At 38.2% G+C, this 123,591-nt stretch overlaps 4 protein-coding genes across 12 annotated transcripts; 3 read left to right on the forward strand and 1 right to left on the reverse strand.

Moving 5' to 3' along the window:
- Nucleotides 1–16,539: 16,539 nt before the first annotated feature.
- Nucleotides 16,540–39,927, reverse strand: FERRY3 (FERRY endosomal RAB5 effector complex subunit 3). Of its 7 annotated transcripts, XR_011811518.1 has the most exons (15): nucleotides 39,718–39,806; nucleotides 39,306–39,503; nucleotides 38,877–39,022; nucleotides 37,479–37,660; nucleotides 34,442–34,541; nucleotides 34,227–34,348; nucleotides 32,733–32,839; nucleotides 31,921–32,118; nucleotides 28,231–28,359; nucleotides 26,021–26,089; nucleotides 24,277–24,479; nucleotides 23,357–23,448; nucleotides 19,103–19,160; nucleotides 17,809–17,876; nucleotides 16,540–16,790 (listed from the first exon to the last, which is right to left on the reverse strand). XR_011811518.1 is itself a non-coding variant. In XM_072042674.1 (14 exons), exons 2-14 carry the CDS (start codon nucleotides 39,481–39,483, stop codon nucleotides 16,698–16,700), a joined length of 1,632 nt encoding a protein of 543 aa, XP_071898775.1. In that variant the 5' UTR covers nucleotides 39,484–39,503; nucleotides 39,789–39,927; the 3' UTR covers nucleotides 16,540–16,697. The 7 variants fall into 7 exon arrangements, 6 of the variants coding, with proteins under 6 accessions (XP_071898775.1, XP_027305710.1, XP_038039768.1 ...); XM_072042674.1 differs by lacking the exon at nucleotides 23,357–23,448 and having other exon boundaries at nucleotides 28,252–28,359; nucleotides 39,789–39,927; XM_027449909.3 differs by lacking the exon at nucleotides 23,357–23,448 and having other exon boundaries at nucleotides 39,789–39,927.
- Nucleotides 39,852–48,181, forward strand: RAD51AP1 (RAD51 associated protein 1). The gene is made up of 9 exons (XM_072042680.1): nucleotides 39,852–39,940; nucleotides 40,346–40,389; nucleotides 41,836–41,977; nucleotides 42,762–42,871; nucleotides 43,205–43,273; nucleotides 43,914–44,066; nucleotides 45,348–45,497; nucleotides 46,434–46,574; nucleotides 47,461–48,181. The coding sequence occupies exons 1-9, from the start codon at nucleotides 39,909–39,911 to the stop codon at nucleotides 47,586–47,588; spliced, it is 969 nt and encodes a 322-aa protein (XP_071898781.1). The 5' UTR covers nucleotides 39,852–39,908; the 3' UTR covers nucleotides 47,589–48,181.
- A 139-nt stretch (nucleotides 48,182–48,320) lies between these two features.
- Nucleotides 48,321–96,177, forward strand: DYRK4 (dual specificity tyrosine phosphorylation regulated kinase 4). Of its 2 annotated transcripts, XM_072042655.1 has the most exons (16): nucleotides 48,321–49,079; nucleotides 49,171–50,933; nucleotides 54,417–54,522; nucleotides 71,409–71,492; nucleotides 72,858–73,007; nucleotides 77,254–77,389; nucleotides 79,090–79,253; nucleotides 79,607–79,743; nucleotides 82,874–83,014; nucleotides 84,844–84,982; nucleotides 87,289–87,370; nucleotides 88,931–89,103; nucleotides 90,253–90,313; nucleotides 90,854–90,983; nucleotides 95,069–95,223; nucleotides 95,679–96,177. In XM_072042655.1, the coding sequence occupies exons 2-16, from the start codon at nucleotides 50,818–50,820 to the stop codon at nucleotides 95,915–95,917; spliced, it is 2,013 nt and encodes a 670-aa protein (XP_071898756.1). In that variant the 5' UTR covers nucleotides 48,321–49,079; nucleotides 49,171–50,817; the 3' UTR covers nucleotides 95,918–96,177. The 2 variants fall into 2 exon arrangements, with proteins under 2 accessions (XP_071898756.1, XP_071898759.1); XM_072042658.1 differs by lacking the exons at nucleotides 48,321–49,079; nucleotides 49,171–50,933; nucleotides 54,417–54,522 and adding an exon at nucleotides 63,394–63,670.
- A 7,758-nt stretch (nucleotides 96,178–103,935) lies between these two features.
- On the forward strand, nucleotides 103,936–119,222 carry LOC101794052 (putative DBH-like monooxygenase protein 2). Of its 2 annotated transcripts, XM_013093085.5 has the most exons (13): nucleotides 103,936–104,250; nucleotides 106,661–106,807; nucleotides 107,754–107,915; nucleotides 108,418–108,501; nucleotides 109,697–109,864; nucleotides 110,839–110,941; nucleotides 111,274–111,440; nucleotides 113,182–113,273; nucleotides 115,613–115,709; nucleotides 115,903–115,962; nucleotides 116,818–116,948; nucleotides 117,198–117,312; nucleotides 118,027–119,222. In XM_013093085.5, exons 1-13 carry the CDS (start codon nucleotides 103,966–103,968, stop codon nucleotides 118,264–118,266), a joined length of 1,851 nt encoding a protein of 616 aa, XP_012948539.2. In that variant the 5' UTR covers nucleotides 103,936–103,965; the 3' UTR covers nucleotides 118,267–119,222. The 2 variants fall into 2 exon arrangements, with proteins under 2 accessions (XP_012948539.2, XP_012948541.3); XM_013093087.5 differs by lacking the exon at nucleotides 107,754–107,915.
- Nucleotides 119,223–123,591: the final 4,369 nt, after the last annotated feature.

The raw sequence follows: 123,591 nt of genomic DNA on the forward strand, positions 1-123,591 counted from the left end.
TAGAGCTACCTAGCTATAAGGAGGTCAGGGACACAAGTCTCACCAGCCAGCTCACAAATGCTGGCTCATGCTCTGAATATGTTGTGGAATAAGAGTAAGAAAAACAGATTCTCCAAATTCTTTATGCTTCTGAAATTAAATCACAGCAGCCATGGGATGCCAGTTCCCTTTCACTGCCCCTCTTATGCCCTTGGCAGACTTTTCAGACTAAGCCTTACCCCACCCATGGAAGAAACTCCTTGTTTCTTCCTTAGGTGTCTCTTTTATTTGGTCTCAATGTTGTTCCACAGTGTTCCTATCATGTTATTGCATGTACAAAAAGAACAATAATTTAATACCTCACATAAGGAGGAAATCTGGTGTGCCAGTGATATTACTAAGATCTTAACAAGTCTTCTCCTGCCCTTTCTCACTAAACTTTTCTCTGTTTCTCTGACCCCCTGAATGAGTCACAGAGTCATTGAAACATGTATATTAGAAGGGATCTAAGGAGTCCGAGTTCAGCTTCCTGCTCTAAGTAGTACAAACTCCAATGCAAGAGCAGCCTGACCAGTCAAATACTTAACATTATTAGGCAGCAGCAAGAAGGGAAGGGAAGGCAGCAGCTGAGGAAGGCTGCAGCATGGGCTTGGTCTGTACCTTCAGTGTTGTGCCAAGGATAAATAATTTTTCCTTATGACACACTGTCCTCAAAAATGTCCAAAAGATAGTAGATAGAATGCTCCGCCTTCAAGCTCTGGGAATATAAATCAGACAGCTGTCATCTTGAACTATTTGATTGCTTGAAAACGTCATTTGTGCTGAAAGATGGAGCTAGTATTTTCCTTTCATGTTGTTCTTTATGTGAAGCTCTAAGAAATAAGAAAATGAAGGTAAGAGATCAAGGGATTTGTCCTTCTTTTTATTTCTTTGTTATTTAATATAAATTAATCAGTTCCTAGGACTAATTGAAAGGGGCCTGCACTTGAACTAGATCTATAGGAGTAACTGAAGATTTTTCATTCACTCTTTAAAAATGTGCATCTAAAACTATATCTTGCTCTCCTCATCAGGGGTCTAGTAAAGCTCAAGGCTGCATTCTCAGACAGCTATCTAGACGGGTAGCCAAAATTCAGCCACCAGAAATTCATCCAAACAGAAAGTTCATCAGCTAAATTGGGACATTTTGGAAGTGATCTATGCTTTATCTGGTCAGATTTGCAGACTAAAACAAGCCAAATGAATTTTTCATGCACAATTGCAATAATTCAGTTTTTGTTCCTATAGCTCTTTTTCTGAACAGGAGATAGTGAACAGGATATCCTTTGGCTTCTCAACACAGGACAAATGGTACAGAAAAGAGGGTTCAAACTATATCAGAGTCTGCTGAGAAGCTCAAAATTTGTATAGAACTTGAAAGGGATCGGGAACGCACAATGGGAGAGTTGGTATGAGCCCTCACTGAGTTCAACTACGCAGATCAATATGATTGTAACACAGATGCTTTCATTGCCAAGGGTGAAGAAAGAAAAAGATCGATTTCATTGACGGGTGAAGAAAAAAAGACGAATCATGCTATGGTTTTGTAGAGAGAAGAGTGCTTTTGGTTGGCACTGCATGGGAAGTGCTCTGTGATAAGTAGGCCACTGTTTCTGTGAGATTTTCATTTTAGCTTCTTCCCAAGGCTCAAGCCAGTTGTTTGTTATAGAATTGCTAGCTATTCATTTAGGCCTATGACTAGATTCTAACTTGAACAATAAATTAGTCTGGTAAAGGTAAAGCTTTATTCTAGGCAGAAGCATGAGTGCTTGCACACAAAAAACAAGGAGCAGGAAAAGTAAGCAAGGTCTCACTACTCATCCATTTGGTTAGCATGTGGCAGAACATTTGTTTATCTCATCTGAATTATTGTCCAGCAGAGCTCTTTATCCAGAGAACAGCTAAATGAAATGATGTTACTGAACTTTAAACAGGACTTACAAAAGAAGGAGTGGAAGACACTGAATTAGAATACAAGAATAGATTAAAAAATGAGCTACTCTAACACAGATTTTTTGTACATTTTGCATCATTAATAAAGAGTCAGATATACAGAACTTGCTATTATAGTCTTTGTAGGAATGGGATAACCAGTTTTTACTCTGAATAAATCCTTACCCAATTATTACAGAGAATACCGAAGTTGGAAGGAACCCACAATCAGAAGATTGATCTCTGAGAAGAGGATCCATACAGCTCTCAGTGAAGGAAAAAAAGAGAAAGAGAGAGAGGGAGTACTAAAATTGTTGACTAGTAAGGAACAGGTAAAAGTTGTTATAATTTTGGAGATACCATGATGTAATCTCCAGGGACTCCCTTTCTACTGTTTAAGGCCCTATAATTGGTAAGATTTAGTTCTACAAGGACACTTTGGTAGGAAAGATGAGAAGGTGGAAATAATTCTCTCCAGGAAGTGGAGAAGAAAGGAAAAGAGCAAAATCACATCAGTTTGAGACAGAAAGGTGATGAAGTGGTATTTAAATATACCAACATATCTGGAATGAATTTTGCGTGTATATGTGGATATTTGTCTTAGAAATAGTGGGAAGCATATCAGATCTGCAGGGGCATACAGGAAAAAAATATAAAAGAATGGAAGGTGGAGCAAACACTAATAAAACATTAGGCTGAACAGGTAGCTAGTAGGTGTTGTGGCTTACATCATTAAGGACGAAAGATATGCAGCAGGTGGCTGGTATCAGCCAGTAGATAACTCTGAGCAAGTTTCAATTCTTAAGTCTGTGGTCTTTGTTTCCTGTAGACCCTTGGACTGTTCATGCACTCAAAATTAGGCATATGCTACTGCAGATGGCTGAACTGGCCTGATTTACAGTAGTAAATGTAGATACATGTAGAAGTAGTTTGAAGATCAGAGCATTAATGAGCAGAGGGTGCAAAATAAGCACAGTCAGTGAACATTTCTTCAGTATTAGATAAGAGGTGATAGATATGGAGTGGCCTGTACCTCCATGGTATAAGAGGTTATAAAAGAAACATGGAAAAAAAAATAATATGGAATTCAAAAAAGTAGAATTGGACCAGAATATGAGATCTGGTCATTCTCTGAGACCTATACCTCTCCTGTGGAGAGCTACTAGAATTGGATTCCATTGGTTTATTCTTTGCTTGAGACAAACATTTATTACACGCACGCAGCATTCAAATTTTGTGAATTCTCCATAGGATGACAGAATGATTTCATGGATAATATCCAGGACCCTATTCAAAAAGCATCTTTCCTAGAAAAATGGAAACATTTTTACTTTGCTAGAAGGCTAAGGCTCAAAAAAGCTACAGATAGCTGAGCAGTTACCTTGATCCTTGGTATGTTGCCAACAGCACCCTCAGCCTCTCCTTGAACATCAAGTGCTTCAGCCCCCTGCGAATCCTAGTGGTTTCCCGTTGTACTCTCTCTAATCTGTTTACCTCTCTTTTGTGCTCAGACACCCCAAACTGGATTTAGCACACCAGATGTGGCCTCACCAGTGCCAGTTACAGGGAAATAATTGTTTCCCTTGAACTCTAGGCTACATTCTTGCTAATGCAGTGGGATATAGCTGTCCTTCCTCACCACAACTGCTGCCTCAAATTCGTCTTGCTCTCTACCAGGATCCCCAGCCCCTTCTAAAAGTGAAGCTGCACCCCCATCAGTCAGCGCCCAGCCTATACTGTTGTGAGAAATTAGGTCTTGCCAGGGGCCAGGTCTTTTCATTTGTTAATGTTGAACTGCATGAGAGACCTGTCAATCCACTCCTCCATCTTTTCAGGGTCCTATCCTATTTGTATCAACACTTACCATGCTTTGTTGTCAACTGCAAACATCTGAGTCAGTGAAAAGAAACTAACATGGTGCTAGTGGTGGATTCTTCTATTGATGTGTCATGTTGTTTATTTTCTCCATATTAATGCATCGTGATTGAACACTATGTAGTACCCACAGGAAAGGAAAGGAAAGGAAAGGAAAGGAAAGGAAAGGAAAGGAAAGGAAAGGAAAGGAAAGGAAAGGAAAGGAAAGGAAAGGAAAGGAAAGGAAAGGAAAGGAAAGGAAAGGAAAGGAAAGGAAAGGAAAGGAAAGGAAAGGAAAGGAGTTTGTGTTTGTTTTTTTTTTTTTTTTTTTTTTTGTTTTGTTTTGTTTTGTTTTGTTTTGTTTTGTTTTTTTTTTTTTTTTGCATATAAGGCAGCCAGTAAGGCTGCTTTTTCTTTTATTTTTTTTTTCTCTTACTTTTAACATGTTATTTTTAATGTTCATTATTCTAGATGTATTGCTACTAAACCATGACTGTACTATACAGTTAGACTGACTGAAGCACAACCCAATGACAAGCTGAGATTAGTAAACCCAGAGTTTTAATCTGGTTGATTACCATAATCATCATGTAATATTCTTAAAGTCTACAAGTCCCATTTTTCAGAAAGGAAACCATTTATTTTTGTCAAAATATCCTCTGCTCCCAGTGCATTGAGGGTCCTAAATACAAGTACCATTTTTCACAGTGAAGCCTCAGAGTTTTTGAAGAGCTGGCTGTGAGTAATGGGAACATTGGTGCCCTCTCTCCAAACAACATGCATGTTTGCAAGGTTATCTGGCTCAAGACTGCCTCCTTGCTTACCTTGAAATGATCATTTCTGATACCTACTCTGAGATACCTACTCTGATAAGAGTAGCAAATCTGAACATAAAATAAACGCTTTGTATTTCAGGCTGCAGCCACCTTGTTATATCTTTCTCAGGAGCCACAATGCAAGGTATTTGTTGTGATGGTTTTTAACATATGGAAGATCAAGATCAGATTCCTAAAATATTCTGAAAACCAGTTATAGCTTTAACACTGACTGTGGTTAAATATAAAACCCAAGCAATTTGTTCTATTAAAAAGCCAGAGTCTTATTTTTATCAAGCGATGTTATGAGGGCATGTTCTAAATCAGCCAGAAGCTCTTGAAGTTATAAGGGCTTCACTTTTGAAATTTTTAACAGCCCAGTTAAGTTGGTGTAGGTTCTTAGTGCATTTTTTCAGCACAGGATTCTTCCTCTGACACTGACCAGATCAGAGTAGCTCCAAAAGATTAAACATTTAAAGACACAGACAAGGGAAATACAAGAACTGAATTTAATTTTCCTCTGCAAAGATGATTCTCATTTAGACAGGGTCAGGTTATGGTGGGAACACAGGACTAAGAAATAAAAACACACATTTAATGCATTCATACAACACCTCTCCTCATGACATCCCTCTTCCTGCTATCATGCACTTTTCCATATGCAAGAGCCCAGTTTAAGATTGCTCTACTAATGATGATATGCAACTATTCCAAGCATCTTTTAACAGAATGTGTATTCCATGCAGGATTAGAGAACAGTTTGTCTGATGCACACTAGACAGGCGGTATGGAGCAGGGTCAAGGCAAGCATGTAGCAGAGCTCTGAAATTTCCTTTTTGATCAAGCAAGTAGTCAGCATATGTTCACAGCTGGAATGTGTGCTCAACTTACTTTAGTGAAGTTTCAGCACTGACCTTTTGCTGCATTCCTCCAGCAGCAGTAAAATGGTTCTGCTTAAGTAAACTGACATATACCAAGTGCAAGTCCAGCTGTCTCCTCCAGCCCACCATTTCTCCTACTGTTACAAAAAGCTTGAAGGCATGGGAATGCTGTCATATAATGTGTAATAACTAATCATGAAAATAGTGTTGTGTAAAATAATTGTGTTGATGGCACAATGAAAGCCTCTTATACATCTCCTGCTGAATCATGTTGCTGTGTCCAGCTTGACTGATCCCTAACTCTCTTTGGTTGTGTTTGCCACCTTTGTTCTTGTTATGCTTGTTTTTCAGTGTCTAGAAGGTCTGGCTTGTGTATGACTCTAAAGTAAAAATTAAGATAGTTTATGCAGCAAGTAGGTAATCAAGCAGGCACATATTACTCTGCAAAACGCTTCTTACAGAGAACAATTTCGTTCACAGAGCTTCTCATGACAGCAAGCACTGCCACTGGTGTGAGCACTGCACAGGTGACAGCCAGATTTTGTTCTCTTGTTTCATTTGCACTGTGTGCAGGCCAAGACTTTCCCAGATGACTTGTTATTCCAATTACCCCTATTTTTGAGACATATTAAACTTTAGATGCATGGGCTTGGCTTTCAGAAGGTGCTGAATATCCCATTTGAAAGCCAGCCTGTTCAATCTGCTTCAGTTTGTGTACTCAAAAATGAAGACATTACCTGGCATTTGGATAGACAGGGAAGAGCTTTCCTTTATGTGCATTGGCTGAGGTTCCTGAAAGTCACATCTGAATGTGTCTTTCCCTATAAAAATGCAGCAAATTTAAAGGTGATAAGGAGCCAGCATGTACTGTATACAGCCTGCATTGTCACATTCTTGCTGACTTCTTCCTTTTCTTGCTGATTTATTTCTTTTGGAAGCTGGTGAAAAATACTGATGAACAGCACTAGCAGTCAGGAAATATTCAAAGATCTCTTTTTTCCCCCCTTCTCATAGGAATTAAGGTACTGTCTCCATTACCCTCCTTAAATAAATATCTCAGCCTTGATCGAGTTTTCTTCCCACTGCCATGACATCAGCTGAAAGATTATCACCTCCTGCTGCTCCTTGCTGCTGCCTTTCACTCAAACTGTGGTGGGTCAGTTAACACAGGGCAACCAAGGGCTCTTCTGACCCAATTCTTTCTGCCTACAGAGCTCAAATTGCATTTTGAGGAGCGTTTCACCCAGCGGAGGTAGAGATGGGGGTGGTGACCTTCAGCAGGGCAGGATGGCCAGCTGGTGGAAGTTACCCTTTCAGTGAGCAGGCAGAGAATGGAGAGAGTCCTGAGCTCCTCCAGTTTTCCAGCCTCCCTAGATCAAGCCTCCTTTCCTCCTGATGCATTCACTCAGGCCTGTGTCCACAAACCCTAAATTTGCTGCTGCAGCTCCTTGCCCCCAGGTCCAGCAGGGCTGAGTGTGTATTTCCAGCAGGCACACATGCACACAATTCAAACATACATCTCTACATGGCTGATCCTACAGACCAGCTCAGACAGAAAACACAGCAGGCAAGGAAACACAATCAGTGCCAATGGGTTCATCCTGTTACCTTCTCAGACTGATTGGAGAGTGGAAAATATGTCATTATCAGGGGGTGTAGTGATAGGACAAGAAGTAATGGTTCTAAACTAAAAGAGGATAAATTTAGATTAAACATTAGGAAGAAATTCTTCACTCAGAGGGTGGTGAGGCACTGGAACAGGTTGCCTAAAGAAGTTGTGGATGCCTCATCCCTGGAAGTGTTCAAAGCCAGGTTGAATCGGACTTTGAGCAACCTTGGTGTGGTCAGAGGTGTCCCTGCCTATGGCAGCGGGGTTGGAATTATGTGATCTTTGAGGTCCCTTCCAACCACAACTAATCTATGATTTTACATGTATGTATGTATATGTATGCATGTATATGTACATAATACAATATGTATCCTTCCAGTGGCTGATGTGCTCTTATACACACTATCTGTCCTGTAACTTCCCCACAATCTTCCATCTCTCCAGTGGCTGGCATTTGGACATATAAGCCCCACAGGCCTGCAAACCCACTTCAGCTACTTCCTTGCACACGTACACAAACACATGCCTTATGGACATTGTTTCCCTTCAAATTATTTCCCACTGCCAGCCAGAAGTAAAATACATGTATGCTGTTGTTGTCTAAAGCATGATGTACAAAGATAAAGAATCAACATGATGGAAACTTCCGTCCTTCAAGCTCTTTCTATAGGAATAGTTGAAATGAGCTCTGCACATCTCAAATATTAAAAAAATAAATAAGATAGTCCCTTTAATTGCAATATAGGCATGAGATCATACTATCATAGAAATGTTTGTTGGAAGGGAACTCTGGAAGTCATCTAGTTTAACCTCCCACTTCAAGTGGGAGTGTTGCCAGCTCTAGAAAAGATCAAGTCATGACTGACCTTCATGCCATATTTCTAGCTGTAGAAAGATACCCATCTAACTTAACGTTTGAAGATTACTATAGGGCTAAGAATAATTCTCTGACTAAGGTGCTCTTTTGAATAAACTGGATGGTATCTGACCTTTTGCAGTAGATTTTTTTCTTCTATTTTTTTTCCCTTTTTAATAACTGCACTTTCAGAGTTTAAATATTCATAGCTTTCCCTTTTTCTTCAAGGGACTAGATTTCATGAAAACTTGAATAGCATCTGAATAGCATTACTGATGTGAATGCAACGTGTAAAAGTTTGTTAATTTTTTTGCTTTTTCATGAGGTTTACACTACCTACACCAATACACCATAAAAGGGAACGTTGTGAAGTATATACTTGAATGGTGAGGAGCTGTATATATTGTTACCAGAAAACCATGTGTCTACGTGACCTTTAAGTATATTATGACATTCATACAGCAAGCTTTTGCTGTGTATCTCCGTTTTGCATTGCTGAGTTTCATAACTCATAGTTTTCAAATGAAGGAGTTGAAAGCGGATATGTTCGCAAAATATGCCATGAGGCACTGGTGACACTGAGGTCTCCAGTCCGGATTTTGAGCTGTTAGATTTGGCTTCTAGACATCTTTTGTTTAGAAGAGTCACAAATATTTGATGTATTACACATTTTGCACCCATTCCTCTTACTTAACCACTGTGTGTTTCTAGAGCTATATTGGGAAGTGATATCCTGGCCTTACTGAAGTCAATACCAAAACTTTGTCAAAGTTCATCAAGACAAGGATTTAACATTACTGTTGCATATGAAAGCCCTAAATTTGACTTGAGCATGCAACTGAATGGAGAAGACTAACTGCAAACTCAGCATGTACAATGCATCCAGCAAAGATCCATCATGTGAAGGCTTTGTGCTTTAGCTTTCCAAATTCTGTGGTTTCAGTGTAAACAGCTTTGATAGTGCTCTTTACAGAGGAATGAAATTTAAACAGATTTTCTAGGAATAGTCGGGTAAGATTGTTCTCTGACTTCATCACCCCACATTAAGTAAAGGCTACTTGAAAGTCTTCCCTTAGCATTTTGAGTCATCCTCTTGAACATAGTATTTTATTTTTTATATGCATTATTCAGCTGATCAGCAATCAGCAGAGAATTTTCATGTCTTCATAAGGTTTTTTTATTTTTTATTTGTGCGTGTGAGAGGGAAATTAATCTTAAATTAAACTCCCCTTTTAAATTCCCCTAGATTGTATTTCATGTATGTCAGAATTAAGACAGGCTCATGAACTGAACTGTAGTTAATCTGGTAGGTCAGAGATAATAGTCATGACAGAAAAAATAAGCAATTCAGGTTCAAATCTTGCTCTTTCTAGGGGGAGAGAGAATGGCTACTTAAGTACATGGTTTGGCTGGAAGTCTCTTGCAAAGGTCTTGCTTCTGGTATGGGACTGCAATTATATGTAATTAGCTTAATTTGTCCTGTAGGTGCTACTGTTCTTTTCTGAGGCCTTATCAGAGTTTGGATATGTTACTTACTCCACTGCAGGCCACAATGGTCTAAACACCAGTGATAGCTGTTGCTTTTTGCTACACAGGCATAAAGGCCAAGGTTGTGAGGAAAGTTTGGCTAGACTGAAATGTATTTATTAATAAAGGTATGCTATTTCTCTACTGAGAATTTTGATTTTGCTCTGGAGTCATTGGCTTTTCATTTCCACTAATTCCAGTGCCCTTTGAGTGAGTACTTTGGTGTCCCAGAACATGTAATGGACTCTACTGTCACAGAATGTGGTGTCCAGCAGACAGTGAATTAAACATTAGAAACAATCAACTAACCAACCAACCAACCAATCCAGAAGCAACAAGCAAACTTCCTTCCTGCTCAGAGTACCTGCGGTGTGGTTGACATGAATATAAGGCTCATGAGAAGGCTGTGGAAATGAGGAATGTCCTCTAAGTTTCACAGAGAGGAAAATGCTCTTATCTCTGTATGACATCTAGTCCATTGGCTATGTGATTTTTAATGCCCAGGTGATTTTAAATAATTTTAACTTTTCTATAGCCTGATAATATTCCCAGGCAGTAAAGTTTTCCTGGTAGGCTCCATTTTGTCCTCAAATAATTTATTCTACCATTATCTGGCACACAGTATGTAGTTTCAGTGCCAAAAATGAACCTTTAAAGTCTGCTGCCTGTCTTCTGTGTGACTGTCAACTAAATATCATTCAATCACTTGAGTCCTCATTTAAAAAAAAAAATAAAATCAATTTAGTAGAATAATTTGCTTGACCCAAGTTTTACAAGGAGTAGATAATTTGACATGTAGGGAGTTTGACTTCCCTGGGTCTACATCCATCACTTAGCTTTGCTTACACACCATCATCTTGGTTGAGATTCATGATAACTTCCAGCTATCAAGTGATTCTCAGGCAGGAAGGACACAGGACTTTGCCTTTCCTGAGGACTCCAGGTAGTGCCCGTTATTAAAGGCAGAAATGAAGAATCAGTAGACTGATCTGCACAGCAATTCCATCTGCTGAAGCACAGCAGAAACTAACACTAGTAAAAGCATGTGCACCAAGGAAAGTTAAATATCCTGTATTTTTAGGTGGCACTTCCCTGAATTATTGTGAAGGTTTAGAAATCAAGTGAATCTTGGAGAGATGCAGCAATTGTCAACAATTTTTATCTGCATATTTTATCTCGTAACGGGAAGGTTCAGTAAACAGAGCTGAACAGGGCTACCTATCAACACAAGAGTGGTATGTACCATTTTCTATTTAGTAACATCAGCTTGCAAGACTTGCCCATGATTTATGGACTGCTTAAAAGAAAGAACAACTTCCACAGGCAGGGAGAATTGCCCAAAATTGCTAAAAACATATCCAAGATAACAACTGGTTGTCAGACAGCGGTTTCCAAACAACTACTCAACAGAAGCACTCACATCCTCTTGTATAGCTTGTCAAGCTTGAGGGAAAGCTCATGTCATTGACCCACTGCAATTTCCATCTTATATTGTTGAATGAGGAAAGATTCATTTCTCAAAAAGGGAGGCTTGGCTGGCTTGTGCTGGTAGGGTTTCCGCTTTGGAAATAGGCATGCAGAAGACTGATAATGTGGATGTTGCACACAAAGCATGGCGGAAGGAAGCAGGCCCCTGTTTGTGGAGTGATGCTATTTCTGCCTGGATTTAAAAGTGTTCATTGGAACAAAGTCGAAACAGTCACTATAAATTACTTGTATGAGTGAGTACAGAGCATTTTGGAGGATTATAATTTATGCCGGGCAGATGCTGTTATGGTTCAGTTTAAGGCACTTAAAATAAGACTTTTGGGAGCCAACCAAACCAGCTTCAAGTCTGGTAACTTCCCAGTTCAAGACACTAAATTTATATGTACAGGGTCCATTCCTGCACAAGGGCCATGAGCCCTGAACTCCTATTGAAACTACCAGGTTTCAAAGATGCTCTGACAATATTTGACGCAAATGAACCAATGCCCATTAGGAAAGAGCCAACAACGTCATGTAGCAAGTGACTTTTCTTGTCTGAACCTGAATTAATCCAACTAAGTGATTTGCTCTCAGCGTTTTGTCTTTCACAGGAAGCATGTCTTGAAAGAGTGGGGAATTTTTCTCCATGGCATGCTTCTTCACGCACATTTGAAATGGGCTGGCATATTCAGCCAACTGGGACCAGACCATATCTGCTGGATCCAGATGGTTATGCATGTGTTTCCCAAAGATGGAATGGCAGGAGGAAGAAATCGGTTTCATCTGAGCAGTAAGAAAGGCAGATATGAAGCCCCATTTTGGCCTCTCACAGGCAGCTTAAGAGCACATTTTAACATAACAGCATAGCTGCAGGCTCACGTCATTTTGTAAATTATAGTGGATGTCACTCCATTCACTGACAAATTTTTATAAATTATGAGACTGATCTCTAAGTTTTTTAGAAATATTACTTCCACAATTCTTATGTATTTTTCTTTGCTCAATTTTATCCCTGTAGGCTAAGTTAAAACCCTTCTTGGAATACGTAGTACAACCCCGCCTCCTCTTTAATCTTTGCACCCGTTAAATATTTACAGATGGTTTTCATATTCCCCTTCAGTTGTCATTTAGACAGTGTTACTCTGTATCTGCTCAAACTTAGCACCCTTGGAAGGGCACACAAGGCCAAATTCTGCTCTCAGTTGCATCTGTGTAATTTTGGAGTAAGTCAGTGAACTTTAGTACACTTAATTTACACCAGGAAAACACAGAGCAGAGGGTGACTCCTAAATAAAGGTGACTGCTAAATAAAAACTAGGAAGAATATTAAAGTTAACATCATATCCAGGCCCTCCCTGGACTGCAGCAGCTTTTGTATGACAATACCTTTTGCTGTATTTCCAGTGACTGGAATGAAGATTTAGGAGACATGAACTGCAACAGCCATCTGAAAGATGTCAGTACCAACTATAGCTCTTCAAAGTGCATAGTAGTCTGTTAGTGCACTGCATATAGTGCATTAGTAGTCTGTTTTGAGTTATTTCATGATTTAGTGCTGCTAGCTTTTTTTTTTTGTGTGTGTGTGTGTGTTGCAGATAATATTTAATACTAGTTATATTCATAGCTATATGTTACAAATATGACACAAGAACCTTGTTTTGTTCTGGGACTTATTTTCCCCAGGGGGTATTGATACTTATGCACACTGGAGAAAATTTATCAGACTTTTCTCAAAATTGTATAAGACTCGTTGAATGCACTGTTCCAGGTCTATTCTGAAAGTCAAGAAACTGATGACACAAAACCCATGTATCACATAGTCATTTTCTGATTTAAAATAAATAAATATTAAAATATTATATTAAAATAAATAAATGAACATATATATAAATCCACATGGGGAGAATGTACCCGGAGGAAGATTGGCTTGCTAATGTGTTTTTTGTTTGTTTTTCATCTGTAGCTTATATAGGTAATATCTGTAGGTTCACCTTTCTTTTCCCAGAATCTGGACTAATCTCCAGGAAGTAATCTTGGAAAGAGCTTTGGAGGCTTCTTATGGGTTCCTCTGTAACCTAAAGTCACCAGGGCAGCCTGGACCACGTGCAAAGTTAGTACATTCCAACTTGGAAATAAGTTGTAATTTATATGCCTGCTTCAGAAGATGAGACTCTACCATCCATGCTTAGCTGCTACCCATCTACAGAAATATTTTGGAATGTAAATTTTACCAGGAACTTAAAAGCACCGCTTATGAGTATTCATAAACCAATCTTAATTTCAAGAATAACAAGCTCGTAGTCTATTGGTTATCTCTGAGCTGATCCACATCATCAGCTGGGTTGTCTTCACGACACATGCTCTCTGGGGCCCAATCTGGTTCATGTGGTGAGACTTTGACAAAGATCCTGACAAACATGGTCACTGTTTAAAGATTCCCACAAAATATAAAAGCATTTGCTTGGCCTGTTCAAGACTCAATTCATTTTTTGTTTATTAATATTATTTATTTATTATCTGTAGGAATTCAAAGTCACATTTCCTATCAAGCTACAGACTTCACCAATCTAGGGGTATTACCCCATTCTTATTGTTGGAACTGTTTGTTGCTAAAAATGAGTGAGGTTCTTTTGCCAACAGAACGCAGCTGATGACAGATGAACTGAACCCACCTGCCTGATGCTGCTAACTGTAATTACAATGCTTCTTTGCCTTCAGGGTAGTTGAGCTTTCCAAAGTATTGAACTACTGTAGAAGGAAAGACCTCTGCTGTAATTCTTATCCCTCTGGGCAGTACCAACACTTACATCTCTAGCAGTGTAAAAAATATATATATTTTACAGCAGTGTAAATGAAGTCTGGTCTGAATTGCAACTCTAAATCTGTTCCTCAACTGCCTGCATTCTTTGCCTTGATTGGCATCAGTGATCTTGGAAGCAAACTGCCCCAGATTGTATAGCTGAAGACAATGGATATGAAAGTCAGCTAGGGATGTTCTTGACAAACTAAGACTTTAAACCTCGGTTCAGATTTTGCAAAGGGTATCTGCAGTTTATTTCAACCACCATAAGCACATTCAAATACCTGTACAATGTCATGTCTTGCACATTTCTCTTCAAAGCAATTTACTTAATACAAGCACAGCCACATACACAATTTTACACAACATCTTTAAGGTATTCAGCACTGTCATCCTTCCAAGGAATGCTGCTGTGCATATACAAATAGAAAACCTCATGCCGATTGAGTCATTTTCCTTTTAATCTCAAATAGCTTCTCACAGCCCCAGTAGGATTTCTTAGATGGCTTTATTTCATAAATTGCAGTCTGTATACTACTGGTCTGTACAGTTGCCAGGTACAGATAAAATAGAAAGGACAGCCGAGGTCATCTCAGCTCTGTATTCTGTTTTTCTACAAAGAATGACAGCTAAAACTTGCTGTTAACACTACTTCCTGGAAACAGATATGAAAAGCAGGAATAATAGATGATGTATCAAGAATTCTTTTGACAAAGTCTGGCAAGCCTATTCAGTGCTTATAAGGGCCAAGCTTCAGAACAAGTTAAGCATAAATAATAGTTTAGTACCATTTCTTCCCTTTATACTTTCCAAAACCTCACCCCTGGAGTTTATTTGCTCATTTTTGTATCAAAGAGGAACTGGTTATTAGGGTGAAAAGCTCATATATAATCCACTTTCTGAGGACTGAATAAACACAGCCTCAAAAAATGAAAGGCAGCAGGACTTACCACAAAAAGTAAATAATTTTTTTTTGACATTATTTGCAGTTTTACACAAGTGTTACTAAATTAGATATGTCCTGAAGTTTTGTCATAATAAAAGTATTTGTGTGGAATTTTTATTAAAAGTCTGAAAGTATCAGACAGATAACTTGCTCAAGGATTTTTGGTGTTCCACGGGTTACTTCGTGGTAGATGTACTGACTGAGGGGGCAGGGGGAGGAGGCAATTATGTAACACACATCTCTCTTATAAAACAGATGAAGTCTTACAACTTACAAAAAGGAGTACGTGTGCTACCACATCTTTCACAAACAGAATCTTGGTTAGAGCACTTGATTTTCTAGGACTAGAGTTTGACTTCATCTTATGAGTAGCAATGAGCTTTAACATGATTAATCCAGATCATTCTAGATTAATTTACATCCTTCTATTCTGGAACACCAAACAAGGTCACATTACTTTCATGATTCTTCTTTAGAAGCTGCTGGCACAGGAAAAGAAAGCATTTGACAGTTCAGCAATAGATAGTTGCTGTGTCACTTAGGTGGATTCTGTACAGCATGAAGGATTCAGTAAAAGTATCAACTTCAGAGTTTATGCCATTTATAAACATCACATGCTTATTAATATTGATTCTCCAAGAATTTTAAATTAGTTATAATTCATATTTAATTTTTATATAAATTATAGATATAATTTTTAAATTAGAGTTTCCCCAATACAGAGCTTTACACTCTTCACATTCATCAAACTAAATAAAACAATAATAAAGTCACAATGAAGCTAGTAAATCATCTAATTTTTAGCTGGTTTTCAAGTGCAGAACTTGGGCAATCTCTTGAAAGACAGAGTCAAACCCATCTCTGCCAGGATCCCAGTGTATCCTACAGACCAGAACTGTGGGCTTCAAAAAGCTCCCTGGGACCTTCACTACCTCAGCTACTTTCTCGTGAGCCTAACTCTTTTGGGAACACCGAGAATACCAGCTTCAGACACGACTTTCCCTGTGACTGGTCTCTACACTGATTGCTTACAGCCTCTTGTGCCCACAGACATGTTCAAAAAGCTTGACTGTCCAAGATGGGATAAAAGCAGTTTCTTTCCTAGTTTCTTATCAGTAGGAGGCAGAAGGTTATGAGATTTGAGTGGATTCAAGTTTGGCCTAAGAAATTTCACACAAGCATCTTGATTACTGATAAAGAACCTTCAGTGATAAAACAGTTTGACAATAAGCAGCAAAATATACCTGTGCAACAGATTTCAGAACATTATAATGTTCCTACTAAGTTGTACATGAGACTTGTCAATGTGAAATCTTCAAAGAAAGCAGAAAGATAACATAGTAAAAAGGTAGTAATTAAAAGAACACCTAATCATTTTCACAGATACATTAGCTTGATTCTTTTTTAATACTTCCAGTGGTTTACAAAATGCAATATGCTAAAGGATTCTCTCATGTTTTTCATTTTATAACAGTTAATTGGTAAAACGAGGCATTATTACATTTTATTTTGCAGTCATTGTGAGCTTGGAAAGACAACCGAGAATAATTTTGATATAATTTGTCAAAGGAGACACGTAACATCTTTTTCTTTTTTCCTTTAAATGTCACCAAGCCAATTCAGAAAATGTTTCTAAAACTAAGCAATCTGAAGCCCCTCACTCCCCCTGATCCTAATTCTACCGTAAGTCTTATTCCTACCAAACTATGTGAATCATTTCTGTGGATTACATAAGACTAGTTACATTTCATGTCTTTCAGAAAAAAGATGAGGAATTCAACATAAATGCTGTGCTGAAACAGAGAGAGACAAAAATAAAATGCTAACAACCAAATGCAGACAGCATATATCTTTTATTAAGATGACATTATTCTTGAAATTGCAACAAATGCCAACTCAGGGTCATCAGGCCTTGGAAAAGAGACATTTCCATAAAGAATCTCCATAGCTCCTTCCTTTGTCAACAGGATATGTCTTACTGCTGCACAGAATTCAGTGCTTAGAGGTTAGAGTCAATGTAGAGGACACTCGGAAGATTTGGGGAAGCATGTTACTCAGTTGGTAAAACATTTCCTCAGAAATTGTCTGGGGGGAGGAAAGAAAAAGAAAACAATAAAGAGATACACCAGTAAGCTTTAGCTTTTTGCTGTAGTTTGGAAGAACTAAATCTGTTTAAACTATGTTTTTTAACATTTAAAAGAGTGTTGCAGTTTTTCAGAAGGCCAAGAAGATTGTTTTCAAAATGGACATTATAATTCTATTTAATTCAATCAAAAGAAAAAGATTGACCTTAAAATCATGTTTGTATATTTATGGGATATATCTCTTTCCAGTACATTTCCTGTTCTAATAATTGATCAGTTCTGGTAAGCAGAATCAGGACAGTGCTGTTCATTATCTACAGGACTTCTGCTGTCTGAATTCCAACGTTAGAGTCATCTTCAGTTTATTTATTCTTTGCTTCCTCCTTGCTCAGCAGTTTAGTACTTTGTCAACAAGTATTTGCTATTTCTTTCATACCACAATTCTGATTTTTTACAGAACTTCTAGCACCGCTTTTAGAATAAAAACAAACCAAAAAAATAACAACACAAAAACCACCTCAGTGTTGGTCACATTTGCAAAATTTCCTGTTTCTGCAAATCAGAACTCCAAGTTAAATCATTCCAGAATCTTTATTACAATTAACTTGAAAAATCTAGAGTAATCAATCGCTTTGTGGAAGCATGACTGAACCCAGTACATTGCAATTTTCCAAGATGCTCAACAGTACGACTAACAAAAAACTAACGTTATATAATGCAATGTTAGTCCCAACTCTTCAGAAAAAATAGGAGAAAAAAAAGAGTATCTTCTTTTAAGGTTACGTATTAACCATTGATAAAGGTGAACTTCCCAGTTTGCATTTTCAGCATCCTCAAAAGATATTACAGGATACCCAAAAATATAAAACCCTTTCATTCCTGTTTTGTAAGCAAGGGATGAAACTAACAGCAATTAGGTTTAAGCTCAAACTAAAAAACAGGGCATAAATCTAGATCTGCTGGCATTTAACTTCTTGTTCCCAGTCTCCCAGTTTAGACACAAACTTGATTTAACGTACCTGCGGTACCAAGAATTGTACAGTCCGAGAAATTCCTCCATCCCATGAAGCCATTTCCATCATGAAACCTAAAAACCAGCACTCATATTATATTCATTATATATGTACACTCCTCCCTCAATTACACTGTTATCATGCAATGAGGAAGTTTTCACATACAATTAGGATTTTAACCGCCTTAACTAGGGATATAGTTAGTCACATTTAAATCAGACTTGACTGATCAACTGACTGAAATCTGATTTAACTGGAAAATCTAATGAGGAATTATTGAGAAAATTGGAATACCTTTAAAGAGCAAAATAACCAGGTCTATGGTACAGCAGAATACTAGCCAGCAGAAGTGAGAACTTTCTCCGAATATGATTATTAGGAGTTTTTCCAATAGCTTGCTTTCATTGAGAAGCAGCTTTTTTCTTTAGCTCTGATGTGATCACATCCAGATGAATGAGTGCAAGACAATATCCAGTTGCCAAAAGGGTTTTGGCCATCTGGCAAGAACAGGAACTACTTGGACTTACTTACATAGAAAATGCTTAATGCTCAGTGCTCAACTTATCATCATTTGGCATTTTTATGCTAGCATTTCCTAACTATAACCAACGAACTACAAGGTCCACAGAAATACATTAGTGACAAATAAAGATGCTTGGAAAAATACTTGTATAATGAAAATGGTTACATGGATGATATTTCATTGTGAACCGATGAAGTTCACAACAGCAAGAGATTTCTTAAGTAGGTGGTAGAAAGAACATAACTATTAGCATTTTAAATACTCTAAATGACTGTTGCGAGTGTTTAAGTGCAGGACACAAGAATGCAGCAAGCAGTAACACAGTTGGGAAATATAGGAAATGACAGTCAAATCATGATGACTTTCAAGCAAAAAGGCGAATTAGCGTATAAACCAGTCTTGAAAAAGTATAGGTAATTGTCACTGGGGAAATTAAAATACAACAGACACTGGGAAGTATACTGTAGAGAACCACCTTCTCCTGCCCTCCTTCAGAGATTGCTCAAATGCAGTAAGGGCTTTTTCTTTCACTGTCTTTGTAACAGTTGTGAAGATATTTTCAAAACACTTTTAGTTTCCATTCTAGTGTGAGATTATTTCCTGATGCTTAAAATAGTCCCACAATAATAGTTAATATTTTTAAAGAGAAAGCATAAGTGTTTTAACAAGTAGTAAGTTACTAAAATGACTTGTTTTGGGGAAAACATACAGCTTGATTTAAGACTGGATGTCATCAAATGCAACACTGGAAATGAGCTGAAGCATTTACTAACATACCTTTAACACACTTGAACACAAGCTCTGCTCTCTTTAAGCACCATGGAATAGTCATTTCCTAAAAATAAATAAATAAATGAAAAAGGTCCAATGCCCATGGATCTACCATCAAGAGAAAAAAGGAAAATTGTTAAAAATAATAAGTTATTACCATAAAACCATATTTTTCCACCAGGTATCCAAGCAGCATTACAGGCCATGATGAGGGACTCAGTTTTCTGAAGTACTCTACACAGGTGGTGTGTGTATATGTGTATGGACACATAAACACATATGACCCATGTATACAAATATATTTTATATATATATATTTATATATATTTATATACATGTATATGAGACCATAAAAGCACAGCCACTGCTTATTGGTATGAGAGCCTAGTGTCTGAACAGCCTATATATTTTTAAGATCTTGAAAAACAAACACACACCACCATACTGTTGATAATAATCCTATTAATGTCACTGGAAAATGGGTCTACTTAATTCCTCTGTGGAACTTCAGAAAAACGTGCAATAACCAATTGTAACTATCAGATTTGTGCTTCAGTTAGCTGAAGAGAGGCTCCTGACCATGTCTTAACAGCAGTAGCTGATGATTAACAGCTATTTTTGATGACTCTGGTTTAGGTTTATTGGCACACCCATACACCTTCAGTAAAATATCTCTAATACTGAAATTGGTAGAAATAATTTTATCCTAAAGGTGCATTTTTATTAAGAGCTAAAATAAACAAAATCCGGCTTCATCCGATGGGACGGGTTTCAGATATGACCAGACAGCAAATTCCTGAAGTTAAACACCAAGATGGTATATGAAAAGCACCTGTATAAGCTACCTTACTGTATGGCAAACAGGCCCTGGTCTAAAGAATTTAAGTAACAGTTCAAATGCATTAGTACATCAAGCATTCTTCAGCTGTAAACTATAAAAATCAATTATATTAAGATGAACATTCCTAGTTAGAGGCAGAAAGAATGTCACTGTAAACACTTCTCAGGAAGAAAATAATACTTATTTGTTCTGATGTGCCCTCCAACATCAAAAAGTGCACTTTCTAGTATGAACATAGGAATATACACATGGAATCAAATTTATCATTCCATGTACCGTTTAAAATTTATGCTTTATAGAATTTTGTATTCAGTAAAGCCAGCATTTATTTTGCTATGTCAAGCAGTGTGCAAGCTGTCATTTTCAAAAAGCTTAATTTCAGGATTTAAAAAGATTATTTGAGAAGCAAGGTTGTCCAGGAATGCTGACTGATAATGTTGAGTCAATATATTGAATGTCTCTACACTAAGCAACAACTAAAAGCTTCATTTTTTTCTTAGGTGGGAGCATCTCCCTATATTCTCCCATACCTGAAATAATAACAGCCTTATAGTAACATAAAAACAGCCTAAGTTAGAATAACTTTACAGACCTTTTTTTTTTTCATGAGGTAAATTCTTGCATCAATAGATGCTGCTTTTAGACTATACAACATGTGAATCAGAAACAACAATATTGGACAATTTATTTTTTTTCTTTTCTAACCTTTCTGGAAGAAATAGCTGGTCTTTGTTATAATTTATCTGCCCACATTTGCATTCTGTCACAAGCAATGTAGGAGTTTATTGCTACTTTTGATCACTGTTTTGGCTTAGGTTAAAAATGAATACCTAAAAAGAAAGGTCCTGTTGCTCTGAAGGCAACTTACAAGCACATTATATAATCAATAAAAGAAACTAGCCTTAAAAGGACTGATTGAGACAGCAGGATATGACTCTACTCCTCAGACTATTTCAGAGAAACATAGATGTTAAATCTTGTGGTCACTCAAGGAAATAACAGGTTGAATCTACAATGTCAGTGCATGCAAGCCACAAGAACAGAGAATGACGCAGTAATGATTTGATTTTAATTCATCTTTAAAAACTTAAGTTATCATGATCTTGACACATTGTCAGGACTTTTCCCTATATGTAAATTAAGTAACAATTGTGGAAATTAATAGCCAGATAAGTGCCAATTCAAAACACAGCACAGGAGACAGGAAAATAACAAACACCCCATCACATACGGTAAGTTTTAGTTAACAGCATTCTAGCAAGTAAAAAAAGCGTCTGGGACTCTTGGTTTCATTCACTACAGAAAGCACACACCATTCCTTTTCAGGATGAATAGATCTTTTGTTAGGTTAACATTCCTTTAGCTGATAAAAGTAAAAAAGGCCAATTGCACTGATTAGAAAGATATGCTGCAAACTTTCTCATCACTGAAATCTGTGACAGAGTCACTGCATGGAGTTGCTGCTTTTTTGAATCTAGAAGACCATCCTTAAGTCTCTGCAGAAGTCTGTGCAGAACCAGGTAATGAAAACATTAAGTCCATACACTTCTTATGGGACAAAGATTTCAAACCAAAATTCAATGGTTAATTTCAGTTAAGTTAAGAATTAGCAAGGTGTTTATTTAAAGTATATCTATGCATGTTTCATGGTATGAAACAGTAAGAGAAAAACTGAAAGTTAATACACTCTTTGATAATCTCTCTACATGTATAAATGACATTCACAAATATTTACTGCACACCTTATATTCCCTTAATATCAACTTTTTTCAAACATTTTTTTCTTAACTTATCATCACATAGGCAGCTGCCTGAGAGCCCTGAAGAGGTCTGTTTTCTTCCACATTGCTATATGGATGGCAGCATATGATACCCCTTATGTTGAAACTACCAAGGAAGTATGCCAACTCCAGCATTTTTAATGATTACTTGTAACCATTTAATTCCCTAGTTCAGTTTATGTTAGATTCAGTAAAATGATCAGACATTAGGACCTCAGTTGTCCTAAATTTGAACTTGTCTATTTTTGTCTTTCTCAAATATCAAACACAGTTTCCTTCCTTTACTGAAATTAATGATCAGAACAGGAAAAAAGAAAAAAAAACAAACAAAAACAAACAAACAAAAAAACCCTGTTGTTATTGTTGTTGAAGTAACATGAAAAAACAAGGAAAACAGAATTCTTAATTATTTTTTTTCTAAATGATTCTAAATGAGGCTAAATGATAACGAAGGGTAACAGCTTCACTGAGACTGATACACTCATCATTTTTGTGGGGTTATAAACACTACTCTTCCATCCATAAAAGAAAACATTTGTGAAATACACAAAGCAAACTCATGATGAATGCTTGCCACAGCGAAGCACGCAAACATCTCTGCAGCTGTGCTCCTGGTTAACCACTTTACAAAAATGTTTTTTATGTAGGTGGTAAACGCAGATTCAAAACTGGAGCTGCTGAAGGCACCAAGTTCAGGTTAACCTTCGGAAATCTGTTGTTATTCACTCTTCCCTCAACAACAAGTTACAGACTTGTGTGTTTCAAATGAGGTCAGCCAGCTGCAAAACACCGTAATAAACGATGCTGCTAATGCAATTCATGCAGTTCAGTTTTGGCTCAGCCTATGCTTATCATACAGGTCACTTTCAGCTTACTCCACAGATACTTAAAAAGCTTAATATTAAAGATGAATCATTTTAGGACTTTTAAGAATCCAGCATCAGACAAGTAGACGGTTCTTCAGTTTCACACATTTCAGCAACAACACCTTCCTAAAAGCATGGTGAACATCTGGTCTTGTGCTCTATTTGTATTTTAAACACGTTATTTTTAGCTTTCATTGTATATATGTATTTAAAAGGAAAAAAAAAAAAAAAAGGTTAATGGGGTCACTTGCCAACTTGATTAAGAGAAGAGCTCTATAAACTTCTGAAACACAGTAATTGGGTCCCATTAATAACTCAGGTTGCTGTCCTGCAAGTTGATTACTTGCATTTGCATACAAAAAGTGTTAATACCAAAGATGTAAAAATATATTTCTGAAATAAAATCTATTACTAAAAGTTCACATTTTGAGGCACATCCTTTAGAATCTTCATTATTGGATATTTTTAACATTGCTTGAACTTTATAGACCCCTATCTTGCAAAAGGGATCCAGTTCTACATGGTGTTCAGATAAAATTATGTAAAAAAAAATAAAATTAGTTATTCCACCTATTAAAAGCAATCCAATGATGAGCCTCTTTCTTGCTATGAGTCAGGCACTTTCCAAGGAGAGGCAGTCTTGAAATTGGTGCCAATTTTTTTTAAAAGAAAGACAACAACATAACAGATTGCAAGTAAACATATGCAAAGATATAATTAACAGCAGTGTTATCTTATTCTCCTTATTTCTTTTAGTTTGTAAGTTTGTCACCTAAGGAAGTGCGGCATGTGGCTGTACTTTCTGTCTGCTGGATCTCTCCCCACCTCCATTTTCTTCCCTGCCAGTTATCTTTTGAAGCTGATCTGACAGAGGAAAGATTGTAAATGGTATTAAATCATAAGTTTACTATGCACGGAAAAAAAAATACAGTTGAGTAAGAGAAAAGTTCTACACACTAGTGTCCCACTGAAGAAAAAAATACAGCAGTTCTGCAGAATAAGCACACTTATGTCACCAATGGATGTGACATATCACTTGAGTCTCAGCAGTATGCTTCTTCTTCTCCAGCTCGTATGTGGGGGGCTCTGGGGCAGAAACTAAACATGCAAGTAATTAGGGCATGAAGAAGGAGACCATTCAGAGCAAAGGTGAAATTTTGTTACTGCTGCACAGGGCTGAGGTTATAAAGAATGGTGTTTAGGGGTACAGAATTCAAATTTTCTAAGAAAACAGGCTTTGCTAGTTTTGCTGCTCATAAAAAGTTAGTTTTAATTTTTTTCTAGCTAGAAGCAATTATAATTTGCATCTGCTATTACTATTATATCAGCATCTTACAAACTATAGTTTCTAAGCAAAAACTGCTGCCACAAAATATCTTTTTAACATCTAAATATGTAGTCCTATCACCTCTTTCACTAATACCTCTGGAACCGTGCACTGAGCTGGATCAAAGGGAGATGGAAATAAAAATGAAGAGGTTCAGCTGACTGAAAAGCTTGTAACTGATTCAGTTCCTTAACTCACGTCACTATACAGATACCAATGGTAGCACAATGATGTGGCAGGAGCATGTGACTGGGATAAATTGCTCCATTTGTCTTAAACAAGAATGAGACATATCCTTTCCAGAAAAAAAAAATATTGTTGCACCTTAGAAGCTAAGAAGAAAACAAAACTTTAAATTTACTTACTTCTGACATATCATGTACCAACAGGAGAGGAATGCTAATGGTAGTAATGTCATGTGTGCAGCAAACTTTGAGAATGTTTCTGAGTCCCATGATCGCAGGATCCCGAGCAGTTATGTTTCCAGATCTTACATTATCATCCACACAAAGGTGAAACGCAACATGAATTTCAGAAAGATTTGAATGGCGTGTTATGTAGAATTCCCCTACAGAATTACATAAACCAAAAAGGCAAGGTATCACAGTAGTGACCTATACTGAAACACAATTGTTATGAAATGTAAGAATAGGGTCAGTAAGTTAAGACAAAAGGTAATACAAGCAGACAGCAGATCAGAACACGTACATAAGGAGATACATAAAAGTTAGAAACTAACTGATCTAAAATCTCTTGGAGCATGATTGTTTTACATTCATCCTACACACACTTCCCTGCTTTGATGAGTTTCACAAGCATCAGGGACACCTGGCGTAATAAGATGTAACAGTGCCAGAACAAGCGGATACGATCTATATATAGCATGAAACAAAAAAGCAAACACAGAGGAGGTGTAATACTCAAAATATATAATGTAAGCACTGAATTGCAGACAGATGTGGGAGGCGGAAATACCAAAAATGGATGCATTAAAATAAAGTATGCAAAAAGTCTGTGGAAAAGGATAGTGGGTTATGCAATAACAAATACATTCTAGAAGACAGAGGTATAAATGATCTTTAGAATTTAAAACAATTCATAACAATGGGAAGATTAGTTACAAAGCTGCTTTCAAGAAGACATCTTGCCAGAGAGATTTTTAGGCTTAGTTTTCATTTATCAAAGATAAAGAAGCAGTAAATGGGCAGTAAAATGCAGGTCTCTGCACCTTACCTTTCCGCTGGAGAGCAAAACATCTATACTGGAGTCAACAAAAAAGCAGGTATACAATACCACTACTGTTCCAGTCAACAGACAAGCATCTTTCTTCAAACCTATTTTCACTGGCAATTCCAGTTAAGACTTCCTTTGCACTGGATTATCTGAAGAATGGGTACGTACTCCTTCCTGATGATGGCTAAAGTAATCCCCAGCAATGTCCATCTAATAGTAACGATACGCTTCCCACTGCAGCAAGATTTTACTGGGATTTATCTATTAAGGATCAAAGCGGATTTATAATCCACTTATATGACCAAGATCTAAGACAATCTTGAAAGCAATTTTAAGAAGCCCTCCTATTACCCATGGGTTGTATGGATTTGTCTCCTTCCCCTACACCTCCAACTGTGCATTCATCTTCAAACTCCACAGCAGCTTTCCATGGTAAAAATCACAGATTCCCTCTTTTAGAGAAATGCATTCTTACATTCTCAAAGTTAAAATACATTCTAAAATGCTTTACTGGATCAGAACAGTGACATATATAGTTATTTTCACAAAGTTATTTGATATTATTTGTGTTTCTTTTTTTTTTTCCAGAATCCTCAGAGATCTTTTTATCTCCCCTCAAATTCTGAAGAGAAATTTTAGGCATAGAGAAGTGATTTGCCCCACAGTCATATGATGTGGTGGCAAAGCTGGGAATAGAAACCAGATGTCCTGACACCCAGTTCTCTGCCTTAGCCACAAGAACATCCTTCTCCTCTGATTGAGGTCAACTTAGGTTTAGTTTATAATTTATGTTCTGAATTTAGAGCTAAAAATGTGCATCCATAAAACAAAATTTGTTCTAAGAAGAGGGGGGGAAACCTCTTCAATGGAACTCACCTGGTAAAATATTTGACTGGTTTCGTTCAATATTCTTGGATTTATCTTCAGTTCCACTTTCTTTATTTCCTGTATATAAACAAATACCACAAATATGAAACATAACATGTATTAATCGTTAATTATTATCATTAATGCTTTATCATATAAAATGTACTGAGATGATATCCAGCTTGAATTTTCACCATAAAGTTGGATAAATCACAGAATCACAGAATTTCTAGGTTGGAAGAGACCTCAAGATCATCGAGTCCAACCTCTAACCTAACACTAACAGTCCCCACTAAACCATATCCCTAAGCTCTACATCTAAACGTCTTTTGAAGACTTCCAGGGATGGTGACTCCACCACCTCCCTGGGCAGCCCGTTCCAGTGCCTCACAACCCTTTCAGTAAAGAAATTCTTCCTAACATCTAACCTAAAACTCCCCTGGCATAACTTTAGCCCATTCCCCCTCGTCCTGTCACCAGGCACATGGGAGAACAGGCCAACCCCCACCTCTCTACAGCCTCCTTTAATGTACTTATACAGAGCAATAAGGTCACCCCTGAGCCTCCTCTTCTCCAGGCTGAACAAGCCCAGCTCCTTCAGCCGCTCCTCATAGGACTTGCTCTCCAGGCCCCTCACCAGCTTCGTCGCCCTTCTTTGGACCCGCTCAAGCACCTCCATGTCCTTCTTGTAGCGAGGGGCCCAAAACTGAACACAGTACTCGAGGTGCGGCCTCACCAGAGCCGAGTACAGGGGGACGATCACCTCCCTAGCCCTGCTGGTCACAGTGTTTCTGATACAAGCCAGGATGCCGTTGGCCTTCTTGGCCACCTGAGCACACTGCTGGCTCATATTCAGCCGACTGTCCACCATCACTCCCAGGTCCTTCTCTGCTTGGCAGCTCTCCAACCATTCCTCTCCCAGCCTGTAGTTCTGCTTGGGGTTATTGCGCCCCAGGTGCAGGACCCGGCACTTGGCCTTGTTGAACTTCATACAGTTGACCTCAGCCCATCGGTGCAGCCTATCCATATCCTCCTGCAGAGCCTTCCTACCCTCGAGCAGATCGACACACGCACCTAGCTTGGTGTCATCTGCAAACTTACTGAGGGTGCACTCAATGCCGTCATCCAGATCATCGATGAAGATGTTAAAGAGGACCGGCCCCAGCACCGAGCCCTGGGGGACGCCACTAGTGACTGGCCTCCAACTGGACTTGGAATGTGAGGGTTGGACAAGAATTGTTTCTGCCGACTTCAATAAATGCTGAACTGATTATGAAATTATAAATGAACTTATCAAATTATAAGCTTTCTTTTTTAATCATTCTATGATACCTCTTTATTCAGACAAATGGAAACACACTGTTCTCAAATGGAATGCTAAACTTTCTGAATTACCCTCACAACTGCATAGTACCTTGCTATTGCTTTTTCAATAATGCATATATTTAAAACAAGTTTGTTCCTAGTATTGCAAGGAAAATTTTAACAGAAATTTACATAAATCACCAATATAAAAACAGTTTTCAGAATTCTCCTTAAGACTACAGCAATATGCAGACTCCTAAGAAAACTTGTTTCGCCATGTACTCTTATGAATCTATTCATGTTACTGACGTATTTAAACCACACAAGTAGTTCTCTACAAGAAAAACAAAGCTTCATGATGTACAAGTACTGCCTTAACACCATGTGGTCAGAAAATTTCTATGCCATTTGTAAAAATAACTGCGAAGTAAACCATTCACAAGGATTTGGTCAATACTAAAGAGTATACACATATAGTCAATTTATTACTCCATTTTTAGTACTTATTTATATGGAGGGGAATAAGTTGTAACACATTTGCAATTTTTAAGGCTCTGACTTTCATTTTCTATATAAATACAAGTCAGGTAAGTCCATGTTGTCACCAGCAGTTTAAGCTGCAGAGGAAAGTATAATTACCCTACATATTTCCCATGCTGCTAAAGTGTGATCAGAACTTAAGGACTTTTTTTTCTCTAAATTTATGTCTATTATGGAATCAATGACATCATGTGGACATACTGTCAGTGAACACAGGATTTTATGCAGACCTCTCTGAGTTAACTGACAAACCAGAACATCACATGTTATTGATTTGTAGATATGAAGAAGAGTGAAATCAAGTCACCCCTAACTATAAACATTCTACTGACCACTATGCTATTTCAAGGAAAGTAATTTTGGTTGTCACTGACCATGATGTCTTTTCGACTTACTGCTACGCTGTGCTCTGGCCTTAAGTACAACCTTCTGGACAATTTCAAGTTGTTCTTGAATTCCAGGAAAATGAAAATCCGTGCATTCTTGGCAAACAGTTGCAAAATCTAGGAAAAAAATAAAGATTTAAATCCACGTCATAAGGATGTGCTTAGTAACATTACATAATGCTGTTATACAGTTTAAGCAAAGACAGATACAACAGCAAAACTAAAACAAAACAAACAAAAAAGCCCTGCTGCATTTCACCTTAAGTCCTAAAAAAAGCATTACATCAGAAACAAAGTGTTGTTTTTTTTTTTTAAAATAAATGAATTCCTTGGAAAAAAACAACTTGAAACAGTGCTGTTATTCTTCAAACAAAATAATCCATGCAAAAAATAAACCTGAAAATAACAGCAAGAATTACAGGATCACAGAATTCTAGGTGTTGTAAAGGACCTCAAGAGATCATTGGGTCCACACCCCCCTGCCAAAGCAGGTAAAACATACATGCATTAAATGTTACCATCCTTAAAGTGTTGATGCCTTATTAATAACAGTCCCTTGATCTGTGATGCTTTATTGAAGCATATATAGTAGATATTTCCAAGAGCAGCTATGGCACCCCAGTGTGTTTTGCAAAACAAGAGCTATTACATTCATAAACAGCATATCTGGAAAGTTTGGATTACAGTTGTTTCCTCTTGGTTCTCAAAACAGAGATCTGAAAGCTAAAGAAAAGTGCCATCAGCTGAAAAGAGCTGCCAGTTTCTTTTCCTGATAAGCAATGTCAGACTTGGAAAAATTAAATTAATAATTAGGATCATAACATACTGCCCCTGTAATGGATATTCTAAGCGCAGTATCCTGATGTCCAGCCTTTTCTCCATTTTTAAAAAAATGCATGGTTATCACTGTCAATGTTAAGTTAATGGCTGCCAAAACAAGCAATTATCAAGAAGATGAACTATACTAACCAATCGTGACTTACTTCTGAGGAACCTACTTGGATTAGATCCCAAAGTACTTAATGTATTTTGATTATCTGAGGATCACCATGTAATCCTGTGAACAGGCTATAACAGGAATAGGCAGGATATAAAGAAAACCTTAATATCCTTTATCTTTTTACATCCCCTGTATCATAAAGTCTATTTTCAAAATGCTTTAAGTTCTGGTGTCCAAAATCAAAGGAAGAAGCAGCTCATATTCTAAAAGACTGTGTTTTCTGTGTTTATCAAGATAAACTAAGGCCAGGAAACATTTTGTTTGAAACAAAAAAAAAAAAAAAAAAAGGAAAAGTCTCTTATTTAAATCAAAATTAAAGTTAGTTTTAGTTTACCATTTGAGTGTGCTATACCTACTTAAAATCTGAGTCATAGTAGCCCTACAAAGTCCTAATGTAAGACGCTCATGCTAGGTAATGCATAAATACAAAATACATGAGAAGACTATTCCTCTAGCTTACAAAAAGGAACCTGAATTAAATCTGGACATTGGAAGATCATAAAAAAAAAGTTCAACTTCCTGTTAAAAGCTGTTTTCCAGAGATGGGTCCAAGTCCAATTTCAAAAGTATATTTTACTAGTCGTTGTTTAGATATCGTAAGAGATGGTGTACCCAGAAAACACTGCAGTCATGTTTTTCAGTCTTGCAAATATCTCACATATATAGTGAACTTTGAGGCAAACTGAACCATCTTTGGATAACAGATTCACCAAAGATGCAACATCAAAATGTTTGTAAGACAACTGAGCTAGCAAAATATATACTAAACAAGAAGGACATTCAATAGGGTCCTCGAGATGGATCTAAACAAATTAGGTCAAACAAGTAAGTTGCAAGACTTTGTAGAACTGTACCCACTTTCCATTTAGCGTTTGCTGAGTGATTGGTCTTGCTCAAAACAACGCAAAATACTTGAATAAACAGCATACTCACATGAAGCTCATCTATATCAACCTTTGCTAATCTCGAGATTAGAGAGTGATTCTAGTCCATTGCCAAACAACAGCTATTAGGTTTGTGTTTTTCCATTTTAGGACAGAAGCAGAACATTTTCTACACTTTTGTAACCCAGAAATTTAGACTACCCATGACATTACCTCCCTATTTAAACACCAACATAAATGTATTATTTAAATATCTTCTATTATAACATTTTTTGCAAATGTTATGAACCTTTGAAGCCCCTAGCACATTTACATGTATTTTTCTTTAACAGGCCTTTTCGTACGGAGAATGGTTTCTGCGTAGTGCTCTTGCAACAAACAGATTTAACAATTTTAAAGCAAGTTTTCTTCTCAAAGGTATTTAGTACCTTTGCCAGAAGGTATCACTCTCACCAGACAGTAGATATAAAGAAACGTACCCAAACCTCTGTTGCTGCCTCTAGTAGTTTGAGGTCTTAGCACAACCAGATGTTCATTGGTGGTTTAAAGTAGCATATTTGATTCAGTTGGAAGAACAGAGACAATTTAAATGCAACATTTTAAAAAAGAATGGAGGTGCAGACAGCTGTGGAAAGTGCTCACAGTTAAGTTTGCCAAAGTCTGTTTGGAATTAAGAGGAATCAAAATTTACTAAGGATTATATTTTATAGATTATCCTATAGTCCCGTATTTCCCCCCTCTACTTTCCCCTTTGCTGAGGCTGCAGTATCTAATTTTGTGTTTAGTGGTATTATCTATATGTCCATTTTCTCTTGATCATCTAAGATTTATGTACAAATTTTCACCGTTAATTTAAATATTTAAGCAGTAATAACAAAAAGCAATGGAAAATGAGTACAAGAGTGAAATAAAACTCTGAGAATTAAACTTGGAAACCATATACAAAACAAATAGAACTGGAATTTTAATAGATACACTTCCCTCTCCTTATTACAAGCCTGATTCCACACTATTTTCAGAGTGCACCAAAGCCTACTTTCCTCCCCTTTCCAAGAAAATGCATATTAGAATTATGAAAAGTAATACTGTCTCTAGTCAAAAAGACATTTCATATGTAAATATTTAGGTATTAAATTTCAAGAGGAAGATGGCAAAGTCTACAAAGTTGTTCATAGAGAGCCTGGGTGGCCAAAATTCGAACAAGAACAAACACACGTGTCATTGGTTAGGCTTAGAACACCATCATAGAGACCAGTTAATCAAAAGATGTGCGCTTAAAGTGTCTATTAATTAAACTTTCCAAGAGTAGGTAATTAATACTCCTATTTTACTCCCATTGTTCCCTGTTAATGGAAGTTATGGTGATACAGATATTTAAAGTAAATGTATAAATATGCTACATGCTTACCAATTTTAAAACTTCAGTTTGAGTATTTCATTGTATGGCAAATTAACATTAGAGAGTTAGAAGACCCTACTGATTATCAGCTTGTGTAAGGCAGGCAAATTAACATTAAAGTGCCCACCCTAACACCTTACTTACTCAAATGCAAAACCTAGTACAGAGATACAAAAGTTAACAGCATATCAGAGTTCAAGTTACTTAGCACAGCTCTGTCCCCCATTCTTATCCATTTCTTTTTGCTTTTCCTACCCTTTTGTAATACCACTTGCAAAACATTTACTCTAGTAAATTTTAATTTTAATGTGAATACTTTTTGTGAGAGAAGACAGCAAGTCTCAAAGAGCGATGCTGGCTTTCACTGACCCGATATACTCCATCAGAGGACTCACCTCTTTTGATGCCACTGTATGAACTGATACGATTATCTACCAGTAATACCAGGCCACAGAGGGAAGTTGAGTAGAGGGACATTGCGGTTTGAAGCCTGTGAAGCTTTACTCCACTTCGATGATTACGCTTATGTTTACAAAAATCCAGCATATCAGCTCTCAGCAATCTCAAGTTATGCATGGTCTTCAACTGAGCTCCTGTACCAAATATAAACGATACAAACAGTATCATTAAATACAGTGGTATTTAATACAAACAGCAAAAGATGAAACTCACGATTATTATTAAACTGACCAAAATGTTCCCCTAAGCTTTGTGAAAAAAAATATAAGGAAAGTATAACCAATAATACAAAGTAAGTTCTTAACCACATATGCAATTTATATGCATATCAGCAAATTACAAAATAAGGACTACTTGAGTGCAGTCAAAACAGACAGCATAAGAAATCTCTACTACCTAAACAATACTAAAAGAAAAAAAAAATCAAGCATCCATTTTTCTGTTAATTTTTTTGGGGAACTAAATAAACACCCACATTTTAATTTATTAATCACTATGTGTATTGATGTTAACATGTTTTTCTATACTAGTCACCTTGCTAAAGTGGATACAAATTTGTTTTTAAAATGTTTTCCATTGAGTATTTTTCAGGTAGGTAGACACTGATACAGTTTATGCTGTATTGTACTTCTCTCCCAAACTGGGAATAATAAATATATTAATAGTTAAGTACTGTAAATAAAACACGGTTAGATGCATAATTTATTAGTTACTATCTTTGGATTTACTGTCAGTTTATTTTACTTACCCAAGTGAATAGTAAAACTTTCTTCTAAAAGTCTTTGCTCTTCATAAATTCTTCCATTTCCTTCCACAGATTCTCTCAACTGACTGGGCTGAACCTTAATTTCATCACTAAAATAATGAGAAACCTACTGATAGGTTTATACTAGCTTTTGCTGACAATGAACAACGTATTGCAAACTCTATCCAAAATTTCCTCAGCTAGTCTGTGGAAGCCAAGAAACTAAACCTATTTGAACGAACTCTACTCATCTGAAGTTCTGCCCTTCTGGTACGTAACACTTCATCCTTATACCAGCAGGAAGAGTAAACTTCACTATTAGATTTATATCATCAGGTTTCTTTGTAATGCATTTTGCGATTGAGCAATAAGAATCACAATACCTAGTTATAATGAAATGAACATATAAATAAATGGGAAAAAATCTCAGTCTATTTAGAACACAAAACTTTATTTATGAAGGTCCTGGATATGATATTCTTTCTACCTGCCTCCCCACACACAAAATGGGAGGTTAAAAAACCAGTCAAGCCAAGTTTGCCACACTGTACAAGCTTGGAAGCTATGCAGTCCTAGGAACATATTCTGGGACTAACATGCAAACTGCAAAAGACTTCCAAAACACAGAAATTCAGACACAATCGTGAGGAAAATAGTGAGAAATCTACACGTATATTATCTTCTAACATATTTCCCCTCCTCTCTCTCTCTTCCCTCATGTTCCATACACTCTGCTTTCTTATACCAAAAGTGAACACTTAAGAGGAAGTGAAGTATTTCATACTTTACGTTCCACGCCATTTTCATCTTATCACTCACATCCATTTTAAGCAAAGGTGTCATTTTCCCCATAAATCCTTTCTGTATACATCTAAACAATCTACTCAGGCTCTTCTACTAATGAGACACGAAAAAGCACCAGGTTTTACTCCTTTCATTTTCCAAATAGTAACGAAGGTGGTAGACACTAATGATACAGCATAGGGCTCTCCTCAAGTTACAAGTTTCAGTTTCCCTACTATATCCTCAACAAGAAAACAACTCTCACTATAAGTGGACAGACTGAAAGACTCCAAATATTTTAGCTGTACAGCGATGCCTATATAAAACATTAAAAAAAAGGCTTGTTATTCAAAATGTGTGACACTTCTACCACTTATTAAACTCTAATTATTCTGTGTAATGTAATTATGTGATAACAGCATTACGAAAAAGCGTTTAAAAAAAGACAATGTAAATAAGGCAAAACAGGAGGAAGCTCTATACAGCTCAGACTCTAATTCAGTGTATGAGAACATTTCTTTGTACAGGATGGTTGTAAAATGTTACGCAAAGAAGAAAGGTCTAAAAATGTAGATATTTAATTATGATGGTTTATTTGCCTTTGATTCTCTTGGATTATGTTATTTAAGCAGCTATTTTGACAGAAAGAGTACATAAAACCACCTCTTCTGAATTAATAGAGACAGCAATAAATGTCACCATGGAACTAAATACCTGATTGAGCTGTTGTTGGGATTCTTAAGGTCCTGGTGAAGTTTTATCACCCATTCCTGATATTCCTGCTTCTGGATAGCACTGGACTGTTTTAATTCATTGGTCCATTTGTTCTCCAAATCCTAACAAGAAGACAGACATAATTTGAGTGTTTTGGGTTCTCTTTTTAAGCAATTATTTGCATGATGTGTTCTAGTTCAACACATTAAGATTACCTGCTGAGATTCAAAATGCTGAGCCGCTAATGAATTTACATCTTGGTCTGTTAGAGATTTCCCTAGCTCCTGCATCACCTTATCCATTTCTGCTCCTTGTCTGAAAGGAAAGGAAACGCAGATTTACAAATAACATTTTCAATAAACTGGCAGAGGATGTGCCGTCAATGTGCGCTTGCAACCCAGAAAGCCAACAGTACCCTGGGCTTCCTCAAAAGAAGCATGGTCAGCGGGCTGAGGAAGGTGATTCTTCCCTTCTACTCTGCTGTCATGAGACCCCACCTGGAGCACTGTGCTTAGCTCCGGGACTTCCACCACAAGAAAGATATGGACCTGTTGGAGAGAGTCCAGAGGAGGGCCAAAGATAATCAGAGGGCTAGAACACCTCCCTTATGAAGGCAGATTGAGGGTGTTGGGATTGTTCAGCCCAGAGAAGAGAAGGCTCCAGGGAGATAATACAGAGGCCTTCCAGTACTTTAAGGGGGCCTACAGGAAAGCTGGGGAGGGACTCTTTATCAGAAAATGCACTGGTAAGACAAGAAGCAATGGTTCTAAACTAAAAGAGGGTAGATTTAGCTTAAACATTAGGATGAAATTCTTTACTTTACAGGTGGTGAGGCATTGGAACAGGTTGCCCAGAGTTTGTGGATACCCCATCCCTGGAAGGGTTCAAGGCCAGTTTGGATGGGGCTTTGAGCAACCTGGTCTACTGGAAGTTGCCCCTGCCCATAGCGGGGAGGTTGGAACTAGGTGATCTTTAAGGTCCCTTCCAATCCAAACCATTCCATAGTTCTATAGAAAATTCAGCAAATAGCTGAAAGATACGTCACGCAGTACTTTATCCTTCTGCTTTTTTTTTTTTTTTTTGACTCAGAATCCATATATTTCAAGTCTTCCTGCAGAAATGTCCACAAGATAAGACAGTTTCTCTAGATACTCTAATCTGGATCACTCCACTGTCCTTATTATTTGAAGAATTTTAACTAATACGTGGTCTGAACTGTCCTTGCTGAAATTCAATTACTGTGTTTGTTGTCTATTTTTCTACCAGGACACAGAAAAATCAACAGCTCTTCTCAACAGAAGCATCCCTTTACGCAGGATGGACTGGGGGAGGGATCTAGAAGACCTTACAAGGGGAACATTCTGAAGAGTCCGATAGGAAGTAAAGTATATGACAGTGCAATGGATGAACTGCATTTTACAACAGCTATTTAGTCAGACACTTAATGCTGCCAATGTTAGAGAGGAGTTATTTATTTTACTCCTTTGAGTTAACAATTTGATCCAAAAATAATGGAAAAGTCACCGAACAAAGTAAAAAAACAGTAAGTTTTCAGTCCCAGAACATGAAGAATAGTTTTCTTTTACTGAAAGCAATTAGAAACTAGATCTCTCAACTTTTATGCTAAAACCATACATATTTTCAATTTAAAATAGCTATTATTTTTAAAAAGCAAGTCCTGTTTGTTTTTTCCTTTCAATTAAGAATAAATTAGAGTCCATACGATGTATCAAATAAAATTTCTAGATACTAAAGCCTGTTAAAAACAAAAAGACCAATACAATTTTTTAACTCTTGCCCAGGCTAGATACCATAATCCAGAGACAACTGTTATTTTGAAATGGACTTACTCGATTCCTTGTGTTGTTTTTTGCCACCAAGCACAAATGATGCAGACATGGTAACCACCAGGAAGTAGGCTAAACGCACTTATTTTTAACAGCCAGATGAGTTTCCAACTCAAGCTACATTCAAAAAGGGGAGCTATAATCGCTAGGCTGTACTGCTATCATCAATTCATCCAAATATCTCGTCTCTCCTTTGTCTTCCTCAGTGTCCCTGGCTTCATTTGTCTTTTTGTATTCACCCCATCTTTAACAATGAATCAATTTACTTTAACAAAGACTTAGTAATGAATATCCACTAAACAAATTTGAGGGTCAGGGATTCCAAATCAACTCCTGTGTAAGTAGGACATTATCTTCACTCAAGTGGGATAGTCTCAGCCGTCATCAAAATACAAACTTTCACAATTACAGCAAGCAGATACAATAAATTCCACTGAAGTCAATACACAGCTCTATCACACTGGAGCTGTACAAGATTACTGCTCTTAATACTAAGTGCTCTTTTTTCTATATATGTAGTTGAGAAGAGTCAGTAAGCAGTAAAAACCATTATGCTTACACTACTGCAACTTTTATCCCCAGATTAGAAATATATAAGATATTCAGAAGTGTTAGAAAGAAACTACAAATATGTAAAATTAATTCTGGAAGTACACTAGAAAGAACCTATATAAACAGGTGTATACCGTGAGCTTAAAAACAAAGGGTACTACCCCTTAGAAAACATACCTACTAAGGATATTTTGGCATGTCACAAGCATTGCCAGGATTCGTTGCTAGTACCTATACTATATATTTGTGTCCATTCATTTCTTGGAACCTATTTAGTTCACGGGGGGGGGGGGGGGGGGGAGGAGGGGGGAGAAAATAAAACACACAATGCACTTGCTCCTCCTCGTGGACAAAGCAGCCACCTGCAGCTTTGCAAGCTTACTGGGGAGACCACAAGGACTTTTACAAACTTCCTCTTTCTAGAGTTTCTGAATTAAAGTTTGTTCAAATCTTTTCCTCATCTTTTCATCTTGCGGAACTTCCAATTTCTTATTTAAATTATATTACAATAATGGCAAAGCATGATACATACTTAACCTAAGCACTTAAAACATCGATAGGAATGGAAATGAAACAGCAGTGGAAATTAAGTTTAAAAAAAAAAAATCAAACCTTCTACTAATCAGATGACCTTTGCTTGTGTAATTTTCAGTGCCTGAGGAGAGTGGAAGATAGCTGAGCCTAACAATATAAACGAAGCATTATATGACTAAGTTTAAAGAGGGAAATACAAAACTAAAATAGGGCTTACATTGGCAAATATAAATTGACAAGCACTATCATATGAGTTGTATACATCCATTAGTATGCACCTGTATTTTGTAGGACAACTGAAGAAAAGAATGCAGAATACCTTTCCCGAAGCTTTTTCAATTCCACATCTCTTTCACTTATTAATTCCGAGATGCTAACAAAATAATTGTGTTCCAGGTTTAACAGTGTTTCAGAAGCTGGAGAATGTATCAGATCATGATAAACATCTGCAAAATCTTCATCCCAGCTGGTTTCTTCAGGTTTTGCATATTCTAATGTTGTCTAAAAATTATAAGAGAGAAGTCTTTAAAGTCACCACATAATATAAAACAATGATCTCTCATAATGGGGAGGCAAAACCAACTGGGCATTCACACTGATGCATGTCCTTCAACGTACATGAATTATCTCCTTGATTTGAGCTGTCTGTATTCTGCTTTAGCTTTTATCATTTTCTCTCTTCTCATATTCTCTTTCAAAGCAACTAGCAGCAGAAGTATTATGGTTTTGCCAACAGTGAAGAATCATCAATTTTCACCATCAGCGTGAAAAGAAGAATAATTTAGCACTTACTATTTTAAGTATTTAAGGTCAAAAAAATATGTCAAAAAAATAAATCTGCACAACATCATTTGCATTTGATGAAGTTTAGATAGGGTCCAAAACATCATCTGCGCAAAGAAAAACATCTTACTAGAAAGGAGGACCAAACTCTGATGTCACTACAATGTGATCAACAGCAATGACTTAAGAAAAGCAATTTTTCATTAACAAGAGATAATCAGAGATAGATGCCAGTTCAGCAGGCTCTTCTATACTGATACGATCCTTGTATTTGCTGTGATTCCCACCAGATTCAGATGATAAATTTAGATGGTAACATTGAAGAAATGTCAAGAGATGATAAAATCATAATCCTTGCACTGAGGCAAGATTTTAAATAAATTTTTAAAGAGTTTGCCTAACCTATTCATAGTAACCTTCAGAGCAGAAGAGGGTAAACTCTTTCAATTATTTGAAACATTCCTGTGCTCACCCAATGCAGATTTTTTCTTCTTAAAGGTTAAGCTAATTTCATTTTATTCATGTTCATCAAGGCATACAATTTGTTCACAGTTTTCTTTAGGAGACTTCATTGGTATGTTTGACATTCTGGATGGGATCAACGCAAATCTTGTTCTTTGATTCTAATGTATCATAACTCCTAGATCTAATTTTGTTTGACAGTCACTATCTATTTTACTTCTCCGTTTTGTTTTTTTAACTCTACTAAATTTTTGCCAGTAATGAGTTAAATTCAGGAAAAAACTGACTAATAAGTTCCAGGGTGAATACCTAATAATCACTTTGGAATAAAAGGAAAAAAATCGTAAGAATTGTAAAAATGAAATTTCCATGTAATTTTGCACCTTCACAGAAGTGATTACGTCTGCATACATGTGCACACACATACACACAAATCAAATTCTGAACATTAATTTTTCAGCCTTAGTCTTACCTCTTTATAAGCTTTAGACCAAGCATCTGCCAGCTGGTTTATGTCTACTTTTCCTGATTTCACTGCTTCCAGAGCCATTTCAGCTTCTCTATCATAATCTTTTATAGTTTCCTCTTCTATGAACTTACTAAGAGATTGCTTCAGGTCTATTATAACAAACAGAGAATGGCCCATCAACAAAACCATCTAAGTGGAAGTTATCAGCAATCAACTAGGAAACATAGAAAGATTTTTTTTTTCTGAAAACCTTTTACTTAGGCACTTTCCTTCTAGTACTGATAGCCATTTTCTTAAATGTTTAGCTATTAAAAAAAAATAAAACATTTCTACTAAGTACCTTTCTTTTGGTTTCTTCAAGTGTGGCATAAGGTATTTATGGGCATGAATACGTGACACTAAAAATTCAAAATTTAAAAATTCAAGTCTTACCATTCTCTATAAAACATGGCAGGTTGTGCAGAAGCATTAGACGTCCATGCAGATGACTGACATTTTCTTGCACAGGAAATTTAAGGGGCACTGTCAGCACTAGATGCTGATTTCCAGCATTGAATTCGTACACATAGTCTCTCTCCCTAATGCAGACGTTTCCTTTATTAGGCTTCATCCTCGAGCTGGTTTCGTGAACTAGCAATAAAACGTGCATGAGTTAGATTCTAGTAAAACCATACACAAATACGCTAACAAAAAGCGTGTTTTGTTAACAATTAACAACTTCTGGTTTTTAAAACTTTAAAACCTGCATTTTTCATAAATATTAATCTCATTTTTGACTAACCCAGCCCCAGCCATTCTGCGATGTTAAACCAAGCCCCAGCCGCTTACCCCCACCACCACCTACCCCAAACCCGGGCCGAGGCCGGGCCGCGCGGCCCCCCTCCCCGAGCCGCCCCCCGCCCGCCCCGGCCTCACCTCCGCGCCCCGCCGCCCCCCGCTGCCGAGCGGGCGGCGCCAGCTTCGCGTCCGCAGGCGCAGATTCGCCACCAGCCGCCCCGTGGCGAATGTGCGGGGCGAGGCGCGGGTGGTGTCGTCATGGCCGCGGGAACGGCGCGGCCGGTGCGGAGGTGAGGGCTGGGGGGGGGGGGGGGCGTTTCCTAGAAAGCCGGCGGCCGTTACCCGGCCGTTACCCGCCCTCGGCTGAGGGGGCCCGGCCAGGGCCCCGACCCTTTGCTATAAGGGCAGCAAGGCCCTGGATCGGGTTGCCCCGAGAAGCTGTGGGTGCCCCATCCGTGGAGGTGTTGAGGGCCAGGCTGGGGAACCTGGTCTGGTGGGAGGTGTCCCTGCAGGGGAGTGGGGCTGGGTGGCTTTGAGGCAGAGCTCAAACCCTTCTGTGGCTCTTAATAACCTTACAGTAAAACATCTGAACGTGCGTTATTGTTTTCCTTAAAATCTTGAGTTACCCGAAGTCAAGTATTAGCAAGTCAGGGTTCTCACTCCCAAATGATTAACGCTGTGCGGTTTTGCCACAGGAGCAAGAAAGTTGTTGATTATTCCGAATTTGGTGAAGATGATGGTAAGTGATGTATTTTTCTATGTAACAAAAATGTCAAACACTAATGCCACTACCCAAAGCATCAGTGGAGTGTTTGTAATGAATCACTTCAGCAACAAGACTTACTGCTTTTAGTGGAAGTAAACTGTGCACACTGTTAAAAGTCCTGATTCAACAGGAATATGATGACTGTAAGCCAGGGTATGCTAACAGTTTATTAGGGAACTAGTGAATACACTGTGTTATTGCAAGAAAATTGTTTCTTTCCCTGCCTTAGTTTTCAGAGAGAATTGCTTGTTCCATGTCCTCCTGAAGATCAGTTCGCAGGACTGTAAACCAGAATATTGTCAGGAATTGTGGATTGTCTGTACATAGACCTAACATTCCTATTGCAGCTCTGTACCTTGATGGGTTCTGGGTGAGAACTTAACAGTCAAATGTTGAGATTCATTGATAAGAAAAATAGATTGCAGGCTATTTATTTTCATGACAGTCCTTCTTTCCTCTGAGCCCCAATTGGTGTCACATGTTTTCGGTACTGAATTTGGGTTTCCTTACTTTCATGGATTTGGACTATGGATTTTTTGTTGCTCTTGGTTGGTTGTTTTCCTGCTTGCTCTTCATCTGTTTGTGAGATGAATTGAATAGTGTGAAGTGATGGGAAGGAGAAGGTGAAGTAAATAATGTTGATGGTCCCTTGCAAGTCCTGCAGGTTAGTGCAGAGCTTTAGTTTCATGAGTTTAAATGTGGTGCATGACTTTTCTTAGTCTTTAAGTGACCGTTTGTAATATTTAAACAAAAGTTAAGTCACTTTTCTTCTGTCCCTCATGGTTTGTTTGTGTTTGTTTGTTTGTTTCCTCAGAATTGATCATATATATATGTACATGTTCTCTGGCATTTAGAGAGCACTGAAGACCATTATACTTTTTTCCTTATTTTGTACTGTGAACTGCAGTGTCTTCAGTTGGAAGAAAGGTGGTTTCTATGCCTTCTAATTTTCTTGGAAAACTGAAGAAAATACATTGTATTTGCTAAGAGGCAATATGAGAAAGCTAGAAAAAGGGAAGCAGGAACATTTCTAATGAACAGGAGTCATTAATGGGAACAATTCACAAAACCTCAAGACTCTAAAACTGATTAATGACAATGATTGATATTATAAAAATTATTGTTCTGTATATGAAAAGGTGAAACTTTAGTTATTGAAATTCTGGTAACAAATGATCACCATTAAAACAGATGTGAAAGAAGTCATGTTAAACTTTCATTAAAAATACTTTTAAGAACAGTACTGTTACACTTTTTCTTTTTCTTTTTTTTTCTTTCTAATAGTGTTGATGTCAAAAAGGCTATGTTTGGTGTTATTTTCAGTGTATGATGAAATTGGGTTGAGTGACTTCTTTTTGGCCACATGGAAGAATATATTGGAGGAAACCTAATTACTATTTGTTGTTATTTCTTAAATAGATGAAGACTTTGCATGTATAGCTGCACCTTTAAGCAAAAAATCCAGAACACAGCTGAAGGAACCAAAGAAGGAGAAAAAAGAGAAGCAAAAAATAACACACAAAGAATTAACTCCATTTCAAAAGCAGGCACCTAGTAAAAGGTGAGAAGTGTTGAAACGTGGTTGACTGTGTTTGAAGAAAGAAGCTGTATTTCAATAGTAGTATTTGTGGTGGTTTTTGTTGTTGTGTTAGTTTTTTTTCTAGAGTTTTAAACAGCTGAGAGTAAAAATACGACATATTAGTGTGGTAATTATTTTCAGCTTTAATGGTGTAGTTGCAAAACAAGGGTATAATAACTTTACATAGGGTCAGAAAATGTTGCCTGAGGTCAGTAGTGAACTATGTCTATTGTTTTTGACAGCTTTAAACTACAGCAATCTACCTGCATAGATGCAGAAACAGATTTAGGTGTCTGATCTTGTCTTGATATTTCTACAGTGCAAATTAATTGTAAGAATTCTATATTACTGAAGGACTTGAATAACTGATAACTACAAAGACAAGTTTGACTCCTTAGAAAAAAACATATTTAAAGTTTAATAGAAAATAGAGAGCCAGTGTCAATAAAAAAAACTGATTATTTTGATGGTAAAGTATTGTATCAATGTTCTGTTTCAATGCGGTATTTCAAGCAAATGTTATTAGCCTTTCCTGTGATAATACCAGTTATTAGGTCTTATACATACAATGTTCCAACACCATCGTACTTTGAAGTATAGTGTGCTTTAAATATTAGTTTCTACTTTATTGAAGTCTCTTCAAGAAGTAATTCATAGTATGATGATAATTTCTTGACAAACACTGGAACTCAAAGTTTAGTAAGTCAGAGATAGATCTGTAACACTCATTTCATTGTATTATTACTTAACCTGTTTGTTTTTTCAGAATATCCTTGGATGACAAACTCTATCAAAGAGATCTGGAAGTTGCCTTAGCCTTATCTGTCAAAGAAAAACCAACAAATATCCTTGAGGTGCAAAATTCAGAAGAACAAGGTTATTTTACAGTTCAATGCAACACTCTATTTATATGTAGTGAATTTTGACATGACTGAATTTATTTTGCAACGAAATAGCTTGAAAGTCATGTTTTATTTCAAGATGTCATTATGAAGAAATGAGAATTTCTAGCTTGTGCCTGTCTTCTTACATTCAAGTTTTTTTTTCTGTGAGAAAAGTAACTTTTCTATAAGACTTTTCAAATAGATTGTTTACAGACAGATAAAAATGCTCCTTTCACTTCTTAATATCTTCACTTTTTAAAACATCATTTTCAAATATTAGTGTTCAATGTATTTTTTTAATTTTATTTTCTGGATCCTAAAACAGGTAAGAAAATTGAATCAGAAAATAGGAGACCTGTTTTTACCAACTGCAGTGTAGACAGTGAACTTTTAGGTAAGTTGTTCTCATATTATATCTTTCCAAAAATAGCATTTAAATTTACATTTAAATATGTTTTTCTCTTATTTCTGATGGATTTTATTTTTCACCTATGTGGAAAAAAAGCTTACTTATTTTAAAATATTCTTAACTTTGAGGGATGCATTCATTTTTTTTCTTAAAATGTCCTAAAATTGGAAAAACGCTGCCCCTTAATGTGTCCAAAATGTCAAAGCAACAGGTAGATGAGACCAAAACATATGCTGTGCCACTGGCAGCTTTTTCATATTCCTGATTTTATTTTTGTGCTTCTCTACTTTCATTAGTTTGATTACAGATAAATACTGATAACTTTCATTCCTAGATAGAACAGTTTTGCCAGTTAAGTGGCATTGAGTACACCTCTGTACTTTACACCTCTGTACACCTCTGATGTTTAAGGTCCCTTCCAACGCAAACCATTCTATTATTCTGTGATTCTATAAAATGAGAATCACATGAAAACATGTGCAGATAGCGTGCTAGTCTAACAGTGTACTTCAAAAAACAAAAATGAGCTCATGGCCCTAAGACTCAAAACCTGCTTCTTTTTGACAGAGAGAGAGAGCAGAGTTACTGTGAATTTGGATTAATTAGATCACCTTCTGTTTTTTAGGTCTTGATCAGGTTCTACATGATGACATACCTAGGAGTGGCTGTAGGCAAGGGTTGGCAGCATCTAAAGCTCTGTCACATCAGAAGAAGTCACTGACCATTGACAGTAATGACAGAGAGCACGATACTGACTCTGAGCGAGAGTCTGTACCAGGTAGGCTGTAGAAACCATATGCTTAAGAGTTCTTTTAATGTGATTACTTGTGATTACTTACACTGAGGTTATATATGCAGGAAAGTGTGTACTGCTTCTAATGTATCTTTCCTCCCCTCTTACCAAAGCATTATATTTTAATTGTAGTGCTTGTTTTTGCAGTTGTATTCTGAGGTTTGCATCAAAACTGAATCTGGAGAACTGTCAGGTGTTAAGTGCTTTCAGTACTGGCTTTTTTTAAGCTTAGTAAAGACATAGCCTCCCTTCTTTCCTTCTTCCAATTCTCATCTGTCTGAAAACCTTTCTGTGTCTGATTGGATGCCAGTCTAGCCCATCGCTGTAATTCTGGTAGGAGCCAACTATTGAATGCCTAGAAAACATGGTAGACACCTCTCTTTGTTATCCCCCAGTTGTTAACATGTCTGTATCCAATCTTTTGTCCTGTACTGCAAGTCTTATTGGAAAATACTTCCAAAATTACCAGTGAAAATATCTGGGGGATAGTCTAGATATTGCTGTCAGAAAGTTATTTCTAAGACTTGCCAGTGTCTGTTACTTTCTTAAATAGTAAAGCTTTAAGACTTGTGCAGCTGAATTTTGACAAAGTATTTTTCCATTTTTTCCATATCTTCATATTTCCATTTTTTCCAAATTTCCATATTGCTTTCTACAACTACCTGAAAGGAAGCTGTGGGGAGCTGGGGGTTGTCCTCTTCTCACAGGTAACTTGTGACAGGACTAGAGGGAATGGCCTCAAATTGTGCTGGGGGTGGGGGTTAGGTTGGAAATGAGGAGGCATTTCTTGGAATGGGTTTGCTTAAGGAAAGGTTGAATGTGGTGCTTAGGGACTGGTTTAGTGGCTGACAATGGTGGTAGGGGGTGGTTGGACCAGATGATCTTGAAGATCTTTTCCAACCTTAATGATTCTATGATTCCACATTAGAGCAAGAATATGTAAAAATTCGAAGAACTATCAAATAATTTTAACTCTTTCATCTTGCACATGTGGGATATTTTTACTTGATAATTAAACAGTTTAAAGCATTATTATTTGCAGTTTCTATCAGGGTGTGCTGACTTCCAAAAAAAAAAAAAGATAAATCTATAAATACTGAATATATTATGACAGCTATTTCTTTCTCAGTTCATCATATAAATATGTACAAAACTGTGTGCTTAAGATACACTGGTTCTTTACATTCAGAGTGAGATTAGAAGATCCTGGAGTAATAATAAATTATATTTCCTGTAAAGAGATGAAATCCCTTTTCGTTGCTATAGATGAGGAATCAGAAGACGATTCAGATTATAATGATGATGAAGACTTTGCTATGGAAAAGAAGAAAACCAGAGGAAATAAAAAAGAAACCAAACAAAAGAGGCAGGGTGAAAAAGAAAAAAAGACTCCAACATCCAAGATTAATATTACAGGTAAGTTTCTACTAGGAATTTGAAATGAAACGTTCCTTTTGTGTACAAGAAACAACGTCTGTACGTTTGACAGGGTTTTTGTTTGATGCTTATCGTTGTTTTTCTTATTTAAAAACAAGTATTTTTAAAGACCTGAAGGAACAAATATGATTAGCTGACAAACTGACGTCAGAGTTATGATGAATAAGGCTATATGCAGAGTAAAAGGGAAACGGCGATGAGAAAAAAATCCTGAAAGAAAAAAGGCTTTATAGTAAACAAACATTGCTTACTATAAAAAAGTTTTTCTTTTTAAAACTAGCTTTTAATAAAAGGTTAAATAATATTACGTGATCTGAGGATTTAAAAAAATAAATATATGTATGTATATAATATCAGGGCATGTTCTTGCATTTACATATATGAATCTTTAATTCAAGGTTAGCCAAACAATGCTAGTACTAATAACTGTTGGGTGAAAGTGTTAAATATGCAACTTTTTCAGACTTAAGTTGTTCACTGTATTTACTTTCATCTAAATAGCTTAAGAAAATTTTTACCCTTGTGTTCATCTTGTGTCTGACTTGATAATGTCTTTTAATTTCAATACTGAGTTTGCAATACATAATTTAGTTTATCTTTAGTTTTATTTATGACAGGGAATAGTTTGCTATGAATAGGTAACTGAAGAATCTTAGCTCTTAGCAATCTAGCATCTGGAACATCTTTAACAAGAAATTCTTATAGTGCTTATTTACAAACTAGTATTGAAATTCCAGCATGTAACAGGACTGACTGTTTAAATATATATTGTTGTTTGGAAGATAAGGCATTACTAACACATTCGTTTCACTCAATTCAGAGAAGTCTTGCTGTAAAGGGATCTATCTATCATCTTATATAGTGTGACAATTTCTCTGTAAAAGTATTGTTCTAAGGCTGCTTTTATTTTCTAAGTATCGCCTGTAGTTCCTTCTTCACTGGTAACGGAACTAAAATTTGAGCCAACACAGATGTCCAGTTCTTCAGAACCAATTGGAAGGCCTTTACATGCATCAAGTCCTGTAACAGAGAAGAAGCCTAAATGGATACCACCAGGTACCTGTGAGATTGTAACTGTAAAAAGATACATTGGTTGTTTTTAGTAAAGAATTACAGACACTTAAAGCAGACAAACAAACAGCATTTTGGAACAACTACTGCCCTCTTAAAATGCAAGGTATTCTTTTAACCTTAGGTTAAAAAAGGGGGGAAAAAAAAAAAAAGCTGTCTTCGTGCTTCTTTTCCTCTTACAGCATTATCCTTAACTCCTTTATGTGGGAAGGATAATGAAATATTTTCCAGAGTGTGAAGCAGATCTTAATCAAGAGATTGTCTTGTGGCCTCGTCTCTCTTATACCAGAGATAAAGAAAGCTCTTGATATGCTGTATTGTTACATATTCTGAACAAATAATAATAATGTGCTGAAGCGTTCTAACTGCCTTAGTAAAGCAAATACTTAGAAGCTTTACGTTATCAGAATGTTTAAGGTGCTGCTGCTGAGTCTTAACTATTACTTTGTTTTTCCTTAATAGTTAATTTCCTTTAATGCACACATTAATGTTCTGTTTGACTCGTTTCTCTCAAGCCTTCTTTTGTCACTTGATTTTGTGTTTGATTCTGTGATTGTTGTGGTGCACCTGAAAATGCACAGTAGACCAGGAACAATGTTTTTGTGCTTGTCCAGTGCCACATGGTGGTGTTTCTCTGTTGTGTTGCTTGTTACTTAAAACTGTGCCATACCTGCTGCACTGGCTCCCAAATAGATTGATTCCCTGCAAGTATGCTGATTTTTATGTGCTTTTGTGGTATGTTGTTCTATCCTTATTACAATGTCTTTATAATACTTTTTTGTTCTGCTCTGAATGCTATAAAAAGACAGGAGTTAGGCTTTCTTTTCTTAAAACTGCTTACACCTTCTTTTTGTTTTAAAATTATTTTCAGCTGCATCGGGAAGCACTAATAACATTGGGAAATACGCTTCGGTTAAGTCACCTACTCATGGTCTTAGACTTGGCCTCTCCAGACTAGCAAGAGTCAAACCACTGCATCCTAGCGCTACCAGTGGTTAACTGGTCGTTGACAAGGTATCATGTGAAGAACTGTGTTCACAAAAGACTTTGGAAAGCGTTTTGCTTATAAGTAGAGAGTAAAAAAACCAGTGAGCAGCAAAAGCTTCATGGCATCATCTGTTTTGCGGGACAGTTATTATGTACATTTCTAATACTACAGAGTTTTTATTCTGTAAAACGCAAGGCATCCCTAGGTGCTATTGAATAATATTATTTAATCATGGTGACATCTGATCTGGTCACCAGTTCTTTTATGGGTTATACTCTGAGATAGTTTATAATAATTGTCATTCTCTTATCTGAATGTGGCAATAGTCAGAAATACTATGTCAATTATGGATTTTTATATCTCAAATGGATTCTTAACACAAGTGAAAGTTACAGTTTAAAAAATTTATGGGAAGAGACATTACTTCTACCCCTTTGTTCTTGGAAAGTTTCTCTTCACTCAAAATCTGTTAGTGTTTGCATAATTTATGTGTTTCTGTTAATTATTTTTTTAAAATGTAATATAGATATGAATGGTATTTAGAATGCTATAATTAAAAAAAAGGTAAAATAAAATACTTTAATAAAATGAATTACTAAGATTACATTATATAATTTTGAAGTTCATTTCCAAATTTTGGCTACAGTCCTGCAAATATTTTTGCGTGTGAAAAATTTACTTGAAGTCAATAACATCACTTAGATTCAGACAATAAGGTTTTTGCTTTGGGCTCCTTGATCTTTGGTGAAGACTGTGATATCCTGCATATTTATTGAATTTTATAAAACTTGAAGTGACAGTTACTTCGTTATAAGACTGAGCTTTTAGACATAAATAGTCCACAAATATAAATAATTTCCAGTGTAAGCATATTGGTTATTCCAGATGCCACAGTAGATGCTTTTGGTCCTGTATTACTTAAAGGATTTGGTCATGAACGAGTGAGTTGTATTCACATAACTGAAGATTCCAGGTTGTTTAACATACAAGATATTGTTAAAAGAATATATGGGCCTGTTGTTCACAGTAATTATGCAGGTAAAACCATGATGTTGCTTAGAGTAAAAATATGGTATGATACTAATTTTTAACTGTATAGTATTTAAATGATTAAAACAAGATACTAACAAATACTTATGTATTAAAAATAATAGGCACGTTGCCTTATGGAAGGATTTAAAAAGAATCTGTGGATCAAAGCGTGTCTCTCAGAAACAAGGAAACTCATTGTTGTGACTTATGATTGCACTTTATCCACATTTTGGATGCCTGACTCCTGGCATGAAATCACATAGCTATGAGTGAGTTAGGGCCTGGTAAACTGGACTAAGGGAGTTTAGGGATGGCATTTGCCTGATGTCTCTGGTGCCTGTCTGCCTCATTTGTGAGCTGTCTTTGCTTGCTAAAATGGTGCATCAGAAAAATAGAGCTTTACAGCAGATTATCAGCAGATGAGCTTGAGACTGCTTCCAAAGTTGAAAAAGAAGTACCCACAGGAAAAGGTAGGTATCTAAGAATAATGCTTGTGACAACTAGGAGGTGAACGTTGTGTTATTCCTCTCCTTGATTGACTTTTTGTGCTTATTTAACTAGCCCCCTTCTGAGATGTATGGTGGATAAGCAGCTGCAGCAGAACAGAGGAAGCATGGGGAGCCCAGGGCCCCAGGGTGGTTCAATGCAGCATCCCAATCTGCTACCCTCCACTCATGCTTCAGTCATTTTCTTTCCAGAAGAAAGAAATGGTCACGCAAAAGAACATCTGTATGGTCCCTCACTGCATCACAGTCACCAGGTTTCTTTTTATTGAAATTAAACTATCATGAATTGTTTTGCTTTTATGTTTTTTTTTTTTTTCAGGATAAATTAAGATCTCATGATGTTATGTTTTCCTGCTATGCAGGGAAATGTACATAACAATGGAAAATACTTCCTCAATATTAATGCTTTCAAAAGATATTCCTGCAATTAGTAGATTTAGGAATCCCAGGTTTCACTGGCCTTCCATTCATCCTGTTTTGGTATCTTTTGTTATTTTTTTCCATTAAACATACAGTTGAGACTTGCATAGCTCAGGTCTCAGTTTTGGCGTTTTCATACTTTCAGAAATGACATAGCAGTCTGCCTTAGGTCCATGGGACTGTTGGGTTTGTATGTGTTTCCAGTTCATGAGGATTTTCCAGTTGTTTCTATGCTTTTTTATATATATATTTTTTCCACTGAATGCAGGTTGGTCAAGTTCCATATAGGCAATTAGAGGGAAAAAAAGTGCCTGTGCAAGGTAAAAGTTAAATGTTCCTATTTGTGTTTCAAGGCCACTCTGTACCCAACCTGAATAAAACAGGTCTTGCCAGTAGGTGGGATTATTTACGTAAGACTTTCTTTTCTGTCCTGAGTTATTAAAGAGCATGGTCAGAAGTGGTCACATTGATTTGGATGCTGTAATTGTTACAATAACTAGTTTGGTCTTTTATTTGTTTGTACTCCTGGTAGTAACAGGAGTTGTTTGTGTTATTCCAGCTAGTTTCAGTCTTGGGAAACTTGCTTTTTTTTTTCTCTGAAAAGTACATTTAATTTACAGTTTTCTTACTACTCTAAATATTAAACAGCATTACACAGAAATCTCTGTGTATCATTCCTCCAGCGGTTGCATGGTGGTGTGATGTGGAATGCATATGATTTCAGTTTGTAAAGCAATCAGAAAGATAGTGCATCCTTTAACAAGTCAGAGTCCAGTTTTCACATATCTGCTCTTTCTGAAGTGAATCTGTATTAGTAACAGAGTGACAACATGGTTGTTAAAGAATAGGTCACTACTTTTAGATGTAAACTTTGCTGCCAAGTCCTTCCAGTTGCAACTGACTTCAGTAGATAATCTGCCTGATCTAGAGATCACCTCTTACTTCAGAACAACAGTTCCTTTCAAGTGTTGATGGCAGCTCCAGATGTACTGTGTTCCTAGAGGTGGAATCAACAATAACGTAGGTGAAAGCTGTCTTTGCGTTGCTGTGTGGTTCAGTTGCTATGACCACAGGAATGCAGGTTGGTCATGCAGAACAGGGCTGCATCACAGACACACTTCAGAATTCTGGCAGCCTGGAGACACTATGCTCCAAGACTGATAAATAAGCTTATTCTGAAACAAGCATTAAAAAAGTTAAAAATGCCTAAAATTCAGGGACATAAAAGTGTGAAATTGCTTTGAATATTTATAAAGCATTTTTATGTACCTACAGACCTTCTATGTCATCAGTGCATTTCTCACTTCCTACTCTGAGAGTAGTGATAATGCCAGAAAAAAAGAGGAAGAAATTGCCAGGCAAGCAAGACCAGAATGAACCTACAAAGCAGCAGTTAAAGTTAAGTACTGCTGATTGGTGGTATAAATCTGTGTTGGGGTACAACTATTGCACCCGCTCATGCTTTGAGCCTCAAACTTTTGAGTCCTGGAAATCCTGTTTTTAGATGATGGTGATTCACATGGAAGACATGTCTTGCTGTGTTAAGATCAATCAACAACAACATGACAATTAACACTGATGCTTTGGAGCAGAGCTCAGCCTTCCTGATGTGGATGGACACAGGATTTCAGAAGATGCTGAACAGGCTTGTTCATGGGTGTTTGAAAACTCCAGCATCATAATGGAAACTGAGCTCTTAGATATAGGCTCCTCATCTATGTTCACTGACTTATGCTTGCTCAAGAGCTCTCCATTTGCAATCTGTAAAGTACTTTCATCTGTTTTCTGTAGGAGTTTTGCTTTAATTAGATTAAAAGTGTGCTAAAGTAATCTTTACTGTGTATGTGAGGCCTGGATTTTGCAATGAATTTGAATTTGTGGCATACAGAGAACAGTTGATGTAATGTGGTCATAGGTAACTATTTCTATGGTGTTGAAATACCACAGTACAGAAAAGGAGTTAGACATTTTGATTTGGAAGAATAACATGTCTTCATTAAAACACTTTATTTGGTTTTGAGAACATGTTTTTTCTTCATAGTGATTTTCTAGTCTGTGTAATTTAATGATATAAAATAATAAACAGCATTAAGAAAAATATAATTGTATACAATGACTTTGTTTTATTTATAATTGAGGATGTTGGGGTTAGATAAAATAGTTGTAACTGATGAATAGTAAATTAAAGGAATAGTTTAAGTAATCTTTGTGAGAAAAGTTACATAGTTTTGGATATGCTTAGAGAAAATATTTTTCTACTGGGAAGTTCTTGAAAATAATGTGTTTAGGGTTTGTTTCTATGCTTAAACTCAGCCCTGCACTGGACTTTTTGTATGTCTGATTTCACCAAAAGATACCTAAGAACTTGTAACAGAAACTACCTGTGAAATTTCACTTCCTGGGGGTAAGAGGAGATTGTGGAAGAGATTCCGAGCAATGAATCCCCAGCATGGAAGCAGAATTCATTAATCCTATCCTGAGAGAGGCTTTCATTATTTCTGGGGGGAAAAAAAAAAAAGATTCAGAAGTTCTCAACTTGTGGATAATTCATTATATGATTCATTTCTGAAATTCAGCCCTCATTCTGCCTTGTCTGTATTGGCTATACTTAGAACATTTCACACATTATCTTTTGAGTAGATCAACAAGAAGGGTGGGTGAGCCATGGAATATAATAGGGAAACAACCCTTGTCTCATTAATTTTGTAATATGAACAAAAATGCCAAAATGTCATTTCCTGAGACCAATTATATCAGGAATTCCATGCAATTCTAAAGGTTGCTGTTGGTTAAACTGCTCTTGAATTTTAGGCAGGGGCTTTGAATGTAATTTAGAAGATGCCCTATCTCTAAGGAGTTAAATATCACCTGTCTTTCACATTTGATCACTTCTGTTGTTTCATCTTTCTTTTACCAAGTATATCAGTGCAAACCACAAAGATGAAAAACCAATGTTACCACTTCCTGTGATCCCCTATGCAGAAACCTGCTCTTTGCATTATAAAATAGTTTGTCCAACAGTTTCAAAGAACTGTTTGTTGGTCTGTCTCCACTCATGTGTGACATCATTCTTGTGAGAGGAAGTGAGAAGCTGTAAAAAAAAAAAAAAAAACAAACAAAAAAAACCAAACAAAAAAAAAACAGATCTTATTTGAATTAAGATTATTTTCAGCTGTGCTGAATGTTTCCACTCCCCATACACCGAATATTCAGGATGTGTGTACACGTTTTAAACAAAGACTTTGGGCACATTTTTCCACACACGCTTGGTTAGTGGGATAATGAAAATCTAAAATTATATTTTCTTCTCTTTTTTCCTCCCTGTTTTTTCTTTAATTAGTTTTGGATATGAGTCTAATTTTTTAAAAGCTAAAGATTATTTTTTTCTGGATTAACTGAATAATACCCTAAAAAGACTTACAAGCTTTACTAACTGGCAGTCTACAAAATCTATATCTTCCTTAGTATATATAAAATTCTCTCTACATAGCGTCCAGGTATCTCAATCACCCAACCTCTTTTCCATGATTGTAGTCCTTGGGGCCAAGGTAATCATATTTATGGTGTCATTAAAAATTCCTAGACTCTTAAAGAAATCATCTGAATATGAGGCAATAGAACTGATCAAACATGAAAGATGGATAATGTTTATCTGCATGAAGCATCTTATAAAGTAGAACCAAATATAACAGAATTATCTTTCTCTTTCCTTTCGTGAACAGATGAGAGAATTTACCTGGGTATCCCATAGCTTTTTACATCCAACAAATCTGTATGAATCTTGCTTTAATTATGGTAATTTTGAAGGATTTTAGAAAAATTGTTTAAATCCTGTTTCAACAGAAACTGTAAGACATAAGTACATAGTCCTTAGCATACAAACAGAAGTTTGTAACAGCATACAGGAAATCAACATTAGAGGGCAGTACGTTGTTATTATTTTAGTGTACAGTAGGGTTAACATCTGTATTTCCAAAGCATATACTTATTTAACAGTCAAGACATGTGAACACCAGAAGACATGAATGTAAATAGTGCATTACAATAAATTTTTAAAAAGGGATATAACTAGACAGTCAGTGAGACTGAGGTAATTGTTGCCAGTGTAGTTAACTGTTCTTTAGATCTGCTGTAGATTTATTGACTGTAGTATTTCAGCAGAAGGCACAACAAGCATGAGAACGTTCAGATAAACACATCGTACTTGCATCGGCAGTGACTGGCACCCCTCAGTTATCAACAGCCTACAATTAGATTTTTCCAGACTGGAGTCTTAGCAAAGTGGGATTCTAATGTAATTCCTGTAGTAAACATCAATGCACTGACTTGATGATGATCAATAAATCATTCCTCTATTTGATGTCTATGATTCTTTGAAAATAATTGTTTTATATATATATTTAAAAAAAAAACAAAAAAAACACTATTATCACTAATTAAATAAAATATTACAGTACAGTATTGGTGCCATAAGATGTAGTGCAGCCCTTTAAATGCATAATAGGTTTTACTGAACAGGAAAAAAAAGCAGCAATTGGCAGGCATTCTAAGGTTATATTGTACAACTATTTCTTTTAAATCCAAAATGTCTAGAATAGAAAAACAAATACAAATTTAATAAGTGTTAATCATTTTAACTTTCATCGAAGTATATCAAGAATTCAATTTTAGTCTAATATTTTTCATAGATAAATTAATTCAGGAAATACCTACAATTACTAATAACTGAATGAAACAATTATATAAGTTTTAAATGTAATTATTTTCCAAATGTTTGGTATAATTTTCTGAAGCGTAATAATTCAACCACTACCTGGGTAGAAACATGGTGTGATTTATGAGTGGGGTCTGACTGATGCAGTTTCTGTCACCATTTCGTAGGAACAAACTTATCACCTACAAGTCAGAAAATGTAAGAAAAAGCAGATCTGTCATCTTCCCCAACATAGTTACATCAAGAAAAGGAATGCAGCCAACACATCCACAGGTAAGAAAACTGTAGAACTCAGAAATCAGAGGCATTAACTTACCAATAGTTCAAAATGCTATAGTGCTTCACTGTATTAAAATTAGGTAACAATAGGCAGCAATTGATCAGGGCTAGATGGTATATAATCAACCAAACCCTCCTTCCTTTTCTGTGTTCCTTATGAAGGCCAGTACAAATACGATCTTGTACTTGAAGCAGCGCAGGAAAATCTGACTTCCTGCACATTAAACCAAACCTTCCTCTAAGGAGTGGGAGAGCATCCCCAAGGTTGCAGGGTGTGCAGTACCAGCTTGGTTTGCTCAGTTTCTATTACATATTTGATTGCTGCGACAAGAAGTTGCTTCTTTCCTGACTTTGCCTGCATAGGCTGTTCAGGAGAGAAAAGCAGCTGGATCCCACCTTCTTCTGCAGCCTGGTACCTCATATTCAGTGAGGTACCATCTTCCTCTAACAGGAGGAGCTGCTGTTGTTATTCAGCCCTAATGTTAAAAAAAGGCATAACTTCTGTGACATAGCCAACATACTCTCGACCTCCTACTGCTGTTGTTGCCAAAGATTGTCCAAACATTTCTGAGGTGTGTTGGTCTGTCTCCTTGATGGCTGAAGGAGACCCTAAGGTTTATTGACTGGGGACCTGCTACTGTGGGTTTTCTGAGTGGAAACAAAAATTCATAGTCATAATGCAAGATTTTTAATCCTGATTCTCAAATAATCCTCTCTTCTCCTCCTGTTTTTTTTTTTTTTTTCTTTTTTTTTTCCCTGATCCAGGCTTATACAAATAATACAAAACAAAGTTGTCGTTCTGTGTAATCGTTCATATATTTTAAACACCACTAGTAGGTAAACTGTGTTGTGCTGCATTACACATCTTGAATTACAAAGCAGATTGGAAGGATTTTGGTGAAGGACCAGGAGAACAATGATGATCCAATGTGATGGAAGTAGGGTTTTTTTAGTTTTGTTTTGTTTGTTTTGCTAAATGGCATTGAAAGTGAAGGAATCAGTGGTTGAGAGAATTGTAGAGGTGGCAATAGGATATGAGTGAGAGAAAAATTCAAAATGGTATAAATTTTGTACTAAATTTGACATGAAGGACAACTTCCTCATATCAATAGTTTCACAGGTGTCTAGAATCCTGAGAGTGCAGAATAGAGGCTTCGATCTTAAATGAGCTTTTAGTTAATGGCAGTATTCCTGATATTGTCAATACATTCTTGTTCATAAGTCTTTAAATACAGAATTCATAGCTGATTTCACAATACTTTTGATCTCTGTTGAGTGATACTTGTGATTTTCACTTTTGCCAGATTAGTCAAGCCCTCCTGAATTATCCAAATTGTGATCATGATCATTCTAAGCACTAAAAATCTCTGCTTCACTGTTGACAATTATTCTTTTACTTATTGTTAGGGTTTTGGTATTGTTTTTAATCTGCTGTTCTCATGTTCCTGGGGGAAATCAGTGATCCAATGAATTGGCTGCTGGAAGTATTAATGCTTGTTGAACCTTCCTATTGAATAGCTGCACCCTGTGGAATGTGAAAAGAACAGGATGTAAACTAGAGGTTAAACAAGTTCCTGCTACTTACAACAAGTTCTCTTGTGCCTTGTCTGGCTGCCCCCATCCATTTCATCTGCCTCTGTGACAGAGCCATACAGTGAGTGTTATGCAAACAGGATGGACTTACGGAAGAAGGTTCAGGTGTGGTCGTAAAGCAAAGGCAGAATTTACTAAGAGCTGGCTGAATTTAGGCCATCTGCAAAGGAACTGTAAATGTGAAGTGGGAAGTTTCTGGGAACGTTTAAGTCAGTACGATACAGATTTAGCACTGAATAGTTTTGAAACCATCATTTAAAGAAAAAAACATGATCTGTACGGGATATATTTTCCATCTTTAATTTATATGCTTGTATACAGAAAGTCTGATTCTCCTCATTCATCAGCTTTGTGCACTGTATCTTCATTAGCCCCAGTGAAGCTATAATAAAAAATAAGTGATTATAGTTTTCACATTCTCTCCTGATCTATGTATGCTTTGGAACATGAGTGAGCTCATCTCCTCTGAGATCAGATCCTGCTCCCCTTTTTGGTTTGCTTTGATTCATAGTTCTTGCCAAAGAAATCTGGAGGCAGATTTTTCCAGCTGCTCTTGAAAGGGTGGGGATGTATGTTATTAAAGAGATGTGAAGCATTCTGTCCTTCACTTATCACAGCCAGCCTGTTCCAAAGTGGGAGCTGTGCCTAGCTCCCAAATTTTGATCTGTATAATTCCTGAGCTGTATTACCCATCATATACTGCAGTAACTCCTCTGTACACTCTTCATGTTTTCTGTGCTTCTCCCTGTAAGGGGAAAAAGAGTTTATGACCAAATTTTGGTTTTGCTAACATGTAATATGACATCACTGTTCTGATTATCATATTGTTACTCTGTTGTTGAATTTGCAGGGGATATCTTTGACAGAGGGTAAGAAAATGAGTGTTATTGTCCAAAAACTGAGACAACTGTGGTAATACCAGTAAAAAGATAGATAAGCACAACCTCTGTGTATATCATAGAATCATAGAATGTCTCAGGTAGGAAGGGATCTTAAATATCATCTAGTGCCAGCCCCCCTGCCATGGGCAGGGACACCTCTCACTACACCAGGCTGCTCAAAGCCCCATCCAACTTGCCTTGAACACTTTCAGGGATGGGGCATCCACAACCTCTCTGAGCAACCCATTTCAGTGCCTCACCACCCTCTGAATTAAAAATTTCCTCCTGACCTCTAATTTAAATCTATCCTCTTTTAGTTTAAAGTTATTCCATCTTGTTCTGTCATTATCTGACAGAGCAAAAAGTTGTTCTCTGTCTTTTTCATAAGCCCCCTTTTAGTATTGAAAAGCTGCAATGAAGTCACCCTAGAACCTTCTCTTCTTCAGGCTGAACAGCCCCAGCTCTCTCAGTCTTTCTTTATAGGAGAGGTGCACCAGCCCTTTGATCATCTTTGTGGCCCTCCTCTGGACCTGTTCTAACAGATCCACATCCTTCTTGTGCTGGGTGCTCCATACCGGGATGCAGCACTTGGAGTGAGGCCTCAAAAGGGCAGAGCAGAGGATGACAATCACCTCCCTCGACCTGCTGACCACTCCTCTCTTGATGCAGCCCAGGATGCAGTTGGCTTTCTGGGCTGTAAGTGCACACTGTAGGCTCATGTTGAGCTTTTTGTCCACCAGAACCCCCAAGTCCTTCTCTGCCCACAATGAGATCGTCTTCCAGTCTGTACTCATTTTGGGATTGCCCCAATTCACGTGCAGCACCTTGAACTTGGACCTGTTGAATGCCCACGTGGTCCCACTTCTTAAGCCTGTCCAGGTCCCTTTGGATGGCATCCCTTCCTTCTGTTGTATCAACTACACCACTCAGCTTGGTGTCATCTGCAGACTTACTGAGGGTGCGCTCAATCCCTTCATGTATGTCATTGATAAAGATATTAAACAGTACTGGTCCCAGGACAGACTCCTGAGGGACACCACTCATCACTGGCCTCCACCTGGACATGGAGCCATTGACCACCACTCTCTGGGTGCAGCCTTCAAGCTAATTCCTCATCCAATGAATGGTCCCCCCATCAAATCCATCTCTCTCCAGTTTGGAGATGAGGATGTCTTGTGAGACTATGTCAAAGGCCTTGCAGAAGTCCAGTCCAGGTAGATGATATCAGTCAGTCTTTCCCTGTCAACTGATGCAGTTGTAAGCAGTGATATTGCAGTTGTGATACAGAAGTGTTTAGGTTGGAAGAAACCTCCTGAAATCATCTAGTTCAAATTAAAGTATTCATTGCACAGCAACATGTAACAGCTAATTTAATAGTTCTTCTTAGAAATCTCCCTAATATTCTGTGTCTTGATAATGTGCATTAAGATGGTATTACTAAAATATTTCCTCTAAATCATAGGGAAGCTTCTTAATTGGATATATATTTCTCCTGAAATACCACTGGGACATAGTTTCTAGCATATTCCTCATTTCCAAGAAAAAGTGAGGCAAAATGTGTACTTAATTTTTTCTTAAATTTAAACTAGCAGTAGCAATACATATGTGCTAGGTATGGACTTCTTGGCACACCATCTTTAGTACAGTGAGATTGATGTATTAAAACTGAGCATGTGTACTGAGATACAGTACACATACTGGGAGGTAGCAGTCAACTGGTGGCAAGCAAACGTGGCGCCCATCTACAAGAGGGGCCAGAGGGTGGAACAGGGAAACTACAGTCAGTCTGATTTTGGTGCTGGGGAAGCTCGTGGAGCAGATTATCTTGAGTGTCATCATGCAATGCTTGCAGGGCAACAAGGCAATCAGGCCCAGTCAGTATGGGTTTATGAAAGTCAGGTCCGGCTTGATGAACCTGATCTCTTTCTGTGACAAAGTGACGTGCTTAGTGGATGTGGGAAAGGCTGCGGATGTGGTCTACCTTGACTTCAGTAAGGCTTTTGACACTGTTTCCCCCAGAATTCTCCTGAAGGAACTGGCTGCTCATGGCTTGGATTGGTATACTATTTGTTCGGTTAAAAACTGGCTGGATAGCCGGGCACAAAGAGTTGTGGTGAATGGAGTCAAATCCAGTTGGAGGCTGGTCACTAGTGGCATTCCCCAGGGCTCTTTAGTATCTTTATCAATGACCTGGATGAAGGGATTGAGTGAGAATTTGATAACAGCACACAAAATGCAGGCAGCAGCCTGAATCCCAGGGGTTTCCTGTGGTATCCAGGTACTGAAAAATCTCTCTCTAGGCTGGTGGTTGCCAGCTGATGACACACATCAACATCAGGGGTGAATCACTATGGTCTCCCAGGCTTGCTCACTTTTCCCTTTTGTCAAACGTTGCCAGGAGCTGTTATCACCCTGAGGAGATGCAGCAGGGATGGTAGTGCTGCTACTATCGGAAACAGTTCAGACCCTTCTTGTGCCTTATGCCCCTTCATCCTCACACTACATTACCTATGTACGTCTGGCTGTAATCGTAGTGCTGTGCCTCCTTAGAGGCTCAGTGCTACTGCTGATCTGGGGAAGGAGTTGGACATGGACTCCTAAACGATACACTGGATGCAGGAGGGACTGGATAGCAACAAACCACCCTGCTTATCGTGCACCAGCATTTCTGAAATGCCGAAGTGTCTTCATCATGTACGAAAATAGGTTTTTGCCTCTAAATTCTGTAGCTAAATGTAGATACCTTGCAACATCTAAATGCAGATACCAGCAGTAGGTAGTCCAGCTTTCCTAAATTAGATCCCTGGGCTTCATGTACAGCCCTTGCAGGAAGGCAGAACGACTCGAAACATCCAGAGGGAGCAACTCAGAGCTAGCGAAAAGCAAACTGTAGGCAGAGGGATGTCCCCAGAAGCTGCATCTTGACTTTACATACTTCCGCATAATTATTAGATCTGCTTAGGAAGATCATCTTCTAAGGACGAACAGCATTTACAGTACACATATACAGTGTACCCTGGTTCCTCCTTCCATACAATTGCACCTTGTATTGCAGCTTTATCTGCCTGCCTAACAGAATGAGAAATTTTATACAATTCCTGACTATATAACCTGTGTGCATTTATTTCATTGTTTTTGTATATACAGTTCCTTGACCTCTCAAAGCAGCAGGAAATCCATCCACTGAGGTACAACTCTCTCAATTATGGCAAGTAAGAAATTGCAGGAAATATTCAAAGTTAATGCCCAAGTGAAGTGCCCAGCTGTAAAGAAGTGTTGCAGCTGCTTGTCTGTATATAGGCTTGTCTATATATAGCCAAGGGTTTTGCTCCGTACAGGTAGCCAGAAGAAGCAGAGGTGTAGTGAATGATACATACTAGCAGCGTGCAAGCAAAGAGGGGGGAAGAGGTAAGGGAGTGTAGGCCTTAAATTGTTGAATGTATGCTTTTAATCAACAAATGATTTAATTGTAACCAACCATATCCTGGGCTGTATCAAAAGAAGCATGACAGCTGATCGAGGGAGTTAAAGCTCCTCCTCTACTCTGCTCTTGTGATACCCCACCTGGAGTACTGCATTCAGTTCTGGGGTGCCCGGCACAAGAAGGATGTGGACATATTAGAGCTAGTCCAGAGGAAGGCCATGGTGATGATCAAAGGGCTGAAGCACCTTTCCTATGAAGGCAGGCTGAGGGAGTTGGGGTTGTTCAGCCTGGAGAAGAGAAGGCTCCAGGGAGAACTTACAGTGGACTTCCAGTATCTAAAGGGGGCCTACAGATGGGGAGGGACTCTTTGTCAGGGAGTGTAGGGATAGGACAAGGGGGGAATGGCTTTAAACTAAAAGAGGGAAGATTTAGATTCAATGTTAGGAAGAAATACGTCACTCAGAGGGTGGCGAGGCACTGGAAGAGGTTGCCTAAAGAAGCTGTGGATGTCCCATCCCTGAAAGTGTTCAAGGCCAGGTTGGATGGGGCTTTGGGCAACCTGGTCTACTGGAAGGTGTCCCTGACTGTGGCAGGGGGCTGGAACTAGATGATGTTTAAGGTCCCTTCCAACGCAAACCATTCTGTTATTCTGTGATTCTATGATCTTACTTCAGGCACCATCTGTATGAAGAAATTGTGTCTGATAGCAGTGGAAGAGGCGTGGCCTATGATTAGCAACAGGGTCCCAGAAACTTCTAGGGAGATAAATAAAGTCATGATAAATAAATTGCAAGACTGACATTAAAATATTAGTCTAATGTATATTGGAAAGATATGGGAGAGCATGCAGTATCAGTGGCATTGTTGCTTGAATAGGCCTGAGGTCTATTCAGTGGATATTATATCCATTATAAAGTGGGCAAACGTGTAAACACTGAAGGAGATGCTGTAACAGCAGAGAGCTCTGTGACTTAATTTCTAGGAAGGTGGTACTGTTCTCAAGGGACTGTGACACACATGGTTAGTCAGCAAATTGGGAAATGTGGACCGCAGCCTGCTCAGACTTCCGTTTGCTATATATACCCATTCAGTTATTCACAACTGCAAATCAAATTATGCCCTTGCAGGAGGTAAAAATTAAATTTACATGCAGACTCAGCGCCTCTTAACATCTGTTATTTTCCTGCTGGCGTATTTGCTCTAGCAGTGTACTGATGTCAGGCCACTGCCATGCACCATGTATGTGCTGAGCAATAATAGGAGATGGTGCAGATTCACTTACTTGTCTCTACTCTCCTCCCAGATCAGTATGACTTTTTCAAGTGTTGAATGAGAGCCAATCTGACCTCTCCTAGAGAGAGGACAAATCATCAACCTATCATAACCTATACAGAAGTGATCAGTTATTTGGCATCTTTTGATTGCGAGGTTCGTAAGTGTTTGTGAAAACTAGGAGGAGCCATAACAAGTTTCTCAGTGCCTGAATGAAAGCTCACTTTTCTGTTTGCCTAGTTCATAGTGACTGTGGTTCAGGATCTGAGGAATCATCCGTCTTTCTCTAGACTTCACAAAAACTTATTTGGTTTGATTTCATACAGTTGCTCCATTTCCCATCCCTTTTTCTTGTCTGATTGGAAAGCTCTAAATTTGACTCCTAGAAGCAGAACACTTCACTGATGGGAACGGTAGCAGAATATGAAGGCAAAGGCAGAATTTGTTCATTATTGTCTTCATAGTGCAAGCTGTTCCTTTTTTTATTTTTATTGCAGAATCTCCCAAAACAAAACCTTTGCTGTTTCTCTGAAATCTTTCACAAGCTTTGAGATTGTTTTTGAGGAAGAGGTATGGTGTTTCGATCTTTATTTTTAATATTAAAACAGTTTGGGTTTTTGACTTCTTGGCATTTAGATTTTCTTTTCCACTTGTCTTTATTTAATCCCTCTCTTTCTCCTCCTCCCATGTTTTGTGTTTTGTTTTGCTGTGTTTTTTGTTTGTTTTTTTTTTTCAATTTACAAAGAAAATAAAAATTGATTAAGAAGAAAATGTAACTTCAGTGTCTCTGGGGTTCTGAATCTTATTTTCCATGAATAAACGTGGAAACAAGGATCAAATAATATATAAAATTATAAACTTATAAGAAATGTAAATGGTTTTAAATTTCAGTGTTTTCCAAAAGGAGACTTGGAGTTTTCTCAACTTTATTCCAAACCCACTGTGGCTTTATTGTAATAAGTTTGTGTTGTTCTTCTGCTTTTTTAAATCTTTCTTTCACTTTGACAAAGATTTTGTTTGCATTTTTTGCTCTTTATGAAATACAAATTGCTTTATCATTCCTCAAGAAAAGTACAGAAAATAATGAATTGAGATTAAGTGTTAGTTATTCCCCCATGGAACCTGTCAGGAGTACAAAACTAGATAACAGCATGCTGAATAAAAGATCACTGAAGTATTTTCCCTTTGTATTCCAAGCAAAACCCGCTCCTTCTGCAAGCGTTTGTTTTGCTGATGGAGTATCTAAAAGGTTGTTAGAGCCCACAGAGGATTAAAGCCTAAGCAGAAACAGAGCTACCTAGAAATAGTCACTCCAAGATCACAAGTATTTTTGAGGGCTAAGAGGAAACCATGAGTGAAATGCATGGGGACACTCTTTGGACTTACAGTAAAACTCTATGAATTATACAAACTACCTTTGAATTACCTTCATTATAGAGTTTGTTTTTAGCAGAACTAAATCTGTGTCTGAGTCTTTGCGAAAGGAATTAAAAAAAAAAAAAAGAAAGAAAAAAAAGAAAATGATGCACCTTGTGGTGCCTCAAGGGACAGTTTTGCAATCATGCTGAGCCTAATTGATGAACATGTTGTGCTTGTGCTAGGTCCTCAAAGGTTTCATAGCACGTCAGCAAATATGCTAATATTCTCAGTTTGGTTTAATATTACTTGGTTTGTGACAATGCTGTGGAACTGTGGTAAAACAACATGTGATTTAATTTCAGCAAGCTCACCCATGGAAATCATCAAACAGCCCATGCTATTACTGACACAGGGGCACCTGTATGGCAAGGTTGGATTAGACAAACAGTAACATCAGGTTTAAGGTACAAGAGAACAATGTAATGGAGACAGATTTAAAACATGGAGCTTTGTCATTATGGGGAGAGAAAGAAGCAGTGAAAACTGCTGTGATTTCAGCTTCTTCAATAACTCTTGTTTACGAATGAGAAGAAATAGAAGAATCCAGCCTAAGGTAATAATGGTTAGCATTTGCTTTTATTCTTTAAAGTATGTACATTTGTGTGATATACCTCTTGTGTGGAATGATAAACAAATACTAGAAAACAGAAGACAGTTTGATCAATTATACTGTCTACTATCAATTCCATATATTTTTTCAGGATTAATCATAATTTAATTTGTATGGAAAAGGGTAATTAACATGTCACTTTTTAATGAAAACATTAACATCATTAATGATGTGAAGTTAGTTAATGCTTACGTTTTTAAGTTGCAGGAGTATCTTACAGGTTTCTGCATAAATGTTAAGCAAGTGATTAACTTGTAGAATCTCAGAGTACTTAGGGTTCTGCAAAAGATTTCATACTGATCTTCTCATTTACATGAGAGGCTTTGTAGTTTATTACAAATTTTAACTTATATCCTATAAACAGCTAGTCTATTTCTTATTTTAGAGAGGAAAAAAAGTGCTCTATAGAAAACTCCACTGATGGCACCATTTAGGAAGCCATCTAAATGTACAAGTGCATACTTGAAATCAATGGCATTTGGGAAGGTGTTTAGTAAGTGCAATTATGAACTATACAAGGACTGGGAGATCTTGATTCCTCCACGCTACCATGCTAGCTTCTGCTTCACAAGAATAGACAGGTGTTTCCTGAACATTACCTGCAGACTGGTAGAAATAGCTGATGATCTTTCTTGAAAGAAAGATCTTGCAGGTCTTTCAGGGCTTCATAGGAAAGTGAAAAATACTTTTCCATCATGATAACGATCTTATTTTCATACAATATATATATATATATATATATATATATATTTTTTTTTTTTCCCCTGTGACTGCTCAATGTGTTTAGGAGCTACGTTTTGTCTGTGTACCCCACTTGATTTAAATGAGCTTATCTGGTACATATCCAATTCCTGCTTCTCATGTGATTCCTCTTCGGCTTGTGAGTCCAGGAATAACCATATTTTCTGTTCTTGGAATAGTCCTAAGAACAGATTGGTGCTTTAGGAAAAAAAAACGTTTGAGCACTGATTTCTAGGCTAAGTTCTTTATTTGCCCATCCTGTTTCCTAGAAATTATAATGTTGCTACAGTCCTGGTGGCTTTAGACAGCCAAACAGTTGTTTGGAAAATCCCCATGTACCCAGATTCTATGTAAATTTGGTCATGGACCCTTGCTCTGATGTTAGAAATTATCTTTCAAAGTTTTGATAATTATGTCCTTAGCTACACAGTGCTTAATTTCCTCATATGTGATTGTTATTTATCTTCAGAGCTTTTTTACACCTGAATAGCATTATTAATTTGTTTCTCCTGTTTGCTAATAGCAGGAGCATATCCCAACCATGACAGGAATTGTTAATAAGCTTTAGAGAAGCATCTTCATGGCAAATAGTTTAAATGTTAAAAAGGTGAATTTATCATTCACCAAGCTTTTGCCCTCTCCTGTGGAAGACATACACTAAAGAAGTCAGAAATTGTGCAACTGTTTTTTCCATTTCCAGTAAACTTGCCCCCATTGGTTCATCTGGTGCAATCTTTGCCCGAGTTTATGCACACAAATCTTAAATCACCCATTCCCTTTTCACTGGTTAAGCAGTAGTGTTATTGACATAGTTTATATGCTTTATTACAACAAATAAAACAGGAATGATTTAGGAAATATTAACTGTGTTTTCTGGCAACTCCAGTCACTTCAGGGACTTGTATTCACCATACTTGCTTCAGTCTGCAGTGGCAGCATTTCACTTTCTCCATTGCAATGGTCAAGCGTTTATGTAAGCCACTGCATGGACCTGGACACAAAGGGTTCAGTTTGTTGCCCCCTTGTATCTTCTGTCTTTAGTCAAATCAGTGGAATGACTGTAGGCAAGTAAAATGTTTTAAAATCAAATTTAGGATTTGGTATCTCTTTTGTTTAGTGGTACTAGTTCTACAAGGTGCATTGCAGTGCAGGAGGTGCACAGTGAAGTGTATAAAGAGCAGAATTTATAAGATCTAATTTTAGTGATATAAAATTTGAGATACCTGATCTACATTACTTGCATAATCTCCTCCTCAAGCCGAGCGAACAAAAAGTCAGAGGCACTTCCACAGGGATCTTTGTTTAACTTGAACATTTAGGCTAAGTTGGAATGAATCTTCTTCCCACTCCAAAATGCCTAGTCCACCACAGGGCAAGTTCTTTAATTACTTTACCTTTAATATTATTCTATTTCACAGAGATGTTGCTGAACTTAATAGGATTGTAGTTAAGGGTTTGCCTATGTGATGATCACAGCCAGTGATGGCATCCATGAGGACTTTATCTACTATTGAACTTAAGCACTCTAGTAAACTATCTGTCAGAAATGGGTATTTTGTTAATAGTTACACAGACAAAGACCATAAATATTTCCTTCAAACTTAACAAAAATGCTTTGTAATTTATAGCTGAAACATTTTATGCGTATTTTTTTTACTTCAGATGACTGCACTTTTAACTTTACTCCCAAGTTCCGGTCATGAGAATCCTGGCAGGTTTCTCTCACTTTGACAGTATTGTTGAGAAATGTAAGAGAAAACCTTACAGTAGTTTCTTGTGTTAAAAAATTATTTGGTCCTCTTCAGGCATGAGAAAGAATGATCCTAAAATTTGTTTTTATTCCTCTATGACATGACACACACCCAAAAATAATTGAATATGCTTACAAGAATGTTATAAAATAAAATAAGGAAAATAGAAACATTATGAGGAACAAAAATAAAGAAAATAGAGGACATTCTTAATGACCGGATACATCCTTTGCTCCCTTGTATGTAAATTATCCTAGGAATGTTAATAATTTCTTAATGAGTTAAGAGTCAAAACCTGAGATGGGACAATAAGGCCCAGAAGGTTGTTGAGCTATGCAAAGCTGTCTTACACATCTTTTAATAAAAAACATGGCTGCACTGCAAACAAACCAGAGGGAATATGGTGTACAGCTTTCTCTTACATACCCTGCCTCTTATATCTGCTCTTATATCTCTTATATCTGGTCGTAAGAGCAGAGTGCTGTGAGTGTCATTAGTGGTACTTCCCACCTGTGTAGTACATGTACTTGATATCCACAGTGGACTGGGCTGATAACTTCCAGCATCACAAATTTATATTTTCACACCACATTAGCTAAATCCCTTCTTGTGAACCTTTGTGAAAGCTACTCAGAAATGGTTGATATACCTGTGGGAGACAATAGCTGGAATGTAACTAGCTGTATGTGCACACATATGCCTGCTTGTCTGTGTATGTTTGTGTGGGAGTGATTTAGCTTGAACACACTTGATGCATATTCGTGCTGTTTCATTTGTATTCCAGCACATGGCATCTCCATGCATTCCTAGGGCTAAACCTGCACTGTTGGCATGACAGTCTGTGATGTTATTTGGCTAGACAATGAGAAGTTGTTTTTCTTGTATGTGAGGTGTAATTCTGGGGAGGATTTGTTGACTGGAGAGCTCCAATTTGGGGAGAATGGAGAAGTGGAAGTGATAGAAATGAGAGTGATTTGCCTTTTAGGATGGTGCACCACAACAATAGTATTATGCAAGGGCATTGCTTGGACCTCCATGACTGCAAAAGAATAGCTGCTTGTCCTTTGACAGCTCTGTGGAAAAACTCATCCAGAAGCATCAGCAAAGGTGGCTGTCTTCTAGAATAGCTTCTGTGGGTGAGCATGTATCTCTTCTTTGTAAAGCCTGATTTCTGAGTGAAAATAGAGCTATTCTGGGTTGTCGACAGATTTAGAACCGGCAGGGAACATGCCATTCCTTGACTGTATGAAGGAGGAGAGCACATGGTATTTTTCTGTCTTAGCTATTCCCATAAGATGTTGGGGAGATAGGATCACTTCCACCAGTGCTCCCCGTCAAATGCACTACACCCAAATGAGGTAAGGGAAAGACAGGACGGCAGCTAAGCTCTATCTCACTATTTATACCAAAATGAGAACCTCGTTATCTCACAGGTCAGAGAAGCTCTGTACTGATGCTAACAAGAACCCCAGACAAAGGTGCCACAGTTTGGTCTTCAGTAAATGAAACGTCATGACAATGAGAAATGAGTCCTTGAGGTATTAATCTATTTTCATTTTCCAAGCTGACAGTCTCAGTGACTAGATTTAACTCAATGTATAGCAAGGTCTCTGCGACAAGCTTTGAAAAAATATGATTTCAAGTGGTTTTTGGTTTCGCAAGCACACGATCTCAGTAAGAAAGAACAGACTGAGACAGCAAGGAGAACAGCCAATCCTGTTATATTTGTCTTTCTTATTACTGACTTGCCATGATAAATATGGAAAATTATATTTGGCTAGAAGGAGGTTGAGAAAGGGAACAGATGGCCACCAAAAGAATACTAGAGCAGCTAATAGTCACTGGCATATTTCCGGGATAAAAATTTAAATTTAAATCTGAAGCCAAGCAGAAGGGTTTTTTTCTGATCAGGGTACTGTGTATGAAATTGAGCCTGCTCTGCTCTAACTAGATGAAGGTGGGCTTCCTGAAATGTGTTTTGCAAATGGAATAAACAGCCTCTGTCCTGCAATTAATGGCTCTTGTAGTTATGCTGACAGAAATAGTTGACAAGGTAAGGAAAATGTTTATTTTCCTGCTGTATTTTGAGTGAGCAAATATGTATTTGCTATGGCTTTTGAATATGCTGCATGATTTAACATTATGTTGCATTCTGTGTATGTATTCTACAAGCTTAATGCGATTTTGATAGTGGGCAGGTATCCATTTAATCAAGGAAACTATGGAGTCTATGTTTTATATAGTTATGTGTTTTATCATTTCTAAAATTCTAATACATTTCTGGTCAATTGAATACTGAAAAAAAAAAAAGCTGACATTTTGGGTATTCTGAAAAAGTGTCACACTTTCTGATTTTGCAGAATGGTGGATGCTCAGTGCCTCCTGTGATTGCAAATTAATTACGTAGCGAATGGGGACACTGCTCTGTTTCTTGAATGACAATTGGAGTTATCAAGGTAATAGCCAGTAATACATGATTTGAAGGGCTGGAATAGCAGGAGATTGTAGTTTGGGATTGCAGTGCACTACATGTATCTTAGTTGTAGGACAGGCCAAGTGCTATATGAGTACAACAGCCAGGAGTGAAGTGGAATGGAATAGTAACAGTTGCTGCAGTTTTTCTTTAGAGTGCATCTGCCAGATTAAACCATGCACAACAGCTCAGCTGTAGTTCCCATTACTAAATGTACAGGATTTTGCTAGAGCAGCAGCTGATGGGTCATTTGGATCAAGACTATCAAGTAAGTCACTGTGCGGACTTAAATCCATCTGCTCCCTTGTCAGGTACTGGCAGGACTGTTGTAGGCACAGATCAGTTTTTCCAGTGGTAAATGTATATGCTATCTAACTGTTTATTTTATGAGGGTTGGTCAGCTATTGATTTTAAGGTGTTTTGAGTAAATTTCCCAAAGAGTACTGAAGAGCTCTACATCCTTAATAAGAAGGTTTAGAAAAAGAGAGGCAAAGAGAATCACAATTTTCTGGAATTAAAAAAAGGCACAGCCATGGGCTAATGGACTGATTTTGCTTTTGCAGTATTAAAGGAGAACGGTCTATCTCAAAATCGTGCTAATCTTTTCTGTAGTAAATAGAAATTAAATAGATTCGGAATTCTGGCAGCATCATGACCTGGAGTTCACTCACTTGCTTCCTTAGCTCTTGCTGAGTTTTAATGTCATTTTGTGAGTTGATTATGCTATGTTAGTAAATACAGTATATTTTGAAATTTATATTTAATAATATAGGCATCACTGCATAGCATTTTTAAATCACTGCTAAGAAATAAAATGCCATTTTAGAGTGAAGACTCTGCAGTCTGTACAGGTATGTGAAGTCAATTCTATCTTTATTTGCTTCTCAGTGATGACTTTCTCTTTAAAAGCCTAACATTGTATTGACTTGTAGTCAGAAAAGCACACAGCATTTAAGAAACTCTTTCTAAATGGAATGTAATGTTTTCATCAGGTCCATAAACTGAAAAATAAAACTAGCTGGGAATAAAGTATGGATGAGGTGTGAGAAGAAATCTAATATGTCCTGAAATCAATAGTTAAATGTATTAAGTTCTGGGTCGATACATCTGGTATAGTTACGAGTGTGGATTGCAGACTCATCTTCTTAATAAATCTGGTTCTGCACCGAAGTGCAGGATATGTAGTTTACATGCAAAGTGTTTGTATGTGAAAATGTTCTGGCAAATATTCATCTATTCAAATTCACACTGGAAAATAGTGATCACAAGGACATTTGGAGCACCAGGAGAAGTATATTGTGCTCTAGGTAATTCATATGTAGGATGCAGTAATCCAGTGTTTCTCTTTGGGACAATTATTGTGTTTTGTGGTTGGGAAGTTTTGAACTTACAGTGTATGATTCTTCAGACAGTGAGTCTAAAGGAAAGTGGCATGGAGTCCCTTTCACTGTGGCTAGGCTGCATCATGGCAGGTGATTTATGGCCCATACAAAACACTAGCAATACTCCTCTCATATGCAGACTTATTTTCATGTGGACTTACTGAAGCCCACTACAAAGGCCTTTAAATAACAATCCTCTGGCACTGATCCTGGAACTGGATAGAATAAATGTAATTGCAAAGAGCAGTGACTTCTCTTCATCAGGTGCTCTGCACATTTAAGACTGTGTGACAGGTACAGGCCATGGAAGCCCTGGCTACAAAACAGGTAAAGAAGAATACCATGCTTTGTTGAAGTATGTTTAATCTTCAGCTTACATCCATATGACAATTTTGGCTGCAAATTATTTTTTTTTTTTGAGACACTAAACTAAAGTTCCCTCCCATGCCTCCAAGTTCCTCTGCTTTTAGAGAAAATACTGCTTTTCTACTACTTCAAGAATCCTATAGTGGAATTGTTGTGCCTACTTGGTTAAAGATGATTTTCTTGATTATGAATGGAATGAAGTTATGCCTTACAGAGCCCAGAGACAAGAAAGCATATTTGACCAAAGCTGGTGAGGTTCACTTGAGTCTATAGAGCAGAGCTCCAAGCTGCTATTGTGTTTCAATATCCAAATTATCTTACAGTTTCCTTCGATTCACTGCAGTCTCATATTGGACAGGAATGTACAGTGCAATGCAATTTATGTTTGTAAGAACACTGCATAAAGCACCAGCAGAATCTTAAAACTGACAAGCTACTTAGCACTTTCCCCATGTTTCTTTTTCTATTATTGTAAAATTCTCTCTCCTTTGGAACCAATTGGATTTTTTTCTTTATCTCAGTAAATATAAACATTGATATGTGTTTTCTTTACCACAAGTTGAATTAGTATAATTCTGCTATTAACAATGGATGGGTTTACAATCTACCTTATGAGGCATTGTAAAGTTGTCCTTCCAAGCAGGCTTACTCACTATATACTTTCAAGCACATATTTTTAAGGACGGCAAAGGCCCCCCTTCCCCTCTGTTGACCACATGGGCACATCAAGCATGCTGAGAAGCACAATAGGCAAAGCAAGCTGTCTCTGCACCTGCCCACAAAACAGCTGTTCGACTGGGAGGGGAATTGCCAGAGAGTAGTGTGTTTTCAGCAGCTTTTGTGGTCCTTTCTCAAACACTATTTTGGCACAGATATTGCCACAGAGGAAAGAAAAAGAAAAAAAAAAAAAAAGCATTTTTTCCCAGAGTAATTATTATTATTAAAAAAGCATCATCTCATGTTTACAGTCTTCTCATGTGGATACATTTTCTCAGCCTCAGCTGACTGTTCAAGAGAGTGATCATCCCGGATCTAACAGAGTCTTCCATCAGGTAGGTAGCTCTTCAGCTGACTTTAAAGAATACCTAAATGCTTGTTTCCTAAAAGATTCCACATAATAAATAAATCTGAGCATAGAAAAGTCCTGTATTCCCTGCCCTCTTCCATTTTCCCTGTAGCTGTATGACTTTGTCCCAAGTGCCTGAGAGTATTTTGTTTTCTGATAGCTGTTCAATAACATGTGAGGCATTTCTCCTGCCCACAGCCACTTTTGTCTCCTGAAGATGTAATGAAAAGTTCCCTGGAATCTCAGTTCTAAGGCTTTAAAGACTCTTCTATAATATTGGAAAAAAATCTTACTTGTTCAAGATGGTTTGATAGAGAGCTTGTTTCTTTGCTTTTTGAGAAAAATATCAAACCTCTCTGTTGCTGTCAAAAGTTCGAAAAATATATGCTTTTCCCAGTACAAAAATTTCACAGGCTCATATGGGTTGTAGCCTTAACTCAATAGACCCAGTCATTTATTTTATAGGGCATAGATGATCAGATCTATGTTGCAGATCTATTTCAAATCTTTTTTTTTTTTTTTTTTTTTTTTTTTTTTTAATGTTTGCCAAAGAAAACAGTCTACCTTGAATTTTTTCTTTGTTGATAAGAGGGTGATTTCTCTCATTCTAGATATCCAAGATATTAGAGGTCCTAACATTCATAGAACCACATACTTAAAAGACTGATTCTAGAAAACGAGTGTTATAGACATATTTTACAATAAGAAAAGGGACAAGTCTAAAGGAAAGACTAATCATACTGGAACTTTCAAATGATTATAAACATCTCATTTTCAATACAGTTTGCACAAAACACGCCTTCTCATTAACAAATCAAATGTTAACAATGGTGCCTAGACAAAGAGAACTGTATAGAAAATGAGGGGGGAAGGAAATGCTGAGAAAACAGGACAGGGAAGACCCTCTCAGTGACTCCTTTTCAGTCCCAATTTCTCTTCTGCCACCTGGGACAGCTAATGAAGTTTTTTACCATTTACATTTCGTGTCTATCCTACATACACTTTATTTTCCCCACTCCTGCGGCCTGGAGCGGCTGTTCAGTTTCCCAGCCCAACCACCTTTTCCACCTGAGGCAGTCACTCCTCTGTTGCTGGATGCAGGTGTTGTTGTGGGGAAACTCGAATGCCCCAGAAGGTGCCAGGCGGCCGGATTGCCTAGACAACCTCCTCCTGCGTGTTAGTGCAAGTGGGAGCTGCTGGAGAGTATCTGCCCTTTTTGCTTTCACCGTTAGGTGTCAGAAGTGAACCATACACACCATTTCAAGGCTTTAAATACTTCTGTTTTTCGAAGCTGTTACACAGAATTGCCTGCTAGGATGTTATGTAATATTTACTTATGCTTTCTATTTAGAAAGTCAGTCACAGTGCTATTTCCTTCCCACATCTGGAAGGCCAAGCAAAGCATGGTTTGGTTGCAGACTCTGCAAACCCTCCCCCCCTTGAAAGCAGCCTGTGTCAGATAACAAATACCAGCTTGCAGAATGTGCTCCCCCCTCTTCAGGTGAGTTATAAAGTTATTAAACATCTTGATTTTCATTAGCTAATCAGCTTCTCTCTAGTATTGATAAGAAAGTGTCAGTGGAAAAATGTCGTAAATGTATTTCTGGGGAAAAGAAATAATTTAAAGCCTACATTTGCATCAGTTTCTGTTTTCAGTTACGGAAAAGAAAAAAAAAAGAAAAAGGAAGAACTATAAATAGTCAAACAGATAAATTGCTTATCAGCATGATTGTGTAAAGCTCCTGTGATTTTAGTGGACACCTACACCTAACCTCACAGGAGCTGCCTGGGCTGTCTTCACTTTTGGTATTCCTTCTTCCATCTTCCCCCCGTCCTTGAACTGTTGTGCTCCTCATACCTGGCAGCTCTGCTTTTGTAGAAGTCAATATTGAAAAAGAAAGAAAAAAAAAAAAAGGAAAAAAAAAAAAGGTTGGGGGGGGGGGGGGAGAAAAAAAAAGCAGCAAGGCTAGATGCAAATACTGGAAGATGATTTTAAAATAAAACTTTTCACTCACACTAACACGTTCTTAATCCAAAACTCACAAGCATCAAGATGCATGTATCCCATCAGGACTTTTTGCAGTGACGTGATGGACAAGGACTGCCCACGGTTTGGTCTATATCACATCTACTGGGTTGTTCTTGTGCTGGCAGCCATGTGCTGGTTTTGGGATATGGCTTTTGTATCATTATGGCACCCAGACAGACTGATCTTCTGTGTCTCTATCCTGGTCCTCTTGTATGAGTTGTCAGGACTTTCTCAAAGGCTGAAGAATTATAAATATATTTATTTATATATAAAGAATAATAGCATAACTTAGGTTGGAAATGTCTTCTGGAAAACATCTAGCACAACCTCCCACTCCAACTAGATGAAGCTTGGAACTGGTTGTTCAGGGCCTTGCCTAGCTGTGTTCAGAGTATCTTCAAGGATAGATAGTCCACAGCTTTTTTGGGCAACCTCTTGCAATAGCAAACCACCAGTACAGTAAAAATGTTTTTCCTAATATCTAACGAACATTTCCCAAGTTGTGATTTGTATCCATTATCCATCTTGTCCTAAGACCACACACCCCTGAGAAGAGACTGGCTTTGCTTTCCCTATATCATCCTGGCAGGTAACTGTAGATAGCAATATAGCCAGTCCTGAAGCATCCTCTTCTGCAGACTGAACAAATGCATTTCCATCAGCCTCTCTTTGTACGTCATGTGGTCCAAGCTCCTAAACATTGCCTGGCCTCTCCCCTGAATTCACCCCAGTTGGTTGATGTCTTTCTTGTACTGGGGATCCCCAGCCTAGACTCAGCACTCTGTGTTGTTATGAATGCTGAAGAGAGGGGGAGAATGACTTCCCTGCTGGCTATCCATTTGCTAATTCAACCCAGGATGTGTTTGGCCTCCTTTGCTGGAAGGGGCAGGGCATACTGCCGCCCCAAGTTCAGTTTGTTCCCAGGACCTTCGCTGCAAAACTGTATCCTTTCCGTTGTCTCCTAGCCTGTTCTATTACTAGGGAATATTCTGTTCTAGGTGCAGAACTTCACATTTCATAGAATCCCAGAATCACAGAATTTCTAGGTTGGAAGAGACCTCAAGATCATTGAGTCCAACCTCTGGCCTAACACTAACAGTCCATTTGTCTTCATTCAACTTCAGGAGATGCCCATTAGCCAATTTTTCCAGCCTGCTGGCCTTTCTTTGGATAGCATCCCTTATACGGCCTGCAGATTTCAGAGGGTGAACTCATCTATTGTCCACGTAATTGATGAACACATTAAGACTGCTAGCTTTAGTATCAGTCCCTGAGGGTGGCTGCTGGTAAGCAATTACCACTGATCACAGTCCTTGAAACCTGACCATCCATCCAATTCAGTTACAGACAGTTACACAGGCTTTGCTGAAGTCAAAGTATACAGCATCCATTGCTTTCCCCCCATTTACCAAGACAGTCACTTCATCAGAGAAGGAAATCAGGTTGTTCAGACACAAATTCTTCACAATTTATTCTGCCAAATCCATATTGGCTGTTTCAAACAAGCTTTTTGTGTTTTATTTGGTTGGAAATGGCTTCCAGGAGGAATTGTTCCATAGCAGTCCCTGGGGTGAGGTAAGGCTGATCAACCTGTAGTTTTCTGAATCCTTCTTCTTGCCCTTTTTGAAGATGTGTGATGTTTGACTTTTCCACATTATCAGGAACTGCCATGGTCTTCAAATATAATAGAGGGCAGCCTTTCAATGACGTTGAGCTCTTTTTGCACATTCTCAAGTCCATCCCATCTGGTCCTGTAGACTTAGGTACATCCAGCTACTTATGTAGTTCTTAAATATCTTGAAATATCTTGATGTACTGCAGGTAGATGAGATTTTTCCACAAACTCTGCTCCTTGACTCAGGGACATAGCAGGCCTGAGGGCATAACTTACCAATGGAAAGCATCTAGTACTTTAGTCTCTTCCATGTCCTTAGTCACTTGGTCTCAAACACCACTGAGCAGTGCATTCATATTTCCTTTAGCCTTCCTTTTTGCTGATGGTGTACTTAGAGAAACATTCCTTGCTAATTGCAAATTCAGCTGAGGTTTTGCTTTCCTAAACATCACTGTGTGCTTGGGTAGTGCCTCTTATATATGTCCCAGATAACCCATCCTTGTTTACACCTTTTTTGTACTCCTTACTGTTTTTGTGCCTGATCAAATGCTCCATTTCCATCCATTCTGGCCTTCAACCATGCTTGCTTAACTTTCTGCATGTCAGAATGGACTGTTCTTGTACTTCAAAGAGATCTACTCTGAAGATTTATGAACCCTTCTGGTTTCCTTTGCCCTCCAGGGCAGTCTTCCATAGGATTATAAGAAGATCCATGAACAATTGAAAAGGTACTTTTCTGAACATCAAGGTTTGTAGTTCTGCTGTTTGTCTCACTCATGTCTCTCAGGATTTTGAACTCCACAATCATACGGTCACTGCAGCCAAACTGCCCTTTCTTTGACCTTTATATAATCAGTCAGTTGAAATGAGCAATACTGCTTGAGAACAGCAGGTCCAGAAGAGCATCTCAGATCATCTACATTAAATCCACAGTCCATAAATCTCCTGGATAGCTATTGCTATCTCAACAAATGTTTAGGTGAGTGAACTTGCCCATGAGTATCAGAGCCTTTTAAGTTATGAAAACTCTTCCTTGATGTACCTAATTAAAAGCCCTGCTAAGCATGGTTAGCAAAGCTATTTGCAAAGGTAATCTTGCCCTGCTTTATCAGTTGGATTCTGTTTCTTCTCAGCAGTCCTTGTTCCTCATCCTGTGTACATAGAAGACAAATCACTCCCTGTAGCTTCAGCCAGGTATTTATGCACTGAATGTATCCTCTCTAGCTGAGTCTTTTCCGTTCATTGAAGGGATTGAGAACATAGCTTGGGACCCCACACCTTCTATTCTTATCCCAGAGCACACTATTTTCTGTCTTTTTATCTGTCTTCCTTTTATATCCAACCCTCCATCATGTCCTTCTGACTTGATTCTGTAGGCTGTCCTGTTCTGGAAGGCCTGTGAACTGCATGTGCTGGAATCTTGAAGACCTGATGATATAGATAGCATCTTTATATCATTTCTTACACCACTTGTTCCTTCTAGTGCTTCCACACCCCTACGAGCCCATTCATTCCTCATTCCTACCAATCTGGATATTTGTATTGCAATCGTGTAGGTGTGCAGACCCACACTGCTGTCTCTGCAATGCTGCAGGCTGCACAAGCAGTCTGATGGATTCTAGCACAACTCTACTCAATGTGTCCATACAGAAATCAGAGATAGAAAATGCCTATTTGACTATCTTTGCTGCACTTCATACCAGGAAGACCGTACTCAGATCTATCCTAGCTCATAAAAGATAGGCAGCTTAATCAAGCCATGGTGGTTTCTAGCATTTATACAATGTAAGTACCCATATATTGAATGAACATGGAAAATGAACTTTATTCTTTTATTTAGAAATGTATCCTTCTGTGGTCCAACAGTGCTACAGGCAGAATTTTGGGGTATTCGGTGAGTTCTTGTTTCCAAGCATACGTGTTCTATCTCAGCACAAAATTGACAAAGATCACTCAAGAAATCCAGCTGTTGTAGTCCTGTCTTTAGGAATGTAGTAGGTTGGGGTTTTGTTGTTGCTGTTTTGTTTTTGTTTTTTTCACAATTATAGAAAAAATGAAAATATTTGAAAATAAATTTACTTTTTTTTTTTCTTTGCTTGTCAGGAAAATGGAATTATAAGTAAGTTTCCACAATTTAACCTTCTAAATAGTCGTTCTGAAAATGATACCAGAGCTCAGAGAAAATCATCAGAACTGGAAAACACCAGCACCAGTGTCAAGCTGCCTATGACTGCTTCAGGTAGACTATAAGAAAGCATGCTAAAAAGACTAGAGTGACAGGTTGTGTGTATAGATAGTGAGTGTATGCAACCAGGATACTCACTGATGAGAGGTTCTTTGCTAAATGTTCCATGAAATATTTAATAAACAATTTGAAGGGCAGGAATATGGATGGGCTTGTTGATTCCTAACAATTCTACTTGCAATGTGAGAATGCAATAAATGGAATATGAAAATGAATAGACTAACACAAATACATAAACGAGAAATTTATATATTATAAAACTGAACTTGCATTTGTCAAAGATTTATGACAGATCATGAAGCAGTATTCTATTATGGTGATAAAACACTTTTCCCACTTGCTTGTAACTGTGTCACATTTTATTTATGTGGGCTAAATTGCATTTTGGGATTCCTCAGATGTAGAAGGTTTCTGGATGAGTAGACCTATTTTTACGAACAGTGCTTGGAAAAAAAAAATGTAGTGGCCTCTTGTCTTCAAATGATTTAGCATCACTGCATTCATGGATGGAAATCTGCTAGTGTTTAACAAAACACCCATGTGCATGCCTAGAGAACACATTGATTTACAATCTCTGTTTATTTGTCTAGATTTAAATGATATAAAAGGGGGTGTAGGTAGAAATTTTTCTGTACAGGTAGAATCAGGATTAGTAGAACAGCAGATTTGGGTCCCACTTAATTCCCAACCTCATGCATTTGAACTTGATATTTTTTGTTAGAAAAACAAGTACTTAAAAGCTTTGGTTAACTAAAGCTTACTGCCATTTCATAAATATGTCAATCCAATCAATAAAAAGCATACAGTTCTTCATGTAATCTGTGAAGCTTACTGAAACAGATAGACAACAGATGGGATTTCCAAAAACATCTGGGTATGTGACTTTGCTCAAAATCAAATGATTTTTACCTCAGCTCTCAAAATCTTGCTGAGAGATGATGAATGTTTTGTTGAACATAGAACAGTAGGTCAGAAAAGAGAGAAAAAGAAACATAATTTTGTACAAAATGTCAACATAGAATCATAGAAATTATGGTTGGAAGGAACCTCTAGCAGCCATCTACTCAACCTCATTTTCAAACAGATATGCTTTACTCTAAAATGTTCCACTGTTAAAGCAATTTGCCATTGACAATGTATTTAGCCACAGCTTGAGTGCTGTATTCAGCTCTGGGGCCACCAGTATAAGAAGGACATGGACCAATAGCAAGTCATGAGCAGGTCCAGAGGAGGGCCACAAGGATGATCAAGGGGCTGGAGCACCTGTCCCATGAGGGAGTTGTGATTGTTCAGCATGGAGAAGAGAATGCTCTGGGGAGACCTTATAGCAGCTTGCCAATACCTACGGGAATACTGGAGAGGAACTCTTCATCAAGGACTGTAGTGATAGAACTAGGAATAATGGTTTTAAACTGATAGAGGGTAGGTTTAGGTTAAACATTAGAAATAAGTTATTTATTCAGAGGGTGGTGAGGCACTGGCATAGGTTGCCCAGGGAAGTTTTGGATGCCCCACCCCTGGAAGTGTTCAAGGCCAGGCTGGACGGGGCTTTGAGCAATTTGATCTGGTGGGAGGTGCCCCTGCCCATGGCAGGGGTTTGGAATTGTGTGATTTTTAAGGTCCTTTCCAGCCCAAACTATTTTGTGATTTTGCGATTCTGATTTTTGTTCTTATTTTCTTGTTTTCTAATTTAGAAGCCTTGAAAAATTTTAGAAACCAGTTAACAGTCTATGAACAAAAAGAAATTTTCAATTATCCAGAGCTATGGTTTCTTGGGCTGGAAGCTAAAAAGATCGAAGGTTTACCTGAAGCCCAGAATAATAGTTGTTATGATGATGAGAATGGTTCTTACCTGAAGGTAAGTGGAAACATTATGGTATTCACTTTCAGATCAATAAGTTTGTAGTGACTGTCGACTCTTAAGGGATCAATGTGAGATAAATGTTGTTTCCTGAAGGTAAATATTCCCATAGCAAAAACATCAGTAATAATCATGGTAAAGCTTAGAAGAGAATCCTAAAGAGATAACCGCTTTTCCTCAGGCTTGATGCAAGGTGGGTGGATTAATGAACCATGCACTTGTTATTTTTCTCTCTTACAGTTGCTTAATGTAGACATCACTTGCAACAAATCCAGCCTCTTTCATGAACTACTTTAAAACATGATCTTTGCCTTGCTGTTTGAATCTGAACTATTTGTTTTCTTTTGAAGGTTTTACATGACCATATTGCATATCGATATGAAGTGTTGGAGGTCATTGGAAAAGGGTCATTTGGGCAGGTGGCTAAATGCCTGGATCATAAAACCAATGAATTAGTGGCACTGAAAATAATAAGGAATAAGAAAAGGTGAGACATCCATTGAATTTAAACCAATACAATCAGCTCTTTATTATGTAGGCAGTGACAAACTGAGATAATGTGAACAAAGCAAAACCAAGCCTCCAGTACCATAGGTTTTCATTAAACACACTCAGAACAGAGTGAAGAAAGGTTAAGTCAGGGTCTCAGAACTAGCCTGAACCCAGTGGAGACACAGTCTATGAAAGCAGCCACAGTTTTTCCATACTTACAGAGAGGTCTCTTATCTGTGGCACAGTTAATACACAGCACAGGTAACCAGCCCAGTACAACTGTTTGCTGAGAGCCTACTTTCCTACAAGACCCCAAAACACCAAGAATAGTCTGGGGGGCTCCAGTCGCTCATTTTAGTGTGGAAAATTCTGTGCTATGTTCCTAAGAAACATCTTCTCATTTATGTGACAGATTATAATTTTGTCAGTTGAGTTTAGTGCTAACTGAAGTCAAAGGAGCAGATGAGAAACAGAATCATAGAATCATTCAGGTTGGAAAAGACCTCTAAGATCATCAAGTCCAATGGTTAGCCTAGCACTGCCTAATCTACCACTAAACCATGTAACTAAGCACCACATCTACGTGTATTTCGAATACCTCTATGGCTGGTAACTCAACTAGTTCACTGGGCAACCTGTTCCAATGTCGCACAACCTTTTCAGTGCAGATTTTTTTTCTAATATCCAACTTAAATCTCCCCTAGCACAACTTGAGGCCATTTCCTCTTGTCCTATCACTTGTTGCTTGGGAGGAGAGACTGACCCCTACCTTGCTACAATCTCCTTACAGGTAGTTGTAGAGAGAGAGAAGGTCTCCCCTGAGCCTCCTTTTCCCTAGGCTAAATAACTCCAGTTCTCTCAGCCACTCCTCCTAAGGCTTGTTCTCTAGACCCTTCACCAGCTTTGTTGTCCTACTTTGGATACACTCCAGCACCTTAATGTCCTTCCTGTAGTGAGGGGCCCAAAACTAAACACAGTAATTCAGGTGCAGTCTCACCAGTGCTGAGCACAGAGGGACAATCCCTTCCTCAGCCATGCTGGCCACGCTGTTTCTGATAGAAGCCAGGATGGCATTGGTCTTCTGGGCTACCTGGGCACAATGCTGGCTCATGTTCAGCCTGCTGTCAGCCAGCACCCTCGATCCTCTTCTGCTGGGCAGTCTTCTAGCCACTCTTCCTCCAGCCTGTAGCGCTGCTTGGGGTAGTTGTACCCCAAGTGCAGGACCCATCATGTGGCCTTGTTGAACTTCATACAGCTGTCTCAGTGCATCAGTCCAGTCTATCCAGATCCCTCTGTAGAGCCTTCATACCCTCAGGCAGATCAATACTCATGCCCAACTTGTTGTCATCTGCAAACTTACTGAGGGTGCACTCGATCCCCTCATCCAGATCATTGATAAAGATATTGAAGAGAACTGGCCCCAGTGCTGAGCCCTGGGGGACACCACTAATGACCAGCCTCCAGCTGGATTTAGCTCCATTCATCACGACTCTTTGGGCCTTGCCACCCAGACAGATTTTTACCCAGCAAAGCCTATGCCCATCCAAGCCATGAGCAGTCAGTTTCTCCAGAAGAAAGCTGTGAGCAAGTGTCAAAAGCTTTGCTAAACTCTAGGTAGAAAACATCCACAGCAATTTCCTCATCCACTTAGCACATCACCTTGTCATAGAAGGAGATCAGGTTCATCAAGCAGAACCTGCCTTTCATAAACCCATGCTGACTGGGCCTGATCACCTGTTAGTCTTGTGTGTGCTGCATGCTGGCACTCAAGATGATCTGCTCTATGAGCTTCACCAGCACCTAACAGGCCTGTATTTCCCTGAGTCCTCTTTCCAGCCCATCTTGTAGATGGGCATCACATTTGCTAGCCACCAGTCAATTGAGACCTCCTCTGAAAGACAGGACTGATGATAAATGATGGAAAGTGGCTTGGTGAGCACTTCTGCCAACTCCTTCATTACCCATGGGTAGATGCCATTTGGCCCCATAGAACTGGGTACATCTAAGTGGTGTTGCAGGTCACTAACCATTTCCTCTTGGATTATGAGGGCTTTATTCTGCTCCCCATCCCTATGTACCACTTCAGGGGATTGGATACCCAGAGAACAAATGGTCCTACTACTAAAGACTGAGGCAAAGAAGCCATTAAGTACCTCAACCTTTTCCTCATCTTTTGTTACTGTTTCCCCCTACGTCCAGTAAAGGATGGAGATTCCCCTTAGTCCTCCTTTTTTTGTTTATGTTTTTAAGAACATTTTTTATTTTCCTTTATGGCAGAAGCCAGATTGAGCTTAGGTTGAGGTTTAGCCCTTCTAATTTTCTTCCTGCACAACCTCACAACATCATGATAGTCTTCCTGAGTGGCTTGCCCCTTCTTCCAAATGTCATAAACACTCTTTCTCTTCCTGAGCTCTAGCCAAAGGTTTCTGTTCAGCCATGCTGTCTTTCTTCCTCGTGGGCTTGTCCTCTGGTACATGGGGACAGTCTGTTCCTGTGCCTTTAGGATTTCTGTCTTGGAGAGTGTCCAGCCTTCCTGGACTCCTTTGCCCTTCAAGACTGCCTCACAAGGGACTCCACCAACCAGTCTCCTAAAGAGTTTACCCTCTCGAAGTCCAAGCTGGCAGTTCTTCTAACCTCCTCCTTGCTTTTCCAAGAACCAAAAAGTTCATTAAATTATGCTGTTGACTCCAGGAAGAGCTGTATTCAGAGCTTCAACTGTTAAGTTTTTTTCCCTCAGTGAACACCGAGAGTAAAGACGTTCTTCAAAACTGACAGTCTCACTGTGCTATGTGTGAAATATTGCTCTGTTTGAGTAAATGTAAACATTCCTATGGATTTTGAAAGCATCAGGTTTTTACTCTGGATGTTTATTTGAAACTGTTTTTCTTTATTTATTTTTTTCAGACAATTCAAAATATCTGCTCTTAAGTGCTATCTAAGACTGGTATATTTAGACTAGGAAACAACAGTGAATCAAATTTAAAGTAATTAACAGTGAATGGTGAATTTTTAATTGTCTCACACATTGAGTTTATAGTAAAATTGTGGTGTTTGCAGTGTTTGTATTGCAATAAACTTAGATTGAGTTAATGATTCATCCATTTGGATGCCATATGATATTGCAGATTTCACAGCCAGGCTATGGTGGAAGTTAAGATCCTTGATGCTCTTCTGAAGAAGGACAAAGATGATACTCACAATATTATCCACATGAAGGAATACTTCTACTTTCGCAATCACTTCTGTATTTCATTTGAACTGCTGGGGTAAAGTGTATTTTCCTTTACATAAATCTTAAGGGGCATTGTAGATCTTGTGCCTTACGAGCTTCCATTTTAATGCCTTCTTCGGAAGAATTTGTATCTCTCAATGTTCCAAGAAAGGAATACTGTCTAAATTCAAACTGCATAGCTGAGTCTTTGATCAGCAAAGATGAAATGAAAAAGGCCCCCTCAGACCTTATATAGACAATGACATGATCTATTCCTTATCTTCTGTGCTATGTATTGAAGTGTTTTTCTCTGAGATACGTATAAGTAAAATTGTGAGTTCAGAACTGGTAAACTTCAGGGTGTAGAAGCATGAATTATGTTAAATTATTATAAAATATTGCTTTATGTGAATGTATGCTGCAGGACACACCTCAGGTGGAATTTTGGATAAACTTTAAGGAAGTCAGACCATTTTATTCACCATCCTCCTTATAATCAGGGCATCAAATTATAATTATGTTTACCTATAATTTCCCATTTCTTCAAGTAACAGCCCAGTTGCTGCATGTATCATAGCACTTGCTGAATTTTCATCATCATATGGAAGTCTTGATCTCAAATACACCTAAATTAATTGTAATTAATTGCTGCTTGTAAGTCTGTCAGTCAGACACACAGGAAAAGAGTTGACTACTTGTCTCCAGGGAAGACATAGATGAGTCTTTTCAGAAAGCTGCTATGGAAAATTCACAGGAAAACATTCATGGTATAGTCAACATATGCAGCTTTTTACAGAAGAGTAGCAGACTCTGGCTGTCATAAAAAATATTTGCCTGATAAATTCTTGAATGCTTCTAAAATGCAACGAAAAACCCTTAATTTGTGAACTTTGTGCTCCATCAAGTCCTGGTAACTTTATTTACTTCCAAAGGAATGAGCCTTGTCTGAACTAGTAGACATGCAAGTGGGGAAGGCAGAAAGCTACAGTTGGTGTATGCCCTTGACGTGGCATGGGAGCTGGGGTCTCCCAGGGCTGTGGAGGCTCCTGAAAGGATTCTGTGAGCATCAGAGGCTCCCCATGTCCATCGTGACAGGGCCTGGTGCCTACCTGGTGCAGTAGGTACCAGAAACACCAGAAACAGTCCAGGCATTGGGTACCTTTCTGGGGATGGGCCAAAGCTGTTCTGGGCCATGGGTCCATAGGCTGGGCCTTGGGGAGCTGGAGCCCGGCCCTGTTGTTGGCCTCACTGGGGCAGTGGTCGGCAGCTATGGTGCTGACATGGGGTCCCAGGCTTGGTGCTTGTGGCACCCTCAAGCTCTCAGGGCACTGTTCACATGAGCAAACGCTAGTCACATCATTTAATGCAGTACTGGAAGGCACTAAGATACGATGATGACAAGAGGGATTTAAGAACCTAACAAGACCTGAATTTATGGGTTATTTATCTAGAATAATTTAATACTAATTTAAGACTTTTTAGACAAAATGGATTTATACAAGGTGCCAAAACAAAGATAAATGAGAGAGAAAAGAGACAATGTTTTTTTTTTCCTTTCAATTCCTAAATGATTGTTTTATTTGGTGTAAATCAGCACAGTTGTATAACAGCATGGAGTTTAGTAAGCAAGCATGTCTATGGACATTATGTCCTCATTAGATCTGAAGATTCAAGGAGATGTTTATGCATATTATATGCAGAACATCATTCTCAAAGAGGAAATTACTTAGGTCATTTTATTCTTCATGAGTCTCCTCCCTCAGGTAGGAAGACAGACAAAACACTTTCTTAATGCACTCAAAATTATTTATGCTGTTAAAAATAAGTTCTCTAATCTTTTTTTCTGCTTTCTGCCTTCTTCTTCCAACCCCACAATCCTCACAGAATAAATTTGTATGAGTTGATCAAAAAGAACAATTTCCAAGGTTTCAGTCTGTCTTTAATTCGACATTTCACTCAGTGTGTGCTGAGATGTTTACAAGTGCTCTACCAGGAAAGAATCATTCACTGTGATCTGAAACCTGTAAGTACTGTCATTTCCTAATGTGTTATTCTGCACAGAATCTTATTTTTTTATTGATTGAGAGGAACACTCAGTAGAATCATTAACATTTAGTAGGATATTTGTCCAGAAGCTAAAATTTCTGTCAGATGTTATTAGTACTAGGGTTAAGTGATTCTTTCTGTTGATTCAGTTTCTTTACTACAGTTTATACCTGGTTTTGTGGCTGCCAAAATATGTGCAAAAATGGATCAAATGCAGGTAATGGCTTTTTGCTTAGAGACAGAAAAAGGTATTTGTGAAATTAAATAATTCAATATGAGGAGCATTATAATATAAGTTACTCTCAAAGTAACCTGTTTCCGGTTAATCCTGTTGCATATTTAATTTCATCTGTGTAACTATAAAATTAAGTATTCTAGTAAGTAACAAAACAATTCTATAATACACTATTCAGGATGCTTACGTATTTCTGGAGGAATATCTGCGATCCAATTCTTGCTGTTATATCTGCTAAGCATTCAAGCTAGATGAAACATTTCCATTCTCCTTAAGCCCCGGTCTTAACTCTCTCTCTCTCTCTTTTTTTTTCTTTTTAATTCTTAAGAATTTTTTATTCTGTTCTTAAGAAAATTCTTTAGTATTTTTAATCTTTTAATTTCAGGTAAACCATTCTCTTGATTTTTTTTTCCGATCATCAAATGAACCAATAAATAAATAAAACATCTCTCAAGTGAAAATGCTTAGGATGGAATTCTGCTCTCACTATGCGTAATGTAATCTAACTCAGAACTCCAAAAAGTCAAGTACTGTCTGTACCCGCTGTCGTGCCAACATCTTTAGCAGACCACTTTACAGTGAGAAGTGAGGCTTGCAAGATAGTCAAAATATTGTAATCTGAAACAATTGCCCTAACAGGAAATCTCTTCCCAGGCAGCCACTGCCATGAAATAAGGTTACCAATATCAATGAGTATAGTCTGCATTTAAATAGAGTGACATTAGTGAATACTTAATGGTTTAACTGAAAGAGAATTTTGTTCTCATTCTTTAAGTATGGTTTCATGACTTGAATTTTTGTTACCTGAAGCTCACATGTATTATTACATCTGCCTCCTATGGTATTTCTCAATGTAAGTTAGGGCACAGAATTGCTGTGGACTTCATGCTAGGTAAGTAATGGCCCCAGAACCTGGTTTTGCCATTAATCAGTTTCTTTGCATTGTAAGGGATTCAGTATTAGAGAATGAATGCTACCATGAGCATGGAAGCATAGCTAGCTGCAGAGAGAGGTTACATCCCATAACAGGACCAAGACCATGTGGGTTGGGGAAGTGAGTCCTTGTCTTGACTTTCATCAGTATCAGCATCTTCCTCCTATCTCCTATTTTTATGAATCTAATAGCACAAGAAACTATTTTGTCACTAGTTGACAACAATCTGGGAACTGTTCAGTCCTTCAAAACTTTGACGCAAAATAGGTATAAAACTTGTTGATAAACGTAGCTATCTCTCTGCTGAGAAGTGGAAAAGACCGTATGATCAGAAAGAAAATCAAAGGAAATTCTTGATCTCAAGAGATTTTTAACAAGGGTAGAATTCAACTATCCAGCAGAGAGCTAATAGGCTATGTTTCCTCATTGATGCAGATATTCCTGAGCTAGTTGTATAGGAATCACTTTTCAAGTTAGAACTGTAGGCACACAGTACTACTCTATCAGCACCCAGCTAATATGTCGATAGGACTGTAACATTGTAATTCATTGCTACTTTGATATCTCCACACCACACTATTGTGAGGTGGAAAGAGATAGGCTCACAGAGTCTGGTGAAGGTTGAAAGAAATAGAGGGAAGATATGTGAATTACAACTTGTTCATGGGGCAAAGGCTTTCTGTGTTTACAAAAATAATGGTTCTGGTTAGATCATCATGTGACCAGATACAGTTTGCCTTTTACTAAGTTAATAACAATGGGTTTGCAGGGGCTCATTCTGCTCACACAGCAAGTAGTCTCTCTGGCTGGTGCCTTGATAGCACCACACACTGTGCAGTGCAGTGGCTTGGAATGTATGTCAAGGACCAGTGTGCCTGCCTAGCTAACCTTCAAACTCTGTCCGTTTACAAATCTCCCCTCTGCTTTTGCACACATTCCTGAATGTGGTTGCCTACTCATGTTAGCAAATGCGTTCTCAGGGAAGATGAACTCTTAAGCTTTTGTTATGCAGATAAATGTAGACCTGATATATGTTGTTTCTTTACCCAAGTGTTCACTAACCTAATGGGGTGTTAACCTTTTTTTTTTTTCCCTGTGATTTTTCCCCCTTTAGGAGAACATATTATTATACCACAAAGGCCAAGGTTCAGTTAAAGTTATTGATTTTGGATCAAGCTGCTATGAACACCAAAGAGGTTTGCAGAAAAGTCAAGTTGATGTAATTTTCTTAATAAGTTTTCTTAATTTTTAATAATGTGGGAAAAGCTAATTCTTTGATTGATCTATGTCCCTAATCAAAATCTGACAAGCTGTTCAGCCATTGGTGGTGGAACATATACTTGTAGGAAATAAATAAGCTATTACCATGTTTCTTCTTTGTCCCAAGCCTAATCAACCCTCTACTGCTGTTGAACTTAGAATTGCCTTTGCAAAAATGGTTAGCTGAAATGGGCCTATCCAGATAATCCCAGTTACATGATTTAACAAATAGTTTGTAGGATCAGGATAGGTCCAGAGATCCTTTCCCAGTGGAATGGTTAAAAAATGGGCACTTTTTGGATGAATACAATGAGGTAGGAAACAGAAAAGAAAAACAGAAAGAAATCTAGACTACATTTTTAAACCAAAACTAGTCTTGAATTACTCCTTTATTTTCCTATGAAAGTTTGATATATAAACTGAACCAAACATTTTCATTTATATTTTGGGATTCAGCCCGTTAGATTTGCATCACAGTTTTGTAGGAGCAGGTCATCATTTTAGGTTTTCCCATATTTGAGTAAAATATAATCTGAAGACACAGCGTAAAATATTTGCAGATAGTAACAAACTGAAACATAAACATCAATAGAAAGAAAGAAGGATTATGACTGAGACTCTGTCAGCTGAAACAAGACTCAGTGCAACCCTCAATTTGGTACAGTATTAAAGAGTATAAAACAAAAAAATCAGTTATTTATTTGTGATAAAATTACAGAAAAACAGCCAACAATTATACAGTTGGCCAAATGCACAGATTACCACCATGGTGCTCTTTATCTGCACAGATTTGGTGAAATCGCATGCTGTGCAGAACTAACTTTTCAGGGCACTTTCCTTCCAGAAAGATATCAAATATATGGGAATGTAAAGAACTGCAAAAATACAAATAAAGTGACAATCAGGTTGATAAGAATAAGGAAATAACAGTGCTTGTATACTGTAATAGTTTTCATTTGTTTGAACTGACAAGAGGCAAAAGGATAAATCTACTCATTAGGAGTCCAAACTTGGAATGTGATTTTTGATAGTTGCTGTGAGGTTATAGCTCAGACAATAATGCATGAACAGGGGAATAAGAAGGCAACAGGAGATATTCCCTAGATATCAGTAGAAAAAAGTATTTCCTATAGTGTAAGATTGTGATAATGAAGAACTGTTGATTCATTCAAAGGGAAGACCTGCAAGTATGAAAGTGAACAGAGTAAGCTGAATCACAGCATTAGAAGAAGAGTTTCTTTCAGTAAAACCTATTGAAGTATGATTTCAAATAAAATAGTGCTAAACATATTGCTCATTGATTTTAGAATGGGATAAGGGAAGGTTTTCAGAGCCTGTGTGAGCAGTCCATTAATGGGAGCTAGTAGTTAGAGTAGATATATGGTGCTTGAACATAGATATCAATTTTACTGTGGAATCTGGAATCCACATTTCTGTCTCAATTACAATATTTTGCTTCTTGTCAATTTTTTTTTTTTTACATTTTTTTGTTGCAGTGTACACGTATGTTCAGAGCCGGTTTTATCGCTCACCTGAAGTGATTCTTGGTCATCCTTATGCCATGGCTGTTGATATGTGGAGCTTAGGCTGTATCATGGCTGAACTTTACACAGGCTACCCACTGTTTCCAGGGGAAAATGAGGTTGACCAACTTGCTTGCATCATGGAGGTAACTTCTGGGATTGTATTTTGAATTACATACTCACTTGATAAACTGTGCTGCCAGCAACAAAAAGAAATTTCAAGAAATGAAGAAGTATAATTGATGAAGATACAGCCTTTTAGAGAGAGGTTTATTGCAGCCATAAGACACTTTGAAAGGATAGGTTCTAACGAGAAATTGTTATTTCTATTTCTTGTGCTAAACGCTTCTTTGTACATTCACTGTCTTGCTTCTGAAGGAAACACATTTTAATCTGCTCAGAATTTGTACAGAGAAGCTACCACAGAAGAAGTATATCTAGGGGGAAGGAAAAGCAATACAAATTATATAACAGGCTCCTCTTCTCTCAGATCACAGAACTGACAGTCAAGTGAAATCTGTCAAGGTCTTTAGTCCAAGCTCCTTCTGAGAGTGAGATTTTTGCTGATCAGTCAGCTGTGGCTTTGTCTAGCAAATCTTGAAAACCTCAAAGTCTAGAGTTTCTACCACCTGTCTGCATGAGCTGTTAAAATGCTGCTCTATTCTCCTGGTGAAAAAGTTTTTCTTCATCGTCACCCTGAACTTCTCAAGCCACAGTTTGTGGATGTTGCCCCTTCTTATACTGGCTGCCTACCAAAGAGTTTGGCTCTGTCATCTTTGTAACTGTTTCAGGAATGTAGTGTGATACACGTATATCCTACCTCAGATCATCTACCAAATGTTAGAGTAGGTGCAAAGCTGACCCATGAAAGCGGCTGCATACCAACCACTACACTGCAATCTGATGTTGAACTCAGCCCCAAATTCTCATCCTTCTAGTGCCATGTTAGTTTGTACAAGATTTTTCAACAGCAGCATCTCTCTCTTTGGCTTCCTACGATGTATTTTATTAACAGAAATGCTAGTTCTTAGAGCCCTCTGTGGATGAAGATCCTGATGTCAACTTTTATGAGAAGACATTTTCTATGTGCAGACAACTTTAAGGGAATCCATTAATTCCTTCCAAAATAAAATATATAAAAGCAAATGGCTTTTAGACATTTCATAGTCAGTTGCTACATTCAGCTTCTTTTCAAATGGTGTTAGGTGAAATATCATATCTCTCCTGATGGCTGTTGTGTATGTTTATGAAATGAGCAGTAACTCCATGTATTTTTATTTTTTTTTGTATTGAAGGTTTTGGGTCTTCCACCAGCTGATTTTATCCAGGCTGCATCAAGGAAGCGAACATTCTTTGGTAACTGATTCTGTTTGTTTTTCCTTGCTGGACTCCTCTGCTCGTTAATCACTGATAGAGCACTGGTAGAAAGTAGGGTTAGAAGAACTTAAGCTGCTTCTTAGCTGACAACACTTCCTTCAGAAAGAGGTATTGAGGTAAAGCAAACTGATAACATTAGGCCTACAAATGAATGTGTTCCTCTGTTCTTCATCTTTTACGGGCCTCATATTGCCAAGCTGAGAGAGAAGAAATGGGGAAATCCATTCCATTGTTACGTCTTAAAAGATGTTATTTCAGAAAGGAACACAGGCTTGGGGAAACTAATTTAGGCTAAGTTAACTTCTCTGGATATCATGTGGTTTAGGAAAAAATTAACACTTAGTGTAAGATGCAATCTCTAGGATGTAACCAGTATTGTTTGCCACAATGCTGACAGATAATCAGTTGAACAGGACAAAACTGGAATTAGCGGTATGGATGCGTACTGTTTTTGCAACTCTTAAAGTTTTGGTCAAGATTTTTAATGTGATTTTTTTTATCACGTTTTTATTTTTTAAGATTCCAAAGGTTTTCCTAAATCCATAACCAACAGCAAGGGAAAAAAGAGATGCCCAGACTCAAAGGATTTAAGCACAGTGTTGAAAACTCATGATGCTGGTTTCTTGGACTTTCTGAAAGGATGTCTAATGTGAGTTCATAGTTCTGATTTACATGCAGCAGACTGGTTTTGAACTTGCTTTCAATGTCTTGTGCCTTTAAAATCTTTGTATCTGTTTTTGGCTTTTGTGTGTGTGTTTTTGTTTGTTTATTTTGCCCTTCATGGTATTATTAGGGTAGCTATTACAGATACTCACAGCTTATTGCAGTGAAAAATAATTGCACAAAAAGACTCAGTGTAAGGGACTAGTTCAAGCTACGTTTAAAAAAAAATGTCATGTCTAAAAACATCTCTCCTTCCTCTGATGTTGCAGACTAAACTTTAAAAGCAACATTTTTCGTCTATTTAGACCTTTTGTATTTCATCCTTTCTGTTTTATCTAAAATAAAGGTTCATTCTTCTATGGAGATAGGCTGAGGGTGTTGGGGTCATTCAGCTTGGAGAAGAAAAGACTCTGGGGAGACTTTATAGCAGTCTTCCAGCACATAAATGGGACCTACAGGAAAGCTGGGGATGGACTTTTTATCAGGAAGTACATTGATAGGACAAGGAATAGTGGTTTTAAACTAAAAAGTTAGTTTTTGATTAGATATTTGGAATAAATTCTTTCCTATGAGGGTGATGAGGCACTGCAACAAGTTGCCCAGAGAAGCTGTGGATGCCCCATCCATGAAAGGGTTCAAGGCCAGATTGGATGGAGCTTTGGACAACCTGGTCTTATGAAAGGTGTCCCTGACCATGGCAGATGGGTTGGAACTGGATGGTCTTGAGGTCCCTTCCAACCCAACCCATTTTATGGCTGTGATTCTATGATTCTGATTAACACAAATAATGATAATGCACTGTCCCAAGGCAGTGCATATTTGCAAATCAAAGTTTGGTTTTGTACTTAAATCAGCCTCCTACTCTGGTGGGAATAAAGTCTTCCAAAATTTCCTCCAGTGGGAGATATATTGGGAGCTAACTTAGCTGACCTGAATTTCTTGATCATATTTTCTGTGCTAGGTCTTGGAAATGGCAATCAGATGGAATGTTATGGTATATGTATGAAAATAGTTCTGCTTCTTTGAATATCTGCTTGCAACGATCTCACTGTCAGTATGTATGTTCCGTGGGTGAGATTAGACTCTTTTTGGTTATAATATGCTATAGACATTCCCCATTGCACAGGATAAAAGGGCAAAGTATATTCAAGCATGTCTCCATTCCAGAATCAATAGTATTGTTTGCTTGTTCACTTCTTTCTTGACTGTGGTAGTTAGTGTGGAGAATTGCTTAGCATATTTACTGGAGTGTTACCTTGTATTCTGCATGCTGATTTTTTTTTCATTACCGTAGTTATACTTACTTCTCGTTGACGGCAACACAATGTACGTTTCAAGAATGATCTGATCTGAAGTATCAGATAGACCATATTTTTTCCATTCTTAAGATTGAAATAAAGTTTTATAAATCAGTCAATCTCAGAATGCAAGAAGAGTCTAATATGTCTCAGGTCCTGTCATTTCTAAGATAATATGTTGACTTCACTCCAGTCAAGAATTTTGTTACTGTAGGGCAATAGTATACAAATGTTTTCTCAAAGGAAATTGATGACTGGCACAATTTTCTAAAATGCTAGACACAAATAACATGGAAATGTTTACGGTCTTCACAGAAGGTAGGAATCAGACAGATTCTCTATGCCATGAACTTTTTACATAGTACCACAGAATAATTTAGGTAGGAAGAGACCTCTGGAAGTCCCTGGAAATAGCAGGGCAAGTCCAAGCAGGGCAAACTTGGATCAGATTGCTCAGAACCTCATCCTGTTAGGTTCTGAGTATCTCCAGAGAGGAAGAATCCACAGCCTGTGGCAACCTGTTCCAAATACAAAGCACTCTCATGTTGAGAGCATTAATGGCAAGGTGTCTTTGTGTTTGTGTGGGGGAAGGGAGAAATATTTCAGTGTCAGCAGCATATCATCTGTCTTCACAAAGTCATTGGGACTTTTTTTATAAAAGAAGTATTGTTGGGAAGGCAAGCTATTTCATGGCTCAAGTACGATCATGGCTGTTCCAAAGAGGTCAGGTTACAAAGCATTTTACATGGTGAGACTCCATGATATGAGGTGTCATTTTACTAATAGTTAAAATGAAATCTGTTGGGAGGTGGTTACTAATGAAGTTTTACTCATCCATTGAATGAGAAAACTGAGCATAGAGGAACAAACTTGTGTCTGGTTGCCTTAAATATTTACCTCTTATTATAGGTAGAGTAAGCTTTTGTTCTAATTTTTACTGAACTGTAATGGCAGCAGAAGCTGGTTCCACGCCTTTTGCAGTGCTACCTCTGCCTTATGCAAGGCTAGTATTTTGTGCCTTGTTTAACATTGTAAAATTCTTTCTAGCAGTTATGGGTTATTTTCCTAGAGAAATCCAACCTAGTTTGCAGTTACCTCTTCTCGTGTGTCTTGCACAAGAAGATTTCTTTTAATGTTCTCTGTTTGCTAAAGCTGTATGAATCATTGAATCATTTTGGTTTGCTGGTTGAATCATAAAATTTAGAAACAATTTCAGTGAAGCAAAGACACCTGTAAGCAAGTAATTTCAGGTCACAAAAAACATCTATGCTGCAGTTTTTGTTGTTATTGTTGTTTGTTCGTTTGTTTTAATTTTCATAGGTTTGAAATGAAAGCTCATTTGGTGACAGAAAGAATTGATCTATTTGGTGTTTTGAAGTTGTCAATCTGTGTTTTTCCAAAGCAGCTTTGTACATTTGCCATGACCTCACAGATATTTTTGTTCAACGTATATATACCCATTTTGCAGATGAAAACTTGAGACTGAAAAAGAATTCAGTCAGCTCTTGTGATGGCAAGAGCATCTTTTTTTTTTTCTACTTCATTTCTGTACAGTTCTAAACAGCATTGATATTGGGCAAATCAGAATGAAACACCCTGCAACTAATGTAGAGATTTGTGACATAAATATTAGGATTGTTATGAATGCAGTGTGAATGGAAATGTATGCTTGCTTAAGCACTGGAGTAAACAGCACAATGAGGGCCCAAAGAATTGTGCATATTGATAACAAATGATACCGTTCCCAGGACACTGGTCTCCCTTGTAAAGCTGGGAAGTGCAGTGTTTGTGTTACAGCCAGGACAGTCAGGAAGCCTGCATTCTGGTGATACCACAGCACAGGTGACCAGCAGTGAAAAATCTGAAAGGTTGCAGAATATCACCCACACCATTAACTTTCCTGTTAGTCAAAAGCAAACAAAACAGATACATATTCCAAATCTACAAGTGAAAACAGACGATGAGTAGTTACCTTGCACAACATTCCAACACTTATGGAGATCAAAGTCGGAAAGGTTCTTATGTGGAGGACAACGCCTAAACGCCAGGTGACTTCTAAAGGATACGAAAGGTCTGTCCAAGGACTATTTCACTGTCACTAGTCAAGAACAACCCCAGAGGTGTGGTGAAGACTCGGTAGATGTCATCTCTTGCCATCTGTGTGACACACAAGTGATCTCGGCCAGAACACTTGGTATTTGTGAATGTGTAGATGTGAAAACTGTGTGAATTAAACCTGTGAGAGAATGAATGTGAGAAGGTAAAATAAAATTAGGAATTTTGTAAAAATATCACCTTCCATTTCCATAATAAGATCTCTCATGAATTTGTTAAACTAATTCTCCACATTAGTTTCAGATGCAGCTAAATTAGGGAAGATTTATCTTTTAATGAATTACCCTATGTCTGATTTGTGTTCGCATTCTTGGAGCTTGCATTGACAGAATGTGAAAACTTTGAAACAAATATTCAGTTGGGTCCCTACCCTAATAACACTATAAACTGCACATTTGTGTATTTAAAAATATCTAGATGCTACAGATCAAAGCAAAGATGAGATCAACAAAGCACATAGTGCTGAAGTAAGTAAAAAGTTTTTAGCAAGTAGAAAGATGGAGAAGATCAAGTAAGATTTTTCTTTATTTTCCATTAAAATTCTTTTGTTTCAAAAAATGGCCTTATGGCATGACTTTCAAATACTGAACCTCTTGGCTTAAACTAACTTTCAGTTATAGCTACTGTTGAATAACTTTTTGCCTACTGTGGATTTAAGGTGGGAACCTGCTCAGCGCATGACTCCAGATGAAGCAATGAAACATGCATGGATCCAGGAACCAAAAATATGCAGAGCAAAACAGAAAATGCAGGTTTCAAGGAAGCTGAGTGATGGCTCTTTCTCTACACCAGGAAAGAAAAAAGAGAATATCCGTAAGCATGTCTACCTGGAAAACTAACTGCATTTATATTGGTGTTTGGTATTTCTTTATATTTCATAGCATCTGACCGATGTAAGGTGAGGTGATAGTACACACTATGCAGATTGTGAACAGTCTCTGGAATCTAGTGAATAGAGCAACTATTTCTTACCTCTACAGAAATAGATCTGCCCATTACTTATTTTTGTAGTGGCTCCCAGCAAGAAGACAGGTAGCACTAAAGGTTCACAGAGAAAGCTTTTCCCTGTTCACAGCAAAATAGTTATGGTATCTGACACCATACCATAGTGCACTTCACTTTCAGAGCAAAAGAATGCAGCAGTGGTTGTTGTGAGATCACAACAGAAATTTTCAACTGATTTTTTCTGAGTTTGTAGTGATCGTGTGTTTAGCTGCTGCTGATAATCCACAGTCTCACCCTATCATTTTATTTATTTATTATTACAGAAAATATCTGGAAAGATACAGCTGACAATGTGAAAAATGAACTGGGTGAAAGACTGACTCTCACTGTGCCCTCCACAGGAACAACAGAAAATGATGTACAGAATCACACAATGAAACATGCTATTCCAGAGAAACTTTTGGATACTGAAACAGAAAAGCCAATCAAAAACGATCAAGCAGAACACAGTGGTGAAACAGCTCTTCCAAAAAATTCTTTCTTTTTCCCACCAATTAAGTAATGCAGAGTACAAGTAATGATTGGTTCAGTTGCATACCTGGTGTATTTTGTAGGTACTTGTACTCAGGAATATAAGCTGTATCTGTCTGAACATGGACTGTGCATATTGTAGGTTTATTTAATGTTCATTTTACTTTGAAATAGTCCAGGAAAAAAAAAAAAAAAGAATTTGAACAACATTCATTTTCCTCACCTCCATCCTTGCTATGTTCAGAGATACTTTACAACTAGCAGCAATAAAATGGAGACTGTAGAGACAGAGTGGCTTGTTCGTGATGTTATAACAGACTTCTGAATTTTAGGTTTTCCTGAAGCTAAAAGAACAAATGTATTGACTAAAGGATCTGAATCCTTTCACTTACAGCATAAATAAGGAATAATTCACAGATAGGCTTGCTGGATTTACTTCTGTATAAAACATAGAAATCAAACACAGCATCTCCACTTTCCTCCTTCTCTATCTCATCTTTTTTTTGTGTGAAGCACTAGATGGAAGCCATTGTCGCACTTTCTTAGCAGACTTAGGAACGTAAATTATGTTCTTTTGCTCTTCCACAATTACAGAGGGTGGTATTTCATGCCCATTTCTTCAGGGACTTCACTCAATACTCTTATCAACAAGAAAAAGGAATTAAAGCAAGCTGTTTAGATTCATGGGAATTGTTCTCCATAGGAACTTAATAGTCCGGAAAAAAAAAAAAAAAAAAAAAAAAAGAAACAGAAACAAACAAAACCCACAAGATTTCTAGGAACCCTGTGATTTCTATGCTCAATTTAAACATTAATCTCTGTGGCACACACCTCGTTATGACTCATTTACCTTACTGTGGCTTATGGATAGTACTGCAAAATATGAAAGCACATAGTGAGGAAATTGTCATACAAAATGCAGCTGCTGCTGTAACAGTGCAAAATAGTAGTCCCAAGAGAGCTAGGTGATTGTCGGTGTTAAGAGTTACCATAACAGCAAACTCCCGCAGGCCCTATGTGCAAAAGAAAAACCCAGAGAACAGGAAAATGCTCCCTACACAGTTCTAATACAACAATGAATAAACAAGGCGTCTGATAGGGTGCAGAGGCGACTGCATTACAAGAGTCCTACTGTAGGTGTGCTGCCAAATATAAAATTAATGGAAACAGTCATCTCAGAGAAAATGGGCTGCACAATACAAAGTGACCATTCATGTGGGTTTCAGGCAAGTCCTGGGACTCAGAACTGCACAGCTGGAAGATAAGTGACCCAACAGGGCAACAGCCCATTATTGGGTGTAATTGAGTGATTAAGCGTCTTGGTATTCTGGCAGTAAAATGTCATTCTGCTGTGATTCAGATGTTACTGACAAGCAGGCCAACTTGCAGTGCCAGAATTGTCTGTATCTCTGGCTTCAGAGAGACTCCTGTTCAGCTGAACTCTCCTGAAGACTATAAAAAGCTTCTGTTCTTCCATGGAAGGATATGCCAGAAAAAGTGAATTCTCTTGTGCACTGCATTTATTTCTGTGATTACACAATACCTAAAGAGGGTGAGTATCAAGTGGGAGGTACACAGAGCCCTTACCATGTTTCACGGAGAAGGAATCCCGGCCCTGATGGGAATGGAGCTAGACTCATCAGCAGTGTTAGGGAATATTCAGATAGGTTTTTGCAGATGTTTGGAAAATATTTTGGATATTTATTGAAAGTAACACAGAAGATGAGAAGCAAAAGGTTTCCATTTAAGTGCAAGGGTTCTTTGTGGACTAAGAACAGCAAGAGTACTTATCCTGATAGCATGTAACATAAAAGGTCAGATTCTTATCTCCTTGGAAAAAGAAATTGTACAGTTTCTATTCATTTGCTGTTCCTTCTCCAGCTTTGTTGTGGTATGTTCACTTGATGACTGTTTAGGCTGCTCCAAGTTAAAATATCTGTTTTCTCACAATTTTGCACTTGTGTATTTGTCTGCTGTACCTTAGAGACAAGGTTTTGGGGTCGTTTATACCAACCTTTTTTTGATAGTATTGTTTAGTGATAATGAAGCCCCAAACTCAGTCTAATGTACGGGTTCATGTGCTGGAGCTGCAGTTTCTTCCATTAATTCACAATTAATACATTTCAATAGCTTTTTGTAGTAAGCAGCATCATATTGCTTCTCTTGGCATATGTTTGTGTTTTTTCAAGACATTCAGAGCATATAGAAACAAAGCCACCAGAGACTGAAATTCAGTGTGATTATCCTATTCACAGTAGGCAGCTAGATGGCATTTTACTGTAGCTAACTGGCTCTTCTGTATTTTGTCTTCCCTTCTTTGCTGACCTGCTGTTATTTTTTAATTCCTTCAGCCTCCACAGTGATTTCCACTGTCCAAGTATTTCTTAATAAGGCCTCTTTTAGATAACTGTTGGATTATTTATTTATTTATTTATTTTTCAGATATGACAGAAATAGATAGAAATGCCTTGGTAGAAAGATCTAGTCCCAGATACAGGTAGCATCCAGTTCTTTGAGCTGTAAAGGGAAAGTCAAAATACTGAGAACATTCCTCTGACTCCTGCTCTGTTTGAGCTACCTGCAGACTGATACCACTGAGTTTAAGAGAAGTTGCAGGAACCAGCACTGTTGCAGAAGTTGGTATTTACAGGATGCAGGACACAAATCTGTAGGAAATCAAGCTGTGAAAATATAGGTGCTCATTGAACAAGTGAGGTGTATTCCTTCTCTCCCTGAAACCTCATTTAGAAAACGTCTGTGAAAACTAATGATAATACATGCACCTTGGCTCTGCTGCTTTTCTGGAATTTAATGCATTTTGGGAAAAAAAAAAGAAAAAGAAAAAAAAAAAAAGCACCCCATTGCCCCTCCTAGGAGGCTAAGTATAATTGCTGTAAGTCAAACAGTCACTGCCAGAGCCAAGATCAGACAAGACCAAACCGTGCGGATCCTCACTTCCGTGCGCTTCTCTTACTCGTATGGGATCCTGAAGTTGGTTCCTTTATTCAGGGTTGATAAAGTTGTCATCGGTGGCAATGCTGGAACACTGCAGCCCCAGCTGGAGTAACGCAGAAGTGCAGCTGTTCACGAGGTGATGCCTGTCTGCTCGTTTGGGGTCGTTCGCTAATGTTCTGATGCCATCTAGCGTTACAAAAGGCTGCGTGTATTCTGTTTCGACTGCATTGCTAATGGCTCTTTAATGCCCAATAAAAAAGTAATAAGCTCATCAAGAACAAATCTCATAGAACAAAGGGTGACAGTGATAAGATCTCTCTTTAGATCTAGAATGTTGTAGCCTAACCTGGGCACAGAGCCACACCTCAACTCAAATAACAAGAAAAAACACATTATTTTATATACAGGTAGGGCTGAGCTATGTGGAACATTACCTCAAAGTAAGGAAAAAAAAAAAAAAAAGAAAAAAAAAAAAAGGCTTAAGTTTAGTAATTGTTTTACTGAATCAATGCAGCCAGGACAGGATATGCAGGAACAGCAATTTGATTTCCTGACTGTGCACACCATGCTAAGACCTACTGACATTACCTTTGGAGATGACCAGAGGGGACAAGATGGCTACCAACAATGTGAATCGCTTTTCCTGAGCATCTCAGCAGTAACACAATACCTACTTTACAAGCTGTAGTAAGTTTATCCACACTCAGAGAACTGAGCCACTGCCTGTCAGTCAGGATCTTCCTTATTCTTCCACACCCACTACCCATCCCAGCTCTGTTTCCCCACAGGTCATGGGACTAGAGGAACCCTGCACAACCTCTGCAGCTGCAAAAGCCATCCAGAGAAAAAAAAAGTCTACTACACATAGTCCTAATGTTCTCTAAAGGAAACCTAATAGTGGATCCTCAGTGATGGCTTGCTTAATTGTATTGTAAATTAAGCAACCTATCTGTCTTCCCATAGTTATGTTCTCTCCTCTATACCATTGGGAAAAATCAAGAACCTGAGTGTAGGGTGGGACGTGTCAGGCATTTTCCTCTACAAACAACCAGAGGAGAGGTCAACTGCAATCTGTGTACTGGCAGGGGAGAGGGAAGACTCAGCAGTTGGGTCAAGGGGAAAGCTTGAGGGAGAAATCATTGGGTGGGAACAACAGCAAAGTGACCCCTCACCCTGTCTCCCTGAGAAGCAGCAGTCCAATTCTTCCAGAGCCAAGGACAGGAGAAGAATGGCAGGTCCCTTTTCTGAGGCATTTAGTGCTCAGCTCTTTTATCACCTAGGTCATCGTATATCTTATTTGTCCCAAGAATGAGTCACTGGAAAAGTCTGAACCCAAGGAGAACAGCCCAAGATGTTTTGTTTGTTTGCTTGCTTTTAATACTGTTACTTTTGGTGCTCCCATTACTGAATTCTTTCTCAGACTCCATCTTGACACCTCTTAGTTGTCAAGATGTTACTAATTTCTAGATGTTACTAAACATGTTACTAATTTTTGGCTGTCCACCCACGTGGGAAGCTTGTACTAGTAAACTATTGTGTGAATTTTCCACCTGGGTCTGCCTAGAGTCATGGATTGCCAGTCTCTGATGACTGTAGTGTGTGACTGTTTGGGGGTTCATGCTGGAAGGGACAGGAAACAAAGTGGCAGGGGCTGAAATGGCTCTAGGGAGAGATGAGAAAATGTACTTAAAAGCTGGGAGGGATTGGGATGAGATGAGGTGGTCCTAAGTTCTGGAGGCCACATTCATCTGCGTTGATGAAAGACAAACAGAAGAAGCAACTGAGTCTTTGTTCTCCTGAGAAACATTTTATACATATGTATACATAGGAATCAATCAACTACCACTACAGTAGATGTGTCTACCTCCAAATGGGGAAAGGTCTCCCTCCCCACCTCTCCCATCAGAAGCTTTGGGGAATGGAGCAATATACACAGCTTAGCATGAGGCTTGGGCAGAGACACTGGAAATAAAGCAGCCACTCAGGAACATGGGGATTTCACTGACCCAAGATGTCAAGGCAATCATGAGGAACCTGAGAGGAACCATTGGGAAAAAGCCCTTTCCTCTAAGGACCTGCCCATTGCAGTCAATATTCTTATTGTACACTGAGTTTTATGTATATCAAACAGAAAATGCAGTGCAACATCACTTACTTCCTCCTCTTTCTGTGTGTCTCCATCTGCCACATAAGACAGATCCTCAGAAGTACTGTTGTGCCCTGTGGTTCTGACCCTCCTCATTCTTTTCACACTTGGCTCCTGCATGAGCACTTAGTTTTTCTAAAGGAAGGGTTATCTTCTTTCCTCTGTCATTTTATAATCATCTTTGGCATGTGGCTCACTGCTAATCTGTGGTATCTTACTGTTCCTGAATATCTCTCCCATGCCCCTTAGTAGTGGTGTGCAAACACCACATCCTGTTTCATCAAAGAAACCATGCAATTCTAATCCTTGTCACACAGCTAAGACACCCCTCTTTGTAATCCTGGGATAACCATGTCTTCCAGCAGTGTATCAGTTCCATTCCCTAATACCTTACTCCTCTCAGTGTAAAAAAGGGATTTTCTGCTTAGAAGAATAGAGAACTAGCAATGATGAAAATTTCTCACACCAGCAGGTCTGCAGAGCATCCTCATTGTAGCTGTGTATATTCCCTTCCCTTTTTCCCTCCCTCTACTTCATTAACTCTTGTCTTGGCTTCTCCCCACATGAGGGCTGAAGTCCCTCAGTTTTGACACCCTGTGATATCCTAGCCTTTTGTCCTACTATATTATCACAGCCCTCAGTCCTGGCTGGTGTCCCTAGAACAGTGTGCTGGGCCTCTCTGGAGCAGAGAAGCTTTAAAATGTTGGCATTGTACTACATAATTCATAAAAGAAACCGCAAATGTACTTGCTGCCTACAGCAAGACTGTCAACAATGTAAGTGGGGATCCAAGAAATCTGTATGCAATGTGATCTGTTTAAACCCTATCCCTGAAGATCAGATTAGATATCTCTCCTTCTCTGTTACTCATTTGTCCTACAAACACTTGTCTCAGCAGAATAATACAAACGGGCTTTTCTAGGCTTTCCTAGCACATAAGTCAGAATGAACTACAACCTTCAAAATCCATAGACCCAGGCTATGTTTTGTAGTGCATTATGCAACTAGACAAATTGTAAATGAGATTCACAAGGCAATTCCTGGCAGAACTGGTTGGAAGCCTGCTGAGGCATTTGTTTTTCTTATCAGTACTCTGAATCCTCCTGGAAACCATGTTAAGATAGATGAAAGACAGGGAGGTGAGTGGAGATAGCCAACATGGCTTCACAAAGGGCTAGTCAGGTTTGACTGATTTGGTGGCCTTCTAAGACAAAATGACAAGATTGGTGGACAAGAGCAATGGCTGTCATCTACATTAACTTGTGTGAAGTTTTTGATATGGTCCCACTGAACACCCTTGACTGTAAATTGGAGAGAAAAGGATTTGATGGACGGACTATTCAGTGGATAAAGAATTGGCTGGAGGGTTATACTCAAGGAGCTGCAGTCAATGGTTCAATATGCAGGTGAAGACCTCTGAGAAGTGGTATTCCTCAGGTGTCTGTACTAGGACCGGTACTGTTTAATGTCTCCATCAGTGACATGGACAGTGGGATTTAGTGCATTTTAGCAAGTTTTCAGATGACACCAAGCTGAACACTGCAGATGATACTCCAAAGGGAAGGGATGCCATCCAGAGGGACCTTGATAGGCTTGAAAAGTGGGCCCATGTGAATCTCATGAAGTTCAACAAGGCCAAATACAATGTCCTGCACCTGGGTCAGGGCAATTCCAATCATCAGTACAGACTGGGTGATGAATGGGTTAAGAGAAGTCCTGTAGAGAAGGACTTGGGAGTTCTGGTGGGTGAAAAACTCTGTGTGAGCCAACGATGTGCTCTTGCAGCCCTGAAGACCAATTTATCCTAGGTTGCATCAAAATAAACATTCCCAGCAGGCTGAGGGATGTGATTCTCCCCTTCTAGTCTACTCTCATGAGACCCCACCTGGAGTACTGCATTCAGCTCTGGGTGTCCCAGCACAAGAAGGACATGGACCTGTTGAACCAAGTCAAGAGGAGGGCCACGAGGATGATAAAAGGGCTGGAGCACCTCTCCTGTGAAGAGAGGCTGAGAGAATTTGGGTTGTTTAACCTAGAGAAGAGAAGTCTCTGGGGATACCTTAATGTGGCCTTCCAGTACTTAAAAGGGGCCTCACAAGAAAGGTAGGGAGGGACTCTCTACCAAAGGAGTGTAGTGATAGGACAAGTGACCAGTAATGTCTTTAAACTGGAGTAGATTTAGATTAAATATAAGGAAGAAATTCCTCACTATGAGGGTGACGAGGAACTGGGACAGGTTGCCCAGAGAAGTTGTGTAAGTCTTCACCCTGGAAGTGTTCAGTTTAGATGGGGCTTTGAGGAGCCTGATCCAGTGGAAGATGTCTCTACTAATGGCAGGGGGGCTAGAACTGGATGATCTTTAAGGGGCCTTAGTTTGCTTTTAACCCATACAATTTTATGATTCTATGATAGGGCCTTTTGTCCATATAGCCGCAGTCCAGATTGCTACTGCAGGATAGCTTCTTTATATAGCTTCACCATAGCTGATAAACCAGGAGCTAAAGCTTCACCAGCCTTTTCCCCACAAACTTTCCAATAATTATTGCACCAGGCAATAAGGTAGCACAGTCAGGGTTCATTTCAGCATTTGCAAGGAAAGACACATAGTCAGAAGAGTCCTTTTTCCTTCGTGAAAAGAGGCATCGTTCACCTATTCTAAGGAGTACTGGGTAAAACAAAAACTTTTTTTTTTTTTTTTTTTTTTTTTTTTGGCTGTGTGGTACAAACCAGCTCTTTAAAATGTTGTAATATGTACATGGGATGGACTAGTATAGTTTCACAGAGGCAGGGTGCCAAGACTATTATGTAAGATGTTGATCTTTCTTAAATGTTAAATTGGATATAAAACAGCCAGTTTCCACTTCCTCTTTCTGGCAACAGGCCAGCCTCATGTAATTCCATATAAGATGGGCCCCTCACAGCAGAATAGCTGCTCAGGGTATCAACAGAACACAGAAATTGCAGCAGTCCTGTGGATAATGTCTGTTCTCTTCTCAAGAATAAGGGGCATGTTCTTCCTCTTGTTCCTCACATGGTTTTGTTCTGGTCAGCCTGCACCTCCACTCTTACGTTTCTCTGTCTACCTGGATCCTTTAAACATGGTATACCTTCGTTGGGACCATGATGAACAGGAGATGATGACTTTTGAGCTGCAGGTTCACACAACAGGCTGGGTGGCGTTTGGATTCAGCCCTCATGGAGAGTTGCCTGGATCTGACATTGTGATTGGAGGTGTCTTCTCTAATGGCAGCATCTACTTCTCTGTAAGTTGAAAAGCCTTCTGAAAAGTCTTCTTCTGCAACCCTCTTTGCCAAGGGCCACGTTATCAGTGTGTTGTCTTGAGAGCATATGGGCTTAACCATCTAAAGCTATCTGGGACCATTTTAGATGCTATAGTAGCCTCTGCCTGAAAGAGTCCAAAAGGTCCCAGGTCTTCTGCAGGTCCTGTATCATGGCTGCTATCCCCATGCAGCTACCTCACGTACACTATGATATCCCAGATGGCACTAGATGTTGTTGTTAGGCAAATAAACTGATCCCATCTGTGAGTCAAAACCACAGCTATAACCAATTAGATTTGATCAAAGCAGTCACCTACCATGAAACTAGAAAAGGCTGCTGGGAGAGTTACTTCAGACAGGATTCTGATGTGAAATTCCTCTGTTTTTCCTCACTTTCATCCTCTTCAAAGGTTAAATAAAATACAAGAAAATTATAGTTTGCCTACTACAGATGTTGAGCGGATGGGGAGAACAGCTTTTCACATCTCTCTGCCATTTATGCATTCAGCTGTCTTGATTTTGTGTAGGAGCTCATAGCCTATCAGAATTGTGGTCTAGCTTTGCAAAGTGGAAGAGACCTCCTTGGAGCCTAGCTTTGACCTGAGTACTGTGAATGGGAGTCCTCCTACCAAAGTAAAGTTGTTGGAGAGGCAGTCATCTAGATTGAACTAGCTTTCTGAGTTTCTTCTGGAGTAAGTGGAGAGATGTGTTCACCTCCACAGGTGGCTTCTTCCTGACAGTGTTAAATGCTCTAGTAGGAATAGGATGGAACACCCTTGGGGCTTGATGATTTTTTCCATTGACTGTAAAGGCAATAACTAAGGTTAGATGCTTGATGTTAAGACAGCTGAACTGCGGATGAAGAAAATACCCATTAGGGTGCTAAACACAAAAACGGTGTGTTTGTTTGTTTGAAAGAGAAATAGTTTAGTATTATCCAGACACAGGAAAAGAAGAAGGTACACCGATTAAATATTTGCAATTCAAAGTGGTTTTAGTTTGCTCAGACATTTTATTTTACCTATTCACATAACAGCAAAATGTGTTTTGCACGAAATGTGTCTACATTTTCTAAAGTCAGTGAACTTTGGAGGAGGTGAGGTAGCTAGCTTCACTTATAGTCTAGTTGTTTGCAAAACTGCTCTTGTAATACTGAGTTTTAAATCTTCTTTTGATTGTGATGCAATGAATTATGGGGGTAAATGAAACTACAGGAGGGAAATAATATGGACAACTTAGAAGAAACTGTTGCTTGTACTTTATTTAAGAGTAATTACAATACTAATAATAATTCAGGGTAAAATGAAAGCATTTAACAACTCCTAAAAGGTATATCCTAAAATAAGAACTTGAAGTATTCAGTTTCAAAATTATTAATATTAAACTTTCCATAATATTCAGATTAAATATTTAACATTTTCATAGTTTCTCTGCCTTGGTAGCTGGAGTTCTTCGCTTAAATTAGAAAATCACTTCAGTCCCACAGACATCCTAGTTTTTATCAGCTTTACTACATATAAGAAAATATGTCCCAATAACTTAAATCTGGAGACATTATAGTAAGCAAGCACATTACTGAACACAAAAATCTACGTGTGTTGTAGGATGTGTGTCATTTCTCCTGAACCCATGAAACAGACTGTGGAAAAATTTGCTAGTTAACATAAATGGCATTTATGTGGAGCTTTGTTTGTGTTCTTCCCTTAATCCTTTTTCTTGCATCCTTGGTTTTTGTTTTAATCCTCTTTTTTACTTCAACCATGCCAAACTCATTATCTGAATAATGACCAATGGGTGGGAAAACTACCAAAAAAAAAAGTTGGATTTCTGTTTATTGTTGCTACAGCTGTTCACTGCTTTTCTCTTTTTTTATGATATATTTAATTTTACATATTTTTTCAAAGTACTTAACTTGCAAAATACTTATCTTTAAATTGTGATCTTAGAAGCTTTGGTATGCCCCAAATATTTCATATCTAAACTACCCCTGTTTTTCAGCAGGGCTTGCTTTACCTCACAGTTCCTGTGTAACTTAGCCAAATGTGCTAGAATACCCTGGTATGCAGGAGGAGATACCCTCTGTCAGGGAGTGGGGAAGATCCTCTAGGACCCATCCTATCCAGGCCATCCTCTGGGCAATGGGACACTAGGGGCTTCTCTTCCCTTGAGAAGCTGGATGTAGCAGGACTGGATGGGAGTTATCTTTGATTTATTTTCGGAAATCGGCAGTGAAAATGGGGGAGGTTTTTTGGTGAAAGAAATACTTAGATTATTCAGGTACCACCAACAGTAATTAGAAACATGACTTCCTGGAGTGTAGGAAGTTTTTTTCTCCTCTCTATGGCTTCTTTTTCTCTCCTCCCTATGGCTTCTACCACTCTTCCTTTTCCAGGATTTTCATGTGGTAGATGATGCAACCCTTGAGGAAGATGATAGCCAGGACTACCAACTGCTGTCAGTGACAGAGAATGAAACCTCCACCACCATGCTGTTCAAGCGCCACCTCCGGACATGTGACTCAAATGACCTGGATATCACAGTAAGGAAGGGGACTGGTCAAACAACAAACCAAACCAAACTGCTCTCATGTCCCACTGTAGTCCAAGTTTCTCTGGATAAGATCTGAGAATAACAAGATTTTCTCACAACAGTAAAATTACAGGAATATGAAGAAAAATATGGTATCATATGGCCACATTTATAATGCCCATTTCACCCACTGATGTGTTTTATATTTTCTTACAATGTTTTCCATCAAATAATTGTTATGATGTAAGTCTCAGTGTTTTCTTAAGCTTGAATACAAGTTTAGTCTACACAAAAATGTTTGTCCAGAGGTAAGTGTATATTCAACATTTTTCCAGAGTTCAAATACACGCTCAAAAAAATAATTACATTCCTTTGAAGTGACAGACCTTCCTAATTACCTTCACTAATTGGAAGAAATATAATCCCATTCTAAATGGTAAGAATGTTCAGACTTCCAAAGCTACTGCTGTTCTTGCATGGTGGGGCAGATCCAGGCAGGAATGTATGGTCAGTGTTAGCTGCTAATGGAGAATCATGGTACTACAGTCTTGTTAGCATTTTTTAAGTCTTGTAGCAATTCTTAGTAAAAGTTTCTGAAGCCAGCACCTTTTATTTGTAAGGAAAAAAAAGTGTGTGTGTATATATATAGATACATATACACACACAAATATAGAAATATATGTATATATTGTTTTTGGGCCTGGACAAGGCAAATTTTATGTGTTATAATGATTAGTTTCTGTTGTGTGTTCTGATATATTGCCCGATTGCCCATGTGTAACATACATACCAAACATTCACGTTTATAATACAGGTGACTTTTAACTGCAGATGGTTAGTATTGTATTGGATTTTAATATGTGTGCAGCAGTATAATGCAGATGGTGTGGGTGAATTACATGTTTATCATTGATGGGAATGAATTAAGATTTTCCAATGAAACACTCTTATTCCAGATGGACACAGCACGTCTCATTACTGCATTTGGCACTGATGACACAGTACAACTCTTTAAGGGCCAAAAATTTTCTAAGTCTCTTTTCTTGATGAGATACAGAAGTCCATCCAACTTAACTGACCCTAAAATATTCTTCACCTATGACCTGAGGCTGGACAACGTAAGTATTGGACAAAAAAGTTAGCTCCCAGGCTCAATGTCTAAGCTGTGCTTGCTCAGAGTTGTGGATAGGTGAACTGGAATGCTGGAGCAGGCTACCTGGGATGTGTTAGAGGAGGAGGACAGACTTATTCAGAAAAGAAATGATATATGTATGTGCTGTGCTTGAGACTCTAGACATACAGGAATTAAAAATTGTTGATTGAACAGGTTAATTGTTAAGACTTGGTGGTGCTGACCACTGTATTTTCTCTTCACCAGAATGGAGTCTTATCTTCTTGAACCTTCATTCAAGAATCATTTCACTGATTGCTACCAGAACCCCATTAGTCTCTTGCTAACTGCATCACCTTTCTCTCCATCCTGACTGGAGGAACAGGGTCCAGTTCTGTTTTTTTTTGTTCTTTTTGCACAGCCTTCTTTTGGCTTCTCCACTTTCCTGCACATGTTATTGTGTTGCCAGAGGAATCTTCAGGTGACTTATGTGTCTGCTTCTTTTACAGTTTGCTGTTCCTGTTGAAGAAACCAAATATGCCTGTACCTTTCTTCCACTGCCCAGGGTTAAGCAGAAACACCACATCTACAAGGTAAACTGGGGAAAAAACAGGACAGAACAGACTTGTTCCTTCAATTATGCCTGCAAGTCTGTCCCTTACAGCATTTTTAGCATAAATCTGGGAGCATTCCACGTGTCCTTCACTGCCATTGGGATGAGCCAGTTAATTTGTCTGGATTGCGTAAAAATATTCTCTGCCTCATTTCTAACCTTGAAATTATCTTTGTCTTTATGTACATCACGCCTGAAGAAATCTTCCTACAAGTCTGATTCTCTCAGTGTAATGAACTCAGGCCATGTTACCTATCAGTATCTTTGAGAGCAAAGGGAGCCTGCAGAATTTTCTGTATTTGAAATGAATTCAAGGACTTTTCCTTTTGTTCTTGGAAATTTCTAAGCATATCTATACAAAAGGCAAAATTAACACTTGAAGCAGTTTCAAGATTGAATATGAAAAGAAAAGAGAAGATCATGAATTTACCAAACCTAGATTAATTCTCAAATTAAGATAATTTTTCTTTAATGTCACACAACCCTTCTTAATCTTGTAGGTTTTGAAGGTTTAAAAAAGAGATGTTCCAATGAATTTATGTGGAATTTCAGAATAAAGAATTTACATGGACTGGAAAAGTGAGAATTTAAAGGACAAAAAGACAAGCCGACAAAACAAATTCATGAGTTTTAGTCAGTTCTGGTGGTAACATCAGGATTTTGAGGCCTGATCTCACTGGTACTAATAAAACTTCAATGATTCATAAACAGATCCAGGTTATTTGCAGGTTTATTTTAAACTATCTTGATTATAGTTGTGTTGGCACAACTGAGGGGTCAGCAAGTTACAGTGAACCTAGATGAAGCATCCAAGGTCAAGGTTCTTTATCTTGCTATTCAGACAGTAAAGTGGTTCATGAGGTAAACTAGTTATATTTCCAGTCTGGAATCCCACTGCCCAAAATAGTAGGGCAAATAGACGTCCCTATAATTCTGATTAAAGAAACATGCTTTAGAGGAAAATGCAATTAAATTCTGAAAAACATGGACTCTGCTGGATGCATATGGAAATTAGTAGATAAACCATCATCCAGTTTGCCATTCATCTTGTGAATCTGATTTTCTGTTCACCCAAGCTGTGGTTAGCTGTTCTTCCTTGTTGCTTGAGAAATAAATATTTTAGGAATGAAAATAACTTTTTTTTTTTTTTTTCTGTCTCTTTATCTTGCTTACAGTTTGAGCCTGTAATAACTCCCCACAACATAACTTTAGTTCATCATATTCTGGTTTACGCCTGTGGCAATGCCAGTGTGTTACCAAGTGGCATAGATGACTGCTATGGAGCCAATCCAGATTTTGCCCTGTGCTCTCAGGTGGTTGTGGGCTGGGCTGTTGGAGGAGAGGTAAGTCTGTGGGGCCCATTCTCTTCCTTATTTCTTGTGAATAGTGGTAACCCTTTTTGTCATCTTATCCAGTAACACCTCACTGTCCTGCAGAGCCAGTCAAATTGAAGGTCTCTCATTTTATTCTCACTCAAGTCATCTGTGGCATCAGTTGAAGATGTTGATTTCTACATAGCTGTTGATACATGGAGTGTATGTGCATGTTATTATCATATAGGCATTGAACAGTTATTATATGTCAAATAGTAAGGCTTTAATTCTGACCTTTTGATAATGTTGACATGAATGTAACAAAACTCTCCTTGGCTAATCTTGCATAAGAGAAAGGAGTGTAACTACTCGCTGCCTTCATTCCTACTGGCTCCACTTGTTTTTCAGCATAATAAAATTAAAAGTTCAGTGAAATTGGTGCAATGGGTGAATGGTTTAGTTAATACTCAGGGTTACACAAATTATAGCATCTATATTGTGATGGTTACTTCACTTCTCAGAGCAAAATGTATTTTGTGGTTCTATGGTATGGATGTACATGGGGAGGAAAAGATGTAGGAGATGAATTTTAGACAAAACACATTCATTTTATTTAGATTTAGAATTATGCAGTGCCAATGCTGATGTGAAATTCAATGCAAGAATTTATACTTTATATAAATATCCTATAAAATACAGTAACAAATAAAAATGAAACCAAGCAAAAGAATAATGGAAAAATAAATTTTGAAAAGTCTTCCTTATTGCAGTTCAGAAGAAAAAAATAATTAGAACAGGAACAATTTTTGACAACATTTTGGTTTTTAATAAAGTCTAAAAAAAATTCAATATTCACAGATGCAAGAAAATCAAAACTTTATTTTTCTAAGTTTCCATATTTTGACTCTGTCCAAAAACAGAAAAAAAAATAAAAAATAAAAAATAAAAAGGGAGAGAAGAGTTAAAATTACTCATTACTTCATGTAACTTTATTTCTCCACAAGTCTTATCAATTTCCAGATGATGCTGCATATTCCATCGGAACACCTTGGGACCCTCAGTATGTCCGACTGGAAATCCATTACAGCAATTTTGACTTGGTATCAGGTGGGTAATGTTGGGTAGTTGCCTGACAAAGAACAGCAGCAGGATGGTAGTCTCAGACCTCACCTACATACCAATTAAGAACCAGTTACTGAGTGAAATTCTTCCATGTATTGATCAGTACAACTTTCAGACAGTAAGAGGAAACTGAGAGGTGCTGAGAGTCAAGCAGTGACTATCTGGGTATTGAGGGGACTGGGGATGTGGACCTGGAAGCTGAGAAAGGTGAGGATTCAGACATGCACAGAATGAATGGAAAACTATGGAAATAGGTCATGTAAACCAGAGATGTTTCTAGAGTCATTGCTGAAGGAGTGATTATTTTTATTTTAAAGGTTTGATCGACAGCTCAGGGGTACGAATATACTATACACCAGAGGTACGAAAGTATGATGTGGGGATACTGCAAACAGGCATCTTCACCTTCCCTGTGCATTTCATTCCTCCTGGAGCAGAATCCTACAGATCTTATGGCCTTTGCAATTCAAGCCAGTTTGATGAAGTGAGTGTGGGGGAAAGGCATGAAATCCTTCTTGATTTTTTTGATCTTTCTCACTTTGGTCTTTCATCTTGCTCTAGACATGTCCAAAAGCTGTTTGGTGAAGGGTGCCATCTTGCCTTTCATTTCTGATTGTTGCAAAAAGAATAACTTTTCTAGCAAAACTGCTCAGAAGAGACCCAGGGTTTGGCCCAAGAGCATTGGCAGAGCTGTACAAGCATGTCAAAATCATGGCTCAAGTAACCATTCACATCATCTAAGTGAATGGTGTGTGTGTGTAAACAAAGAATGTAAAGCTCCCCAAGACCCAAAATGTAAAGCTTCCCAAGACCCCAAGGGAGGGTTCCACTACATGTGAGAATTTTGTCCTACCACAGGCATGTGGTACTGGTGCAGGAAGGCGCGTGCTGGGCTGGGAGGATGTGGTGCAATCTCTCAGGTCAAGAAGATACCTCTAGGGCAGAGAGCTCACATCCCTCTAAAAACTGCCATGGGGTTGCTTACAACAGTCAATTCCAGTGGACTATGGGATCCAGGGGATTTACCACCTCCAGGACTACTAGATACCCCTTTCACTGCTCCTAATCCCAGTTGAGGCTGGGGGCAAACGCCAAAAACACAGACATCCTCCACTCCACCCCACCCACCCAAACACACATGACCAGAGAGTGGTGTCAGCTGGCCACCAACAGATCAACATAGACAGGAGTACAGTACCTTTATGGGCACCCCATGGGTGAGCATAGACATGGGGGTACCCTTGTGAGCACACAAATGACCCAGTCCTGTTCCTGCTATCTGGCAAATCAAGGTTAAAATTCACTAGAGAAACACGTACATACTCTCATGCAGCTTTCACCGGTACTCGTACTACTGGGTCACTCCAATTTCTGGTTCACACTGTAAGTCCTTCCAGCATCTGTGCCCAGACCTAGGCCCCTTTTATGCAGTGTCTTGCAGGGACCTTGGGTCTTACATGTGTGTAGTACAGAAGGCACACTCACACAGAAAATAATTAGCAATAGAGTGTAACAAGTTAGTATATACAGACTGCGGAGGTCAAGTACCAGGCTTGGCCAGCCTAGTACACTGACCTTAACTCTACTTAAGTAAATTTGGACTCTTTCCTTCCTCTCCCCATTGTCCTACATTTGTTACTATTTCCCTACCTTTGAAAATTTCCCTAAACATCCCATAACGTATTTTGCACATTCCCACAATCCACTTACAACATCCCATAAATTTTACTTTTAATTGAGTGATTTTACATTTTTACAATTTTAAAAGTTTTACCATTTTAACTGAACATCCTATAAGAGGTTTGCTCCTTCATATGAGCCCTGAGGTAACCTTGGTTTTCTTATTCTCACCAATTATTACGATTCTCTTTGAAACTTTTCTGGTTTACACTTTGGTCATTCTCTTAATAGCCCATTGATTGTTCAGTCTTATATATAAATGTTACTTACAGTACCCAGCCTGAGAAATCACAGACTCAGACACCTATTTTAAAGTACCTAAAGTGAAATTTTCAGAAAGGCTCGCCAGAACTTTTCTACAGTAACAACCTACATGAGGAAACAAGCTAAACCTTGTTGTTTGTTTGTTTGTTTGTTTTGTTTTGTTTTGTTTTTAAATGCTACGTTTAGAGAGGTTCAGTCAAGCCTTTGACTTGATGGGCAGGCTTGAACGTGTATTGCAAAGCTCTGACTGTGAGGCATGACCCACTTTTTTTGGACTGCAGATGAATGGGACACCAGTTCCAGATCTGCACGTCTTTGCCTACTTGCTTCACACTCATCTGGCTGGCAGAGGAGTGAAGGTTGCCCAGTACAGGTAAGAGACATGTTCTTGCCCCTGCCATGGGCTCAGTCACTGACTCTTGGGTCAGAGCAGACAAGAATCCTGCTCCTGGGGTCATTTCCATTCTGAAGGTGCAGGAGACTCCATAGAGTCTGAACTGTAGTGCCAACAACTAGCTCTGAAAACAAGTTCAGTGAAGAATGAAAGAGTAGGACTGCATGTCCTGTCAAACAAAATAGCCCCAGGCACTGAGTTCAAGCACTGCACTGCTGTTCTTCTACACTGGTCAGCTGCAACAAGGTGCTCTGATATGTCTGGACCTGCTTGCCAGACTCACCCCAAGGCTATATAGTTGCGTTTCTGTGGCTTGCATGTACCAGTTCCCGTAGACTGTATAGGCAAAATTCTAGTGGGTTTGGTTTCCTTTGCCACCCTCCCACTCTAAAGATTTCATCTCCCCTATGCACTGTCTGATCACACCACAAGCCATGAGGCGTGAACTCTCACTTTAGGCTATGAAAATAGCAAATCATGGTCTGCAGCATATTGTTTCAACACTACTTCTACCAATTTAAATTTATAAATAAATAAATAAACTGAAGGGGGAGGGAAGAAAAAAGTTGTGCTTTAGGCCAAAAAGGCGTTACAGAGGTCCAAGTGCTTGGTAGCATAGGTATGAACGCTTTCTCTTCCTTAGGTTTCTAATTTCAGAACAACCCAGTATGACCATCATGTTTCAGACTTTACAGGTAGTCAGGCACTTAGACCTTTCTATGTAGCCTGAGAACAATCCATGACCCTATGCTGCTTAGCCATATGGGTGTAGCTCAAGACATTCCAGCAACATTATAATATTAGAGTGCTCACTGTGACAGCTTCAAGGTGAAGTTCTCTGACTGTCTATACAGCATCACTGATGCATCTGGGATGTGATGTGGGTCCCATTGGAATGCTAAGAAGTTTTGGCATTGCTTGGTCTTTACGTGGCTGTGCTCTCACACTAAATTCCCAGACCTCTCTGTCTAGAGAGTTCATAGGATCATAGAACAATTTGGGTTGGAAGAGACCCTAAAGATCATCCAGTTCCTATGCCCCTGCCATGGGCAGAAACACCTCCCACTAGACCAGGTTGCTCAAAACCCCATCCAACCTGACCGTAAACACTTCCAGGAACTGGACATCAACAACCTCTCTGGGCAACCTGTTCCAGTGCCTCACCACTCTCATAGTGAATAATTTCTTCCTTATATATAATCTAAATCTAACTTCTTTTAGTTTAAAACCATTACTCCTTACACTATTTGTTCAGTTCACTTAGGATGAACATATATATGAGAAAAGACTCTTACAGATTTTACCATGTTAGAACCATGCCCTGAAGTCACCTCAAGCACAAGTTCCAAACCAGAAAGTCAAGTGTTGAAACAATTTCTGAACAGATCTGATTCAGTCACAGTGAGCTGTGGGGGGTGATTATTCTTTTCTGGGATTTCCCCTGTAGGATGACTATGTTGTTCTCAATTATTTGTCTAATTAGTGGAGCCTTCAGCCTGTTTGGAAGTTGGTCTTGGTAAATTATAGCAGATTGTGATTATCCTTGATAACAATTTAGGGACTTTCTGTGGTTGTCCCTGGCTGAAAGTTTCTCTCTGAAAGGTAGCTTTTTTTCTGGAGTCTTTGACTCAGGGCTTTGGTAGCACAGGTCTCTCTCCTTTTTAGGTGTTTAGTTTCAAAATATCCTTATGTGCCAAAGCACCCATAGCAAGTAAAAGTGAGGAAGGTAAAGCTATGTTGTTCCAAATTATAGCAGTTTGGGGCTCCTTCTCTTTATGCGAGTCACATGATACACATAAACTGTGCGTTATGTGACAAAGCATCTTCTTTCTTATCATTTTGGAAGTACTCAGCAAGAGCTAACGACTTGTAATGTTGATGGATTAACAATGCTCAAGTTGAGCAAAGGCCACCTAAGGAGATGTATCATAAACCAGTTTAGAGATAACAAATAAAAATTAAAATAGCAGTATAGAAATATCAAATTAACTTTAATTTATTTTTGATGCACCTGCAAGGGAGGGTCTACAGAGCTTGCCAGCTCTAGTGTGCTAGGGTCAGAGAATCTTTCTTTTGGTGGAGTTCTTAATTCTGGGATCCCAGAAAATTTTAGGAAAAAAAATATAAAATTGAATTGTGTGTTTGGGACCATCACTAAAAATGTGTTGTGTAAGTTATGTAAAAAAAGAGATCAAGCATGATGTCTGGATGGGATTTTCCTTGGCTGCATTTATTTCATCCGGGAATCCCGGGAATCAGTTATTTCACACTTCCCTCTGCAAACATTATAACCATCTCCCCTTGTACATCTTTGCCAGGAATGAAAAACAGCTGGGGATCATCTGTGAGGACAACAAGTATGACTTCACCTTGCAGGAGATTCGGGACATGAAGGAAATCCTTGTAATCAAACCAGTATGTTCATTCCTCTTCTGGAATGTAGCTGTGGGGGAGCAAGCTGGGGAGGTGGCATGCATCAGAGATGCTAGAATATGTCGACATATTCTGTCCTTCATTTCACTTCAGGCTTTGGCCTCTTTCCTGCATGTGATTGTTGTCTGTGGTCTGTCTGTACAGCTCTGATGGAATGACCTACTGTGTTCTCTAGGGGGATGAGATCCTGGTCGAATGTAACTTTCAGACACTGGATCGGTCAGGGATTACTTTTGTAAGTTTCTTTTTCTACCTACCATTTTTCCATTGTTTTTAAAACTAGTTTAGCCCCATTAACATCCTTTGGGCAAATCTAATATGGCACTGTCAAATGCTTTTAGTGCTAGACACAACATCAGACATACCGAGGCATGCCTTGCAAGGTTGTGCTGTGGCTGGAGAGTAGCTCACCATTAAGACCCTCCTTCTCTAGGCTTATGAGTGGATCACAAAGATGTCTTGCACCTAATACCATACAAGCTAACCCTCGTCCAAAAAGTCATATGCAAGTAGAGAAACTTGCAGCCAAGTTGTTTTTCAATCACTGAAGAACTTTATTTAGTGGACAGTTTGGGTCAAATACAGAAAGTGAACTAATCTGGCAGCTGGATCTTATTTAGACTTCTTAAAATATAAAGTAATTCTTTTTAACTCTTCTTGTTCAGATCTCAACCACTAGTTTAATTATACATGTACACTTCTGCAGAACACTGCACATAAGCAATTATTGACATACTCTAGCTTCATAACTGACTTATTTCAGAGCTCATACAATGTAGAGATCAAATATTATAGATATATCAGATATTTCCCTTAATGTTTCAGAAGAACTTTGCAAAGTTTCAGACTTTAAGATTGAAAGACAAATATGGTAGTCTTCTTGAAAGACAAAATAAGTACGTTTAAGTTATAAAATTACAGAGCAGCCTATTTATTGAACTGCTGGGAGGATTCTTTGGTTTTAACTGACAGACAATCAGATTCTTCTTTTTTCACCACACACAATCTGCATGATAAGTGCTTTCCTGAGGAGAAACTGTCTCCCCTTTGAATCTCAGTAGGCCTCTGAGTCATCCTTATGTCTTTGCAGGCTGGGCCAAGCACCATGAATGAGATGTGTCTCTCATTCCTCTTCTACTACCCTCGTAACAACATCTCCAGCTGTATGGGCTACCCTGACATTTTGTATGTTGCGCATGTACTCAAGCAGGAGGCCTCAGAGTGAGTCCTGAGTCAGCATGTTTCTGGAGGTAGCAGAGCAAAATGTAGCTATCAAGAATGGTAAATAGAAAAGAGAATGTAAATGAAATGGTCTTAGGGAAGATATACCCACATATCTGGATCTGTCAAGTTGAATTCCCTTGTTGCAGGAATTTATCAACTCCATCACCTTAAAAATCTCTTCTTTTTCCCCTTCCTCCTCACTGCTTGTCTTCTCTACTTCCCCATTTCCCCTTACTCCCTCCTCAGTGCAGTGGAAGGAATGATGGCCATGGACTTTGTTGACTGGAACAACGAAACTGTCAAAACTGCAGAGAAAGCAGCCAAGGAGGCAGATCAAATAGTTGTGATTAAAACCATTAATGTAAGTCCCCCTTCTGCACTATTTCTGGTTGGTGTCACCTCTGAGATTCTGAGAGTTAAGCACAGCTGAAATACAGAGCCAACACACACCACCATGAGAAATACCAGCTAATCATAGCTTATCTACAGCTTATCTATTGGAACTGAAAGAGAGTACTTGAATTATGAAAGCCCATCTCTTAGGTTGCAACTGCAAGCAACTGTCCAAGAGATGTTTAATAATCATTTACCATTGTTCTAAAAGAGTTAAATGTTCTTCAGTGGAAAAAACAAACAAACAAACACTTTTGCATCTCAGTAATATACCAGTGCTTAACAGGTAATGCTACAGAAGGGTATTTTTGATGCAATAAACAATAAAGTAATGTTGAAGATCCCTCAAGCAACATGGGAGTTAGGATGATCCAGAAAGCTCAATCTCATGGGACATGGTTTCCTAGCCTTACTTCTCTAACTACATGTCAGCCTGATTTTACAGATAAATTGGGGGAAAAAATCTCTTAAACTGAGAAAGGATGTAAAATCCATCTTCTCCTCTCTCAGAGGGCTTCTCTTCTGTTCATGACTTTTTCTGAGATGACTAGTTACTCATCCAGACAAGAAATTTGACTAAAACATATCCAAAACTTACAGTGCTATCTGAATTTTTGTGGCTCCCAACTTATTTAAAAAGAGAAACTATAATTTTATTTTGCCTCTTTCCTTCCATCCTCAGGAAATCCAGAAAAATGAGAGTGGTCTCATCAGAGACATTCATATTCCAGAGCGGGCTGTCTGTCACAATGTTTCTGTACAACAGACACTGTCAGATCTGAGAGCTACTGCAAACCTTCGTTTGACCGCAGTACACAATTTTGAATCCTCAACCACCAAAGAATTTGTTTCACTTCCTCTTCTTTTTCTCACACAGCTGTTGTTTGCTTGGATTATTTTTTCCTCTGAGTATAGGAAGTGAGGGGCAGAATACTAGAACAAATCATTGGCCTGATGAAGAAGTCACTGTAATTACCATGTGATATCACAGTGTTCCAGCCCCAATGTGAACACGAGAAGATACTTAAATAATAGCATATTCTCTCCCTTTGGAAGAAATAGGTTCTGTGTGTATTGGCATTTATTTTATTTTCATGAAAAATACTTTCTATTGTAGTTTGTTCTAAATCAAAAAACAAACAAACAAAAACAATGTACTATAATGCAGTAAAGACAGGAATATGATGTCATTTATTGAATAGCTGGTGATTAATTATGAAATCCAGAGCTTTCATAGATGGGTTATGATCTATATTTGCTCACAGATATTTCAGTAATTGTTATCTAATCTCTAGTTATATACTCACAACCTGCACTTAGGTCAGTATAGAAAACTAGGCTCCTTAGTTATTAAAACATTTTAATTAATAATCCAAGTAATATATTTGAATGTAAAGCCAGTAGTGCCATATCCAGCATTAAAGTATGTATTCCTATGACTGTACACCAGGGAATTTATCTACTGATTGCCAGGTAATAATGAGGCAATGGCTGGGCTATTTATGGCTGGGCTATAATGAGGCAATTTATTGACTAATAGACCTGAAACATCATCAAAATGTGAAGATATAGAACAACTCAAGAATCCCATGCCTTGACATTAAATATATGCAAGTGTAATGGCTAATCTATCATGCTGAAGTTTTCCTGTTTTCCTTTCTAACTGTACATAGATATTTTCTTGCAGTGTGACACCTAAGGAACTGTGACTCTGAAATTAAATTTAGAACCTCTCCAACTTTAACCCTGTCATGATATTCTACAAAGCAGGCTAGGAATCCTCAAAGAAATATCATGAAAATATTCTTCACAAACCAAAATATGTTCATATAAAACATTATTAAAAAAAATAAATAAAAAATAAAAAATAAAAGTTGATGTATTACTGGGAAAAGTGAAAAGCAGATATTCTCATTTCTAGTTTTTTCCTAAACATTCTTTTATCAGTAGAAATATTTTGTTTAAAATAAGAGCTTTCTATATATAATGTTTAAGTGGAAAGGAGGTGAAGCTGATTTCTGAACCTGATGAAGTAAAGGTTGTTTTGTTTTTGCTGCATAGTATGTCCTGGGACAGACCATCATCCAGAACACAGACCTTTTATTAACAACTCAAATGTTCTACTATGGAAGACAAAAACATCATTTTAAACCAAAGGGACACCTGCTGCAATGTGGTATCTGTAGCATATCAACACAGAACTTGGAGTTCTGCTGGAAGTTTTTACAGGCAAAAATTTTCCATAATGATGTCAAATAGCATGATGTGAAGTGTAGCAGAAGAATGATATATTTTCCAAATCCTTCTAAACCATCTTTTTCTGTTAACAATAATTTCCCTTTTTACATGCAATGATATTTCTTCTTGTAAGGCAGAATTTCAAAAGCACCTTTCCTGTGAGTAATTTCCCACAGTTTATAGTTCCTAAAAAAAAATTAAAAAAATAAAAAAATAAAAATATTTTAAAAAGAGAGAAATGAAACAGAAAACAATACAGCCATATTTTTTTTACTTTATTCAAGGTTTGCCTTTTCTTGTATGTTTCTTAAAAAGGTTACAAGACATTATGAATTAATGAGAAAATGAGCATCTGAAGAATGAGACACATCAAACTAAAGGATATAGGTCAAATGTGTTGGGTTGCTTTGCATGACTTCTTACTCATCTACTCATTTGTACATTAGCACTGGTCATTCAACATTAAGTCATGTACATGAATGACTTCACAGTAAGCAGGCTAACTTTTTAAGTGAAGCAATAGATGAATGAATCTGAAAGATTTCATGGCCAAACAGTAAGCTTCTCAGTTTCAGTAGGCTAAGCTCCTCAGTTCCAGTAGACTGAAGGTGTATGCTGAGATGCCCTAGAGAAGACTGCAACAGCTTGATAGCATGCATAGGAACCCAAAATCATGTAAAATGGCCTGACCACATTTTGACTTCTGTAAACCGTATTTCAAGATGTCTTTGCATCTGCAGTATGTTCAGACAGATTTATGCTGCTGAGAACACAACTGGCGGTAGAGGAGAACAACATCAAGAATAAATTTGAAATGTTTTTCAGTTTTCTGGTTCCAAGTTCCATTGGTCCCTGAACTGTATCCACATTTCCTGAAGCCATTTTTCTGTACTGATAGGTCAAGTTGACATTCAAGATGACATTCAAACAGTACAAGCTCTTCAGCTGCAAGTAAAATAGAGGTCCTTCAAAGGAAAAATAAATAAATAAATGAAATGATAACAATGCAAACAGGGAATACAGCAGATCACGTCAGATAGTGTGGTCAGTTAATCCCAACTAGTACCTGAGCACACACCAGATCCTTGCTCACTCCTCTCATCAGCGGGATGGAGAATAGGAAAGGTTAAATTGAGAAAAACTTGTGGACCAAGATAAAAACAGTTAAACAAGTGAAGAAAACCAAACCAAACCAAGCCAAAACAACAACAACAACAAAGTGATGCAAAGGTAATCACCCTCCATCTTCCACCAGCAGACTGATGCCTGATGAGTCCCCAAGCCATAGTTACTTTGGAAAAACTCCCCCCTCCATTTTTTATTGCTGAGCACAGCATCAGAAGGCATGGAATATCTCTTTGGTCAGTTTGGGTCAGTTGTTCCAGATGTGTCCCCTCCCAGTTTCTTGCCCACCCCCAGACTCCTCACTTGTAGGGCACTTGTAGAGAAGGCCTTCAGGCTGTGCAAGCACTGTTCAGACATGGCTAACACATTGGTGTGTCACCAATTTGTGTCTTAGCCACAAATCTGAAGCACAGAATCACACAGTTTGCTACAAAGAGCATTAGCTCCATCCCAGCCAAACCAATCTGAACAGGAAGAACAGGCCAGACCACAAGATATCAAAAGAACACATACTTCCTCTGCGTGGTTTAGTAACTTTTCTAGAGTTTAACATAATTCACAAGCTGACAACCCATCATGAAAACAAATCTCTTTCTTTGGTCCATTCTCTTTGTATCATGTCTTTCACAGTCCTCTTCATGGTTTCTCTTTTATAGCCATGGGAAGAACAAGACTACCAGAAGAAATCTTTTCATGGTGGCTTGTATCAGAAACAGTGTGACCAGCAGGGCTAGGGAGGTGATCGTCCCCCTGTACTCGGCTCTGGTGAGGCCGCACCTTGAGTACTGTGTTCAGTTTTGGGCCCCTCGCTACAAGAAGGACATCAAGGTGCTTGAGCGGGTCCAAAGAAGGGCGACGAAGCTGGTGAGGGGCCTGGAGAACAAGTCCTACGAGGAGCGGCTGAGGGAGCTGGGCTTGTTCAGCCTGGAGAAGAGGAGGCTCAGGGGCGACCTTATCGCTCTCTACAGATACCTTAAAGGAGGCTGTAGAGAGGTGGGGGTTGGCCTGTTCTCCCACGTGCCTGGTGACAGGACGAGGGGGAATGGGCTAAAGTTGCGCCAAGGGAATTTTAGGTTAGATGTTAGGAAGTACTTCTTTACTGAAAGGGTTGTGAGGCATTGGAACAGGCTGCCCAGGGAGGCGGTGGAGTCACCATCCCTGGAAGTCTTCAAAAGACGTTTAGATGTAGAGCTTAGGGATATGGTTTAGTGGGGACTGTTAGTGTTAGGTTAGAGGTTGGACTCGATGATCTTGAGGTCTCTTCCAACCTAGAAATTCTGTGATTCTGTGATTCTGTGATTCTGTGATTCTGTATATATTCATATGTGATTACTTATAAGACCCTCTTCTTATACTGGTACAACCTGCCGTCAGGTTCTCTCTTCCTCATGTTCAAAAGTAGAGTTCAAGTTGACAACAGAAATAATCATGATTAATATTTCTTTTTTATGAGAGAATGCATACTGTGGTTGATGTAATCTCTGATGTGTACACTGTTAGGGGAAGGATCATGGATTTGTTACTGTCAGTTGCCCAGGTTTGCTCAGACAGTTCTGGTGAAATACTTGTCATCACCAGGAGCAGCTATCATTAGCCAGTTTGATTCCTTGACTCTTAAGAGATCTCTACCCGTGGTAGCTCTCTGGTGGCATCACTTTTTGGCTATGAGTATGGTATGTATTTCACTCTACAAGTCAGGTATACACAGACATTCCATGTCAACATTTCCTCTGGCACAAATTTCAGAATTACAGATTTGGTCACCACATTGACTCTTCCACATTTCAAGTTTCATGCTGGAAGTCTCCAACAAATTCTCTCCCTACACTCCCTAAAGCAGAGTTTTTTCTTATTTTGGCAATAATTCATATGGCAGGTAAAAACACTTTTTGACTTTAAAAGCAAGCAACAGAGTGGCAGTGTGTAATTCCTTCTTCATTGGGCTGATGAATATTTAATAGCTAGTAATAATCTTACCTAAAACTGAAGCATGGGCAGAAAAAAAAATGATTTGCTTTGAAGGCAAGCTCATGAGGAGAATCCCGGATTGCAAAAGATTCCGAGAGAATCATCCGGACATCCAGAGTCGTATCCCAAATAAAATATATTAGTGAGATCACTGTGTTCTTCTTAGTAACATTATCTTAATTCTCACAATTCTCACTTAGAAAATAATAATAATAACATCCCTCCCCTTCAAATTCCTATGGGAATATATCATATTTCTTCTCACTCACAGTGTAGCTAAATCATGGCGAAGCCAAAAGTACAGAGCTATCCATCCCTTGTACTTTAATGAGGGCAGGAGGTTTCTCCTGGTAGATCAATTTGCCTTCAGGGCATGATAGTAAATTTGGTATTTTCAGTTGCTAATTGCTGCTATGAACATTCCCTTTAAAAGTGATTCACAGCACAGTCCACATAATTGCCATCTCCTGTTCTAAAAAAGTATCAGTCATATGGGGATTAAAAGCTTGGAAAGTCTGGGGATTGTTGTGTTTAGGCTAAACTTTTCTAGTTGCTGTCTTTTCAAATTAACCACCGTTGGCCCTTCCTGAAACATGCTGGAGCCATCCCACTTTAGGAATCCCAATTTGCCTTCAGAAGTTACCCACAGAGGGGATGAACATGTTTGTGAGCTGCATAAAACCCACATTCCTCAGGACACAGGAATTCAGATGTTTCTGGATTTAAAAAGCTGTAGCCACAAGACAAAACCCTGAAGTGTGGCAGGCTCCTCTTTCAGCAGTATCAAGTACATTTCTCTACAGATCAGGAACAAATATATCATAATTACAAATGTCTGCTTTTGAGAGCACTCCCTCCTGAACAACTCAGGGTTCTTCCCTATGATGTGCTGCAGGTCCACACTCAGAGCTTTACT

This window comes from Anas platyrhynchos, chromosome 1 (genome assembly GCF_047663525.1).
Source record: "Anas platyrhynchos isolate ZD024472 breed Pekin duck chromosome 1, IASCAAS_PekinDuck_T2T, whole genome shotgun sequence".
In the NCBI taxonomy this organism is placed as follows: Eukaryota; Metazoa; Chordata; class Aves; order Anseriformes; family Anatidae; genus Anas; species Anas platyrhynchos.

Coding starts and splice junctions, on each gene's coding strand:
- FERRY3 (XM_027449909.3), bottom strand. CDS start 39,483: ATGAAGCCTAATAAAGGAAACGTCTGCATTAGGGAGAGAGACTATGTG. Junction 34,349..34,441: donor AGCATTTTGAATCTCAGCAG/GTAATCTTAATG, acceptor TCTTCTTGTTAG/GATTTGGAGAACAAATGGAC. Junction 32,840..34,226: donor CCCAACAACAGCTCAATCAG/GTATTTAGTTCC, acceptor TCATTATTTTAG/TGATGAAATTAAGGTTCAGC.
- RAD51AP1 (XM_072042680.1), top strand. CDS start 39,909: ATGGCCGCGGGAACGGCGCGGCCGGTGCGGAG. Junction 41,978..42,761: donor AAGCAGGCACCTAGTAAAAG/GTGAGAAGTGTT, acceptor TTGTTTTTTCAG/AATATCCTTGGATGACAAAC. Junction 44,067..45,347: donor TGAGCGAGAGTCTGTACCAG/GTAGGCTGTAGA, acceptor TCGTTGCTATAG/ATGAGGAATCAGAAGACGAT.
- DYRK4 (XM_072042655.1), top strand. CDS start 50,818: ATGTCATCAGTGCATTTCTCACTTCCTACTCTGAGAGTAGTGATAATG. Junction 83,015..84,843: donor ATTTCATTTGAACTGCTGGG/GTAAAGTGTATT, acceptor CAATCCTCACAG/AATAAATTTGTATGAGTTGA. Junction 90,314..90,853: donor AAGGAAGCGAACATTCTTTG/GTAACTGATTCT, acceptor TTATTTTTTAAG/ATTCCAAAGGTTTTCCTAAA.
- LOC101794052 (XM_013093085.5), top strand. CDS start 103,966: ATGTCTGTTCTCTTCTCAAGAATAAGGGGCATGTTCTTCCTCTTGTTC. Junction 104,251..106,660: donor ATGGCAGCATCTACTTCTCT/GTAAGTTGAAAA, acceptor TTCCTTTTCCAG/GATTTTCATGTGGTAGATGA. Junction 115,963..116,817: donor ATCGGTCAGGGATTACTTTT/GTAAGTTTCTTT, acceptor ATGTCTTTGCAG/GCTGGGCCAAGCACCATGAA.